This window comes from Amphiura filiformis, chromosome 6 (assembly GCF_039555335.1).
Source record: "Amphiura filiformis chromosome 6, Afil_fr2py, whole genome shotgun sequence".
Classification (NCBI taxonomy): domain Eukaryota; kingdom Metazoa; phylum Echinodermata; class Ophiuroidea; order Amphilepidida; family Amphiuridae; genus Amphiura; species Amphiura filiformis.
The window spans coordinates 48,782,419-48,926,597 of record NC_092633.1 but is presented as its reverse complement, the minus strand read 5'-3'; the positions used below and the strand labels follow the sequence as shown (position 1 = coordinate 48,926,597).

The window sequence follows — 144,179 nt, the reverse complement described above, 5'->3', positions numbered from 1 at the left end:
AGTGTTATTCTATTAAAAAACAAATTTGTTTAAGGTTAGCAACTATTTTAAACTGTTGTGATTTTGTAGTTCAGAGCATCCTGCGAATGGTAGTGAGCTTTGGCAAAATTTGCATTGATCATTTCATAGCGAGTGTGTAGAAGAATCCAAGTATTACCTATACTTTTGTAGGTCCTGTGGTTCTTGAGTTATGTTGTAAAGAGGGCTGAAACAACAACACTTTTGTAAAACATACATACCTCATTAACAACAATAAACCAAGCAAGTTTTCAAAGTATATGATTTGAAGAATGAACAAAACATCAAAGTGTTATTTTTCAATAATTTATTGATTTTGATAATGAAAATCGATTTCTTTTGGCTACTTACCAACAATACATCGTGTACACTTAAAAACAAACTTGAAATTGAAAGTGATATAGTATCAAATTCATACTGAAGATTTTTTTATTTTAGCCTTTGAGTTCCATCTTTACACTGCCTTGGTAGCATGGGCATGGCTAGAGTCAAAATAGCGCTACATACAACTAAAACGGGGTTAATGTTAATTTCAAATCTTCTAAAATTTATGGGAAAAGTACGGACATTATTTTGTTCAATCTGTGATCAATATTGAGATCCTCCACAACTTGTCTTCTTTTGTGTTATCATAATTTTTTTTATTCAACTGATAGTTGAGAGATATCAATCAATAAATCTTTAATAACATTACAACATAATGAATAATTCATAATGTGGTTGAATGTAAGAACATGGCCCCCTGAGGGTAGGCTACTTTAACGTACGCACGTGATCTTGTCACAGTGACATCAAAGTTGACCACACTTGATTGTGCCATACTGAAGGTTATTTTGGTTTTTTTAGTGACGATTCTTTTTTCTTTCGAAGCCAATATTGCAATATTAATTCATATACATGAGAGCATCGCCGTGGGAATGGTAATGAGGTTGAATACCTCATATAGATTAACGAGAGATAATAAAGAAACCTTTATTAAAAAAAAATGACGTAATCACATCTGATATCACTTAATGCCACTCATATGAAATTTTAAAAAGTCTGCAACTGTATTTTCACATTTCACTCCATTTCTTATCAGTATTGATTCTCTGATTGAAGTAAGGCCAAGTAAAAAAAAAAAAATGACAGGAGTTGTTTTGAGCAACCCCTCAGAACCACTCTATAAATGATAATATTTTACACAACTGATATCGATATGATGTGCGATTTTGCATTGTAAAAATAAATAAATAAAAATGTCTTCTTCCTCCTCGTCCTCACCTCCTTTTTTAGATGTTTTACTTGTCCTAATACCGGTACCTAAATTTGGTTCATACCCACAGCAAACAATTATTTGATTAAAGTAGTAAAGATATAAAATTCGAAGCTGAGCAAATTGTGGTGGTTGTGGATGAATAGAAGACACAATAAGCTTTCATTGACTATAGCGTTCAAATAATGTCATGATTCTATTCGCTACATACTCTTAGGAGCTCCTGCTACTAGTATCTCCCATACAACTAGAATTAATTTGGGTTGAGTGAATGGACTACAGACAGGAAAATATAACATAGCAACCTACTTTACTAAAAATCTGCAACAATCTGAAATCCTCCCCAGATCATTGATTGTACAGGTGTTATAATTATTTTGTTTTAACCCCATGAGAACCACCTGCATATTGGTCAAAAAGAAGTTTCATTATCAATTGGACCAATCAGCAACATTGTTACAATAATTTCACCACGTAAAACAATAGAGATGATTTATTTGCAAAACTCCATTCCGATATCATGTAATTGACCAATCAGAGGTATTGTTAGATCGGCAGGTAGTGCTCAGTGGGTTAATTGTTTTCCGGTATATATGACGGCATTTCGGTACAATTAGTATTATTACCAACATACATGTAATTTATTATGATCTACACTGCAGCTACTAATCTGCCAGCTTGAAAAAAGTACTTCGACGTTATCCTGCTAATTATCTACTGACAAAAAAAATATATCTGCATTGTGGTGAAATGAAAGGCCACAAAATGAATGCACATACCTAAACATACACATTTTTATACACAAGAGAGGTTTACTATATAGGACCTGTTTCATCTCTGCCTTGAGCGTTTCCTCTTGTTTCGCTTTAATGCTCAAACAAGTAGCTAGACGTTGATATGATTGTTCTTTGCTGCTCCTCAAGTAGCCTTGTTGATCTAAGTTGGTAATCATTCAAGCTAACGCGTACCTTAAAATTAACCTACATTCAAACTTCGTGTCTCTCCACTTAGATTTGATTGTAGTTATATCGATGCCTGCTGCTGATGCTATAGCCAAATTATTCACACGATAGATATGTTCGCTTGAGACCAATCCACATTGCCGCATTTGATGACAACATGCACAGGCGTTTTATGGTCTACATCAATCCATTATGACTTTGAATCCAAAAGCGGCGTGCGGATACACCATTAGGTGAACTGTTGCTTTTAAGACGAGCTTTGTTGTTCTTGGAATTGTATACATTTTGTTTGTTAGCTGGACAGCTGGTGCTTTATAGCTTTATAAATGCAGCGTATTGAACTTTGCATTATTGTGGTTTAAGAAAACTCTTAGCCGGTTTGCGTCGGAGAAACACAAATGTCTCATTTGCAACGTGGTTTTCTTTGTATTATTTATAATCAAATTTGAGCACAAACCTGAGCTGAATGCATTTTATTAACATAGTCTTTGAAGAGTATAAACTAAACGTTTATATTAGTATAGTGTCTTAAATAAAATGTTTTTGTACGATCTCTTTTATACCACTTTCAATTAAAAGTTCAATTCTACGAGTTGAATCAACCAATGGTTGCTTTATGATGAATTCCATTAGCATTTGTAATAATTAATGAACGTTGCAACTCTCATTTTGTTTGTTCTTCACCAGAGCTATAACTTGGTTTGCAAGACTTAATCGCAAAAAATGCACGATATTTGAAACTATTATTTGCGACTGGATTATTAGGTAGAACTCATTTCAACGATGTATTTTTCCCGGGTTTTCATTTTAGAGTGTGAACTCAATTTTTAATATCTAAGGATATATATTCTTTAAATACATAAATGTTCAATTTCCATGAATGAATCTGTAATGTGTTAAACCGTTTATACATATAAAGACAAAATTGAAAGATCTTGAAGCTAGTTCGTCTGAGAAAGATTATACTGCAGTTAATCTCAATAAACCTCTTGAGCTTGATGAAGTTATTGGTGCAATTAATAGAGCTAAATTGAATAAAGCTGCTGGTGTTGATGGTATTGTAACATAATTACTTAAGAACAAAACTATTACAGTTGTCCTCCATGCTCTTTTTAGCCGTTGTTTTACATGTGGTATTTGTCCATCCAAATGGAGATTTGGTTTAATAAACCCAATACCTAAATCTGGTAATAATGATCCTAGAGAACCAATGAGTTACAGAGGTATAACGCTGATTTCAGTGGTATGTAAAATATATTGTGATGTGATCCGTAAAAGGCTCACAGATTGGCTTGAAGAAAATAACATTATCAATGAAGAGCAGAATGGTTTTAGAAAGAACCGTGGTTGTCTTGATCATTTATACACATTCTCATCTATTGTACAGACTCGAAATCTTTTGTAAAAAAGACACATTTGTTTGTTTTATTGATGCCAAGAAGGCATTTGACCGTGTTAATCGTGATTGTTTATGGTATAAACTTAGAAGTATAGGTATGAATGGTAACTTTTATAACTGTATTAAAAGTCTTTATGAAGATGTGAAATGTTCGGTAAGGGTTGATAACTTTATGACAAATTGGTTTGATGTTGAAATCGGTGTGAAACAAGGTTGTTTACTTTCTCCTGTGCTCTTTAACATTTATTTGAATAGTATTGTGAATGAAATACAAGAATTAAACTGTGGTGTTCCTGTGTTGATACAAAAATTGATCTGCTAATGTATGCAGATGATATTGTACTTGTTGCTGAAAGTGAAAGTTCACTTCAAAGAATGTTAGACTGTGTATCAAACTGGACTAAAAGGTGGCGTATAAGTTTAAATGATACAAAGACTCAGGTAGTTCATTTTCGCACAAAAAGCCGTGATAAATCTAATGTACAATTTACATGCTGTGATACTAGCATCTCTACAGTAAGTGGTTATAAATATTTAGGCATTTGGTTTGACGAATATCTTGATTTTCATGTGTCTACCCGAAATCTAGCTGCTTCTGCATCCAGAGCTCTGGGAATGGTCATCAGTAAAGTCAAAGCCCTGGGTGGTATCAATTTCAATTCTTTCACCAAGCTTTATGACTCTTTCGTTGGTCCAATTTTAGACTACGGCAGTGGGGTCTGGGGTATTGATGAGTTTTCCTCGATTAATTCTGTGTTCTACCGCGCTTGCCGATTTTTCCTTGGTGTTGGGAAATATGTTCCAAATGACGCCATGCTTGGTGACTTGGGATGGGTTTCCCTTTTGAGCGTCAAATGCAGTCAGTGGCTAGATTGTGGAGTCGTCTTTCAAAACTAGACAGCAACCGTTACCCAAGTAAAGTTTTTCAATGGTCACAACATTTAGCAGGTAAAGGTATTAAGAACTGGTGTTACAAAGTAAAATCGTTATGTTCTAAGTTTAATTGTGATCTAATACTGAGTATTTCTGAACAGATTGGTACTCGAAACTTAGTTAATCATATGTCCGATGCTGCTAAATTGTTTGTAGAAAATCGTTGGAAAGAGGCAATCTTTAATGATCGAAGAAAGAACCCAAATGCTCGCAATAAACTTCGTACGTATCGCACCTTTAAATCCACTTATGGCACTGCTGAGTATGTAAACACCATTATGAAGAAGTGTAATAGACGGGCTTTAGCCCTCTTCAGGTGTGGATGCGCTCCAATTGCTATTGAAACGGGTCGTTATAACAACACTCAAGTACAGAACCGAATTTGTAATATTTGTAATATGAATTGTATTGAAGATGAGTTCCATTGTTTTATAATTTGTTCAACGTATAATGATATCAGATCCAGTTTTTTTAATGACATGGTTAAATTTAACCCAAGTTTCTCAAATCTTTCAGATTACAATAAATTTATTTTTGTAATGTCAGATGGCAACCATTGTTGCAGGGTAGCAAAATTTGCAAATGAAATTCTCACACTTCGTCAATCTATTGTGTACACTAAGGGATAAATTGTAATTATTATTTAGCTGTCTCCTCATACGTCAACATCATGCTTACTTCTGCCATGTTGCGCATTTGCGGCTTGCTTTTTATTTTGTTCTTTTGATCTAGGCCTATAGAATGATGGGCGTTTGATGAGGTTTCAGCTAACATTTCCTTATGTTTATTTAAAAAAAATGTATATGCATGTTGTTGTTTTTAAAAAACTTTGACTATATTTATAATGTATTATTATGTGCTATTTATATGTATTATTATGTGCTATATTTTATATTGTATATTATTGTTTTGTCACTCATAAGCCAGAATTGGCTGGTCTCTATGTGAGAGTGTGACGTTAATAAAGATTAAACTAAACTAAACTATAGGTCCGACTTCAATGTACAACTCTGGCTATCCAAACATTGCACTCAGTGACATAGAGTAGAACTCTCAAATTCTTAAAAATAGAAATAGAAAACAAACTAGTGGCAAATGGTGGTCATAGACCACAAACCTAGCTGGGGCATGTTGGTGTTTTAGAGGTATCTGACCCCTGCAAAATGTTCCAAAAATGTTCCCCTGGTCATGAGGTTTGTTGTCACCGAGTTTGAGTCCCATACGACTTGCAGATGCCCAGAAAGTTAAATTTTACGATTTGACCCAGATGACCTTTGACCTGACCCCTGTACAGCATTCCAAAGTGTTCCCTGGTCAGTACATTTGTTATCACAGAGTTTGAGCCCCGTACCCCTTACAGATGTCCAGAAAATGCATTTCTAAAATTTGACCTCTGCATGACCTTTGACCTGACCCCTTCAAACTGTTCCCATGTTCATGAGATTTGTTGTCACTGAGTTTGAGCTCCATACCCCATACAGATATTCAGAAAATGAAATGATATGATTTGACCCCAGTTAACCTTTGACATGACCCCTGCAAAGTGTTCCAAAATATTCCCCTGGTCATTAAGTTTGTTGTCACAGAGTTAGAGCACTGTACCCCTTACAGATGTCCAGAAAATGCATTTCTAAAATTTGACCTCTGCATGACCTTTGACCTGACCCCTGTAAAATGTTCCCCAGGTAATGAGATTTGTTGTCACTGAGTGTGAGCCCCTACCCCTTACAGATATCGAGATAAGGCAAAATAGATTTTACCCCTTAATGACCTTTGACCCCAATTCTGTGTGCAAGGTATGGGCACTGGGTAAAGCCGATGCACATGTGTAAGTGACGTCATTGTGCTATGTAATATGTGGCAGAAGAAGCATTTTGAAGGTATTTGATTATATACCGGTAATGCCCCTTAATGACCTTTTGACCCCAATTCTGTTTGCACCCTATGGGCATTGGATATAGCCGATACATATGTGCAAGTTACGTAATTGTAGGGTGTAACATGTAGGAGGAGAAGCATTTTGAAATTAATTGCCAGAAAGAAAGAAAGAAAGAAAGAAAGAAGAAAGATCCGATAGCAAAACAGTACCTAGCTCGGGGGGTTGGAAACCCCCCAGCTAGGTAACAACATCGCAAAATTGAGTAGTTAAATGTAAAATGTACCCATAGGTATTGCTCAGTGAAAGCCTATAATGGCTAACGTAGAAAGGTTGAAATAATCGTGGCAGGATAGATTTCATTTCTTCACACTATATGCGCGAAGGATGTAACGGTTGGGAACGCTGTCGGCTTGCCAAATGTCAAACGACTTAGACATTTATTCAAAGTGTCACCATTACTTGTTGCTCACTTGTGAGGGTTAAGAATCAGGATATATTATAGTCTTGGATTCATTTTTTGCAGCTGACTAGGCGTTTTATGATTGAATCCATAATTTATCTAAGTTTAAGGGGGTACTACACCCCTGGCCAATTTTGTGCCTATTTTTGCAATTTTCTCAAACATTATAGCGCATTGGTGACAAGTAAGATATGTATATTATAGGGGCAAGGACTACAACTACTGCACTGAAAATTCAGCAACTCAAGGTAAGTAGTTATTGATTTATTGATCAAATATTGGTTTTCCTCATTTTTGACTGTAACTCCACAGCTGTTGTCTGTGCTGACATAAAATTTCCAGTGCAGTAGTTGTATTCCTTGCCCCTATAATATACATATCTTACTTGTCACCAATTCGCTATAATTTTGAGAAAAATGCAAAAATAGGCACAAAATTGGGCAGGGGTGTAGTAATACTTAAAAGTGTGAAGAGCTTATTATAGTTTTTTAAACTCTTTGTACCACCTCAAGTAGTGCATTGCAATAGATCGTTTGCTTGAAAAGCGAATCTGTTAGCTTCTGAATCCTATGGATCAGTCAAGGACTAACTACAGGGTGTTCATACAACAAAATGAGCTACGACTCTCAACGGTCTTAAGGTTAGCAACTATTTTAAACTGTTGCGATTTAGTAGTTCACAGCATTCTGCGAATGGTAGTGAGTTTTGGCAAAAATTGCATTAATCATTTCATAGCGAGTGTGCAGAAGAATACAAATATCACAGATATACTTTTGTAGGTCCTGTTGTTCTTGAGTTATGTTGTTAATAGGATTGAAACAACAACACTTTTGTAAAACGTACATAATTCATTAACAACAATAAAGTGTATGATTTGTAGAATGAACTTTCAATAGTATATTGATTTAGATAATGAAAATCGTTACCCTAAACATGCTTAAAATGCAGCACTTTCGCAGCGGAGTAGATTTGCATTTGACACAAAATGAATCTGGAATTCAAGACTCGTTGATACTGAAATTCCGACGAACAAATCGATCTTATTCAGCAATGAAAATCTATGCAGAAGTGTACTACTTGAGGTTATGTAAAGAGTAGTGTATAATACGCACTTCGTGCCTTTTTGAGACACATGGAAATCTAGGGTTTAAAGAGTATTTTACAAATCAGAAATTGTAGTTCAATCGCACCAACACTATATCATGAATCCCGCTCATGGTAAGCCTATTATTGGTCAGTAAATCCACTTTTTAAAACCCTCACAAGTGAGCAATAATTAGTGATAACACTTTGAATAAAGTCTGCGTATGTCGTTTGACATTTTGCAAGCCGTCACGATTCTGACCTGTTGTCCTTCGCGCCTATATTGTGCAAGAAATAAAATGATTATTTCAACCCATCTGTGCTGAGTAAATCGACTGCTCGGTTCCTCAGTGGTGTAGCGTCATAGGGGCACGTAGCCCCCAATCGATCTGAAATTTTTAAATGGAAAATGCCCGAAAAACGGCTTGTGCCCCCAATCAGACCCGGTGCCCCCCAATCATGGTCGGTGCCCCCCAATATGATGACCCACGCTACGCCACTGCAGTGCCTAAAACTTCTGCATTAATCTTTTTTGAATAGGGATTGTTTTGGAGACATAATTTTTAATGGCGATACTGTCTGTTATTGTACATACGTTTTCACTAGAATTGGGTCATCATCCTTCATTGGGTCCAACTTTGCGTGAGTGCTATGTAAAGGTCTTTACATTCCACAGAGTCAACGGCTTACTCATAGTTTGAAGCAAATTGGCTCTACAACCCATAAACATGTCTGACGTTTGAAGGATTTTTTTTACCAGGGCATCACTAGTGCCCCATGTCCTTGTCCACTGCCTCAGAAAAGTATCCTTTCATTTATTCTTGAATCTACTTTAAGCCATTCCTTTCTCGATTGAAGAGTCTCGCTAATTGAACAATTTTTTCGATTTGTAAGTACTCTCAAATGAGGGATTTTCTGGATTTTCGAAACTCTCAAACCGGACAGTTCATCCATCTGAGTGTTCTGCAAAGAGCTCCGACTTAGATCAAGGAAATCCATTGCTCACATAACTTTCTTGTCCGAACATTGGTTTACTAAAGGTCCGCGGTACTTAAAGGAAGGTGACCTGATATATTTGGAATATCAAATTCTTTAAAACTTTAGGTATATCATAATATATCGTCCCTTTCAAACAAAGTTGAATATCGGTCTTCAATTGATGTATCGAATGACTATTTGCGCGAAGCACGCGAAATTTTTGACTTTCATCGTTTGGAGGGGCGCAGAATCGATGTTGAATTGGTCAATTCGGCGCCCCTTAGGTTGGCGCCCAAGACACGTGCAGCACCACCAGTCCCCTTCGCTACGCCACTGTTCAACATCACATTTTTTTGCCGTGTGTACAAATCGTACAATATCTCAGAATAAGGAAAAGTAATGAGGTGATAGTAAGCTATAGTTGTTATTACCGGGCCACGTCGATGACTCTTAAGGTGTTTGACAGGAGTTACTGACACCTAACTTTAGAAGAAGTTTTGCATAAAAAATTCAAGCCCTCGATCAGTTGCCAGTCGCTTGATTAAACGGGCAGTATTGATATAATGATACGTAAACATAGGTCAACCCGTTTTAAAAAAGACAGTTTTACATTTTTAAGCCCGGTTTTTAAGCACTATTTATTCCATCACTTATATAACTCCTTCTTTATTTCCGTATTGCGACGTACATAAGACCGATGCTTTACATTATTAACATTTACAAACCCATATATTTGTGCTGGATTACTTATTTTAAATAGATTTTTATAAACATAATGTCAATAAAATTTTGAAGAAGATGTTATTGACGAAAGTCTTAACGCAGCTAGTGTCCCTAAAAAGGCTAGCTGTAGAAACCAAACAGCAGTTTGCGACCGTACAACAAAATAGTGTCAGATATAAATTATTCATATTTTTCTAATTTTCTGCTAAATTGAGCCCAAGTTTAAGAGTCCATCATACACCTTCGAAATCATTGCGCAATACCCTGCCTTGTCAAAATATCTCGCGGTTTGACCTGAGTCATTCCTTTATAGTGGACGAGGACGGGTAGGTAATATAAACTTATTTGTTATTCTATATACTATAACTGCAAACAGAGAGACTCATCGGTTGCATTTTTCAATAAAAAAGGGCGGGGGAGGGGTGGTCTTCAATGCTTTATCACACCGAGCTTGGCCAAAATCCTATAAATTATAAGAATGACCAATGACCATTGCTATATTGATAACATCCTGTATTGATACCTTCTAAAAGAGAGTTTATAAATTTTATTGTCGCATGAATAAACTCGAATCGGTCAGGAATGCTTCAGGTACTGAAAGCTAGGAGAATATTATATCAATATTATTATCTGCAGAATTTCCTGTCATTAAAGGTTATGTAGCCTTTAAGGTTCGCGCAATCAGGTCATAAGTAGTCTCGTGCGATGTGCAACAGTTTCCCGATTGGGTTTAATGTATCGCATAATACGAACCACGGTTAGGTCCCTTGCTACATTGCAAATGGGTAAACTTAATCGATACCCAATCATAGGTACGGTTTGAATGGGCACTGTGATTTCCCATAGGTAACGGGAAAGTATTTATAGTTGCACTTTTCCTACCTTACATTTTAAATTTTAAAGAGTTTCTGTCGTAAATTGCAATTAAAGGTGAACTATACGTTGTACAATATTTATTACTCTCAATCTTATGCTGGACGTGACTCAGTCAGTAAATAAATGACCAAAATTCTGCTTTATGTATGTTTAATTTTTGATTTTTTCTTAGTGTTTTGAAGATTCGTCGTCTAATTAGGAAGTTTTGACCCATCAATATTTCTCATTAAGTATTTATTGTTTTGTAAATATTGTTTAGGTTCTACTCTACTCCAGGTTTTACAATTCGAAAAAACAAAATAACTTCTCATAAAAACTTTCTTTTCGTTTGAGTATATATTTTTCGCAATGAAAAAAAACCCGGATTGTCTCATTTATTAAGCTACTATAAAAGTGTATTAATATTTTGTTAAGTTTAAGTAACTGTTACAATGTCCAAATATTTTTAAATGTACAAAGTTGAGCAAATTTTACATACTTATCAGTATTTTTAATATACACAAAATGACATAAGTATTGTCCAAACAAAATCAAGCTTCAAGGATACGTCAGATACTAACAATACTCCCACAGGGAATGAAAAGCAAAACTCGTTTGAGGGCTTGTTGTTTTGCCAAAGATCTGCCAAATCTATTACCAATGAAGCCTGACTGAAGTGTTATTCTTTTTAAGGTTAGCAACCATTTTAAAATGTTGTGATTTTGTAGTTCACAGCATCTTGCGAATGGTAGTGAGCTTTGGCAAAATTTGCATTGATCATTTCATAGCGAGTGTGTAAAAGAATTCAAGTATTACATATACTTTTGTAGGTCCTGTGGTTCGTGAGTTATGTTGTAAATAGGGCTGAAATAACAACACTTTTGTAAAACGTACATATCTCATTAACAACAATAAACCAAGCAAGTTTTCAATGTATATGATTTGTAGAATGAACAAAACATCAAAGTGTTATTTTTCAATAATTTATTGATTTTGATAATGAAAATCGATTTCTTTTGGCTACTTCGACCAACAATACATCGTGTACACTCAGAGGAGGCTTAAAGGCATTCCTACAATGCACTATGATTGGGAAATTTGATCAATATAACCTAATTTTAAAGGCAAAGTCCCCATTGCCACACACACAAAATGGTAATTTTAAAACTGCAGCCAACGAGCTAATAGTTGAGACTTAGGACTGATATTTGATTTTCTTACAGGAAACAGTCATATTGTCCCACTGCAGTAATTTTATTCCTAAGTCTCGATGTTTTGAATGTTAAATAATAGGATGAAAAGACCAGATATTTGCACACAATCCCAATGCAAGGCATGATCAACTGTACCACATGTGTACAAAAGCCAGACATAACAAGGTCAGAAACCCCATTGGGTTGTGGGAATGTCTTTAAACATCCTCTGGTGTACACTTAAAAACAAACTTGAAATTGAAAGCGATATAGTATCAAATTCATACTGAGGTGGTTTTTTTTTTATCTTAGCCTTTGAGTTTCATTTTTACACTGCCTTGGTAGCATGGGCATGGCTAGAGTCAAAATCATAGCGCTACATACAACTAAAACGGGGTTAATGTTAATTTCAAATCTTCTAAAATTCATGGGAAAAGTACGGACATTATTTTGTTCATTCTGTGATCAATATTGCGATCCTCCACAACCTGTCTTTCTGTTATCATAATTCTTTTTGTTCAACTGATAGTTGAGAGATATCAATCTGTAACTGCAAACAGAGAGATTCATCGGGTTTTTTTTTTAATAAAAAAGGGTGGGGGAGGGGATGGTCTTCAGTTGATGCTTCATCACACCGAGCTTGACCAAAACGTTATATAAGAATGACCATTGCTATATTGATAACATCTTGCATCTTCAGAGAGTTTCTATATAATTTTTATTGCCGCATGCATAACCTCGAATTGTTCATCAGAATTTTAGGAGCAAAGGAAGTGTACTAAACTGGTCTAAGTGTAAGGAATGCTTCAGGTACTGAAAGCTAGGAGAATATTATATAAATTTTAGATCTGCAGAATATCCTGTCATTAAAGGTTATGTAGCCTTTAAGGTTCACGCAATCAGGTCATAAGTAGTCTCGTGCGATGTTCAACAGTTTCCCGATTGGGTTTAATGTATCGCATAATACGAACCACGGTTAGCATGGTTAGGTCCCTTGCTACATTGCAAATGGGCAAACTTAATCGATATCCAATCATAGGTAAGGTTTGAATGTGCACTGTGATTTCCCATAGGTATTGGGAAAGTATTTATAGTTGCACTTTTCCTACCTTACATTTTACACATTAAAAGAGTTCCTACTGTAAATAGCAATTAAAGGTGACATGTACGTTGTAAAAAAATTATTAACCTCAATCGTATGCTAGACGTGACGCTGACGTGATTCTTCAGCTTATTAGGACCCTTTGACCCATTTTGAACCTTATTATTTCTCATTAAGTATTTATTGTTGTGTAAATATTGCTTAGGTTTTCAAATCTGAAACCAGATTTACAAAATGTAATACCAGGTTTTACAATTCAAACATTTTTTACAGGGCATCGACAAGTTGAGCAAATTTCACATACTTATCAGTGTTTTTAATATACACAAAATTACATAAGTATTGTCCAAACAAAATCAAGCTTCAAGGATACGTCAGATACTAACAATATCCCCACAGGGAATGAAAGCAGAACTCGTTTGAGGGCTTGTTGTTTTGCCAAAAAGCTGCCAAATATATTACCAATGAAGCCTGACTGAAGTGTTATTCTTTTTAAAAACAAATTTGTTTAAGGTTAGCAACTATTTTAAACTGTTGTGATTTTGTAGTTCACAGCATCTTGTGAATGAATGGTAGTGAGCTTTGGCAAAATTTGCATTGATCATTTCATAGCGAGTGTGTAGAAGAATCCAAGCCATTACCTATACTTTTGTAGGTCCTGTGGTTCTTGAGTTATGTTGTAAAGAGGGCTGAAATAACAACACTTTTGTAAAACGTACATGATCTCATTAACAATAATAAACCAAGCAAGTTTTTAAAGTATATGATTTGTAGAATGAACATCAAAGTGTTATTTTTCAATAATTTATTGATTTTGATAATGAAAATCGATTTCTTTTGGCTACTTCGACCAACAATACCTCGGGTACACTTAAAAACAAACTTGAAATTGAAAGTAATATAGTATCAAATTCATACTGAATTGTTTTAATCTTAGCCTTTGAGTTCCATTTTTACACTGCCTTGGTAGCATGGCATGGCTAGAGTCAAAATAGCGCTACATACAACTAAAACGGGGTTAATGTTAATTTCAAATCTTCTAAAATTTATGGGAAAAGTACGGCCATTATTTTATTCATACTGTGATCAATATTGAGATCCTCCACAACCTGTCTTTCTGTTATCATAATCTTTTTTATTCAACTGATAGTTGAGAGATATCAATCAATAAATCTTTAATAACATTACAACATCTATACTATTAAAGAGGAACTTGCCGATAATCGATACTTTGAAGAGGAACTGATCGATTCATCGGTATCATCTCGGAGATTATAGATAAATTATAAATTAATAAATAGATAAATAAATAAGTTCTAGCATTTCCAGATGAATGGTAAATGCATAGATAGATAGATAAATTAATAAATACAAATAATTATTTGGATTTATTCAGTAGATCAACCAATGGTGGCCCGCTTATTTACGGTCCGTTGCTGCGTTGCTATGCGCGGATTACGCACAGGTCGTGGCAACTTCTCGACGCGTGTAATATGGTAACAAAACTTCCAGTTTATCACCGTTTGCAATGGTAGGCCTATGCTGTAACCGCTACACAGATGATTTTCGAAAAATGGTCCAAGTGATATAATATTTTGAAAGTGATATTAGTTTATCCGTTCGTGATCGTGGTGACTTTCGATGGAGAGTGGACATTATGCGGCATGGTAACCGCAACCCCTATATAATAAATCAACTGCATTAGTTTATGATAACTTTCGGAAACTTCTTTTGTGACGACTTTCCGAAGATAATAACAAGGTAGGCCTAGGCATATATTGGAAAGTAATTTGAGTTTATTCGTTTGTCATGTTGTGATGAATTTCGATGGGGAGGGTGGGGCATTATTAGCATGGTAACCGCAACCGCTATAATATCTCAACAATGGCGTAGATTTCTTTTTGACATTGGGGCCGGGGATAGGGATGAAAACATTTCTTGAAGTAGGCATATTAATAGTGAATCCGGCATCTTTTGGCAACATTAACAATGGCGTAGATTTCTTTTGACATGGGGGGATGGGGTCCGTTTAAATCAATTTCTTGAAATAGGCCTACCGTGAAGCCAGCATCTTGGTTGCGACAGAATAATTTATGGCAAGCTAATTAGGCCTACTGGTGAATTCAAAAGTGGAACAAATTCGCACGAAGACCGGAAAAATTGGCACTTTTTAGTTTGGCCAAAAATTAGGTTAATTTTGTCAGACACCTACATATATTATACACTATTTACATGTGTCAACTTGGGGGTGATTGTATGGACCATGCATTGACCTTATCAAAATATTGGGGGGGGGGTTATCCCCACCCCCACCGCCTATGTAGGCCTAACTCAACCTTCTTGAAACCCAATGTTGCTATAGGCCTACTTGATGAAACAGAAACAAATATAAAAGAAAGAACGAACGAAAGAGAGAAAGAAACTCACATGTGTCAACATGGAGGTGATTCAGTAGACCATGCCCCTTATCAAAACATTGAGGAATTTTTACTCACCTCGGGATTTATGCCTATGTAAAGAAAGAAGAAGGAGGGAAGGAAAGAGGGAAGGAAAGAGGGAAAGAAAGAGGGAAAAAGAAAGAAAGAAAGAAAGAAACCCACATACATGCGTCAACCCAGGGCGTCAACATGGAGGTGATTCAGTAGACCATGCCCCTGAGCGAAATATTGAGGAATTTATTACTCACCTCGGGATTTATGCCTATGTAAAGAAAGAAGAAGGAAGAAAAAAAGGAAGGAAGGAGGAAGGAAAGAGGGAAGGAAAGAGGGAAAGAAAGAGGGAAAAGGAACAAATTCGCACGAAGACCACAAAAATTGGCACTTTTTAGTTTGGCCCAAAATGAGGTTAATTTTGTCAGACACCTATTATTATATTATACATTATTTGCATGTGTCAACTTGGGGGTGATTGTAAGCTATTGTATGGACTATGCAATGACCTTATCAAAATATTGGGGGGGGGGGTTATCCCCCACCCCCACCGCCTATGTAGGCCTAACTCAACCTTCTTGAAACCCAATGTTGCTATAGGCCTACTTGATGAAACAGAAACAAATATAAAAGAAAGAACGAACGAAAGAGAGAAAGAAACTCACATGCGTCAACATGGAGGTGATTCAGTAGACCATGGCCCTTATCAAAATATTGAGGAATTTATTACTCACCTCGGGATTTATGCCTATGTAATGAAAGAAGAAGGAAGGAAGGAAAGAGGGAAGGAAAGACTAAGAGGGAAAAAGAAAGAAAGGAAGAAACCCACATACATGCGTCAACCCGGGGCGTCAACATGGAGGTGATTCAGTAGACCATGCCCCTTATCAAAATATTGAGGAATTTATTACTCACCTCGGGATTTATGCCTATGTAAAGAAAGAAGAAGGAAGGAATGAAGGAAAAAAGGAAGGAAGGAGGAAGGAAAGAGGGAAGGAAAGAGGGAAGGAAAGATGGAAAGAAAGAGGGAAAGAAAGAGGGAAGGAAAGAGGGAAGGAAAGATGGAAAGAAAGAGGGAAAAAGAAAGAAAGAAAGAAAGAAAGAAAGAGTAACAACGGGAAAGCTAGAAAGAGAAAGGGAGAGAGAAATGAAAAGAAAGAAAGGGAAAGACAAAGAAAAAATAGAAAGAAAGAAAGAAAGAAGAGAGAGAGAGAGAGAGAGAGAAAGAAAGTGAACAAGCAAGAAAAAGAAAGAGAGAAATGGTACGCAGGAAAGAGAGATAGAGAGAGAAACAGAAAGAAAAAAGGGAAAGACAAAGAAAAAATAAGTAGGCTAAAAAGGGTGTTTGGTACAAAAATTACGCAAAAGAATTTATGCCAAGGATGTCGTTTGCAAAGTAGAGGCAACAAATATAAGCCTACCACATCACTAACCGCGTAATAATTGAGCTGTTAAAAGCGATACCAATTGCCATGATTACCATTTCCATCGTTTATACTAACCGCTCCCGTTTACTAACCGCTCCCGTTTACTCATCTAGCGGGGGCCCGCGCGAAGCGCGGGTACCCGCTAGTAATGAATAATTCATGATATGGTTGCAATGTAAAAACATGGCCCCCTGAGGGTACTTTAACATACGCACGTGATCTTGTCACAGTGACATCAAAGTTGACCACACTTGATTGTGCCATTACATACTGAAGGTTATTTTGGTTTTTTTTAGTGATGATTCTATTTCTTTCAACGCCAATATTCCAATATTAAGGATACGATACATGATTTACCGACAAGTGACTCATTTCGGAATGCGATCATGAATTTTGAAGAAAAAAAAAGTTTCCACAGGCTTCGTTGGGACTCGAACCAGCGATTCTAACCTTCCTTCGATTACGCGTCTAGCGCTTTACCGCTCGGCCACCGTGGCAGTTGAGCGGATGAGTGTAATGATAAAAGATAAATCTCATAATGCCATCTTTAGCGTTTTGTTTACTAAAAAAATACGCGTTTTGTAAAGATAGATTAGCCGTTTTATGCATAAATAGCATAAATATATACATAAATATAAATATACATATATACATGAGAGCATCGCCATGGGAATGGTAATGAGGTTGAATACCGAGAGGTTGATTAACGAGAAATATATATAAAGAAATATTTAAAAAAATCATGACGTATATCACTTAATGCCACTCATGTGAAATTTTAAAAATTGTGCAACTATTTACACATTTCACTCCATTTCTTATCAGTATTGAACCTCATTGAAATAAGGCCAAGTAAAAAAAATATTTTGATAGTTCCCAACCGCTTAATTTTTTTAGGGATTCTTGAATTTTCTTGTTATTTTCTTTTATTTCAGGCATAACCTTTTTGAAACAAATGTTTGATAAGTTAACAATATTGCAATTAGACTTGCTTCTGTACAATAAACATCTTAAAAACAGGATTTGTTTTGAGCAACCCCTAAGAACCACTCACTAAATGATAATATTTTACAAGTTGTTCCTCCTCATCAAGGTACCCAACTGATATCGATATCATGTGCGATTTTGCATTGTAAAAATAATTAAATAAAAAAAAGAAAGAAAAAAAGCGCAGTGATTTATAGTGCGCTACGCACAGGCACAACGCCTAGACGTTGATCCACAAGCCTCAGCACACTTTACAGGTTGTCGCTGACCACTATGGCCCCCATCATTCCATAAACCATTAAACAACAATTCAGAACTTTTGCTGCTTCAAGAGCGCACACCCTAGACATTCCACAAATAACCATCGCAACCAGGATCAGCTCCCCGAATTTCGTACGAGACAAATTAGCAGTGCGTTCCTTGTCCAGGGGAATTTCAAGCTAACTCAATTAAAAAGGCCCTCCTCCTCCTCGTCCTTCTCCTCCTTTTTCTTTTTTTAAATATAACTGTTACTTTTTTTTAGATGTTTTACTTGTCCTAATACCGGAACCTAAATTTGGTTCATACCCACAGCAAACAATTATTTGATTAAAGTAGTAAAGATATAAAATTCAAAGCTGAGCAAATTGTGGTGGTTATGGATAAATAGAAGACACAATAAGCCTTCATTGACTATAGCGTTCAAATAATGTCATAATTCTATTCGCTACATACTCTTAGGAGCTCCTGGTATCTCCCATAAGTAAATGTACAGTGACAACTAGAATTAATTTGGATTGAGTGAATGGAATACAGACAGGAAAATATAACATAGCAACCTACTTTACTCAAAATCTGCAACAATCTGAACCCCCCCCCAGATCATTGATTGTACAGGTGTTATAATTATTTTCTTTTAACCCAATGAGAACTACCTGCCTATTGGTCAAAAACAAGTTTTCATTATCAATTGGACCAATCAGCAACATTGTTACAATAATTTCACCACGTAAAATAATAGAGATGATTTATTTGCAAAACTCCATTCCGATTTGTGATTAAAATGAAGATATCATGTAATTGACCAATCAGAGGTATTGTTAGATCGGCGGGTAGTGCTCAGTGGGTTAATTGTTTTCCGGTATATATGACGGCATTTCGGTACAATTAGTATTATTACCAACATACATGTAATTTATTATGATCTACACTGCAGCTACTAATCTGCCAGCTTGAAAAAAGTACTTCGACGTGATATACTGACAAAAAAATATATCTGCATTGTGGTGAAATGAAAGGCCACAAAATGAATGCACATACCTAAACATACACATTTTTATACACAAGAGAGGTTTACTATATAGGACCTGTTTCATCTCTGCCTTGAGCGTTTCCTCGTGTTTCGCTTTAATGCTCAAACAAGTAGCTAGACGTTGATATGATTGTTCTTTGCTACTCCTCAAGTAGCCTTGTTGATCTAAGTTGGTAATCATTCATGCTAACGCGTACCTTAAAATTAACCTACATTCAAACTTCGTGTCTCTCCACTTAGATTTGATTGTAGTTATATCGATGCCTGCTGCTGATGCTATAGCCAAATTATTCACACGATAGATATGTTCGCTTGAGACCAATCCACATTGCCGCATTTGATGACAACATGCACAGGCGTTTTATGGTCTACATCAATCCATTATGACTTTGAATCCAAAAGCGGCGTGCGGATACTCCATTAGGTGAACTGTTGCTTTTAAGACGAGCTTTGTTGTTCTTGGAATTGTATACATTTTGTTTGTTAGCTGGACAGCTGGTGCTTTATAGCTTTATAAATTCAGCGTATTGAACTTTGCATTATTGTGTTTTAAGAAAACTCTTAGCCGGTTTGCGTCGGAGAAACACAAATGTCTCATTTGCAACGTGGTTTTCTTTGTATTATTTATAATCCAATTTGAGCATAAACCTGAGCTGAATGCATTTGATTAACATAGTCTTTGAAGAGTATAAACTAAACGTTTATGTTAGCATAGTGCCTTAAATAAAATGTTTTTTACGGTCCCTTTTATGCATTTTCAATTAGAAGTTTAATTCTACTAGTTGAATAAATAAATGGTTGTTTTATGATAAATTCCATTAGCATTTGTAAGAAATTGAAATTCAACATTGCAACTCACAGTTTGTTCTTCACCAAAGTTATAACTTGGTTTACAAGACTTAATCGCAAAAAATGCACGATATTTGCAACTGGATTATTAGGTAGAACTCCTTTCAACGATGTAATTTTGTTCCGGGTTTTCATTTTAGAGTGTAAATTCCCGTCGATCATGCCACTGTTTTTCCATGTGTAAACTCAACTATATTCCATAAATACATAAATGTTCTATTTCCAAGATTTTGTTTTAATGAATCTATAATGTGTTAAACCGTTTATACATATAGGTCCGATTTCTTGACGCTTAGCTAGTGGTCAGGCTTCCTAAGCAAGCATGCTATTCCTACCAATGTGGATCCATTTAATTGATTTATCTTTCTAGGTGATGTATGATGTGAAATTATAAGCACTGGTATATAGGACATATTGGGCATCTAGCCTGGTGGCGTAGGAAACCTAACCACGAGCCATACTTCGAGAAAGCGGCCCATAAAGTCCAGTTATCTCAATTGGTAAGGCGAAAGACTCTAATGTGTGACGATACATCATGAGTTCGAGTCCCCGCTGCGCCATTCTGCGTTCTGGCACTAAACACAGGGAACCGATCCTGACTGCGATTGTTATTCTATTAGCTGATTATAAGGGTGCGGCGTCTATAATAGAGCTGCACCCCTAAATCATGGTAAATGGTTTATAAAGTATCATGCGTCGAATTAGTGATAATTTATTTGCGAATTGTAACCCGTGACTTACGAATTTAAAACAAAACAAATTCTAAAAGCATTTCTGTAGGTTTTTGTAGAAGCATTCAACCAAAACTTTGTGTCATTGACTCCAGTAAGTGTGTTAAGCATGACCAGCCAACCAACAATTGTACTTATTGGTTTACGCAGGTCCCAATGTACTTTCGGGTTAATTAAATGAAACAACTTCAGCATCATATAAAATTAATAACTTTTCTTTAATCATACTAATTGTGAGATCTTTCGTCTGATGCGTTGGCAGCTACACGTGGTGTTCTATGGTAATAGCTTCTATTGTCCGTAATTGCTGTAGTCATTATTTTGAAGACCTCTAATGAGTTGTCAATCATCGTTGATTGATGGTTCATCTGTGGATTTCTCGTCACCAAATAATGTCTCTAGAGGCCTTCCGTCCCGATCTGCAGTGTTTTTACATTTTGGTAAATGTTGATTAATATCAAAAAATTGGGCAGATTTTGTGAAAAATGTGTGCCAGGTATTAAATACATCCCGCTATCTCTAAGGACCGCTATCTCTAAGGACCGCTATCTCTAAGGTTTGCTATCTCTAAGGTTCGCTATCACTAACGTGTAAAGTCTATGGAGATCAGAATCCCGCTATCTCTAATAGAGAAAAGGGTTCGCTATTCCTAAAAAAAGTCCGCTACTTCTAAGGTTCTATATCACTAATTTAGAATAAGGTTCGCTAGTTCTAAGGTTCGATATCACTAATTTTAAATAAGGTTCGCTATCACTAATTTAAAATAAGGTTCGCTATCACTAATTTTGAATAAGGTCCGCTATCACTAATTTATTGAAGGTTCGCTATCTCCAAGGTTCGTTATCACTAATTGCAATAAAGGTCCGCTATACCTAAGGTTCGCTATCACTAATTTTGTTTAGGGTTCGCTATCCCTAATTAATTAGGGTTCGCTATCTCTAAGGTTCGCTATCACTAATTTTGATTAGGATGCGCTATACCTAAGGTTCGTTATCACTAATCTTAAATAAGGTCCACTATCTCTAATTTTAAATAAGGTCCGTTATCTCTAATTTTAAAAAAGATCCGCTATCTCTAAATTTAAAAAAGGTCCACTATCTCTAATTTTAAATAAGGTCCGCTATCTCTAATTTTAAATAAGGTCCGATATCTCTAATTTCAAGTTCCGCTATCTATACCTTATTTAAAATTAGAGATAGCGAACCTTATTTAAAATTAGAGATAGCGAACCTTATTTAAAATTAGAGATAGCGAACCTTATTATAAATTAGATATAGCGAACCTTGTTTGAAATTAGAGATAGCGAACCTTATTTGAAATTAGTGATAGCGAACCTTAGTGATAGCGAACCTTAGAGATAGCGAACCTTAGAGATAGCGGACCTTATTTGAAATTAGAGATAGCGAACCTTAGGGATAACGGGATTGTCAAAATTAGGTATAGCGGACCTTATTTTAAATTAGTGATAGCGAACCTTAGAGATAGCGAACCTTCAATAAATTAGTGATAGCGGACCTTATTTAAAATTAGAGACAGCGAACCTTATTTAAAATTAGTGATATCGAACCTTAGGAATACCGAACCTTTTTCAAAATTAGTGATATCGAACCTTAGGTATAGTGGACCTTTTTCGTAATTAGTGATAACGAACCTTAGGGATAGCGAACCTTAGAGATAGCGGTCATTAGAGATAGCGAACCGTAACCAACCTACCAAGATTTATTCAGATTTAATGTATTTCTCAAGTCGCCGGTTTCTAGGTAAAATCACAAGCGGCGCTATTCTGAAAATGGGATGAAAAAAAAATTGACAGTTACGTGGTCATGTATTTCGAAAATTCAATCTTCACCGTATTTCTTTTTGTTTGTTTATTTGCTTGCTTGTTTGTCTTTCAAGAAAATATTACTTTGAGTCGCTTCGTAAGTAGGTAGAACCATTTGAATAGAACCCATTTTGTACACAAAGTATAATGAAATTTATTACTATTGTGTTACCTCTAGGGTTACTAAAATGTTTTCTTTCGGGAGTGACATAGGGTGGGGAGTGAATTTCATGGGGAGGATAAAACGTATTCAATTTAAGATATGTCTTCATGTTTACAAATGTCTCAATGACTGTGTTCCTGAATATCTTGCCAACTTACTTGCTCACATAAGTCGTCCTTCAACGGCTCCGGTTACACGGTCTGCAACAGATAAGACTCTTCTTGCAATACCATTTAGTAAGAAATGTATAGGTGAACAAGCCTTCTCTGTTGCAGGCCCATCACTTTGGAACTCACTTCCGCAGCATGTAAGAAATGCCGGCTCAACTGTAGTTTTCAAAAAACTCCTGAAAACTCATTTGTTTTAATCTGAACTTGTATTTTTGCTTTGTATTATATTTCATGTGGTATTGTTTGTTGTATTTTGTATGGCGCCTTGATCATACTGGATATTGCGCCTTATAAGAAATTAATGTATGTATATCTTTTACTATAAGTTTCTTCATGACTTCCATGTCTACTGTTTTATCTAGAAGGCCATCATGCATCTACCCGAATAGTAAAGAGATGGATTCCAAACAGGATGTGTTGGTATATTCAATGATAAAAGTTTAAAACTTTTGATCAAACCACAAGAAAGTTGTTCCTACCTCTCGGAATTTTCAGATGGTTACTTCATGTTTCATCAGCAAGACTGAGACTGTGGTCAGGGCTTCTTGTGTTTGGAACAAAAGTGGTAAAGTGCAGGGGGGGGGGGCAAAGTGAATTTTAAGGGGGGGGGGAGACAAAATCGACAAATTGTGCGCAAAATTGGCGCAAAAAGATGAAATGTAAGTCATTTTGGGGGTTTTGCCTCAAAAAGGTGTAGGGGATATTGAGAGATTCCCCTTTCCCCCCTCCCCGTAGCCCCGCCATTGCTTGGAGAAAAAACAGATGTTAAATATGTTTAGACACTTGTATTCTAATGAAAAAAATTCATTTCAATTATTGAATGTTTTATAAAATTGATATGCCAACGACCGCTGTATGTTTGCATATTCATTTATTACATTCAAGGTTTATTGAAAAAGTGTATTTCGCAGCCAAAGGCTGAATTACATATATTGTACAGGTAAAATACATACTAAGTAAGTTAAACAATAAATGATATATAAATATAATTGTATAATATATAAAAATAAAAATAATTCATAACGTAACATTATAATTCTGCTATTATCATAATCATTGTATTATTTTATATTAAAGTAATATACAATCTTTGATAATACCACACCTATTGTTTTATTCATACAAATAAATCCCCAAATCCAGAAGTGAAAATTTCTTCATTAATGTACAAATACAGTACATGGTCAACGATCGTAGGCATGGATGCATTCAATCTTTTATTTCAATGATATTGTTAATGCATTAAGGGATCTAAAATGAGCGTTTATTGCGTTTCGACAGTATTTTTGTGGGACATGAGAGCACCTCAGACCTATCGAATTGCATTCTGAACACGAAGCATGTCTTTCTGATATCAAATAATTTTCATTTTTTGAAAATCACAATATAATACAAATTTTATGACATATTATAAAAATTTGATATTTTTCAAATTTTTGATATATAACAGTATTCGAAGTAAATTATATAAATCTAATGACATATTCTAAAAGTGTATGTAGCAGGAGGAAAAGCCGACGGTCAATTGAAAATTTTGACCTTTCATATTGAAGATATGGATTCTTTTCCAAAAGACCTAATTTTTTTTGGTGTTTTGGGAAAAAAAATCCATATCTTCAATACGAAAGGTCAAAATTTTCAATTGATCGTCGGCTTTTCATCCCACCCACATACACTTAAGTATAAATCATCAGATTTATAAAGTTTACTTCAAGTACTGTTAAATATCAAAAATATCAATTTTTAATGATTTGCCATGAAATGTGTATTAAATTGCGAATTTCAAAAAATCAAAATTATTTGATATCAGAATGACATTCTTCGTATTCAGAATGCAATTCGATATGTCTGATGTGCTCTAATGTCCCACAATAAATACTGTCCAAACGTTCATACCCCAGCCCTTAAAGGAGGACGTCCCAATTTCACCATATGCAATTTCCACAACGGCTGAATGCATTTGACATCCACTGCACTCCTCAATAATGGAGTTTCATATTGGTATATTATTCCGTGCAAACCATGGTCGGACAATTACGTCCGTGCAAACGACTGTCTTACAATTATATCGAGCCATTTGACGGTTTGTTTGCGCGCTTTACAGCGACAGGAAAAATCGGTCTATTGCTATTTGGTCCAATACCATTTGGTCTAATTACCAATTAGTCTATATTATCAAGCTCCCATCTTCGTTAGGCGAGTGTTAATCTCCGTTTGACACGTGTTGGTTAACACTATCCGAAAAAACAACATCTTTTCATCTCCACTCTTTTAAACCTTAAAACGACCTACTCATTTTTGAATAGAAACTATTCAGACATTTCTCTTCAAAATGACAAAAAACTCATCAATTTTGATATGGTTGACTTGTCATTTAAAAAAATGAATATTTTCTGTTTAAAATGAATAGGTTCCTATCAAAAATGACCAAAAGAAAAAAGAATAAAATTTGAATAATTTATCTTCTCCGAGAGTGATATAGAACCTATTCAAATTGAAATTGATACTCTTGATAAAATAATGAGTTGAAGATCTTTTCAATTTAAATAGTTATTTGTTAAAATAAAACGGAAACTATTCATTTTGATAAGATTGTCGGTTCAAAGTAATATAATATATGTCATAAAAACGAAGAGTCACGGGATCAGAAATAAATTCGAAGGGGTTCTATTCAGAAAAATGAATAGTGTGAAATTAGAGTGTATGTTCTACATTTCATTGGGGCACTAAAAATATAAACTTTACACTAATACCATAAATCTCACACTAGATTGAGAAAAAGCGAGGACGAAGTTATTGATCAGACCATCCTTCCTTACTGCAAAGTATTTTCACAATATTATTTGGTCCACAGTGTACAGAAAAGAATTCAAAGAATAGTACTACACACTAAAAAGATACCATTTGAGAAAGTTCCTCTAAAAACACAGGTTTTAGAATAAAGTAGTTTAGACAGTTGTTTAACTACTCTATTCTAGCATGAATAGCATCAACAAAGTTTTGCACATTATAGCCCGTAATCATGCAATAGACAGATTGTTTTTACCTTTACCCTGCGACATTTTCGACATTAACGTCATAAAGTCCAAACGTTCATGTAACGTTGATATGACGTGTCGGACGTCATAGGCAAAGAGGTTCCCTTGGTAATTTCATAAGTGGATAATTGTGTGATGAAATCAATTCCAATTGTGTAATCGAAAATTTTAAATTGTTAAAACTGCAACTAAAGCGAGAACGTTGTTGTTAATGGCTAGCTAGCACAGGCCTTCGTCACGTCGATACATTGTGTGTATGCATACATGCACGTACACTCCTCAATTTAGCAATAAACAGCATGGAATAAAGATGTTTTGCATTATGTGGTGTTTTTTGAAGTAAGACCTTTTCGAAATCCAGATGTCCACATGGTCATATCTGTTTTTAATTGAAAAAAAATTGAATTGTATATTATCAAGCTGTTTTGTAAATTTTTCATTTTATATTTTATAAACCACTTTAACCGAAGAACTCAATATGACTTTCCTAGAAGAATAAAAAAGAAGAGAAAATATTAAGACAAAAAGCCGAAAAGGTTCGCCATTTATATAAGTCTAATTTTGCTGTAAGTGGAAAAAATTGTGCAAAAGAATGTTCAGCGATTTAATACTTATTGTATGTCGATGTCGATTTATAAAGACGTTTAATTACAATTAAGCATGTATATCGACGGTGTGCAGCCGTCTGGTGATTAGGCACCAGTGATGTGTTTCAAACATAAGTAGGGTGATTTTTTCCACAATTTGGGTTTGTTGCGAATTTGTGATGTTATTAATGTTTAAAATATTGTCTGATAGTTTCAGACCAGAATATAACTGGCATCCTGTATTTTTTGAGACATTTTTCAAGGTAATTCCTACTCTCAACATTGTCAATAATATTTTTAAAGGCTGATATCTCAATGTCCAATCTGATAATACCATAACTTACGAACTTAATATATTCGCTTAGGAATGTCCGATTTCATTGGGGAAAACGGCGCTGTGGAGCAAAATATCTCTTTATTTAAGATATGTAAAAACCTCAAAATTGATAACCTGCCCAAAAGTGTCTCCTTTTGACATGACACGTCACAATTAATCTTGCCCAGGAGAAGTCCTTTTCAGAGGACTGAAGTTTTGGCCATGTATTAGAGTACCAAGTAGATTCAAAAGGTTTTAAACAGTTTTCCGATTCCAAAGGTAATTACAAATCAAGAACATGGTTTGTGTATGGAGATTTGGGGAAACACACACCCCACCCAACCCCTACACACACTACTCATACGAAACTAACAAAGAAATAAAAGGCTGAGATGCAATTATATTTATAATAAATATAAAGGTGTATATTATACATGAAAAATACATTAAATTGATATATCTTTTTGTATTTACCACTTGCACATTTTTGTCATGACGATAATAGTTTCTTTGACCTTTCTGTGTTGTTTAATGCGTTTTATAATTTCCATTAGTAAAATAGACCTAATGAGAATGGGAAAAGGGTGTCTTACGCATGAGCACACATAGTTGCCTCCAAGGGGCACTGGCCTCTATTACCCGCGTAGACTAGAGCCTTATCTACACAAGAGTTTAGCTTTTGATTCAATTGTCTTTAAAATTTTCGCCCAATTTCATGAATTTGACCAATTAATTACTTTACACACAAACACTACGAGCCAAAATGGTCGCATATCACGCGGCGCAGTTCATGCAAAAATTATGTCTTAAAAGTTTGACCTCAAGTTGTGGAGTATGAGCATTGGTACCCAATACACTCAAAGGTCATTTAGAAATAGTGTAGTTAACGAACTGTGCCCTGAAAAATGAGATTTTAAAAATTCTGGTGATTCTGAATAAGGGGGCGAATGAAAATGCTGCCGCGCGCGTAATATCTAATGCACTTTTCTCTGAACAACATGTCGAGAGCAGGGCCAGTGAATTAAGTCATAAATCGAATTCTGCATTTTTTTAGCATTTTCACCTTTAAATTAGTACCTTCCTGCGTTCATGGCTCAGTATAGCAACATAACTGGAGCCAATGTATATAATAGTACATGTTTGTTTTGTAACACAGGCTGTACAATGGTAGGATTATCTCCACTTCATTTTGATATCATGAGAAATATTTTGCCTATACTCGATCTGCCTACCTGGGGGATTTAGGTGTCGTAGCTGTACAAAACCAAAAAATGAAGCTAGAGGGATATAAAGGTTTAAAAATTACGTCCCCCTAAAATTTTCAAATATTTTGTTGCATATCTTCACGCACATTTCGACGATTTGAAAAACTTAAAAACATTGAAAAGAGGAAATATTTTGTAAGCCACTGAAAGTCGTTCTTTTTCAAAATCATTTTTCTTTTTTTTTTAGAAAAAAAAAGAATTATCAATTCATACTGACTGGGTTGTTGTTAAATTTAATTGTCTTTATCAATGTTATAAAATTGTTTTAACCTTAATTAAAGTGTTTCATCTTAAAAAATAAAGTTATCTTGTAATTTATTTCTTAGCTGTTCTTCATCTTAAATTGCACACTAAAGTTTCTTTATTTTGTAGATCTAAATTATTTGAAAGTCTTTTAATTCATCACTAATCACCAATCAATGTGTCATAACGCATTTTGAAAACGACATTTAATGAAAAAAAATAAAGAGAAAAAATAAAAATCGATTTTGATTATTTCTAAATCGTCAAAATGTGTGTGAAGTTATGCAAGAAAATGTTAGTGCGGGTTACTTCTTTAACACTTCATTATTATAAGAGTGCCTATTTTAATAGGTCTAGACATTGCAATATTGGTTATTTTTAGATGCTACGATAGCTTAGAGCAATATAGTGAGGTTGCGGGGTAAAACCCAGGTTATTGTGTTGTTTCTCTTCACTCAATATTGGATACTGGCTTTATACTTTTAACGTTGTACGGGATGTATCCATGTGATGAGCCCCCCAGGGATATTATGCCATTCTGTGCCTGGTACATATTATATAGGCAGAAATAAGCTCACTATGATATTGAGGAGCAAGGCCCTGTGAACAATTTGAAAGAGAGTCGGACAGTACGTTAACTTTAACCTCCGCTTTCTGATTTTAAAACGTTGTTTGAAAATGCATTTAAAATTAAAGGATATCCATTATGCAGAAGACACTGTTGTCATTGTAACCTTGTTGTGTTTTAGTAATTATTTCATTAAAGCCATTATCTTTTTCTGAAAATCGTCCTGAAGATTCATCAAAGGCATTAAATGCAAAGTCGTATTCTATGGGTGTATGAGCAAAAAAGCAATTTGACATTGAATTACCCCAGGTTCTACAGAAGTATTTGCATTAGTGCTTTCTCAAATATCTTTCACCTTCATCCTTTCATCTGAAGTAGTTATTATCTCCATGTTTGTTATCGTTCTTACATCCAATAAGCGGTCTCTGTCAGAAAAACAAATACATTAGTATGAAAAATGCAAACAATTATTCACAATAATAGCATCGAAAACAATCATGCCCAAGTATAAACACGAATATCGAACTATTGCATATTGGGGTTTACTCTTCACTCTTGTAAAGTTATATTGAAATAACATTTGTAAGTCAATGTCAGGCTATAGTGCGCAAAAGAATTAAGGTACCAGATTATGTTCACCCCATGCCATGTGTATCCTAAAACAGATATGTCATAATAGGAACCAGAAGCCAATAGCTGTATCCGTTTAAGACCTCATTCGTTGAAGTCGTTAAAGAAATAAAGACACGATGATCCAAAAACCCAAGGAAAATGCAAATTCAAAAGTTGCAGCTTGCTCCATTGTGCGCCCTATTGTTTTGCACACAAAGCGTTCTCCAAGAGAATTATAGCGCCGTGCTTTCCATTGATAAGCACGTTAAAAATAGCGTCGTGCTTTCATTGATTAGAACACAAAAGTGCAACCTTAGGTTTTAGATCACCATTTCTTTAATTCTCAACCAGATGATGTTTTAAATCAGAGCTAAAGAGTACAGGTATTGGCTGCTTGTTTTAATTTGGACATATCTGTCTTTGTGCAGGATACAGAGTGAACATAACTGGTACCTTAATTATTTTGCGCACTGTATATCAATATCACATAAAGAGAGGGAAAACCAAAAAAAAGGAAGATGACAAAATACAGAGAGAAGGAGGAACAGAGGTGGAAGAGGAATATATGTGATGCGATCAAGCAAAATCAGTCGGAACTCGGAAATATTGATTTTGAGATATAGCCAAAGAAAGGAAATATTTCCTTTTGTTTTCTGTTGTTTTGGAAACTCTTTAATTGCTCACATCGTTGGAACTGGTTGTTCAATTTCAATGGGGTTTTCTAAAAAATGCAGCTTTGTAAATGCTGTTTACTATAAGAAACTGAAAATTCAATATTTCCGAGTTCCGACTGATTTTGCTTGATTGTATCACATATGCAGGAGAAAGAGAGTAGAGACATGATTAATTGATGTGATCATATATTAATGTTTCTATTTGGTTGCATTTTTTATATTTGTACCTTTTAAGGGTTTTGGTTACATAATTCGGTTACACTTTGATTTTAGAAATCGACTACCGCTTTGGCTATAAGGTCATAATTCATGAACTGCTACATTATCTGTGACGTGTCATGTCAAAAGGAGACACTTTTGGGCAGGTTATCAATTTTGAGGTTTTTACATAATATATAGTTTAAATAAAGAGATATTTTGCTCCACGATGCCGTTTTCCCCCAATGAAATAGGACATTCCTAAGCGAAGATATTGAGTTGGTAAGTTGTGGTATTATAAAATTGGAAATTGAGATATCGGCCTTTAAAAATACTATTGACAATGTTGAGAGTAGGATTTACCTTGAAAAATGTCTCAAAAATACAAGATGCCGGTTATATTCCAGTCTGAAACTATCAGACAATATTTTTAACATTAAGGGGGTACTACACCCCTGTGATAAATTTGTGACTATTTTTGAATTTTTCTCAAAAAATAATAATACACTGGTAATAAAAGTTATGTATATTATTGGGGCAAGGAATCTAATTACTACACTGAAATTTCAGTGACTCAAGTCAAGCGGTTCAGTATATATGATTGGAAATGAGGTACATCCTAGCGGTACCTTATTTCTTATCATAAATAACAAACCGTTTGTCTTGGGTCACTGAAATTCCAGTATAGTAATTGGATTCCTTGCCCTATAATATACATAACTTTTTTGTTACCACTGTGTTATTAGTTTTGAGAAAAAATCGAGGGTGTAATACCCCTTAATAACATCAAAATTCGCACCAAACCCAAATTGTGAAAAAATCACCCCCGGACAGATTTCTCCATTTACGATCCTGCCCAAAAGTGTCTCCTTTTGACATGACACGTCACATTTGTTGTGTTGGATGTAGATGAATGCGAATTAATGCGGATTTATGGCTCGGAGAGTTTTATGAATGCGGTTGGTTTCGAAATGAAATACTTAATATGACCCATTATGAATAATTTAGTTATGTACGTGTAGAATGTGCGAGTTTTTTAATACGTATTTTGCCATCATCCTGGGGGCACCAACGTATATGCATACGTCAAATGTACATATTTCATACAAAAAATGCCCCCGTGCATAGCAACGATTCGACAAAATTAGTCAATCAATAATATCGTGAGAGCAGGTTACTATGTTAGAACCACGATATTATTCGATAGAAATTAATTCATTAAACAAGTATTCATTAATTTTTAAATATTTATATTCTATTTCGGGATATTCATACAATTTAATCAATAATACATTAAAAGTCAATGAAATATAAATGTACCAATTCCATTGATTACTGAAAGAAAGTTACTTAATACTCGAGGCTAATGGTATGCACGTAATCTATTCCAGGAGGCCAAGGAAGAAAAATATTATCCTTGACCAGGAGCCTGGGACCCTGGGGTATCTAGACCAGCGCTCTTATCAGATGAGGTATCAGGGACACCAATGGTATCGAATCATTATAGTGTACTATATAGCCTCAGTGTTCCAAATCATATCTCTTCCGCTTCTCCAGCGACAAGCATTAAGGAGAAATAGTATTTTATCAATTCTAGTGAATTAATTAGAGATAACATTAGTTACCCCGGTACTTAGTACCCGAGGTTAATGGTATAATCGTAATTTATTCTTTACAATGATTGTTTCGGTTTTGAGTCTTAGCATTGCTTATCAAGTAATTTAGTATTTAGTAAGTTATCAGTCAATTCCAACAAAATTATTAAAATATATTTGCTAGTATTGCGAGTAGGTATAATGTTTGTAATCTATTTTAATATCGTCGAAGTGATTCATCGAAATATACAAATATAATGATTTCTAACTACAATAATGTGCGAATTTTTAGTACGCATTTTTGGCACCATCCCGGGGGCACCCACGTATATACATACGTCAAATGTACATATTTCATACAAAAAATGCCCCCGTGCATAGCAACGATTCGACAAAATTAGTCAATCAATATTCAATAATATCATGAGAGTAGGTAATTATGTTAGAACCACGATATTATTCGATAGAAATGAACTCATTAAACAAGTATTCATTAATTTTTAAATATTTATATTCTATTTCGGGATATTCAAACAAGACGAGGGTTTTTTCACCACCAGACAGTCTTTCATGTACTGGTGACAGAGTCCATTCCATTTAAAAACACACAGGAGAAGTTTGAACTTGATGCGGTCTTCAATACGGAGCCAGTGCAAGTCAGTGAGCAAAGGGGTGATATGGCAAGATTTTGGTTGTTGGTAAATCAGCCGGGCACATTGTGTAAAGGAATCGTTATAGTGTACTATATAGACCCAGGGGTCCAAATCATATCTCTTCCGCTTCTCTAGTGACAAGCATTAAGGAAAAATAGTATTGTATAAATTCTAGCGAATTAATTAGAGATAACATTAGTACCCGAGGTTAATGGTATAATCGTAATTTATACATTTCCAGTGATTGTTTCGGTTTCGAGTCTTAGCATTGCCTTTTATAGTAGGTTATCAGTCAATTCCAACAAATTATTAAAATATATTTGCTATTGGGAAAGTATAATGTATGTAATCTATTTTAATATCGTTGAAGTGCTTCATCGAAATAAACAAATATAATCATTTCTAAGTACAGTAAGGGTTAGGGAATGGTAAGTGGTTCGTATTCAACACACTGGGAAAGTCAAACTATATAGTTTCAAATATTCCACATTCTACGCGTGGCTTAGTGGTTAGAGTACTCGCTTCTAGTGCATGAGGTCCAGGGTTCAATTCCAGGCTGAAGTAACCTACTGGGAGTATTGGGCAAACACTGGAAAAAATGAACCATGAGATTATTCAGTTCTTCGGAGGGAACGCTAAGCCGTCGGCCTCGCGTATAGCGAGTCATACCTACACATATAAGCCTATATCACAATCAGTTTAAAAAAGGGTGAAAACCTCTGGCTGTCCTAACTCGTTCTGATTGAATCCAAAACAGGTCATATGAACGTCAATGCGTCGGCAGTGATTAATAGTTATCCTCTATAAAGATATATCATTAGAATAATATTGGTGATATTGTCTGACCCGAAAAAAATTGCACTACATTAGCAGTCCTCGTCAAGGTAATAGTTATCTGAGAAGTACACAGTAAGTGCATGCAATTACACTGGATAAGACAGTGTACGAGAACCTTGTGGTTGACTTAAACCCTATTACAACGATTGACTTACCAAATCCTAAGGTTTTCATCCGCCATAAAAAAGCAGCGCGTGTTTACGCACAAACGGCTTAAGCTAATCGTATATCCATATTTTGCGCTCATTGTAGTGATCAAATTGTTACCCCAACACTTTACCCGTGGGTATGACCGAATATCAAAAAAAGACTGTAGGTGAAGGTTGTGAGGACAATTATGGGACTGTGTGGTGCAACAACCCACTCTTCGTACTTTGCGTCACAAAAGGTGCTCAGCAGGACGAGGGTTAATCTAATATTGTTGAACAAAAAGTTTCAAAGTTCACAATGTAACTTTCTTATAGGATTCTACATGTATACCAAGGGGATAACATATAAATAAGCAGGCTAGTATTGGAAGCGATTCTAAAGAACCTCGAAGATGGAGGAACCGATAAAACATATGGCAATCTGAACTGTGTTGTTCCTAAAAATCCTGAAACATATGCAATGCAAAATTAATTTAATTTGTACTCGTCTTACAAACAACATAATGCTTGATTTTCTAATGACTTTAAAAAAAATAACATAAAATACCATTTGACCAATACTGCAGTACTATATATTTATCTGTCTTTACTATAGAAAAACTGATTAGTAATGACTGATTATTTGAACAGAAGAACCGGTTAACAATCGTCTTTTATTTCTGCATATCGATTGAGACTGTATTAAATTCCTAAATCAACGTTAAGTATAACTGTGTTTTTACGATGTTTGGCGTTAAAGTGTGTATTTTATTTATTTTTTAGATTTAGTAGAAATAGGTAATGCAATGACAATGTCAGATGTCACATTGGGATTATGAATCAATAAAACTATTAGCCTTTAAAATTGAAGCCAGAAATATAATCACGCACTGGACGTGATATTACATAAAATCAAGAAGAAAATGAAAAAAAAACTCACGAAAATATGTCCAATCGTGACATTTCATCAGGAAGTACCCTTCTTGTTTTAATCTAATGGAAAAATTAACAATGGTAGAAGTGCTTGACCATTATCTTGTTCGGCCACTGCTGCCAGTCAGTGTACGCATGTATACTGGAAATTTTGCACCTTTTACTTACAACAGGTCTCAGTCTGAAATCCTGTCAATATTAACATGATACTTAGAACAGCAATAATACATCGTCTGGCTTTAACACGTCATGGTCTGTTCACAAATGTCAAAATCTGTCCACAAATGTCCTGATGTGCCCACAAATGTCCTGATGTGCCCACAAAAGTCTTGATGTGTCCACAAATGTCTTGATCTGTCCACAAATTTCCTGATCTGACCACAATTATCCTGCTTTCTTCACAAATGCCCTGATATGCCCACAAATGTCCTGATATGCCCACAAATATCCTGATATGCCCACAAATATCCTGATCTGCCCACAAATATCCTGATCTGCCCACAAATATACTAGAAATTTTGCACCTTTTACTTACAACAGGTCTCAGTCTGAAATCCTGTCAATATTAACCTGATACTTAGAACAGCAATAATACATCGTCTGGCTTTAACACGTCATGGTGTTCACAAATGTCAAAATCTGTCCACAAATGTCCTGATGTGCCCACAAATGTCCTGATGTGCCCACAAATGTCTTGATCTACCCACAGATGTCCAAATCTATCCACAAATGTCCTGATTTATCCACAAATGCCTTGATCTGTCCACAATTTTCCTGATCTAACCACAATTATCCTGTTTTCTTCACAAATGTCCTGATTTGCCCACAAATGTCCTGATCTGCCCACAAATGTCCTGATCTGCCCACAAATGTCCTGATTTGCCCACAAATGTCTTTATCTGTCCACAACTTTCCTGATCTGACCACAACTATCCTGCTTTCTTCACAAATGTCCTGATTTGCCCACAAATGTCCTGATTTGCCCACAAATGTCCTGATTTGCCAACAAATGTCCTGATTTGCCCACAAATGTCCTGATTTGCCCACAAATGTCCTGATCTGCCCACAAATGTCTTGATCTGTCTAAAAATGTCCTGATATATCCACAAATGTCGTGATCTGTACACAAATGTTATAATCTGCCAACAAATGTCCTGATCTGCCCAAAAATGTCCTGCTCTGTTCACAAAATGTCTTGATTAATAAAATTAATCAGAGGCAGAAGCAAAAAATAGCCTTCAAATGTACAGTGATTGTCTAAATCTGCAAATCTGAAAAGTCACATTTTGTAAGCGGTATTGGTGTACTCAGAGGATGATTTAAGGAAGCCCCATCATGCACTGTAAAAGTGTTATCACTAGAGTTTCAACTGCCACTTAACTTTTCAAACTGAAGAATCCCATTGAATTCTGTGCAACAGATGCTGTTTTAGAATTGTGTATGTGGCATTATTACTTGGTCGATTCCAGAACTAAAGTGATGTATGCACAAAGGATAATTCACACCTTCTGTAGATAACATAAAATGTGAAATCGACCAACATTTTGAATGTGTTTTTATTGTAAATACATCAGTCAAAATTTAACCATGCATGTCTATGTAGTAGTGGGCAAGCAGTGGTGTCATGTTCACTCACACAGCTGTGGGGCTAACCGCAAGTTGACCCCAGTGGAGTGTTGGGTAGTGCTTAAATCATCCTCTGGGGTGTACTAACATACAAGTGACATTATAAAGATAATATTTGACTCACAATTGAATGGAGTTTTACACTTTTTTAGTCTACAAATGAAGTTTTCCAAAATACCTAAATTTTTATGGCAGCTTTACGTATTTCTTCAAAACGAAAGGTCAAAATTCTCATATAATGGTCGAGCCCTTAAATGGATGTCCAGAAAGGACAATGAGTAGATAAGCAGTGACCAAAACACCTTAACAAATCGTGAGCCGAACAAACGAAAATATTGTTTTGTGATAATGTATGACAGAAGTTACCGTAATAGAGTTAACGTTACACTGCAAAATATTTTACTCAACACTGAGTAAAAGGTCACAGCTCAACAGTTGAGTAAAATTGCTCAACTTTGAGCTCATATTAGGTCACAACTCAACAGATGAGTAAAATATTATTCAATGTGGAGTAATATTTTACTCATTTGTTGAGTTGTGACCTGATATGAGCTCAATGTTGAATAATTTTTTTTACTCAACTGTTGAGCTGTGAGCTTTTTACTCAGTGTTGAGTAAAATATTTTTTGCAGTGTACACTCACTTACGTTTGTTTGTTTGTACCACCAACCATGCCCTTACATGATGACCACTTATTACATTATCTTTATATTGATGGTTTACGTTAGGCAAACTAACTCCATCAAGAATGCTACTTTGAAACCATAAGAATAAAGCATGACCCTTCACAACCTTCATGCTGCCCTAGGCTGAAAGAATGGTCATCTTACAGCACATGGTTCCTGGTGTTGAGGGGCTCTTATCTTCGTTCCACTGTCCAAGACTGGGTACTAAGTTTTCCCGCGTTTTTTTATAATATAAAATTAAACATGCTATGATCTCGGAGCTTTATTTAGGAAAAAGGGTCATACTAATACAAACTAATAGTTTATAATCCTGAGCTTTGATCAAATATATTAACTTGGTCATGCCGTATACTAAAAGAACGTCATTTGTAAGTACTCGGTAGAAATAGAAAGCACAACATTCGATTTTGAAAAGATAATTCAACTAATTTAGTTATTTGTGAGAGAGAGATGATTTGTCGACACTCAGCAAAGCCTGCACAAAGAAAGTGGATCTTCTATCCATATAGCACAAAAAGTCGATGACGTCATCGCTAGCGGGTCAATCGAGATGCCATAACCTCTATTCGAGAGAGCAGCCCGGGGCTTCGAAGTCAATTGCATTGTCAATGTGATTCCACTGTCAAAGACTCGCTAAATTGGCACCGAAAATAAACGCTCCTGGAAGAGGCAAATTTGATGGACACAGAACGTAATAATTGCCGTAAGTTTACCTAGCGAATACATGCTCTTGGAATTATCTAACTAAAAAGCATAACCTTCTCATGTTTCATGTTTTACCCCAGAATGTTTTAGATCGATATAAGCGGATTGCATTTTGGATGCAATTTATCGTCATGCCACCTTCTGCTCGGGAACATTTTGATTTATCTTATTCAGAATCAGTCATATAGTTTACAGATTAGCAATCGTACATGTATGGAACCTTTGATTCTTATAACAGTTTTAAATGCGACCGATGTTTTGCTAAAAAATAGAAAATAGGGCAATGCAATTAGAAGTTAATTGAAACATAATCTTGTGAAAGCACGACAGCAAACAAGGAATAACAAATCATTACAACTGGTTGAATCGGGGTTGCTTATTACGGACTTTGGACAGTCACAATATTGCTCTTTGTAATCAGACTGTACCACGCTGTGGGCTATTCTAGTTGAAATCCACACTACCCCTGTGGAAGATTTTGGAAATATCTTCCACAGGGGAGTATATTTTCAAATGTAATTGGTTAGAGTTAATCATTTTGAAACACATACTTCCTCTGAATTGTGGTTCTTCCACAACTGGAGTGAGTATTTCAAATGGAAGTTACCCAAATTGTCTATTCTGTTCAAAATTCATACTCCCTCTGTGGAAGATTTTAGCTCAATCTTCCACAGGGAGAATGGAATAGCCCATTTTGTGAAACACAAGTTAATACATATTATACCGACTGTTTCCGATTGATTTGTCTTCTGAATGTTGTTACATGTAGTTCTCAAATTCTCCCCCAAGCCATTATATTTGTGAGATGTGACCCTTCCGAATATATTAAGTAATCATGTGAATATACGATCACTTTGAAAATACATGATGATGTAAGATCATCATGGGTTCTCAATATATTTCTTACCAAGATGCACTTATCACATGTGACATTTCTGAGCTCCGATTACGTCGTGACAAAATCTGTTTGGACTTTGCCAAAACTCTTTATAATTCAAATGAGTTTCGCGATTGGTTGCCAAAGTTAAGATCTGAGCAAGTCAGAAGGACTCTCCGTAATGCCAACACACTGACTGTGCCAAAAACACGCACGAAAAGATACGCTCAAAGTGCAATTCCTTTCATGATTAAAATGTGGAACGAAAAATGTCACATGTGATGGGTGCCTCAAGAGTCACATTTTCATGAAATGCTTGTAGATATAGTTTTTAGTGTGTTTTTGATCATGCTTTGAAATTTTGGATGGATGGGGGTGTGTGGGTGTGTGTGACGTGTTGGGCGTGTGGTTGTGTGGTTGTGAGGTGAGGAAAGTCAATCTTTTTGCATATATTGTTTGTTGTACTAATTTTGGTAGTTGTAGGTCAATTATTTATTGGTGATATTTGGTGAGTGTGATGGGTGTAAGTGTGTGTGAATGTGTGTTGCAGTTGTGTAAATGTGAGTGGCAGCTTGTATGAGCGAGCAAGGAAGGTTATTTGCATTTGAAGTGTCTTTGTTTAAAAATGTTGTCAATTTATATTTATATGCCATTTATTATTTAGCTTATGTATTTTTATATGTGCAATGTATGTAATTCAGCCTTTGGCTGCGAAGTGCATTTTTTCTAATAAACCTTGAATAAAAAATAAAAATAATAAAACATAATACCTCACAGAAAAATCCCTGTGGATTAAGGGTATACAAATATTATTGCTATATCTTAAAGGCCCCGCATGAAATGATAATGAACAAACAAGGAAAGTTTGAGACAGAGGGGGGTAAATATATACTTCACTCCTCTCGGAAATAAATGCGATATACTCGTATAGGTAGGACTCTCTATACACATAACCGACGGCTTAACGTCCTCTCCGAAGGAAAGAGTACTTTCAGTTCTAAATTTAGTCTGAATTCAATCATACATATTGCTACCACCGGAGTTGAACACAGGTCCCCATGCACTACAACCGAGTACTCTAACGTTACCACCGCGAATCTCATAATTTTGCAAAACTGTTTATTGTTTTATATGCAGGCGTACATTAGGTATATTACAAATGTCAGCGAAAGAATAAAATAGAAAAAAAGAAAGAAATATCGACTCTCTAAAATTGCATGAAACTTCTTCACAGAACACTACGATAGCGACCTTTGGAACAGGGACAATACCAGTATCAAGTTTAAACACCTATATTATGTAAATATATCTACCCTTATAATACGGATGCCATCATACCAATAAAATATTGAGTAATTGTTTATATTTACACAGTGTTCATGTGAACAAGTTTTTCGTGCTCTAGAATTATAAATTAATGCATTTGTAGTTTGCAAAGACAAATTTTATTTTAAATATCATACATATATAAATATATCTATTATGTACTTGCATCTATTATATATCATATAATAAGCATTCCTTTACTGTTAACGTGCCAAGCTAATATTATTCATATTATCCTTACTACTAGATAAATGATAATTCCTTTTTTAAATTGTTACCTACAATAAGAATCTAATTACTGTTAATGATATTGTATTGCAAGCTGGTAAACCTATGAAATTACAGAAAATGTTAAGAGCCACTAATTATTGACGTCTATGAACTTTCCGCATACCTTCAATTGAATGGAACGGTCCAACAGTAAAGTTCCTTTGCGTAGGTTGACTGGGATATTGCTTTTGATATGTGTAGCCGTTTTAAAAGCTCTCTGCTCTATACCATTCATGAAACGCATACCATCATCTGCCAATCAGCATAGTTTTGTACTATTATCAACAACTAATGTCTACTTTGCCTATGACTAGACAATAAATGGGATTAAGTACAAGACAGAGTGACCAAAACGGATTTTATGTTTTTGTTGTAATTTGGTACTACACAGAACGAAGAATAGAGCAAAGAAGAGTCGATTTGATATTCTGAAACGGAAAATATCTAAAGTTGACATAACACCTGTGCCACGAGAGGAGTGTTTAGTCCGTTGGGATTCAGGCGTCGATTTCTGGACATAGCTGAATAGACAAGAAGACAAAATAACGAGACATAAAGAGTAGAGGTGAGACTTGGTAATGAAATGGAATTAATTATTTCTGATGTATTAATGATTCTTGTAATGTCGTCTGCTATTAGTTATTTGTCAAGTTCTTCGATTTGGCGGTTAGTAAATTAGAACTATTTCAAGTGGTTGATTCATATGAGTGACGCATGGACGTGACAGATAATACAAAATCATTCGAATACGTCTATATATATATATATATAATTATATTTAAGTATTAGATATTTATACATAATATTCTAGAAAAAGTATGACGTACGATTGTTTGGAAGTTTTATAGGAGAGTTGCGCCAAGTTTAGCCGCACTTTAAATACCATAGGAACATTTTCCCCTAAATAAACGTGCGCCCTTTTATTCTACTCTTGAATGTCCGTCTCATTTATTAGTTTTATACAGATCCAGAAGAGCATTGCGAAATTCGACTATTACATTATATAACTTGTCACTCAAATTACTATTAATAGACCAGAACTTTTGGTTCTTTCGGCTAAATCAAAACAACACTGACCATGACGAATATAACACTTATTTGTCTCGCTATTTTTGATATTAAATTTAGGTTATCGCATTTCTAGCGACCCTTGGAATCATAAAGATGTAAATTCACCTGTACATTTGCCGAGTACACGCTTATTGTCTGATATGGCGTTGCTTACACTACTATTACTGTTGAATTTTGTCCATTATATCCTGTATACTTCCCGTAAAATCCAAACTGAAATAACATTTCTGAATTGTTTAATAGCTTCTTGGAACCAAACTTTTTTTTAGCAATTTAGTAAGTTTCGTCTTTATTATTTGCATTTATATCAGGATTTGGCAAGTCGTAAAAAATCAAAGGTTAGTAAATCGTGACATAAAAAATAGCATATCTATTTTAGAATCGCTTTAATCAACACGTCATATCTTGCTTTAATGGAAAAGTTACAGGAATATATCGTTATTGAAATATCGTTAAACAAGTTTCAGAGAATACAGATTCGTCATCTGTTTAAAGTATATTCTGGAATGAATATAAGTCTCTAAGGTAACCTTAATGGAAGTACTGCAGAAAGCGTAGAATACAAAAATCATATCGTGTCAGAACACGAGTAATATAGTTTGGAAATCCATTGTTTAATCCTGAATTACAATGAGCTATTTAAGACAATATAGATCGGAAGTAAAGAAATAGTTCTAGGAAAGAACACAAAGGTGCAAAACAAAAAAATGTTGCAAAGGCTCTAGATATAGTTATTTCAAATTACATTTTCAACTAAAAATGTAGCAAGTGTTTGCTGGGGATTTATCAAATTACCTGCAAAGAATTGGGTTTTCACTATTTATTCGTTCTCTCTATAGGATCTTTGATTTTACACACATATAAACAGTGCCTGTTAAATCTATCAAAAGATATAGACTATCATACACTGATATATATGAGAACATATTTATTCTTCGTCGCGAAGGGAAGTTCTGTTGCCTATAGTACAAATTAATAACATTGTTTTAATTCCTGTCCCATTTTTATCAATTTATTTCAATTGATCTTTGGATATGCACAAAATGCAATTAAACGAGCAAGCCTTGTCTGATATTGATTTTTACAAATATTCAGAATAAAATTGGTTAAGCCTGAATCATACTTTATATTTGACGTCGAATATATGATGCAACAAGTATTCGCTGTCGAAGTGACGTAATAATCGGATCAACTACCATAGCAATAGATGAATACAAGTTTTGAATAGATCACCCTACACTACAAGCAGGTTGCATTCATCACCGTATATGTATGCAATCATAGATTGAATACAATTCAGCATCGAAGTGGTTACGTAATTCTCTTGGTTACCGGATCACGCTACTTTGGTATGCCTTCGAGTGCCATATACTTTATGTGGTGATCATTTCGATCGTGGTTCATTACTCTAGCGCGTGATCCCGTTGACACAGTAACATTACGTAACTTCGATACTGAATACCGCTCTTTTCAAAGATACTAATCTTACAGGTGCAAGTGATCAACATTTCTTTGGTTCTATGGTTCAATGCATAGATACCGCGTGAACGTTGTAGTGCCGGGCGATGTATTCAAAAATTGTATTCATTTATTGCTATGGTGGTTAATCCGATTATTTCGTCACTTCGACAGCGAATTCATTTGTTGACGTAAATTCGATAATATGTTTCCATCTTATATTTGATGGAAAATACAATAGATTTGTCGTCATCAACCCTTCGTTATAAGATCAAAATGACTTGAAAAAAATAACGAACACTTAATTGAGTTTAACATTCGATGTCAAATAAAAAAGTATAAATCGGACCTAAGAGTCACCGTAATTCTAACTTTAGTGGTTGACATTAATGTACTGCCTATTTAAGCTAGCAAAGCGTCCAATTGTGACCTCTTACGATATTGAAATCATAGGTTAGAGCGTGTATGAGCATTATTTACTTCAGGACGAGACAGAGAATAATTGTCAACAGTGTAAGGGGTGTGCACGTCTCGAAGAAAAAATAGAATTAGCAACGCCGAATTCAGGAAGCCAATTACTAGATATGCCGTGATCTGGTATAAGGCATATAGCCAATTACAACACCAACGCTTTGGTTATTATTGGATTCCAAGAGACATTGTATAACAGGTTGTTCCAATATTAAATAACTCAATCATTCCCATTTTATTTTATCCATTCCTATTCCCTATTCAATCATTATCTTTAGTGAGGTGTCACATGACATATAATAGAAAGTCCTTTAAAAAGAGTCACTAAGAATGAAGGCTACACAGTTTATAAATTTGTAGCTTCCGTAGCGATTGATGCTGGTATTTGAACCGCAGAATCGTCTTTAGAATTGAACTAATTGGGCACGTCAGATTCTATTCCGTTATATTGTTATCAATGGTTTAGGTACAGACAGAGATACGATATTACAGCAGGTAATGCAGATAACGCATATATCGTAGATTCGGCAGTAAATTAATTGGAAGGAAAGAAATGACTGTTAGTTTCGGTTTTTGAAGTTCAACACTGTAAAAATCAAATTTAAAGTTAGTTAAATAACATACAGGGTGTATCAAAATAAAGTAAAGAGTTTGAAAAATGCAGTAAGATTAAAAAAATATGAGGTAATTGGTCAAAATGCTTTAGTTGATACGGCAAAAACTTTAAAATCACTGCCGTGTGACCATCATAGTGGCTATTATCGTGGGTCGTGTAAACCTACAGTTGCGCAAAGTCAATTAAAATGACATGAAAATCACATGTTTCACCATTTTCTTTAGTGTAATTGATAGAACGCCAGAATTGTTTGGCAATGGTGTGATTCCTAGTGGAATGGCCCCTAAGATCTCACGATCTTACAGCTCTGGATGTCTTCGTGTGGGGTTATCTGAAATCAAATGTTTCCACAAGTCCTCCTGAAGACTTTGATGAACTCCAGACACACATAATTACAAAAATTGACATCCTCAGGTAGGATTGACCCTCTCATAAGACGTGGTGTGAATGCCATGTTGAGGAGAGCTAAAATCTGCATACAGAGGAATGGTGGTCATGCCCGGGTGGTCATGTGGAAGACTAAGACGGTCAATTACTGTAAATAAAGCCGGGGAATAAAGTGGTCAAACATGTGATTTTCATGTTGCTTCGATTTTAATTGACTTTGTGCAGCTGCATTTTTACTCGGCTCACAAAAATAGCCACTGAGTCCTTATTAATGTTCACACGCCAGTGATTTTACAGGTGTAGGAGGACAAGATGTTGATTCAGCTATCCACTGTACCATTTTAACCAAATACCTCATACTTATTAATCTAGTGGCATTTTTCAAACGGTTTACTTTATTTTGATACACATTGTAGTGTTTAAACTGAATATACTCTACGATTCCATATGACAAAAAAGTCCAAACAGCTAAAATCCGATGATAACCACAATGTTTGACTTTATGGAAAGATAATTTGTTGATGAAAAATATTTCAATTAATAAGTTCTGAAATGAAAATATCATTAAGCTATAAAGTTGATGGTTTATACGACAATATTGGCTTCGGACTTTTAAGCATACTTTCTCAAAAAGAAGAACCTGAAGCAATGACGTAATTTATCGTCATATACTTAAGCTTCACCCCTAGCATTCCCCCATCTTGTCTCCGTGAACTCTGATCTCCTTGTTTGCAACAGCTGGTAATGATTATTTTGATTCGGCAAAATGCTTATCTCTGTGCTCATCGGGCAGAAATGTCAACCATCATTTAGAAAGACACTTTGTCTAATTTGGAAAAGACAATTTGTCAGCAAATTCACGATTAAAGTAGACTCTCTATCTTGTTGATATTTATTTCTTATGTCTTTTTATGACTTTTTGTGGGCTCATTGGAGGCTGATATGTTATCGGATTATTGTTCAAATAATAATAATAATAATAATAATAATAATAATAATAATAATAATAATAATAATAACACTAATAATAATAATAATAATAACACTAATGATAATGACAAACTTTGGTACAATGAGTCGCGACAAAATGATAATGATGATGATGATAATAATAATGATGATGATAATAATAATAATAATAATAATAATAATAATAATAATAATAATAATAATAATAATAACAACAACAACAACAACAACAACAACAACAACAACAACAACAACAACAACAACAACAACAACAACAACAATAATAATAATAATAATAATAATAATAATAACAGCAACAACAACAACAACAACAACAAAAACAACAACCACAATAATAATAATAATAATAATAATAGCAATAATAACAATAATAATAATAATAATAATAATAATAATAATAATAATAATAATAATAATAGACTCAATCGAGCAAACTGAGGACAATGTAATGATAGTCAATAATCAGATGTTTGCATCATGAAAAAGATAGCTTTAATTTGATGTAAATAAAACAACAATGTAACATACATTATGTACATATTAATGCAAATAGTTGCAGTTGAAAACAGTGTATCTAAAAACTACGGAAGAGGGTTATACCACCGCCTAAGAGTTTTCATTCGTTATAAAAAGAAAAATACGCGTCTTTACGTCCAAACGACTTTGGCTAATCGTTGATCCATCGTTTGCGCTCCTTTTCGAGATAAATTATTTACCCCAGCAATTTATCCGGGAGTAGGACCGACCATCAAAAATGAGAGGGGGGGAAAGGTCCACGATGGGTTTCTACAGTAAAATCCATGATTTTTATTTCGGTCTTGTAGTATTATTCCAGGAGTTATTGACTTTTTACTTGTTAGTTAGTTTGAAATTCCAAGAGTCTAAGAGTAATCGTACGGCAGGCACGCTATGGCGGAGCACTATGGTGGTAAAAACAATTAGACAGAGAGGCTGATGGTAAAAAGAGTAAATAACAATTAACCAATGAACTGTCGAGAATTTATTTATGAGTGGTATAATGTCAACTATAACGGTGTATGACGTTTATAACTGAAAATGAGGCAAGGGGATATGCAACAACCCCCTCTTTGTCGTCCGTAGCTCAGTAGTTCTAGGGTTAAACAATATAGAGTATAAAGAATTTAATGGTATCGAAAAAAAACACGAAAAAAGAAACCAAACCAAACAAACAAAAATATTATCGTCAATTTTCTTGATCGGGTCACAAGTGAGTCAACATTTGAGGCTAGTGATTCAAACCAACTATGACGCATTTACTATCAACTATTGATTCGCGAACGCCTTTTGCTTGTTTTCCCTACGTGTTTTGGAGTATACACTGTAAAATAACAGCGTCAACAGGTGGAGGGTTTCACACTCACAAATTTCGTCCCCATTTTGTTGTAAAATTACGCTACGTAATTTATTCATTATTTAATTAATACCTCAGGCATGAAATGGTATATATTTAGATATATTGAGGCATTCGAATGTTTTGTACAATATGAATATAATGACGCTAAAAAGTCAGTGACACGATTGTTGTATCAAGAGGTGAACATGGTACAATTACGTCACGTCCAAAATTATTTTGATAATCCGAATTTCAGCACTAGCTCCGCTTTCTGACACAGTGATCAAAGCACGCACTCGTGAATTTATGACCTATAATATTAATAATTCATTATTCGCTTGTTTGCTGGCCTACATTTTGTATAAGACAAGTTTACGCATATTCAAAAATGCATTACATAGAACAAAGAATAATTAAGTCATTAAGCTGGTGGGTAAATTATTAATTTGTTATTATGTTTTAATAAATGTCACTTGACCCACTTTTAACGCTAGTATTTTTTTTTAACATGAATGAATAATAATAGTAATGATTACATTAAATTAAAAAAGCTCCACATCGGCGTCGTCGCGGTCCTGTGGGTCATGACTGACACTTTGTGACCCTGTTGATGACGGTATTCCAGCAGCTTCTGTCTAAAGCCAAACGGTGGGCTGAGACGAGAGAAAGACCTGTTGATTGTCTGCTATACAACTGCCGTCTATCTCAATGATGTCACAATTTTGCCTAGAAACGTGGTAAAATACTACAATTTGAAGCGTTCAATTTTTTGGCACAGGGTAGCATGTTTTCCAAGTTGGTTTCAAAGAAATTCATTGGTCTTATGTTTCTTCCATGATATTCTCAGCATCAGCGCCAGCACCACATTTCAAAAGCCGAGATCTTTTTCATATGTGCCATTCAACCGCCCACGTTTCGCAGCCATGCAAGGTAATCGGGAAAACAAGAACGTCCATAATGTGAATCTTGGTAGCTTTGAAAATGTAATTCCATATATCTGTCAAAGCAATTGCGGATATATTCTTCCCATGGCTAGGCATCTTCTGATTTCATGTGAACTGCCCCCTGCATTGTCTATGAGTGATCCCAGAAAGTAAAAGTGCCCACTTCTTTCACGACGTCTCCATCCACCTTCACTTGTTGATCTGCAACTCGTCCACAGATCATTGCCCTTGTTTTTAACATTGAAATGCAGCCAAAATTCCTTACTGCAAACTTTTACTCTGCCTATGAGGTCCTGAAGCTCATTTGATGACCTTACAACAATTGGTTGTCGTCAGCGTATCTGAGGTTGTTTATCTTTCGTCCGCCAACTGATACCTGAGCTGTGACACCTTCAAATTATCTCCTCATGATGTGCTCTGAGAACTACCACTGTCTCCATTTTATGTTCTAACGGTGGCTTCTTGGTTGTGATATAGTGAGAGGATTTCCCTATGTTACTCCATTTAATTTCTCATGTTGCCGATTTGGTGTCTTGTCGCTCCCCCCTCCTAAAGTCAGCCTGGTCTGGTGGTAACTCTTTCTCAAGATTATGTCTGATTCTCTTATCAAAGATAGGGATGAGGACTTTAAGTAGCCTATGATATTAAAGCTCTAGATACACAATTTCTAAGCCCTAAAATGATTATAGACTATAGGCATCTCTTTTCTGGTGTTTGAGCGCTACATTTAAAAAAATTCAAATAGCCTCTCAGCCCTTTCAATGTATGTTGGTTTTCATATTTTTAAGACAGAAAGACATCAAGGTATTTGTTGCATAATCGGGTCTGTTGCATAATTGTTCCACCTGGTCAGTTCTAATATTTCGATGATAAACCAAGAAAATAAAATCTTTTTAGGTGCTTATTGATTAAAGACTACACTATTTTTCGCTCACCTGGAACGTTTTCGGTAGGTTGACTTGCGTCTTCTGCGATGATATCCTGTCTACAATCACCACATCATCACTATCTGCTGTCGACCTAGCGAAAACGTTTCAGGTGAGCAACATTTAGTATAGTGTTAAATCATTTCATCTACTACTACGTTTGAATATCCACTCGTATAGAGGCTATTCCATTTAAATTCCACACTCCCCCTGTGGAAATATCTTTCATAGGGGAGTATGAATTTTAAATGGAATTAGCACATTGGGCAGCTCCATTTGGATTTCATACACCCTCTGAGAAAGATTCAACCTGAATCTTCCACTGAGGAGGGCGAGTCTCAAATGGAGCCACCTAATGTGCTCATTCCATTTGAAATTACTCCCCCTGGGGCAGATATTTCCTAAATCTTCCACAGGGGTAGTGTGGATTTTAAATGGAATAGCCCATTGTTTCCATTTGCACACGGTATATTTGATGTGTCGGGTCACCCAATATTGAGCATAAAACTTTGCAAATAAAGTGGCAGACTATTGAATTTGGTCATTAATCAAATGATTTGGACTTGTTTAAAGTCGTGTTTACGTAAGTCAGTCAACATTAATAGGTAAATTTTCACTGGAAAATTTTCTGGACACGTGACCAATGCGTATCAATGTGAGTGTAACCTCGAGCCTGATCTCTGACCCCGGCGGTGACCTCGCTATTCAAGTCTTAGTAATTTTGAATTGGAATATTATTTTTGACCGCAATTTTGATAGAAATTTGTGCATTGCAAATTTATTGAATATTATGTTATCTTAATTTTTTCACAATATCATCAAAACGCAATTTCAAAAATATCTATCTACGGAAAAAAATATTTATCTACGGAAACTCTAACCATAACAATATTAACTTGCGACAAGTAACTTATTTTGCATCAAAGAATGAATTCTTCCTATTCAAATACATTGGAAGAACACCCGCTGTGCTCGGGGTCACATTCCATAATGCTAATATGTCTGCGCCCATGGGTGTCACGTGTCCAGTAAATTTTCCCGTGAAAATTTACCTATTAATCTGACTGTAAGTGCGTCATGGTCATTGGTTTGATGTATGTATATATTGTTTTGTCAAAGGAAAGGTTTGATGAGGTAATGGCTAAATAGGGAAATGAATGTTGATCAGACTGTTGATAGAGTCATGTTGTCATAAATAATGAGTTTAACACAATGTCCATGCGACAATACCATCTGTTTCATATCAATTATGCGATATTTTTATACCTTTTCAACATCGTGACTTTTAAAGAAGGGCGGTCTAATTTTGCCAGCTGCTCATAAGAAGGATATCACCCACCCACACACCCTCGTCATTAAAGTTGAGCTTTCTTCACGATTAACATTTTGTTATGTGGAATCAGAAACAAAGAGTTTTTGAATGCTTTACTAGATAGCAGTCACTACACATCAAGTGTTGATAAAGACAACAGGTATTGTTGAAACGTACACAAGTAAGTGAACATTTTGGATCTACTGGCTTTACTAAGGTATTCCTGGAATTATTAAAAGAATCTTAACAGCACAAGCTACTTTAGCTTAGAATATCATCCAAAGCGAATAACCTCACAGTTTGAAAGCTTTTGTATTCCTTAGTACATAAGCATCTTATATAACGAATTATACAAGCTGCAAGCAGTGTCCTTGATCGTGTTGAGAAAATCCGCATATTTAAGAAGTTAGCATATTGCTATGCTGGAAAAAGGCAACTTCTATTTTTATATCAAATCAATAACCGACACCCACTTATAGTAGGATTCGAGATTTACAGTTAACGATGAAGTAGTAATTAGACACATTGGTCATATAGTTGCATGGAAAATGCGTATTTGAATGTAAAGTAAAATAATGCGGCGTTATTGCATTTTGGGAATTCGTATAGAAATAAAGGCTCTTGCTAGATCTGGACAGAGAATAAGAACATTGTTTTATGTAAACAGGTGAACCAATCATGCTTTGTTTATTCAGGTCGGAACAATTGAAACATCAGAACTCACTTAAAAGTAAAGGGGGAGGAGAGAAAGAAAGAAAGAAAGAAAGAACGAAGGAAGGATAAAAGGAAAGAAAGAGTAGGAGAAAGAGAAAAGAAAGAAAGAGAAAGAAAGAGAAAGAGAAAGAGAAGAAAGAGAAGAAAGAGAAAGAGAAGAAAAGAAAGAGAAAGAAAGAGAAAGAAAAGAGAAAGAGAAAGAGAAAGAAAGAGAACGAGAAAGAGAAAGAAAAGAGAAGAGAAAGAGAACGAGAAAGAAAGAGAAAGAGAAAGAGAAAGAGAAAGAGAAAGAGAAAGAGAAAGAGAAAGAAAGAAATAAATAAAGAAAGAAAGAAAGAAAGAAAGAAAGAAAGAAAGAAAGAGAAAATAAAGAGTAGCAGGTTTCTTGAGAGTAAGCTCAGGGTTACCATTGAAACAAATAGGCATAATAAATTGCTTTAAATCACCAAAAGGTATTGATGTATATTGTTTTTAGAACTGGCTCAGTTTCTCGATCTTTTTTGTTATAGACCGTCGTTTACGGTCTATGCGCAGTTAAAGGATGGTCTTTCCGCACAGAAGCAGAACTATTAGTATTCTAACATCAACATGATCAGCAACCCTTCCATTGTCAGCAACCCTTCCATTGTCAGCAACCCTTCCATTGTCAGCGATAAGCAGTGTATCAACGCTATATAGTTTCGAAACAAGCGAAACAAATGCATTTCATTTAGAATATTTAGAATTAAAATTCACGGGCAACCTCATATAGAATTTGATCCATATTAGTTAGCAGTGATAATATCGCAAATACTCGCATATCTACACTTTCATTACGGTTCAAGGTCAAAAAGTATTTCCTGGTTTTAGAATATTCTGCTTAAAATGTGACACAATTAATATGTGGTATGAATCAAGGTTATATTTAAAAATAAAAACTGATTTCAACAAACGAGGTGTTAAATCAGAGTACAAGTATGATTAAATTTGACATAATTTATATCTTCTTCTTCTTAGGTTCCGTCGGTATGGTGGCTTTATAAATATGCCACATTTCGCCAACGCTAGTGCGTAAATCTGTCTGTTAAAAATAATACCGAATTTAATTGTCAATTCTCTATTGTGGACTCGTATTTACTTGATAACCCCTTTGATGTTGCAAACGGAATAAATTACGGAAATGCTTTGTTATAAAAATGAGGTGTTATAAAGACGGTGTTGCATATAACACCTATATATGAGGCAAAACTTGAACTTTCATATAGTAGAGAAGGATTATCTCGCAAAACCAGAGGAAACAGTTTGGATTTAATTATTAATGTCTTTTCCAATGATTCCAGTCACAAAGTCATCTTGTCTCAGTAATATTGAGGAAGAATATAGAAGCACGGACTTGCATATAAATGATGTTTGAATCCAATGTTACATCCAGAAGTAAAGTTACAAGAATTTGTATAGGCAAAGGTCCAGTTTCAAAAGTGACAAACTGGCCTATACAAGGCGAAAAGATCCCAACAAGTGCAACAAAGAGACAACACAGTTTCTTCAATCAAGCTTTATTTAAAGCAGTAAGTTTTTATTTCAATTTTTTCTTCTCTGTACTTTTCACAAGTTTTATTTTATGTTTGAGTTCTTTTGTTTCAGATTTCTTTTGTTTCTTTTGTTTTAAATTTAAATTAAAAAAAGACGCGCATTAACCAGCCAACCACCACTCGCAAACCAGAAGTCTAGTCCGTGGATTTTTGAATAGGCCAGTTTGTCACTTTTAATCCTAATCCTAATCAAATGCTTGTAACTTTACTTCTCGATGTCACATTGGATTCAATGAGGTGTCATAATGTGCAGGATTAGGAATTGTTTTCCAAGTGTAAGGATACTTTTTGGCGCAGTATAGTAATTTGTCTTTGTTTAGGATATACAGGAGTGTACAGTGTACATAATCCTGTTCCTGTCCGTATAATGTAGGCTTAACAAAATGTCTGTAACTCTTTCTGTTAAATACCGAATTTAATTGACAACTCTCTATTGTGGACTCGTATTTACTTGATAAATCTTTTGTTGTTGCAAATGGAATAAATTACGGAAAAGCTTTGTTATAAAAATGAGGTGTTATAAAGACGGTGTTGCATATAACACGTATAATGAGGCAACCTTGAACGGAGCCAGTGTATTTGCTCATATAGTAGAGGATAATCTCGCAAAACCAGAGGAAACAGTTCGGATTCAATTCTTAATGTCTCTTCGAATAATTCCAGTCGCAAAGTCATCTTGTCTCATTACTATTGAAACACATATAGTAGCACTGACATGCATATGAATGATGTTTACGTCGTACATACAATTTATACTAAGTGTTATAATGTCGAGGTAGAAACATTCGTACATGATTTCAATAACATTCTCTACTTAAATTTATTAAACACATTCAAATACTAATATCGCATTAATTCAATCAGGAAACCTTGAATTTTTTTACCTGATTCAAGCAAGGGTGTGAGGTCGTCTACCTTTAACATTGCGTAAGCTGTTTTATACTACTAAGTACCTGAAAATTTAAATGTCTCTCCTTGATTATGCCACATGCTTTCCTTTTGATAAAGATCGAATTGTATCATAATTAAATCAGTGTTTGAATAGTTTAACATTATTTCCAATATATTACTGAATTATTAGTGGTACTTGGTTTTATGATCAGTTATTATGAAACTACATAAAATTGGAATTATTTTTGGTTGTTTACTTCAAACTTATTGACAATTAATGAAAAAAATAGTATTGGTTACCTCAGTAGGTTTTATGTGTGTCTTTCGCAGCTGCATGCCAGTACGAGTTAAAGGAGATTGTAGTGGAAGAAGTGATGAAGTGCCAAACTACTCATTCTGAGAAAATTGGGTTTGAAGTTTTGAAATTTATCTGCAGATCACAAACTTAAGGATGGTCTTTCCGCACAGAAGCAGTATTATTCTGTCAGTATCAGCAACCCTTCCATTGTCAGCAATAAGCAGTGTATCAACGCTATAATATAGTCTCGAAACAAGCGAAACAAATGCGTTTCATTTAGAATATTTGGAATTAAAATTCACGGGCAACCTCATATAGAAATTCATCCATATTAGTTAGCAGTGATAATATCGCAAATACTTGCATATCTACACTTTTACTACGGCTCGTGCGTGCTTCAAGGTCAAAAAGGGCTTCCTGGTTTTAAAATATTCCGCTTAAAATGTGACACAAATGGTAGGTAGGAATCAAGGTTATGAGTAAAACTTCACTATTTAAAAATAAAAACTGATTTCAACAAACGAGGTCTTAAATCAGAGTACAGGTATTGTTAATTTTGACAGATTTATCTTTGTTTAGAATATACAGGAATGAACATAACTAATACCTTAATTCTTTTCCTGTTCGTATAATGTATGCTTAACAAATTTCTCTAACTCTTTCTGTTAAATACCGAATTTAATTGACAGGTCTATATTGTGGACTCGTATTTACTTGATAACCCCTTTGTTGTTGCAAACGGAATAAATTACTGAAAAACTTTGTTATAAAAATGAGGTGTTATAAAGACGGTGCTGCATATAACATGTATAATGAGACCAAACTACCAAGGACTTTTTGTATTGTTTCATATAGTAGAGGATAATCTCGAGAACAAGAGAAAACAGTTTGGATTCAATTCTTAATGTCTCCTCGAATGATTCCAGTCACAAAGTCATCTCGTCTCAGTACTATTGATGAAAAATATAGTAGCACTGACTTGCATATGAATGATGTTTACATACAATTTATACTAAGTGTTATAATGTCGAGGTAGAAACATTCGTACATGATTTCACTAACATTCTCTACTTAAATTTATTAAACAAATTCAAATGCTAATCTCACATTAATGCAATCGGAAACAGGGAAAAAGTTTGGACCTGATTCAAACGAAGGTGTGAGGTCGTCTACCTTTAACATTGCGTAAGCTGTTTTATACTCGACTACTAAGTACCTGAAATCTAAATGTCTCTCCTTGATTATGCCACATGCTTTCCTTTTGATAAATATCAAATTGTATCATAATTAAATCAGTGTTTGAATAGTTTAACATTATTTCCAATATATTACTGAATTAGTAGTGGTACTTGGTTTATGATCAGTTATTATGAAACGACATAAAATTTGAATTATTTTTGGTTGTTCACTTCAAACTTATTGGCAATTAATGCAAAGGTTAGTGTCGGTTACCTTGCTAGGTTTTATATGTGTCTTTCGCAGCTGTTTCGCCAGTGTTAAAAAGATTGTACGTGGAAGAAGTGCCAAAATACTAGTTTTGAGAAAATTGTTGTTAAAGTTTTGAAATTTATCTGCAGATAACAAACTTAATTATTTTGGACTAAGACTTGCATGAGTAATCTTGCACGAGTAATTTGACATTAGTTTGAAAGAGATCAGACTAATTTGAAAATTAACTCCAGTTGACCCCTCACGTGACCCCTAGTTATTAGAGTTCGTATCGAGAAAAAAATGGCTAAACCCCAAAGACTTCAAAACAGTCGATAACGCATTTTCACCAAAATGGCACTTGAAAACATTTCCACTACGGTCTTCTTATTTAACTAACTAACTAACTTTAATTAAAACTTTGTCGACAATTGAAAATAAAAAGCATCTTTGTCTCTTTATATGTGATGTAATTAAGCAAAATCAGTCGGAAGTCGGAAATATTGATTTTGAGATATAGTCAAACAGAGGACGTACTTCCTTTTGTTTCCTATTGTTTTGGAGACTCTTTAACTGCTCATATCTTTTGAGCTGGTTGTCCAAAATCAGTGGAATTTTCTGCAAAATGTAGCCTAGAAATGTTGTTTACAATACTATAAGAAACTGAAAATTGAATAAAAATTACCGAGTGAATAAAATTGAACGTAAGTCGAGAAATAGACACCAGAATCAAACAATTAAAAATGCAGCGCATCTAGCCTATTTTATTGTGCATCACATACATTTTATTTGGTGCTTTACTTACAACAATTGTCATGTGTCATATCATCGTATACTAAATGAATGTCAGGGGCAAATAATCACTTATTATGTGATTTTCCAGCATTTACCTAAAGTGCCTTTAACAGGTACTCTATCACCGATGAGTGAGAATAGCTTTAGTTAATACCGACATTGCAGGATCGTGCCATTCATTTTATTTGCTCTATTATTTAATGAGAAAGGCGAGTTCATTTAAAGAGAGAAACATTAATAGAATCTGTCGGTTCCGTAAAAAAGTCACCAGTTCTCAGTTTCATCCATATTGGTACGACAGTTTGATCTATATGCACAAAGGAATATCAAAACTGGAAGCAATACTTAAAGCCTTAATGTACGATCTTTTTAAATTTGTAGATTTTTCTATTTTTCTTCCAAAATGATAATATGCAATCATTATGAATTTGTAGTAAAACGGGATGATTTTCTGTTGGTCCGACATATTATCATAATTTTTAGATTATGATAATATGTCAGAACACAGTCGCAAATCGTAGTCTCCTACAAAGCCAGTTTGGTTACGCTCCCTCAACATGTACAGGGAGCTGGCTGCGTATGAGACTAACTCTGAGGGCCGCACTCGCCGTCCAAATACAAAAAGTGCGAGGTATTTCGAGTGACAGAGGTGAAGTTTATGATGTTGTTTCTTTGCAAATTCCCAATGTTTATCGCGTCCATGTATTTGACAGTTTGCTCATAGATTTAAGTTGGAACATGTGTAAGCATTACAAATATGCCAAAAAATCGGTTTTGAAAAAAATAAAGGTATATTCTGAAAAAAAGATCGTACACTAAGGCTTTAAAATTAAAATTAGCATGTGAACTATTAAAAAAAATGAACAATTGTATGGGTATATAGGGGATATTCCATAAACAGACATATAATTGAGGACCGAATTAAAAAGACTAGTTTGCGTATGACGTCCTGTCAATCAGACCAAAAATGCCATACTGCGCAGGTCAGCAACCAATCACGGCGCGCCTTTGTCATGACGTCAGACACAAATTAGTCTTTTTAATTCGGTCTTTAATTATAGTACACTTGACGTTTATTGTTTTAATCATAGTTTAAGAAAGGAAAGGCCAATTTTAATAAGTCATAACCCGATCGATATTCCTAGCTCGCAAACCATCGGAATTTCTCATAGGTTTGCGTTGGGTAATGGAAAATCCTTTGCCCTTGTTTTGACGTGGTTCATGAATTAGACATCAAGACAATAAAATACGTTTAATTTTGTAATAAAAATAAACTAGAATATTATATATGAAATTCATGAACTTTTATTTACAATAATTAGCATAATATGAAAATAATCGTTGATAAAAAAATGGCAAAATGTAGCACTTCTTGACCATTTTGGTGGAAATTTCTCAAAGTTAGTCAATATTCAAAATAACAAAAATACGGGTCCCTAGATATTTTATTTAGTTAAAAAAAATTGACTGAAGAATTTTTTGTTACGTTGTCCGAAAACATTTGGGACATTTGGGCAACCCCCCCCCAAAAAAAAAACCACCATTTTTTGTGATTTCCTGCATATTTGCCCAAATTTGACCTCACGGATGGTTTTATCAAGTTTTTGCCATTCTAAATGTGTATACTTTTATATACTTTAGAGCAACAATTTAGCAGTTATGAGTTAAAAGTTTCCATAATTCCAGGATTAAGAACATCCTTAAACCACTTGCGAACTAATATGCACTTTAGTAGACGTACATTTTGTAATTTCATCTGTGTATTCTATGTTTTGTTTCCATATCAATAGTAGGGCACGTTCAATTATGATCCATATAAAGGCTTATAATGACAAAGTCATTAACCGTTTTGTTGTTCTTTTGTTGATGATGATAATGATATAATGCTTCGGCAACTTCAGACAATGTGAAGTTCATATATTGTGCGTGTTGTGCATTATCATTCATTTATTTGAGAGGAATAGTACAATAACTTATGACATAATTATACTTATTAGTACATGCCCTGACACCCTTAAGCTATTTGGTATTTGGTAATATTAAAAGAATGTGAACTGTGGGTGGGGATTTGGATCATATACTGTACATGGTTTTGTAAGTATGGGCAAAATCAAATCAAATGATTGGACAGAAGTGTAGAAGTGACGTAAGACTACCATAGCAATAGATGAATACAATCATGGTCATTGGGTCGTTATTTTGTCCATATATCCCCGGGATATATATATTGTTTTGTATAGGAAATGTTTGATGAGGTAGTGAATGTTGCTCAATGTACAGACAGACTGTTGAAACAGTCATTTTTCTCATAAATAATGACTACTACACAAAAATACCACCTTGTTCATATCAATAATACCACTTGTTGACTTTTTCTTCAGTATGCCACTTGGCCTTTAATTGATTAATTAAGAAGGGCGGTCCAATTTCATCATCTGCTATTGTGTCCTCATAGGACATCAACCACCCACACACACTCACTCTTAAATTTGCTATTTTGTTACGCCCAATTAGAATCAGCCCACAAACTATAAGATGTGTTAATTACTCCAATTATTAAGGTTAGCAAGTATTTTAAACTGTTACGATTTGGTAGCTCACAGCATCTTGCGAATTGTAGTGAACTTTGGCAAACATTGCATTGGTCATTTCATAGCGAGTATGTAGAATTCAAATATCACAGATATATTCTTGTAGGTCCTGTGGTTCTTGAGTTATGTTGTAAAGAGGGCTGAAACAACAACCCTTTTGTAAAACGTACATAACTCATTGACAACAATAAATCAAGCAAGTTTTCAAAGTATATGATTTGTAGAATGAACTTCTGTAAAGTATCATATTGATTTAGAAAATAAATATCGATTTTTTTGTTACTTCGACCAACAATACCTCGCCTACACTTAAAAGCAAAACAGTTACGAGAACAGCAGAGTCCATGCAGACTCGGTATCAAAATCTAAACATTTTCAAAGAAAAAAAAATTAGAACCAATTTGAAGGTAAACGTATTCCTTTAAGTTAACCATGACGGGCTTGTACCACTATACAATAAAATCTTAAATACAAATTCCAACATGCTATCACGATTGTATTTTGAAAGGCAATGATGCAATCTCTACCAAGAATTGTCAATGATCCGTCGAGAAAAATTCCCTTTTCAAGTCAATATGCTTTTTAAATGATTTTTAATTTTACATTAAATCAGTAATTGACACCCTACCATCATGCTCTTTAGTGTATCTTCAACGACCAATTGCAGACAGACCAACATATGCCCTGAAGATGCACCTAGGATAAGGTGTGAAACCGTTGCCTCTCAAAACCACGAGTCCAGTTGAATAGTTTTAAGAATCTAATTTTATATTTGTATCTTCAATCGTTACTCCAGCTATACTCTCTTGAAAAACCTTAAATTGTTTGTGCAATTCTGGACAGATAATAATTGCGTTCAGCGACACAACTACAACTATGTGTAAACCTCTTGATTAATGTTTAGATTTAGCCATCGAATGGTTTAAGGACTCCAAATAAGATAAACCAATCATGCTTTGTTTATTCAGTTCTGATAATTTGAAACGTCAAAACTCACATAACAAAGAGAGAGCGTAGAGGTAACGTAGAATGTGTCGCACTGGCAACAAAACTGAGTTTTTCCCGCTAAGGGTTACTATCCATTTAAACCAATAGGCACAATGGTCTAAAATCACTGTGTTAAAAGGGCTTGATGTATTCTGTTAGAACTGGTGTTTCTCGATCTTGATGTTTCCGATTCGCGCTCCAAGGAGCGTTGGTCATTCGTCACTCGCTACTAGTTTCTGTCATTATTAACGACCCTGAAATTGTTGGCAAAAGTCAGTGTATTGTTACAGACATAACATTTTCTCGAATCAAGCAGGTAAAATACATGTTCATCACATATTTAGAATATTTAGACTTAAAAATCAAGGGCAACCCACTGAACCTCGTATAGAATTTCATCCATATTCGTAATGGAGTGATAAAAAAGAAAAAGAAAAAGAAAAGAAGAAAAAAAACCACTATCTCTACTTTGTGTTCATCTCATAGGCGAGCTAAGTCTTACTCTTAACAACCAGTGCTTAAGGTTGAAAAGCTCTTCCAGGTTTTGCAATATTCCGCTCAAAATTATGACGCTGACCAAACTAATATGTGATATGACACAGGGCTATGCGTAGAAATTATTTAATTTTAGAAAAAAAAAACATACAGTGACTAAAGGTTAACACAGAATAAGCTTAGGATTACTATGTAGTGTAACACTGTATATTCTGTTAGAACTGGCTTGTCAGTTTTCTATCGCGATGCCCAGATTCACGCTTTACAGACTCAGTGTCAAGAAACGTTGGTTCAGCCGGCACTGTAACACAGTGCTATTAGTATTCGGTTATTAACGGCCCTTCCATTATGATCAATTGCCAGCAATGTATCTTACAATACAAGCCAAACAGGCATCATGCGTTTTCATATTGATAGGTCCTAATATTTAGAATTTAACTTCAGGGGCATCCCCGTATTTCACCCACATTCGTCTATAATGGAGTGATGATATCTTAAAATACTGCCTTTGCACTTAGTTTTCATTCACAATGAACTAAGTCATTACAGGTTGAAGAATATGACACGCTGTTCACAAATTATTGTCTGGTATGAAACAAAGTGTCTATATAAAATATACTATACACTATATAAAATATACTATACACAAACAGTGGGTAAGAGAGAGTGGGTTCAAATATGTTTATTGCATAACAATAGTAATTCATCTTGCTAGGTTTCAGACCACACCACTCAACGCCATACATAAATTCTCCCAGTCACATTTCCCAAATATGAAATTTAAAAAAAGTTAAATTTTAATTTACTTCTTTTAAAGTTTGGCAGAGGCGGGGTTCGAACTCACGGCGCACCGCTTAGTACTCAAAACTTATTTGAACATATAATCGCAACTTCAACATAGGCCTACCACGTGACAAGCAAAGGCAGAAAACGTATTATATTTTGGAATTTTATCTGCTTAAAACATTAATGTGTATTATAATAGAGCTACCATTATTTATATTGTTGAATTCTCAAGCGCATAGAGACAATTAATACGAGCGTCCTATGATACATACACAATACATACAATCGATTTTGATTTCGGCCACGTGCTCTTGGCGGAAGTTGTATTACGAAGTGCATCCGAACTCCATTTTGAAGTGAATGCATTTGACAAGGCATTGGATTGTTCCAGTTTGCATCCAGAATCCACATTAGACCCCTAATTTTATTTACGAAATCAAAAGATTAGATTATCATAACAACAAAGCGGTAATCTTTTGTGGGGTCTAATGTCAATGTTACATTAAAAAAATACCGTTTTTACAGAATTTATTTTCAGTTAATTCCAAACAAAAAGGCGTATATAAGATTGAAATAAATTCTCTATAGTAGATCAATTGTGACGCAAGTTGTTATCAAAAATTGTTATGATAGATGTACAGTTAATATTCATATATTCCATTATCTGATGGTACAGTTTTACACAGAAAATATTTATTTGAAAAACCTGCCACTCGGCTTTTTCCGGAAAGGTCACAGGGCTGCCGTGACCTGTGCAATAATTATAATTAAAATTTTTCTTATTCTAACAGCAAGCGTTTCTAAAATGCAGTATGGCGAAATGTGGTGTAGTTTCAGACTTTCCCATTGAAGTGCTTGAATGCGTGAAACATCAACAACGGAATACCTAGTAAGCAATAGCGTTATATATTTTGTAACTCTTTCTTTTAAGTACCGAATTGATTGATATCTCTTTATTATATTGGGGACTTACATATAACATACATGAATATAATAAGGTAACATATCAAAGACTTGAAAGAAACCAGTGTATTTCATAATATAGCAGACAACGATCTCACTAAGCCAGAGGAAACAGGTTGGAATCAATTCTCAATGTCTGTTTCAATGATTCCAGTCATAAGTCATTTTGCCATTTGGAAATGTCTGTTGCATTACGTTATTCCTGGCCTTATTGCTATTGATGAGGAATATAGTAGTACTGACTTGCGTAAGAATGATGCTCATACAATGTCGGGGCTGAAATGTACATGATTTGTATAACATTCTCTACTTAAAACTATTAAGAAATTAAAATACTAACTTCGCGAAAGTATTAGGTTGTCTACCTTTAATGCGTAAGATGTGTTATGCTATCTGAAATCTGAATGTTTCTTGTTGATTATGTCAAATGTTTTTTGAAAAAATATCAAATTGAATCATAATTAAATCAATAGTGTCTGAATAGTTTAACATTAATTCCAATATTTTACTGAACTATTAGTTTACTTGGATTTATCCTTAGTTGTTCTGAAACGACTCTAACTAAAATTAGAATTACATGTATTTTAGCTGTTCATTACTAACTTAAGCAATTAGCAATTAACACCGAAATAATGTTCGTTACCGGTTAATATTTTCAGTGTGCCTTGCAGCTGCATGCAATTACATGTTGATATCTACCTTCAATTAAAATTATGTACGATAATTAAAACTTATAATACAAATAAAATTCAGATTTTAAACTGTTCTATAAATAAATGATTGTGGTTTTTTTTGGGGGGTATCACTTTTATGTAATTGTCCTACTTAATCTTACACCCAAATAATGTGTCCTCGCCAGTAAAATCGTTTAAATAATGGGTTCGGCTGCGCCTCATCCATTATTTACATTTTTACTGCCTCGGACACATTATTTGGGTGTAAAGGATTTTGCATTACTCTTTATTTCTTAAATAAGAAAAGCGAACTCATTAAACGAGAGAAACATACATATAATTGGCTGGTTCGGTTAAAAGGAGACATTTTAGCATGTATGACTACGCTCAGAATAAAGCTGGTAAAACAAAATAGAATAGAATAAATTATCTTATGTTATGAGACACACATCTGAGTTATAGTAAATGAAACATATACAGGCCAAAATGATATACTAAGATGGTTTAAGAGCACTATTTTATAATTTGAGTCCATGAGGTGATGAACGTACTTCATAAATTTGCAAGTAAAAAAAGAAAGAGAGGTATTGATGCGTGCTAGCATAGGGTTCAACATCAAAATATCAAGAGCTATCTCAAGAACCAAAGAACCGATTGTAAGCTTGTTTGTACTCATTTTGATGCATTTTTCACGCTGATTCCAAATATGGTCATGAAAATGTGCAATTCTGAAATGTTTGAATAATAATAAAAACAAAAATTGAAACTTGTCGTCTGCAGTCGACACCCGCGCGGAGACAGGTAAGCTATATATTTGGTAAATGGTATTATTGAAAAAGAACTGTGTGTGTTTTAGGTTTGGGATCAGATACAAGACCGTCATTGTTGCCAATGTATAGGCACAAATAAAACCATCACTACCACGCCTGTACTGATGATTGTATCGTTATAGTAAATTTAATATTTCTTTTCATACAGTCCATCAATAACATGCCAAAGGGAACTCACGTATGAAATGATTTTCAAATTGTAACGAAAAAAAGTCTTGTATCCTTCTTGTACAAACATGGTGTTGCTTTGGGGTATTATATTATTAGGTTATAATATATAAAAACAAATAATAGTTAACAATAGATGATGCTTGTGGAAGGTAGGAGTAACAGAGACAATATAGAACAAATGTAGCCTAGCGTATTTGATATCAAGAGTGCAATACGATATCGTAATGTGCTTATTCACCAAGTGAATAAAAGCGAGTAAGAGCATTAGTGAAAAGTCTTGCTGGGAACAATGAGACCTTGAATGTATATAGTTATTCAGTTATCATTGGTAGGGTACTTCAATTTGAACGAATAAATTCCGATAAGTAACTTTCACAGAAAGACCGAATATTTAGATAAGATCTAAGATTTATCAAGGTTGTCGCTATATATGTTTGTGTGGGGTGTGGGATTGTGGGGAGTATCGAGTGTAGGATGTATGTTTGTGTTAAAGTACAGACTGTATCAATAAAAATTATACAATTGCAATTTCGCTTCTCAGAAAAAATGAAAGAGAACATGGCAACAATGTTATATACACTGGAATCAGTAACATCTTGTCTCTTTACTAGTTTGGGCTCAAGCGCTATTTTCAATTAATTACAGTATATCGTCCAGAAAATGAGTTGGGCCACATTTGACATTTTCGCGCATATCAAGCTGGCATTGCGTAAAATCGACTTTCATGATTAGCAAATTCATTTTTGCTATTCAGAAAAAATGAAAGGGGTCATGGCATAAATGTGATATGCAGTAGAATTAGTCAAGTTAGCTCAATCGATAAGGCGTTCGACTATGGTGCGAGAGGTTGCGGGTTCGAACCGCGGCGGTGCCTATTACGCTCTCGTGGAAATAATTGAGTTAGCTTGAAATTCCCTTGGACACGGAACTTACTGCTAATTGTCTCGTTGTAACCCGTACGAAACTCGGGGAGCTGATCCTGGTTGCGATGGTTATTTGTGGAATGTCTAGGATGTGCGCTCTTGAAGCAGCAAAGTCCCTGAATAGTTAAATGGTTTATGGAATGATGTGGGGCCGTAGTGGTCAGCGACAACCTGTAAAGTGTGCTGAGGCTTGTGGATCAACGTCTAGGCGTTGTGCCTGTGCGTAGCGCACTATAAATCACTGCGCTTTGCTTTTTTTAGAATTAATAATATCTTGACTAACATAAAAACTTTACTTGGCGTCTTTCTTAGTTCAGGTTCAAACGCTATTCCTAATTTTACTTAATCGCTTAATGAACTCTCATGCTTAGTTCATTTTGTGATTCGGAATTCTCCCCCCTTCGCAGTACTTGTATAATGCAATAGTCTTTGTGTTCTGAAATTGTTTGATTTAATGATTTAAATATGTATACTCTGTGATTTCCTTAATGTGTATAATAAAGGCATATGCCTGACAAACTCTCATGCTTATCGTCAAAGATTTCAGAACAAAAGCCAAAGGCTTTTCATGTTTTTCTAGTAAATAAATAAATAAATGATATTTATTTCAAAATCATAAATTAAAATACCACTTCAAATACCCCATTGTTTAAAATTACCCATGTAAAGAGCACAGACCAGATGGTTCATGATTCAACTCAATTCAGTCTGATTTTGCTTGAACACTCCACATTTGTTACGGATACCGTCGATTTTAATTAACCATTCACGGTTTATAAAAATTAATGCACACACAAATGACAATAAATTAGTTAATAATCCATTTTACACATGCGTCCATCTCCCAAAAGCTCAAACAAAAACATCAGAAGTCCTGGAAAATCCAAGTAGTGGAAAAGTGCCTAATTTGCATAAATCCAGAATGACCGCGTATAAAGGGGTGACATTTCAAAGTTAGTAACATCTTGTCAAAAACCATACCAATGTATTTCTTTTGACATAATGGTTCAGAAAAAGTATAGTTTGACATATCTCCGATGTACAATTCTTGAGTTATATGGGAAAAGCTGCGTTAACCCGTTATTTTTCTTAATTTGACTGCGCTATTATATGTACATGTATTTGAAACGATCGGTATATGTATTTCAAACTAAAGGCCAACAAAACGCTTTATGTTGCATAATTGTTCCGTTGCATAATCGTTCAGTATAATCATTTCTATTATTTAGTTGAAGACATAGGTTGTGAATGAAAAGAAGAAAATCTTTCAGGTACTTATTTTTCCATTTACACGCGCTATATTTGATGTGTCGGGTCACCCATTATTGAACATAAAAGATTGGAAGTAAAGTGACAATTTATTGAATTTGGGCGGTAATCGAATGATTTGGACGTTTTTGAAGCTGTGTTTACCGAAGTGCGTCGCGACCATTGGTTTGTTGTTTGTATAATTCGACTGATTGGTACCAAAAGTGGGTAAGTGCAATAGCTGCCATGTGTAGCTGCCATGTAGATGAGTACAATATACTGTAAATTGCCAAATGTTCATAGGGCAACTATTGAACTTACCCATTTTTGGCACTGAGCAGTTGAATTATAAAGGTAAGGTTTGATGAAGTAATGACTTCAATCGGGAAATGAATTGTGATGAATGTAGAGTCCAGACTGTTGAAACAGTCATGTTTCCATAAATAATGATTACTAAACTGGCCTCAAAAAGAAACTTATAATTTTTCACAAGGTCATATCTTAAAATCCTCTCCATAAAATTGAACAAAAATTGCACACAGGATTACTTCAATACTCTACTCTAAACACATGTCAGTAACCAAGCAGTTGTTAAACTGACACAACAGTAAAATGCACTGACATGGAACACCTTCCTGGACCAAAATTCACAACCCAACAGATTTCTTTTGTTGGGTTCCAATTATTCGCCTGTACATGAACAAAAATTACACACAGGATAACTTCAATACTCTACTCTAAACACATGTCAGTAACCAAGCAGTTGTCCAACTGACACAACAGTAAAATGCACTGACACGGAACAGCTTCCGGGACCACATTCACAGAGTATTGAAGTAATCCTGTGTGCAATTTTTGTTCATTTTTATGGAGAGGATTTTAAGATATGACCTTGTGAAAAATTATAAGTTTCTTTTTGAGGCCAGTTTACGTAATATCGATGCGACCATGCCATCTGTTTCGTATCAATAGTGCGACATGTTTACATTTTCATCAGCGTAACATCATAGCTTTAAAGAAGTGCGGTCCGATTTCTCCATTTGCTATTGAGTACCTCATCATAGGGATATCACCACCCACACACCCAAACAATTAAGTTTAGTTTGCTTCACGACTGACATTTAGTGGAATGCGTATCAGAATTCTGATACAGTATGAAAGCGTGCTTAATGATACAGGTAGGGTCCAGTCTCTGTATCATAATATCAAATTTGACATAGATCAAATAAGGTAGTGACAAAACTGACAATAAGGTTTTATTTGAAGGTAAATCAACAACCCTTAATATTTAAAGCACATTGTTATATGAGTATCACGGTATATGAATATCACAATCTCGCCGACTCGTGATGCGCCGACCCAGTGCCAGGGAGGGGTTGATCAGTCGGCAATCTGCTATTCATAATCTCGAATTTGACATATATCAAATAAGGTAGTGACAAAACTGTTTAATTTGAAGGTAAATCAACAACCCTTAACGTCTAAAACAGATTATTATATGAGTATCACGGTTTATCAAATAAAGTAGTGATAAAAGTGACAATAAGGCTTCATTTGAAAGTAAATCAACAACCCTTAATGTTTAAAACACATTATTATATGAGTATCACGGTTTAAAGTCTCGTGATGCGCCGACCCAGGGGTTGATCAGTCGGCAATCTGCTATTCATATTCTTTTTGATAACAAATTAATTAGTATTCCTTTTGTTATTGCCGACCCTTTCATTGTCCTTAACATGCAGTGTTATATTTGATTTGTCAAAGCTATTTAAATAGTCTCGAAACAAGCGAAACAAATCGATAAAATGTCTTTCATATTTAGAGTATTTGCTAGAATTAAAATTCAAGGGCAACATATTATAGAATTTCATCCATATTTGTTATGTTATTGTCCGTGCCTCAAGGTCGAAAAGGACTTCCTGGTTTTCCAATAGTCTGTTTAAAATGTGACATGGGGTTCTCAAATTAATGAGATTAATTTGTGGCGTGAAATACTATGTACCACAATGGCTTCATCCCAATGGCATAGTTCAATAACCTCAATTAAACAATCATAGTGCAAAATTTGACCTCAAGTTGCAGAGTATGAGTTTTTGTACACATTTATTGGGGTTCAAGAACCGTGCCCTAATAGGTGAGTATGTTGTGGATCCTAGTGAAACTAGGTTATGATCAACCCATAAAAATGCTACATACATACAGAGACTGACGGTTGACATAAAATGCAGTGGGTTGGTTTTTTAAGGTGGTACTACATCCCTTTTATATCCCTTATAGTATATTTTTCATAATATTTTCATTTACCAAATACCTTAAGGTGGTACTGCACCCCTTGATAAATTTGTGACTAATTTTGTATTTTTCTCAAAAAATAACTACACACTGGTAACAAAAGTTATGTATATTTATAGGGGCAAGGAATCCAGTTACTACACTTGAATTTCAGTGACTCAAGACCAGCGGTATGTTATTTATGATAAGAAAAGATGTACCGCTGGAATGTATCTCATTTCTTTACGTATATAATAAACCACTTGTCTCGAATCCCTGAAATTTCAGTGAAGTAATTGGATTCCTTTCCCCTATAATATACATAATCTTTGTTACCAGTGTGTAGTTATTTGTTGCGCAAAATGTAAAATTAGTCACAAAATTTATCAGGGGGTGTAGTACAACCTTAAATGCGTGATACTACTGGGAGTAGAAGGGGCGAATCGTTATATATTTGATTGATAGCTCCTTATTCTCTAATCGGATAGCCCTATTGTTGCAAAATTACGGAAAAGCTTTGTTATATAGTTAGGCATAATACTTGAACAGAGTCAGTTTATATCATATAGCAGAGGCTGTTTTTTATAAAGCAGAGGAAACAGTTGGAATCAATTCTCAACATCTCTTTCAATGATGTCAGTCATAAGTCAAATTGCCATTTGCGAATTACAAATATTAATGAAGGTGCAAGGGCAAGGCCGTCTACCTTTAATATTGCGTATATTAGCTACATACTTAGCAGTTAGCACTTAAAATTGGGATGCTTCGTGTTTAATACGTCAAATGGTTTTGTTGATAACTATCGAATTGTAAGTCAGTAGGGTTTGAATAGGGCAATATTATTTCCAATATTTACTGAATTATTAGTGGATTTATGATCAGTTATTCTAAAACGACTTGATCTAAATTTAAAATTGTTTTTGGCTGTTTACTTCAAACTTATTGGCGATCCAAGCCACAAATATTGTTGGTTTTCTATCACGTTTTGTACATGTCTTTCCCAGCGGTATGCAAGTGCGTGTTAAATATTTAGCTTCGATTAAAACGTGCACCAATTAAAAATTAAAAGCATCGTTGTTTTAAAAGTGTTATTAATTACTAAAATATCATGTTCATATCGTCTCAAAAATAAAATAATGTTAAGGGTAAAAAATCACTTATTATGTGATTGTCCGGCATTTACATAATTGCCATTAAAGGGTGTCTATCAATGTCCATCAATCAATTGAGAATAGCTTTTGATGATACCGACATTGCAGATCGTGCCATTCATTTTATTTGCTTTATTATTTAATGAGAAAGGCGAGTTCATTTAAAGAGAGAAACATTAATATGATCTGTCGGTTCCGTAAAAAAAGTCACCAGTTTTTAGTTTCATCGATATTGGTACGGCAGGTTTATCCGTATTAGTACACTCATAGAAATGACTTGTTCGCCTTATTGGCGCAATTCAAAAGGAGTAAGTTTGGACAACTCAAAAATAGTGTAAAAGTTGCCAAAACAAAATTCATTTTAGTTATCCGAACTTAAAAATGCTGAAAAAGCTGAAAAGTTCCGTCAACTAATCAACTTTGTTGGCATTACTTAAAAAAGTTGATGTAAGTCGTTGCGTCAACTTTTTAAGTAATGCCAACTTCTGAATTCAAGTTCAGGGAACTTAGAAAATAAACAAGGTTCAAAGAACCAATTAGTTGAGTTATTGTAACTCAACATGTAAGTTGATGTAACTCGTTCATATTAAGTTACTGGTACTTATTGTTTTGAGTTATTCCAATTTGGTACTTTGTTACTTAATTCACGTAATTGGATCATTTTCTGATATACTATAGCACACCTCTAGAAAATTATGCTAACCTAGGCTAGTTTCATTTTCTGAGTTGTAACAACTCAATAAAGTAAGTGCAAATGAGTGCGACCAACATAATGATATCGAGTCAGCGTTACTCAAAATTGTACGCGTTGGCATTACTCGGAAAGTTGACGCAACGACTTACATCAACTTACTGAGTGTACAGTTGTTAATCACGTTTTGCTCATAGTTAAGGTGGCTCATCATTGACTCATGAAGAATTGAATAATTACTCAACTTAAATTAGGGCTACTTACAGTAACTCACAAATACAATATGCGATCCATTCAACGCATTTTTACCGTACATCACGAATGAGCTAGCTGTAAATCCCACCCCGGTCAATTTTGTTTTATTTCGTGTTTAGGAAATATACATCATAAGGTTTAAAATGGTATATCATTTGACTTCAAACGATATCCAGAAGCGGGGTTATGGTTTGTTGAACTTTTGGCGGTCATTTCAAATCATCCCCAAGTCAAAGAGGATGAGGAATGTCCTCTCATTGTTAGTTGTTGGTTATATATACCTAGACAGAATACAATGCGTTGTAACCCACCACTTGCACAGGATATAGCCAAAGCACACCAAGACTAGAGCTGTTAAGAATTCTATAGACATCTAAGGTAGAAGCTTATTATCCTCTTCAACCATAGGATTATTGATTAGTTTAAATGAGATACATGTCTCACCAACTTGAGGTACCGATGAATACAACCTTCATGCACATTTTACACTGTAACTCAAAATACAATTTAGGACATTTAAGGCTCATTCATGGTGTGCGGTCACATTTGTCAGTTGCCCTATTTTAGCTACCAAAATATTGGTTTTGTCAAAGAAATTGCTTTAAACATGTGAAGAGCTTATTTCCAAACCGTGTTAAGTCCACAACCCCATGTGTCTCATTTACTTGTGAGATACAATCAAAACTACTTTGACAAGTTTGACATTAGCAACAATGAGTCGTACCATCAACAAGCTATTATTTACCATAACAATGCTGCATAACAATATGCAGACTATTGTTCTCATTTGGGAGACAAAAGCGTCACACAGTATTGTTATTGTGCGTCTATCCACTGTTTGCTTTGTAATGGTGCATCCAACTGAAATTATAATACCTAGCATCACAACACATTGCCATATCGCACAGGGAAATCAGAAACATGGGATAGTGGACTTAACACGGTTTGGAAATAAGCTCTTCATGTGTAAAACTAATATGTATTTAGTAGATACATGTACATTTTTTTCCATCTGTGGATTATTCAGTCACAAAAATTGACGAAGACATTAATTGATTTGTTGTTGTTGTTTTGTGGATGATGATAATAACGATGCACTGCTGCGTCAATTTCAGACAATGCGGATATGAAGATATTATGCGTGCTTTTCATTATCTTTCACTATTTTCAATAGTACAATAACTTTTGACATGATTGTGCTAATTATGATATCCCTCGACGCCCTTAAGGTATTTGGTAAATGAAAATGTTATGAAAAATATATTTAATACCATAAAATAAGATTGCGTAAGTATAGGCACAAATAAAGCTATTACACATACCTACCACCCTTGTGCTTAAAATGATAACAATAGATATTGTGACAGACACAGTCCATTGATAATATGTCGGAGAGATATCACGGATATGAAATGATGTTACGACAAAATGTTTTGTATCGTCTTATACAAACGATATTGCTTTGGGGAGTTACAATATTTGCTTATATATCTATAAAAACAAATAATAGCTTGCATTAGATGGTACTTGTGAAACCTAGAAGTAATAACAATGAGTTTAGAACAAATGCACCTTAGTGCATCTGATATCAAGAGTGCTATATGATATATTGTAAGAGTACAGTATTTCATTAATGGAGCATCCGTCCATTCTGATAAATCGACACATTAGACCACATACTCCCACACACACCCACAAAGAACAAACATCCCCATTCACCACGTACGAAAATAAAACATTCGCAAACAGAAACATAATAGATATTTAATATCAAGATCATAAAAGTTCGGAAAACCGCGCTATTTATCCAGTAAGCTAGGGGTCAAATTATCAGAAATGTCATGAATTACGGTACCCTTTTGAGCCAAAAAACAGCTTATTTAGCCAATGTGAACATGGGGTCATCGGTATAAATATTTTCCTAGCATATGTAGTTAACACCTCAGCTACTTGGTGTTTCAAATAAGATACTAATGGAAAGAAATTATCAAATGTTCTTCATTTTTCGTCAGTTAGATTTTTTACAGAACATTTTGATTATGCATCACCTCTTCCACAGGTCAGTCTCTTACACAAGACATACCCCCACACGTTGAGTATCCTTGGCACAAGTACCTCTCTTATTCATAATTGACCGTCGAAAGTTCATTGTAGTTTATCATGTTTATGCTGCCTGTTACACATTGTAAATCGCACTGTACATGATGCTGAAGAGGTACTTTTACGCGTACGAGAGAGAAAATTATTTCATTCTTCGGGTTTTATCGGAATTACTCAGTATGAATAGGTCGGTCTATTGGGACATAATAAACGCACGCGCTAACCCCTGCGCTCACGCACACCCCCGCTCAACATACATCGACAATATTGATATTGATCTGATCTCAATATTTCTTCTTTATGTGGAAATGACTTCTTTGTATTTCATATAAATTCCAATTGAAAAACTATAAGAAAACACTTACATTTCAATAATGCTCTTAAACGATATATAGTAGTTTTGACAAGATTATCCGGTGGAATTTGACTAGTTTTGAAAGTGATCAAAAACAGGATCAAATACTGGGGTCATGAGAAACTTCGCGTTTTCATTTTTTATATATCGTCCATAGGCAAATATGGGGTGTCCCTCTAACTGAAAAAGAAAACAATTTTTCGACAATTTTTTGTTCCAACATTTTTACAACGTTTTCCAATTCTCATGCGGAAATTCTCATAGGCTCCCCTAGAGTGACAATTAGATTCACATTTGCCATTAAAATCGGGCGAGCAAAGTGAGCCGGATATTGTTTCATGAGCGGGCCTCTCTTTCAAAACCTGGATCCGCCACCGTCTTACACTTGTTTCGTTGACCAGCAACAGTCTTTTATCTCTAACCTTAAAAACTAACTCACACAGAAATGTTAAAGCAACATGATGTATTATTTTGTACATTTTCATTGTCATTCAAATGTACAATATATAATTAGTATTTAACACTATACGCTGGCGAAGTTACGTAATTAATTACCATAGCAATAGGTGAAAACAATTTTGAACATATCACGCTGCACTACAAGCAGGTTACACTCATCACCTGTGTATGTCTGCAATAAGACTGCAATCATAGATTGAATACAATACTGGTCTTTTCAAAGATACTAATCTCACAGATGCAAGTAATCAGCATGATATGGTTCAATGAAGAGGTACCGCGTGAACGTATCAGTGCAGCACGGTATATTCAGAAATTGTTTTCACCTACTGCTATGGTAGTTAATCCGATTATTACGTAACTTCGCCAGCGTATCGGAAGTACAGAAAGGCCATTTTATATGCATGATTGGTCTATTGCATAATCGTTCAATCTTGTTACTTGTACCATTTAGTTGAAGACTTAAACATGAAAGTTTGCAAATACCATGAATACAGTGGCAATTTATTGAATTTGATAATCGAAGAACTTGAAACCGTTTGAAGCTGTGTTTATTTAATGCTTCATGGTCAATAATTTGGTGTTTATATTTTTTCGGGTGCAAAAGAAGTATTTGATGAGGTAATGACTCCACTCCGGCTCCATTTGGGAAATTAAACTCATTCAATGTACAGACCAGACTGTTGAAACAGTCATGTTTTCATAAATAATCAATAAGACATAAATATCCATGAGACAATACCATCTGTTTCATATCAATTATGCGATATGTTTACTTTTTCATCAGCGTGACATCATGGCTTTTAAAGAAAGTATGTGTACCTCATGAAAAGGATATCATTCACCCAAATACCCTAACAATTTACTGATATTATGCTACGTGGATTCAGGAAGAAGCGTTTCAGATCATGCAGATTGCCCACAAAGTATTTGATGTGTTAATTGCTGTTATTATTAACCCCCATGGACACCACCGGTCTTCTTACAGCATTTCTGATTGGTTGATAACTTTAAATGCTCATTTCAATGACAAATTATGACTAGGCTTTAAACTATTTATGGTCAAACTTGCATTTGCAGATGATCTTATTAACACCCTCCTTGATTGGTTCAAAATTGGTCATAATATCCATTTTGGGCAATCGGCAGGTAGTTTGAAGGACATTATGCAAACTATCAAATAGTGTAATAAAATAAATTATATAACTTTAAAATGCTTCAAAAAGTAGATATTTACTTTTACATTAAATGATTAATATGCAATACCGTAAAACCCCGTCTACAAGCATATATAGTGTTTTTTTTTTATAAAAGGTTAATTAATTCGAAGCAAGCGTTAATATACCAATACAATAGATCGGTCTTAAAATAATACTTGTTTGTATATGCTTGGATCCGTAATTTATTTGCTCAAACTCCATAATGGCGACTGGATTAATGTAGCTTTCATCAGAAGCACACTATATGCTTGTAGACGGGGTTTTTCGGTAGTGTGTTTAGAGTGGCTAACCTGTCAATGTTTATGATGAAGCAATACAATGTCTGGGAAAGCTACTCTGATCATAATAGTGCATTGACATGTAAAAAAGAATAATGTATTAGTTACTCCCCGCTCAAAAATCCAAAATTGTTCTTGTGATCACCTCCGTGCTGCCATAACAATTTGTAGACAGTAATTCTCGAAGTGACCTTCTACATAGCGGGTGGTCTTCATGTACACCTGAATGCAAAGGCGGTAAACAACACGAGACTACTGTGCAGCAAAATTGTGTATTTGTCCCATGCCACACAACTTCATTTTGCATTTGAATATCGCGCTATACCAGTCAACACACTACCATGAGAATGACTACATGCTCGGGAAGAGAAACCGTGTGAAGCTACAAAATGGGTGGTTTTATTCAATGTGTATAACTCGAATTTGCAGTAAGCAAATACAGCAATTTACAGTTTAGACGTTCAGAATCTACTCTTTTTAATGATATTTTCATTTACAGCAGATTCCTTCTATATATATGTTGTACAAAACCGCTACAAACACGAATCACCATGTATACAGTGGTGTTACTCACTATTAACGATCATTCCATTGTCAGCAAAGATCTTCAAAGCTATATAAATACTCTCGAAACAGTTATATAAATATATAGAAGCAATTCTCAATATTGCTTTCAATGATTTCAGTCATAAGTCAACTTGTCATTTGTAGGAGTCTTTTACATATGTTATTCCTGGTGTCTGTACTATTGATGAAGAATAGTACTATGAGAAATAGCACATGGCTCTGGGAGGAAAAGTAAATGAAACAAAGGAAAAAAGATTATATGCGTCCTGTGCAATGTGTATAGTTGGAGAAAGCTTGTAGTCGCCTGCTCCGCTATTATTTGCTATTTCCATCAATAGTAACGTATAATAATGATACATTTAAAGACATTAAATTGACGAAGGCATTAACCGTTTTGTTGCTGCTGTCTTTGTTGATGATGATGATAATGATACAATGCTGCGGCAACTTCTGACAATGTGAAGTTCATATACTGTGCGTGTTGTGCATTATCATTCATTTATTTCAGAGGAATAGTACAATAACTTATGACATAATTGTGCTTATTATGATGTGTCTCGACACCCTTAATCTATTTATTAAATGGTAATATTGAAAAGAAGAGTACTACCTTCAAATTTTGCGTGGGTTAGGAGCGGATACATGACGAGTCATTGTTGCCCAACTATAGGCATAAATCTTAACTACCCCCTCTGTACTTAAAATAACGATGATTGTATTGTGACAATAAATGATTTAATATTTTGTTTTGGTACAGTCCATCAATAACATGCCGAAGGGAAATGATGTTCAAACTGTAACGAAAAAAAGACTTGCATCCTTCCCCTTACAAACATGGTGTTGCTTTGGGGTATTATATACATTATTAGGTTATAATAATTATATACAAATAAATAATAGATGATGCTTGTGGAAAGTAGGAGTAACAGAGACAATATATATAGAACAATTGTAGCCTAGCGTATTTGATATCAAGAGTGCAATACGATATCGTAATGTGCTTATTCACCAAGTGGATAAAAGCGAATAAGAGCATTAGTGAAAAGTCTTGCTGGGAACAATGAGACCTTGAATGTATAGTTATTCAGTTACCACTAGTATGGTACTTCAATTTGAACGATCAAATTCCAAGAAGTAATTTTCACAGAAAACCAAATATTCAGATAAGAGATAGTGTTGTAAATGTCATTCTCATTCACAACTTAAAATGTTTTTTTTTTAAATTGTGGTTGATACATGTTTGTGTGGGTGGAGTGCGCGGTGTTCGGGTGTGCGAATTGCGCGCGTGGGACGTGTTGGGGGTGTGTTGGGGCGTATGTGTTTGCCGTCAAATGTGGACGTTTTTAGGCGATTATGCGAGCTACAAAACAGTGTCCTTCATCGTTTCGAGAAATAGTCCGTATCATTTCCCAAACGAATTAATAATTCAAGAAGCAGATTTCACATCCAATCATTAATTGACATCCAATTATTGTCCTTAAAACCATGAATGCTTAACCCCATGAGAACTACCTGCCTATTGGTCAAAAATGAGTTTTCATTATCAATCTTTGTAATGAAGCAGCAACTTCGATTATACAGTAACTTGGATAATACGTATCTTGAATGTACCCGTAAATAAGGATAATTCGACTTAGAAGTATAATTAAAGACAGAATTTCAAAAGACTGTCAATCAAACTCGAGCACGGTTTGTTTACAATTGTCGTGATGATGAGTTGCTGAACGCGGCGGTAGAACAGGGCACCTTATGGTTAATTTTGCACCTTCAAATATATAAACCGTCTCAAAAGCACCGTGTCAACAATGCCTAAAAAGTTGCTTTTTACCTTAGAAAAGTACGTAATTTTGGCTATTTTCTGCGATTCTTTTTCTGCGAGCAGCACCAGACGAATCGACCTTCCTTATTTTACGCGCTATTTACCAATCAAGGGTCGTATGGAGTTTGATTGACACTGACGCAAACTAGTCTTTTTTTTTTAATTCTGTCTTTAATTATAATTCGTTACTAATTTTTTTCGGCCATTCTTGCTGGAATAAACCAAATCCTTCTTGTAAATTCTGGAATAAATGTATTGAGAGATACAACTATACGGAAACTAATTGATAAGTATTGGTTTTGGACCAAATGAGATAAACCAATCAAGCTTCGTTTATTCATGTCGGAATTAAACAAAAAAGAGAAAATTAGTAGCATGAAACAACATTTCATTTTTTCCTGGTTCCGGTTTGGTCGAGAGTAGGCTAGGGTTGTCATTCATTTAAATACATGTAGAAATGCGTAATTTCTTGAAGTCATTGTAAATGTCTTGATTGTGTTCTTTTAGAGCTGGCTTAGCTTCTCGATATCGATGCCCCGACTAGCGCTTTACCGATTTCGTGTCATGGAGAGTTTGTTGGTCAGTTGGCACTGCACTGAAGCAGTAATATTAGTATTCTTTTCATTATCAACGGCACATCTATTGTATTGTCAGCATCTTTCAATTTGTCGATGATATTTAAAAAGACTCCTGACAACACTAAGATCTCCAACATCTGTCCAGGCAATGTTCCTTACCCCAATATGAACGTACATTCATTGATTATGAATGTACATTCATTGATCTCTGTATTATTTGGGTACACAACTACATAACTGATGTCAAATTTCGAGCTTTGATTGTTATAGAACTATGAAATGAAAAATTATACCATTTTTATCTCATAGTGCAATCCATGCATTTGAAATGCATTTTTTGTACGTATTTAATATTTGTATTATAGGGCAACCGCATGAAATTTCACTCATATTCATTATTTAGTGATTATATCGTAAATTACACTCTCCGTACCTTACGCACAGATTTACTTGATAACCTCTTTGTGACAAAATATTTCTTATTTAATGTAGCAAAATATCAAAGAATTGAAGGGAACCAGTGTATTTCATAATATAGCAGACAACGATCTCACAAAGCCAGAGGAAACAGTATGAAATCAATTTTCAATGTCTGTTTCAATGATTCTAGTCATAAGTCACCTTGTCATATGTGGATGCCTGTTACATATGTTATTCCTAGTCTCAGTACTATTGATGAAGAATATAGTAGCACTGACTTGCATATGAATGATGCTTACACACAATACAGTATATACTGAGTGTTATAATGTCAACGCAGAAACATTCATGATTTGCATAACATTCTCTACTTAAATTAATTAGCAAATTAAAATACTAACCTCAATTAAAAAAAAATGCAATCAAGGAAAGGGGAAACAACTTTGGGTGTGAATCTAACGAAGGTGTGAGGTCGTCTACCTTCAATATTGCGTAAGCTGGTTTATGCTACCTGAAATCTGAATGTTGCTTATGCCACAGGCTTTTTTGAATAAATATTGAATTGAATCATAATTAAATCAGGAGCATTTGAATAGTTTTTAACAATATTTCCAATATGCTGAATTTTAGTGGTACTTTCATTATGATAAGTTATTCGCGACCTAAAATTGGAATTATTTTGACTGTTCACTTTGAACTTATTGGGAATTTATATTGTTGAGTACCGTATTATTAGCCACATGCTAGATTAGATACGTATTAAAGATCTAGCTTCGATTAAAAGGGTGTGCGACAATTAAAAAGTATTATATAATATTCAAAAGTGTTTTTATATTACAGAAAATCATATCGTCTTAACAATAAATGCATATTGGCGGTAAAACATCATTTTGTATACTGCATTCACATAAATTGTCTTTAACAGGTATATATCAATCACTGGTGGTTGAGAATAGCTTTAGTTAATACCGACATTGTGAGATCGTGCCATTCATTTTATATGCTCTATTATTTAATCAAGAAGGCGAACTCATTTAAAGATAGAAACATTAATATAATCCGTCGGTTCCGTAAAGTAGGTCTCAGTTCTGGGTTTGAACCACATGGGTGCGGCAGTTTGATCCGTTCTGGGGCGGTTGTTAATCAGGTTTTGCGCGTGTTTTGACGTGGATCTTGTTCATCAGTGAGTCATAAACACGATGTAATAACGTTTATTTGAGTTCTTATAAAACACAAACTAACACCAGTGCTTAAAATTCAGCCAAGACACAACAAGAACGCGGTGCTCCTAAAAGTAAAATGTCCGTCCAGAATGTCCATATTATTGTTCATGTTATTGTGTAACTTTGGTTTTGATCTGGGTGCTGTCTTAGTGTCAAGTTATCACTAGACAAAATTTCCAAGGTAGGCAAAATTGTAAAATCGTCCAGCTAATCCGCTACTATAATGACTTTACCGGGACATATGCGCGCAAAGTGCGCAAAAATTTTCAATTTTAATGCCGAAATTAGCCGAAATAAACATGATAAAGATAAATGTGGCCTAAAAAGGCCAAATGAATGATAAACATCACACATTTGGTCAATTTTGTACCGGTATTTCGGCGGTCGCTCGACACTAGTTATAGGCAACATTTCAGGGCGTCCGTCGGACGGGCTGGTTAGAAAAATAGCCCGTCCGAAGACAAAATAACCCGTCTCGGACGTGCGGACGGGTTCTATTTTACGCACTGCTAACACACTAGATAAATGAAGTCAAAAAGTAAGCCTATAAACAATCCATTACGGACTTATGTTGTAAGAATTCATAGAGAAGTGACATATGGATTGCCAAGGAAATAGTATTAACGAACAAAGATATTTTATGCATTCCATGCAACGCGCTTGTCGGTGGTAATTTCAGCTCCCAAAATTTTGATTTTGGCAAAGAAATTGTTTTAAACGTGTTGTGAAAAACTAATATCCACTTAGGAGACGGAACATATTTTGTAATTTTATCTTTGTATTCTATTTGTTCCCATGTGAATATTGCATGCAAATGATGAAGACATTAAACTGTTTCGTTTTGTTGTTGTTGATGATTATGATGATAATGATACAATGCTGTTTCAATTTCAGAACAATCCGGATATGAAATATTGTGCGTGCTGTTCATTATCTTTCATTTATTTGACTGAAATAGTGCAATAACTTATGACATAATAATGATATGCCTCGACACCCTTAAGCTATTTGAGTAAATAGTAATATTATTTAAAAAAAATTGTATTGCCTTAAACTAATATGTATATGTAGTCAGGTATTTGAATCAGATATATGTGATGCGATCAAGCAAAATCAGTCGGAACTCGGAAATCTTAAATTTCCAATTTCTTATATGATAGTAAAATGAATTTACAAAGCTGCATTTTGAAGAAAACCCCATTAAAATTGAACAACCACAGTTCCAAAGATATGAGCAATTAAAGAGTTTCTTAAAGAACAGGAAACAAAAGGAAATATTTCCTTTGTTTGGCTATATCTCAAAATCAATATTTCCGAGATCCGACTGATTTTGCTTGATCGCATCACATACAATGTATGTCGACTCATTGTTACGTAAGTATAGGCAAAATAAAATCATGAGGATAGGAAAGTCATTAATCATCCGTACCACCATGTGCCTTAAATGGGATGATTGTATAGTGACAATAAACATGATAAATACAATATTTCCTTTGACTAAGTCCATCGATAACATGCCGGAGGGATATCACATATATGAAAAATGTTGCGAATAAAATGTCTTGTATACTTCTTTTACCAACACAGTATTGCTTTGGGGAATTACAAGATTTGGTTATATACCTCTAAAGCAAACATGACCAATAATAGTTTGCATTAGATGATGCTTGTGAAAGGTGGGAATAATAACCATGTGTTTAGAACAAATGCATCCTAGCGCGTCTGATATCAAGATAGCTATACGATATCGAAATGTGAAGTGAATCGGTCTTGGGACAATGGGACCTTGAGTGCTTCAATCTGAGTGATGAAATTTGAACTATTTTGAACAGAACGCAAGAATATTTAAATCAAATCGCGTGATTAATGTCAATATATAATAGTTTTGATAGATATCCGAAAGTTTTGTAATATTTATTAAATGTAGAAAGTAACTCATTACTAAAACTGATACCTGTACACATACAGGGTGTCCCTGAAAGAACTGTATCGTCGAAAACTTTAATTGTTTGGGTATTTTAACGCCACAACTAAACATAACTAAATAACTGGTGTGGTTGAAGAATAAATCAGCTATTATATACTTTTTTGAATTTTGACAATTGACCACACCGTTCAGTGTATATATAAGAATTTTACGAAACTCCCTCATTTTCATCCCATTCCACGGATTCAAATTTCAATCGATGATCTGTATATTCCGAGTGCTAAACACTACGCATCATCAGCGCATGAGGCGTCTATTGTCATTGACTGATATTTGACTCCGTGGAACGGGCTGAAAATTAAGTAGTTTCGTAAAATTCTATTATTTCAAAAACCGAGCGGTTAATAGTGATAGCTGAAATATTCCTCAACCACATCAGTTGTTTAGTTATGTTTGGATTAAGCGCTACATTTCTTTCCGGGACACCCTGTATGTACACAATTCATTATGTATATTATCATTAGTTAATCATTTCGTAAACAATAGTCCAGAATGGCTTTAATAGTGATTATGTGATACCCTTGCCCATTTTACCAATTTAGTAAATTTATTTAAGCAAGTGTTACAGGTATTCCCCAAATAAATGTCCCACAATTTATATAAGGTAAACTCAAAGTACAACAAGGAATGTGTAATATTACGATCTAGAATTCAATATTGGAGTACTCAAATTATCGGAAGTACTCCAAAAGTACAAAGTACACATTGTCGATAGCAACTCAAAGCTTTGATATTAGGGGTGTCCCAGAAAATATGCCATTTTTTGTGTGCGGAGCTTTAGTTCTATGATTTGGAACAACATTTTGAATTTAAAGACAAAGCAGTCATGTTTGTGAGAGACTTACGTTGAATATTACACAAAATGCCTTATATCTCTCCAGTTCAGTGAAATTTATAAAAGATGTGGATGAAAGAAATTATGTTTGACACCAAATACCTCGATTTTAATCAAGTTGTAATTGCTTTCCCAATGAACATACTTCTCTGGTGCTCTTTTAATTCTGATATGAAAAATTCAATATTGCAAAAAAATTCATTCATGCAAACAATAGCAGGAATAACATTTATATAGATTTATTGTGTATTAATAATTAGGTTACTGAACCCTTATCGTTGGGAAATAAATAGTAAACTGTTAACTACGCATATTTCACAGAAAACATTTTCAGTTATATTAAAATGTTAAATTAGACTATTAAGGGTAAACGCGGTATTGTTGGCCGAAGCAGCCAAAATATCGATTTTCATTATCTTAATCAATATATTATTGAAAAATAACACTTTGATGTTTTGCAGCATGTCATTCGATAAATCATGTACTTTTTACAAAAGCGTTGTTGTTTCAGCCTTCTTTACACCATAACTCAAGAGCCACAGGACCTACAAAAGTATATCTGTGATATTTGAATTCTTCTATACACCCGCTTTGAAATGATCAATGCTATTCTTGCCAAAGCTCACTACCATTCGCAAGATGCTGTGAAATACCAAATCGCATCAGTTAAAAATAGTTACTAACCTTAATTACCCACATATTTAGTCTTTAATGTGCCACTCTGATATGTGCCTGCATGGCCAGAATCAGACGTTGATCATTAAACCAAGAATACATTGCAGTCATCAACCACAAGTTGAAAAGTCATGTCTATTTTATGGTTAAGTAAGGTGAAGGAGACCTGAATTTTGCAGGACGGAGTGTCCATCTCTCTTTCGTTAGCGATTATGCCATACTCCACCGTGACATGTTGCTGTGGGGGATCGCCACACCTCCTCCACAGCGAGTATGTTACCTTTCCTAGCATTTACGAATGCCGGTACCCATTTATGCACCTGTGGGTGGAGAAGAGTAATAGAGATAAAGTGCCTTACGTAAGGGCACAAAACGATGGCGTCGCCGGGTCTCGAACCCGCAACCTTCCGATTATAAGTCGGAGCCCGTGCCGCTTGGCCACCGTGCTCCTTATCATGATGTGCTCATGTTGTATAGGTCAATTTTGTTACATACATTGTTCTGCAATTTTGCGTTTACCTGCATTGGTATGCTAGAAACCTAGCTGGTTTCTGTTGGTTCAGTTTATTTTTCCAACATTAATGTCACAAAAATGTTACATCCATTCAATACCCATCCATTTATTACTTCAAACCAGAAATGTGGTTATCAATATTTAATCGAAACGACCATTTTTATCCTGTACATTTGAATATAGAGAGGTGTTGAAATGGTCTCATTTATCATATTTTACAATAAAGCCATTCTGCATGATGAAATTACATTGGATCAGCCTCTGGGCCAGAATATACTAAAATGAACCTGATTGCGACATTCGGTTGCCAAATAGCCTGTACTTAATGGAAAACATGAAAGTAATATTTTATAATGAAAAATTGAAATCCATGGATACACCCCTATGGAAGGAATGACCTTAATCGTCCACACACTGTTTGAAATAAATCTACAACACCTGTGTGGAAGACGTCATATTTTTTTTTATCAGGTGGGGTATTGATTTTAACTGGATTAGCCCAATTACGTAATTTCACTTTCGTAGGAGCAAGGCACTCGACATCGGAATCCGTTGTGCGAACCAAAACAGTCAATAATCATGAGTTATTTGCGTGATGTTATTAAAATAAGCATGAATTTATTTTGACCAAATGACCTTTTGCTGCTTATTAATCAATTCGATAAGCTGGTAAATGTAACTTTCTCTAACAGCTTCTTTCCAGACCAGGCCAGTCCATGGCCCGGTCCATGGTCAGGCAGCTATGACAAAGATGGGGAATCAGTTACAGCCGATGACCTCGGTTTAGTCCAGTTTTCTAGAAAGGGACTTTCGTTTGAGGCAATTGGTTTGTTAATGTTGTCATGCTGGAGGTATTCATAGTACTATTGAATGAGTTATTACCCCCATAAAGTAAAACGTTTGGTAACATTGAGCCGATTTATTCAGGCTCCTGTACCGTAGCAATTGTAATAATAGTAATAAGCGATAAGTCGTGGAATAACCAGCAATAATTACAAATTAGCAATTTTAAATTTAAACTTTCTCTATCCCATGCTTTCAACGAAGTACCTATAACTATAAAGAATATTCAACTCTTCCATCATGTCGATTTATATATGTGTTATAATACGTTGCACTAAATTTGTGTAACAAATACGTGATAACCTTAAACATACTAAAATGAAAAAGGGAGTATGGGAAACTCAGTTGCGAAATATCTCTGCCTAATACCTCTAAATCCGACCATAAATCCATAAATTGCTAAAGAATAGAAACGTTTATAATATCAGATGACGATGGTTTAAACTTTAAACCATGAAAATCAATCAAAACCATAGATACAAATGTTTGAGACAATCACATGGTCATACACAGTGCACCTGGTCTTATGTGAAATCAGTTGATAAATAGGATATAACGTTGAGTATGGTGTAATCCTTATGAGTCGCGCAGCCCGTGGGCACATTGGTGCAAATTGCGTTCCACCTGTTCATCTCCCACTATAAAACAATGGCCAATGCTTCGTCTTGTTCTTGTTTTTCCATGTTTTTTCTTCATCCATTTCTTCATCATTTTCCTGTTCCTTTTCCTATTCCTACGCTTATTCTAACTCTTTATCGGATTCTTATTCCTATTTCTATTCATATTCCTATTCCTATTCTTGAATCAGAAGACCGGCAAAAAGTTCTTTTTAAACTATGTAGTATCAATTTTTAAAATCGAGAAGTAATAGGTCGGGGCAGGAGATTTCTTAAGGATTATATCAACAAAAGTATTTGGTTAGTAGTAATACACAATAGAGGTGATCCGTGTTCTACAACCATATCCTATCAGCGACTGCTATACCTTGTTTAGGACTTTCAAAGAAGTACATGCATGTGCAACCATGACTGCTTCAAAATAGCCCGCCAAAGTCATGCAGGTAACTCTGAGGTCGTGCATTAAATTGGTTTGAATGAGGGATACTAGGTAAATCAGCGCGTTTTGTTAGAAGTCACGCATGAGTAAAGTGGATAACCTCTATTGTTTAGTAAGGAATCATTAAAATTAAGAATTAAATACACTTCTGTGCAGCTCGTATACACTTGATTTAAATTATATCACGGTACATACAATTTGAAATTCCATAGTTGCTTTTATCAGATAGTTGCAAAGTAAGTGCGTTGTTTAATATTATTGGTGTGACGTACAAACCAAAGGGCATTAGCAACATATTTGTTTTCTGAGTAATTTTAGTAAAACTGAAACCAACATTTACACAGTACTTGGTGATATTATGGTATCCCAGGAAGTATTATCAGTGCATAGAGACACCTATTAATATTTCATATTTGCAAGACCCAGATATTTAAGTAACTATATTCACGACTGACAATAATCAAAAAGGCGCATTAATTTGTTTTCATATACATATAATGCATATATAAAGTACAAGTACCTCTAGTTGGCGTAAGTCTTGTAATTTATGTTAAAAAGATACAAATAATGCTCTTTTTAAGCCGTCTAAAGATCAGAGTTAAGCGTGAAATATGCATGAATTTTTGCTGCACTATGAGCCATTATAACATCATTTCACACGCTACAGTTCAATGACCCTATTAAACAAGCAATTCTTAATTGTTGACCTCAAGTTGTTGAACATGAGTTTTTGTACCCAACATATCCAAGGTCATTATTTTATTGTAGAAGCATATTGAGGTTAAAGAACTATGCCCGAACTATTGTCATGTGCTGGTATTTTCAGAATAATCCAATGTTCATTAGTAGACTGGTCGAGGATTCCAAGCAATTTATATATCTATAAAGAAGGTCATTCGTTCACCTTTAATTACAGTACAGCTACAATTATGATTAAACTTTATTCATCGAATATTGTAACTACACAGAGCACGTCAAATTATGGACATTGCTAATAATATTGTGTTCTGAGACCCATGTGCTTAGCTTTAATGAGCGAATGTTTTAATGTGATTAGCTGAAAACTCTGAGAAGCATCAAGGTTCGTATATTAATGCTACATACAGACCTTGTATTGACAATCAAATTTAATATTGAGCCGATTTGTCCAGGCGTCTGTAGTGTAGCAGGTATAGGTAATAAGCGATCAATCGTAGGAATATAACGTGTTAAAAGATTTATTATTACCATATTAACAATTTATTGCCCCCATTTAAAGTAAAACGTGGGAAACATTGAGCCGATTTATTCAGGCGCATGTACCGTAGCAATTGTAATAATAGTAATAAGCGATAAGTCGTGGAATAACCAGCAATTACAAATTAGCAATTTTAAATTTAAACTTTCTCTATCCCATACTTTCAACGAAATGCCTTTCATAAAACTATTAAGAATATTCAACTCTTCCATAATGTCGATTTATAGATGTATTATAATACGTTGAAATAAATTTGTGTAACAAATACGTGATAACCTTAAACATACTAAAATGAAAAAGGAGTATGGGAAACTCAGTTGCGACATATCTCTGCCTAATACCTCTAAATCCGACCATAAATCCATCAATTGCTAAAGAATAGAAACGTTTATAATATCAGATAACCACGGTTTAAACTTTAAACCATGAAAATCAATCAAAACCATCCAGATACAAATGTTTGAGACAATCACATGGTCATACACAGTGCACCTGTTCTTATGTGAAATCAGTTGATAAATAAGATATTACGCTGAGTATGGTGTAATCCTTATGAGTCGCGCAGCCCGTGGGAACATTTGTACAAATTGCGTTCCACCTGTTCACGTCCCACTATAAAACAATGACCAATGCTTCGCCTTGTTCTTGTTTTTTTTTCTGCGGAGCTCGTATACATTCGATTTAAATAATATCACGGTACAATATGAAATTTCATAGTTCCTTTTACCAGATAGTTGCAAAGTGCGTTGTTCTATATTATTGGTGTGACGTACATATCAATCACTACCAATATATTTGTTTTCTGAGTAATTTTAGTAAAACTGAAACCAACATTGACACAGTACTTGGTGATATTATGGTATCACAGGAAGTATTTATCAGTGCATAGAGACATCTATTAATATTTTATATTTGCAAGACCCAGATATTAAGTAACGATATTCACGACTGACAATAATCAAAAAGGCGCATTAATTTGTTTTCATATACATGTAATGCATATATAAAGTACAAGTACCTCTATTTGGCGTAAGTCTTGTAATTTATGTTAAAAAGATACAAATATTGCTCTTTTTAAGCCGTCTTAAGATCAGAGTTAAGCGTGAAATATGCATGAATTGTTGCTGCTCTATGAGCCATTATAACATCATGTCACACGCCACAGTTCAATGACCTCATTAAACAAACAAATCTCAATTGTTGACCTCAAGTTGTGGAACATGAGTTTTTGTACCCAACACATCTGAGGTCATTATTTTATTGTATAAGCATATTGAGGTTAAAGAACTGTGCCCGAGAGATTGTCATGTGCTGGTATTTTCAGACTAATCCAATCTTCATTAGTAGACTGGTCGAGGATTCCTAGTAATTTATATATCTATAAAGAAGGTCATACGTTCACCTTTAATTACAGTACAGCTACAATTATGATTAAACTTTACGCATCGAATATTTTGGCTACATAGAGCACGTCAATATGAACATTGCTAATAATTGTGTTCAGACCCATGTACTTAGCTTCAATGAGCGAATGTTTTAATGTGATTTGCTATAATTGTTACTGTGTCTTATAGTGACATTGACAACCAAATTTAATATTGTAGAATGTGGCTTTTGCAGTCACCATTTGCAAGTGTGAATCAATGTGAACGTTTCAAACCGTATTAACGGATCGAACATACGTCGTATGTGGATATTTCTGAAGGGAAGACGCGACTTAAAAACCGAAACATAGGCTACGGTGTCATGCACAGATTTGGTTTAAAATGATACAGGATGTGTAGTTGGGTGAGAAAAACTTGCCTGCCAAATTTGAATTTTTGCCAACAAAGCGTTTTTGAGTTATGCCAATTTTTGTCATTAGAAAACGCCATTGACTTTGTACATAAAGTGGTTTTGACACTAAGCCTCGTTCACTAAAATTGATAAAAGTTTGAAAATGGATACTATGTTTAAATATTATTTTATCTCCTTTCTATCCCCTTTATAGAACCGCTTTTTGGATCTTTTTATTACAAAAGTGTTGCCAAATAATATTAGTGACTTTTTTTCCTATATATTAGCCAGTATTAAAGGGGATAAAGGTAATGTTAGTACTTGCTCAAATTTTCTTGATTTGATCTAGAAACACTGAATGACCCAATTTCATAATTATTGTCTGAGCTAACCATATGGCCAATTTTAACAAACAAGGTGTCATATGAAAGGTTATTAAATTTAGAAAGTTTCCTCGCCAGCTTTTTTAATAAAGTGTTTCTATTTCAAGTTATGGGTGTTTCTAGATTTCCCTAATTTAAAAATAAAAAAAATGATTTTTCTCAAAAAATAAACACTTTATCAAAAAAATCTGGCGAGAGAATTTAGATATTAGGCTTATTAACCACCCCACAAACTATGGAACCCATATCACATTCCCTCTAGGCTAGCAATAATTATTTGTAGAAAAAATTAGGGAATTTTCAAGAAATAAAGTAAAACATAAGAAATGTTTAAATTTGGTAATATATTTGATATAGATACATAATACTGATTTGATATAGTGGTTATTTTCCTGCATGCGCCCATTATCCGATGCTCCTACCTTATAGATTTAAATTCTTTACATATATCGTCGTCTTCATAATCGTTGGTCAATAGCCAAGAATCTTCACGGGTTAGATGGGAACGGTTTATCGTAAACTTATATTCGGAATTATAACTAACGATAAAAAACAACCATTTTTAAATTCGTTCATGTATAGCATTCCAAGATATGTTATTCGCCGTAGAAGTAGTGATACAACAGGATTAATTACCATAGCAATGGGTTTACAGTATTTTTGAATGTACTCACCACATACATGTGTACAATCATTGCCTCTCTTTCCAAAGACACTACAGTATGTCCACTTTGAAGTACCATGTAAAGTACGCAGTAAATTACACAGTTTCGGCGCCCCGTAATGTCAAAAGGAATTAACGCACTGCTAGTCGCACACAAATGCATGAGCGTCTTTTAAATACGCGACGCGCGATACGCTTACACAAAATGTGCGTAGCTTACTTCGTACTTCAAGTGGACACACTTTAGTTTTACAAGTGCGTAGGAAACATACAATGGACTCAGCATAATGCGAAATTTCTATAGAATTACAATCCATGGTCTTTATCCCTGTTCTTTGACAGCTTACACAAAATGTGCGTAGCTTTTTCGTACTTCAAGTGGACACACTTTAGTTTTACAAGTGCGTAGGAAACATACAATGGACTCAGCATAATGCGAAATTTCTATAGAATTACAATCCATGGTCTTTATCCCTGTTCTTTGACAGCGTAACGACTAATTTTTTTTTTAATAGGCAGGGCAATACATTCGATATTCAGAAATAGTGTAAACCCGTGGATATGGTAATTAATCCTGTTACATCACTACTTCTACAGCGAATATAAGAGTTACTATTCTAAGCGTCAAAAAGAGAACACCCCATAACAATTTAGTTAAATTCGAAAAGACCAGGAACTCAACTTTTACATGAAGTTAATGTACGTGACGTTATTTGGTGTGACGCCATTCCAAGTTATCCGGCTAGTCATGTTTTACATAGAATACTTTAGCACAGGTGGTCCATAAAAGCACCCGCCTAACACCACAGTTTATTGATACATACATTTCAAAAGATAGGACGTTGGTGACATCGGTATACTGTAATTGTATTATTCCAGGGTTTCCCTAAGCATACCATATTCTACTTAGAATAAAATTTTTACCAGAGGAGAGGAACAATAATACCTACGCGCGTGTTCTCTCATAAAGTAAACTGGCTTTAGTTTGTTAATAACATTTTATATTCTATTTATTTTACCCGCCCACTCACAGTTACAACTTTCCTCATTTAATTTCCAAGAATATATGTCTCCTTTATCACTCAAATAATTTGCATTTTGCAAAGGCATGCCTAACAACGAGAATCTATTTTTTAAAACATGCCTTTTATTTGCATATTATGGGTCAAATCTGAATGCCCATGTGGATTGGATATTCAACAAATGTTTTTTCTTTCTTTAAAGCCATATTGTAACATTTCATTGAAAATAGATAAACATTTCTTTTCTATAAAATGTTTTTTTCTTCACCAAAATATTTGAAATTTGGGCGAAAATCAGACTTTTTAAAGACTTTTTTAAAAAATTGAATAAAATTGAAGTTGGTCAAAATTAAAAAAAAGATAAAATAACGGTTCCTAGATATTTTTTTATCTAGTTTTAAAAATTAAAATTTTCGCCCAAGAATTTTTTTTTTTGTTATTTTCCTTAAAAATGATAATTTTTGCCCAAATATGACCTCACAGACGAATTTATCAAGAGTGTGCCGTTCTAAATATGTAAACTTTTATATACTTTAGACCAACAATTTAGCAGTTATGAGGCCCTAAAGTTTTCATAATTCCAAGGTTAAGACCACCCTTAAGGGGGTACTACAACCCTTGCCAATGTTGTGCCCATTTGTGCATTTTTCTCAAAAATGCTAGCGCATTTGTGACAAGTAAGATATGTATATTTATAGGGCAAGGACTACAACTTCTGCACTGAAAATTCAGCAACTCTAGGCAAGTAGTTATTGATTTATTGATCAAATATTGGTTTTCCATCATTTTTGCCTGTAAGTCCACAGCTGTTGTCTGTGTTGAAATAAAATTTCCAGTGCAGTAGTTGTAGTCCTTGCCCCTATAATATACATATCTTACTTGTCACCAATGCGCTATAATTTTTGAGAAAATGCAAAAATAGGCCCAAAATTGGGCAGGGGTGTAGTACCCCCTTAAATAATCAAATTAAATTACTCAGGGCATATAACCAGCAACAAAGTACATATCAATAGAAAAAAAAAACCTGTTAGAAAACTTACGGAATCAGCGGCGATCTCCTAAAAATATATTAATCTACTCTTGGTCAAAGTCAAGCATATTAAATTATCCTCTTAGCAAAAAAATATGTTGCGCTTTATATTTTGCAAGTCTATTGATTCATTGCACTGTATTTTGACAGATTCTATATACCGCAGACTATAAGATTTTATTGAACGGTTTTTGTGGTGTAACATTTCATTCAATCGAAGTGGTTTTCTATTCAGTGTTGGTCGTCATTACGCTTTTACAGCCGATATGAGGATATGTCAGTGATCAAAATCGCTTTGGCATAAAGTGAAAGCTCTATTAGCCCATTGAAACAAATCTATGCACTTTGTTATCAATGAACTTTAAATGATGTAACGTGACCATATATATATACTCTTAAAAGATCGTATCATCTATTTACACTTAACTTGATAGTTTAGTGAAAAACCACGAAGATTAAAATGAAACGTATTACTTACATAATTGACTTCTAAAAGGCGACTGGATGAGATTTGTGATTTCATTATACAGTGCGCAAAAGGATTAAGTTACCAGTTATGTTCACTCCTGTATATCCTAAACAAATACAAATATGTTAAAGGGAATCTGTACCATAAACTAATCAATGGCTATATAGTTGCAGCAATAATAAAAACGACAAACAGTAAAAGTCCCAATCTTATATACGTCCAAATAAAGGAGAAATTCTTAATTCCTTACGACGATTAGCGGTGAGTTTGCGATCCATGGTGCCTGCTATATTGATACCCGATGTATTTTTATTACGCTGTAACGGTACCCCGATTTTGAAACCAGCGAAATCCGTGCCACCAGCCTCGTCCCTCGTGAACTTTGGTGACACGAAGCGAATACTACCAAAGTTCAGATTCAACATTCGTTCAAAAGAAAACGCGACAATTTCTACCCATAAAACTACAGAAGAACATAAAAAATGTATTTTAAGTAATATTTATGATCAACAATGTCTTTTGAGAACGAAAAGTAAAAACAGCACTAAAAACTAAAATTCACTGTAGGGGTCGCGAATGCCATACAGCAACACACGCTGGCCGTGGGTCTGTGTGAAAGGTTACACTTCCGTTTGTGGCAGAAAGGATTCACAAGCAGCTATCATGGCGGCTCCCTTGAATCGCAGAAACGAAGGATTAAAAGTGCTTTTTCTTTGTTAGGAATATTCCGAAATTCATTTAGAGCGTCTGGTATGTTTAATTTAGGGGTATATAACTATATTAGCCATTGATTTCCTTTAACATTAAAACATTTGTTGAAATTGGTTGAGAATTAACGAAACGGTGATCTAAAACCTAAGAAAGGACCGAAATCAAAAGTTGCACTTCTATTTTCTAATCAATGAAAGCACGACGCTAGTTTAGTGTGCTTATTAATGGATAGCACGTCGGAATTTCTCTTGTTCCAGAACGTTTTGTGTACAAATTAATAGGGCATGTAATTTAGCAAATTGTAACTTTCTATTGCTCAAACGATTTCAAAGAATGAGATCTTAAATCCGAGCTAAAAGATGCAGTTATTGGCCGCTGGTTCAAATTTAGTCAGATCTGTCTTTATTTAGGATATACAGGGATGAACATAACTGGTACCTTAATTATTTTGCGCAATGTTTTTGAACATCACGGTTCTTTCTATATCTCAGGAAACAGATTTTATGTTAAAGTATGTGAATATTGCAAGTTGACAGAAATGCAAAAATGTTGAAGTTGAGCACAATTCGACAGATCAGTGCTAGAGAGTCTTAACTAATAGTTGCGGATAAAATTGAGTTATTATATGAAAATGTAGGTACACGCACACATTTAAGCAATTAATAAAATTTTAATTAACGTTTTAAAACAATAAGTTGGTAAAGAATATGAAACGACTTCTCCTACAAAAATGACGTAATTGCAGTTGCCACGTTTTTGCACTAATACTGGAGGGTGAGAGTTCATAAGGGCAATGTTGGGTCGATCGGTCACAACAATGCTAGACTTGTAGGAAACAAAATGACCGCTAATGGCGCCTATTCGCCAGCGAAGTGGTTACATAACTGTTGATTGATGGTACAATATTGTTGGGGAGGGTTGAATGGGGAAAATGAAAGCTGTGATTGCAAAGAATATTAACTTTCAAGTGTCATTTGGCATTTTTATAGGAACAAACAGAATTGTCTTTATTTTTATATCATTGTTTAAAAAAAGTGCTTGATGTTTTTTTGATTTTTTGGGTCGGTCGTATCAGGGCTGGCCCTAAATAAATCAGATCTTAATGCAGATTTTATATAGATATAGATAGATCTTCCTTATCATGATTTGTGTAAGCACGTTTTTACTCATACGACCGTTTCAACCAATATTTGAAACCCGCTCTTTACTTAATTTTAAAAATCTAGCGAATTTGTCAAACATTTCAATTTTGACAATGATGACAAATCATAAAAAGTAGCCTTTATGATTGGAATTGAAAGTCAAGGTCATATTTAATATTTTAAATAAAATTCACTAGGCTGGCGACAACGGCTACGTAAAATTTTAACAACTTGTTATTGATATTTCTTTCATAAAACAATAAAAGCTGTTCTTTCTTCCGAATCATAAATTTTTTAAAAGCTGTTGCCATGCAGCTCAAGGTAACACAAATGATGCATAAAGAGAGAAATGAATTGCTGCTTACTTTGGTAATTAGTTTCATCTTTTTTTTAAATGTGGGTTGACTTTATTCAGGCTGACTTCATAAGTAATTTAAACACTACAAGAAATGACAATTTGTCAGACTCGGTAGGGTGATCAATCAATGGTATACTCGTACAGATCATCTTGTTCACGTTAGTCGCATAAAATATTTAGCATCACTGATCTACGTAACAGAATGCTTTGTTGTTAATTGTTTTCCAGGAGTTGTGACCGCAACAGCGAGTTATTAAAATATTAATATTCAACAAGTGAATTAGTACCCAAAACAGCGGTTTGGAACGAAACAAAGACAGAAGGAATTGACGTCATTTTTTTTAAGCAGACGGGACTGAATCGGGTATGTAAACAATACATTTTCTCATTCTGCGTTTCTGTTTGTTTGTTTGTTTTATTGTTTGTTCGTTGGTTTGTTTAATTGATTGCTTGGGTGAAAATTATTTACTTATTGTTTCTTTATACATTTGCTCGTTTTTTTATTGATATTTCATGAAGGCGAAATATTTGATAAACGAAGAAATACGATTGTATGAGTCATTAAAATAAGTCACTGACATTGACTGCCAGGTAAACGGACCAAAAGGTTGCTGATTTGTATCGGAGTAGAGAAGGGACTTTATTGCTAGACGATACGCGTAGTCGACTGCAACAAGTTAAAAATGTGTTTAAAAATTCAAAAATTTCAGAATTGTAAATTTTTATAATCATAGTTGGAATCAGCATGAAAAATGCATTAAAATGTGTACAAACAAGCCTAGTATTGGTTCAGTGCTTTTTAAGATAGCTCCTGATATTTTGAGAATATATCGACTTTTAACGTCGAAGACTATGAATATCACGCAGAGCGGTAAAATAACTAGTTTCAAATGTGTAGCATTTCTGTTCTATTCAATGAATCACTACCAAATGCAATATCCAATTTTTGTGACGTTAAAGCATTGTATGCTTAGGTTAACCTCGAGTCGGTATTTTGAGGATCAGTCTCAAGCGTATAATGGTGACGTCAATCTCGGTAAATAAAATTAATGCTCTACAAAAACAATTGACGATGGAGGTTTTACACCCAAAAGATTTTACAGCTCCTTATGGAACCTATACAATCACAACCAATTTTGTCTCTATACGAATGAGAATCTAGGATTTTTTTTAACGACAACTCTCGCTATTTGACATATATCTGGGTCACCTTTTGAATCAACAATGCACCGCACTTTGTATCATCGCTTCGAAACTGAAGGAAATGTTATTCTTTATTCTTTTACTGGAGTTTGTTTCTCTTGCGATATTTCTCTTTACTCTGTTTTTAGTCAATCTTTTTGAAGACGGGTTTGGTATTCTTAATTTATTCAGCTAGTACCTGAATGCATGAGCAGGTATCACGGTTAGCAAAATAATAACAGGTGGGCATGCTTTAGTGCACCAATCAACGCTGCACCCAGATGGCTGTAAAGCCCCATTAATTTGTGTTTTAGATTCATCAATGATATTGTTTTCAGCTGCATGTCACTTAGAAAATGTATTTTATATTGGTGATACATTTTTGTTTTGGTTATTTCCTTAATGTAAATGCTGTTTGATTTCATAAAAGTATAAATGCACTGATTTACGATAGATGGATAAAAGCAGTCAAAGTATATATCGTGAGACCAGGCATGCCAGGGTTGAACCTGCAATCCGCGCCTGAGTCCCAATCTGCGCTTGTCCGAGCCTTAAAAAAGTCAAAAAAATATATCCTGGTATATAATTAATAGTGTCTGACATTCCATTACGCCCTGTTACTGCTATCGTAAAGCACATAGGCATCTATGGCTATAAGGGATTAATATTTCGCATGTGGACGCGGTATGCGCGCGAACTCTTAACTTAACCACTGATAAAGGCAGCCAAATGTTTTGAGGTAATCGTAGGCCCATTCCTTGTATTCAATTATTTTCGCGAGAGTACATTCGCGAGAGTACATCGCGGGTACGGTCACGTACATCGCGGGTGCGGCTGCAACCTGCCCCCCGTTCAAGAGGGTAGGTCCCCTTCATAAAAAATGTGGTGGACCACTCAGGGTCTAATCCAATGTGAACGCTAAAGAGCCTCTTTAGAGTCAAAGTCGGTCTCTGAAGAAGTTAAGGAAATAAAACTTTATATTCAATAGTCTTTATTTACGACCTAATTCAGATCGGTACGTGGGTGTGGTGGAAAGAAAAAACAACAACAAATCAACAACAAATATTCAATTTAATAAAAACGCAACAAACAAACAGTAAACAACATGTAATCATTATGCACTAAGGAATTCAAATCATCGTCTCCAGAGAACTTCAATGGACCAACTTTTTTTTTAAAAGTAAACAATTTTCCAGATAATGACCACCAAGCTCCGTTTTATCATTGTCTTCCCACTCTCACTAAAATGCTAATAGACCAGACGCGTGGATATGCAAACATGATGGTGCAAGAATTTAACAATAACCATGAGGTGATATAGCCTACTTTATAATATTGCTTGATTTCTTGTTTCCTTAACTTCTTCTTAAACGATAATTATTATTTTGTTAAGAAGGGTGGTGAGATTTCATAACTTACATTAGCAACCTTAATTAAGGGAAGGGAATTATGGAAACATTTGGGCCTCATAACTTCTAAACTATTGGTCTAAAGTATATAAAAAGTATACATATTTTGAATGTGAAAGACTTGATGAATTCATCTGTGAGGTCAAGTTTGGGCAAAAATGCTCATTTTTGGAGAAAATCCCCCAAACCTGTTTTTTTGGGCCCAAATTTTTGGACCACGTAACAACAACAAATATATATATATAAACTAGATAATACAAATTAGAGACTGTTTTTTTAAATTTTTTTTATCAACTTCAATTAAAATATTCAAAATTTGGGCAAAAATCAGCCTTTTGTATGATTTTGAGTGCAAATTTCTCAAAGTTGGTCCAACTTTCTTGTTGGTATTTCATTCGGTTTTCACACGAGCGCCAAAGTGTGCATTTGAAAGCCCCATACATGTAGTACTGTGGGAATAAGTAGGTAACTTTCAGACATACTGTGGTTCACAAAATCCAAACTAAAAATCTTTCAGCACTAATATTTTACATGGTCAATAAGATAAATAAGAGCTAAAATTTAAAGTTTGATAGAAAAAAAAGTGGGCCGAGGATTAACTTTGTTGATCGGACTAATCATCCGTTAACCGATGTTTCATATTACCAAATTCAAAGAATAATACCAGTGAGAGTTTTTACACAAACAGGATGTTGTCAACAACAACGTATTACCGAGAAGCGGATACATAAAAACAACAACACGTTTTAAGAACAAGAAATTTGTTTATAATCATGATTCTTAATGAACCGTCTGTATCGCAGAAACATTTTGTATGCCATTTGCTAATGCTGCACTTGATATAGGACCAAGTAGGCTAAAGTTCAATGTTTTATTAAACTACATACAGATTAAGAAAAATATGCAGCTCGCGTTGATGACATATATTTTAATAATGAGGTTAACCTTTTTACCACACTGTTAGGTTACTATTTCTATGCCAAAATGTAGAACGAATCTACGCAATTTACAGGTGCTGTTTCCTTGAATAATCATTGGCTTTTTGTGTGGAAATGGTAACATGATCCAGAATGTAATTCACTCGAAGCAATTTTATAAGCACGCGTGAAGCAAGTAGTTTGTCAATAATATGGGACAATCATCGGTGTTTTCGTCTCGGGTCAAATCAAAATGAGGTTGTCGCATGTCAGTTTCCCTGGCTATAACACTATTAACACTGTGTGGTTAGATCAGCGTCACTGTCAAATATACACCGACTAAAACGAGATCAATATTTTTTATTCACTGCAAAATGTGCAATTTAACTTGTTTTTACCAAAATGTTCAAAAATTGCCACGCAGTTTACAGAGTCTACTTAAAATTATTGCCAATATAAAGATACGTTCTGGCGAGTTTTAGTTCAGAAAGGCGTCATTTGGATCTTAATTACCAGTGTACTTCGGGTATATTTTTAAATGCGCTTTTATAAATACCTAGGAACTCTGTAGATAAATATCATCAAATTTAAGTATTAATTGAATTTCAAAATTATTACACACATTGCAATGCTGAATTTGTAATATGTTATCGAAAACAACATTTTGAAAGTATTTGACGATGGAAAAAACATCAACGACGGAAACGTTTACAATATCCTCACAAAGTTGAACAAAATAGACAATTTTGCTGCACAGCAGTCTCATGTTGTTCCGCCTTTGCATTCAAATGCATAGGAAGACCACTCGCTATGTAGAAGGTCACTTCGAGACTTACTGTCTATAAGCTGTTATGGCAGCGCGGAGGTGGTCCCGTTCGTATTTATAAAAGCGAATTTATAAATATAACCAAAGTACACTGATTACGGCTGTATATATCTGGTTAGGAACAAATGTAAGAGAAAATGTGATATAGAATCGTATTATATATCCAAACTATTTTATCTTGATCAATGCGAATTTTTTTTAAAGTACATGTGAACTCAATCTGTGGTATATGTATGAATTAAATGAGATTATTTAAAGTGACTGACACAACCTAATTAAAACCAGGATCAATTTTAATTTCTAATTCACGCAAAAGTACCGGCATTGAAATTTAACAGATTAAAATAAATACGATCAATAATAATAAAATTATGAATCATGGCCAACTAAATTAATTTTATATGTGTCTGTTGCCTTTAACATACATCATGCGTAAGTCATATATCATATTTAACAATTTGCCTAAGAGCTTGGACGCCCCGGTAGAATACGTCGCAATGGTGACATCGATCGATTTAGAAAAGGAAATTGAACATAACATTTTATAAATTTCACCTCCAGTGTTTTTTAGCACAAACGGTCAGCAAGTTTACCTGAGTATAACCATAGAGACCGGAATGATAAAACAAACATTAGGATGAAATAGAGTTTCTATCTGAATCAATATTTGCCTTTTTAACCCCAGGGCGTTATGCTGTCACTAGTGAATGCAGAAATATTTATTGGCCCGTTTTCTTGCATGGTTATTGGGGATTAAAAGTGCGTGATCTTGTTCGTAAAATTATCACTGGACACAAAAGGAAAGACATTGATATCATTTGTATCCGCAGTATGGAATTTACGCTATTCGGGAAAGCCATCTGTATTACTATAAGTGGATTGTTGCAACACTTTAGTAGAATTGCGCATTTTATACTGGAAAATGTTAGAGTCATTATAATCAAGCCGAGAATCCCCTAGGGTCGAGTTAAATGTAAAAGTGCTAATGTATAGTTCAACCCCTTAAAACATTTAAGCAGTATGTTGTTCACCTATACAAATGATTAAAAATAGATCATATACATTTCGCTATCATGACATGGCAGATTTTTGTATACGACGCTATAGCCAAGAAATGTGAGAAATATGTGACCTGTCACGGCGAATGAGCCGTAAATTCCTCCCCCGGTCAAAATTGTTTCATTTCGTATTTAGAAAATATACATCATAAGCTTTAAAATGGTATATTATTTGACTTCAAACGATATCCAGTAGCGGGGTTATAGTTTGTTGAACTTTGCTCCTTCAACAAAATGGTAGCTTTTTTCGTTTCTACGTGTGTCTCTTTTTCCACATTGCTGGCAATAAATATCAAACAGTCGTGATTGGCGGTCATATCAAGTCAACGAGGTTTAAGAAAGTTCTCTCATTGTTAATTGTTGGTTATACATACCTATACAAAATACAATGCCTGGTAATCCACCACTTGAACAGGATTTAGCCAAAGCAAACAAAGACCAGAGCTATTAAAAATTATATTGCCATCTAAGGTAGAAGCTTATTATCCTTTTCAATAATAGGATTATTGATTGGTGTTGTGACTATCAAAATGAGACAGATGTCGCGCCAGCTTAAGTTACCAATGCATACGACCTTCGTACACATTTTACACTGTAACTCAAAATACAATTAAGGGAATTTACGGCTCATTCGAGCTGTACGGTCACATATTTATTTGAAGGTCACTTGGTGATGGTTATTTTTAACACATACAATCTTCGTAAAAGTTTTCCTCTTGTCCAAGCAATACGATATATAATATTGCGATACCTATTTATTACTGAAAATACATGGTTACGGTTAAAGTACGATTGTATTGGTTGGATAAAAGCGTCATTAAGAAAAACAGAAGAAAGGAGAAAAGTAATACGTAATAATATTGTAAGAAGCGGTAGAGGTACTTTATAAATTTGTTCTAAAGAGAAGTATATTAAAATGAACTACTTCGTTCATTATTTTGGCAGTGATTCAAGAAAAACTATATATAAAGCTCTTATAATTAAATGCTATACTATTGCAAGGGGTCAAAGCCACATTTTTCGGACTGAGTGAAACGGAGGGTAATTACAATGGTATTATAAATTATAAATGAATTATAAAAGAATAATTTAAAAGCAATGATTTCGCAACGGTGGCAAATATTACATTACACACTCGCAAAATATGACAAAACAAATTGGTCATCAGAATTAAAGAATGTTAAACAATGATAGAGTACAGATAATTACACTACACTGTTCAGATTTTTCGAATTATATTAAATGTTAAACAATGGTATGGCGAGAAATGGCCATACTATTGTTCAGATTCTCTGAATGAATGTTATCATACAATGGCATTTCCAGAAAAGTCAAAACTACATTGTTCAGACCTTTACAACTGCACAGATTTCTAAACAACAATTAATTGATAAAAGTGGCAAAGCTATATCGTTTCTTAAAAATGTTTCTTTGAAATGAACGCTTGAAACAGTGGTCTTGCAAGCATTAGCAAAACTACATTGTTCAGACCTATTGGCCAATTGAAGAGATATTGAGTGACATACTTGTAAGAATCTTCCGTGAGTATTTATTTAAATCATTATAATTGTACGGGTACAGCCGAGTATGGGTTAACGCGTTAGAAGCCATAATCCCTGTGATCCGAGACACATTTAAGAAGGATTTGATTAGATAGGATATTGTCAAAAGAACAGCGTCTTGCCACATTGTGTAACGTATGGAGAAAAACGGAATGCTTGTTTCAAACATTTTTATAGTTGCTTGCAAAAGGTGTGATTATGATTGCTATTAAATCTGATTTCTCTCATTGGTTTGGACAGTTTAGTTACTTAAGGGCTGGGGTATGAACGTTTGGACAGTATTTATTTTGGGACATTAGAGTACATCAGACATATCGAATTGCATTCTGAATACGAAGAATGTCATTCTGATATCAAATAATTTTGATTTTTTTAAATTCGCAATTTAATACACATTTTATGGCAAATCATAAAAATTGATATTTTTGATATTTAACAGTACTTGAAGTAAACTTTATAAATCTGATGATTTATACTTAAAGTGTATGTAGGTGGGATGAAAAGCCGACGATCAATTGAAAATTTTGACCTTTTGTATAGAAGATATGGATTTTTTTTCCCAAAACACCAAAAAACATTAGGTCTTTTTGGGAAAAAATCCATATCTTCAATATGAAAGGTCAAAATTTTCAATTGACCGTCGGCTTTTCCTCCTGCTACATACACTTTAAGAATATATCATTAGATTTATATAATTTACTTCGAGGACTGTTATATATCAAAAATTTGAAAAATATCAAATTTTTATAATTTGTCATAAAATTTGTATTATATTGTGATTTAAAAAATGAAAATTATTTGATATCAGAAAGACATGCTTCGTATTCAGAATGCAATTCGATAGGTCTGAGGTGCTCTCATGTCCCACAAAAAATACTGTCGAAACGCAATAAACGCTCATTTTAGATCCCTTAAAGGAAGTCCCTGGCAATCACGACATTATGCCTTATATGTTAGAAAAATAATTATCAAGCACGAATCACATTGTTTTTTGTTTTGTTTTTACAACAAACTCATATGCACCATATATGAATTAATACAGTCGTCTCTCAATATACGATATTCAAAATTCACTCGCCGAAACTGTGTGGTGCAATGAAGATATGGTTATTTGCGTTCAGGTGTCGCCAGCCTCCATTGTATTACTGGTACGTCAATGCATCAGACAATTTCGGCGCCCGGGAATTTTGAATATCTCGTGTTGAGTCAGGGCTATTTTTATTTGTTTTTATGGTCAATATGAGTTAAAATAAAACCATGTGATTCGTGCTTGATAATAATTTATAAGGTATAATGCTGTAATTTCCGGACACTTCCTTTAAAATGTGATTATTATAAGCATGTAAACAGGGACATTAGCACTATAATTATACATAATCATTGTTATATTTACAGACCTATATACAGATAGAAATTATTGTAATAACCTTCATTCTGAGATAGAGTGGGTAATTGCACTAAAATATTTAGTGAAGTTGAAATGCCCGAGTTATTGTACAATTGCGTATGTGCATTCATTTGTAGTGTAAAATTGAATCTTCTGGTGCATTGAGCAAAGGACAACAAACGGTATAGACATTACGTCATAAAATTATGTCAAACACATGTAAATTTCAAGCAAATATTCCATGATCTATGCTGTCATGTTTCGTTAGGCAGACAATAATTTAAGCCACATGTTATATGACATTTCATTCATAAAATATCATGACGAAATATTCTCCATCAATTTATATTTTATTAATATTACCCGTATTGAGCAGACTTATATTGATCCTACTCATAGAAAGAGTCGTAAAGAGTGATCACATGTATGTACTGATTTATTGCTCATGCCATTTATTGTCATCTTGGAATGGTATCGGAGTTTGACTTATTAGCCCGTTTTTAAATGCACGTAACTGTTATATATGATGCAGCTGGGGCAACGCGGTACTTAGTGTCACATACGTGATGGCACGAACATAACATTCCTTCGTAGAAAATAGCAAGATATGTTTTGATTTTGTACAAAAAATATAACATAGTTCTTATAGCATCATTTTATCCTGACTCGGTTCCTGTTATCAGAGAATTTAAGGCATCTCGCGTCTCGCAAAGTGGTATTTTCCTTTCATTTTTGCTACATGTTGTTACACGTAGTATGAAAAGCACTCAGGTTCTAATCGAATGTGATGATAAAAAAGTCTCTTTAGATTCAAATTCGGTCTCTGAAGAAGTTAAGGAAATAAAACTTTACATTCAATAGTCTTTGTTTACGACCTAATTTAGATCGGTACGTGGGTGGGGTGTAGTAGGTCAAAGTGCAAAGCGATGGTAACATAGTTGATGGCCATTGTTACGTAACCTTATGACTAAAATTAGGATTTCTTTAATAGTTTTGTCTTTAACAGCAATTTCTACTGTTAAGATATTAAAATATCTTAACAGTAAAAATTGCTGTTAAATATGTGTTGCCATGTGACCTTATAATGTGACCTTGTGACGTATATAACGTTTTAGCCTAAGCTGTATCTATCCGAGTTGTGGAAAGCCTTTGCCTTACAAAAATGAAGCAAATTCTATTTCATAAAGGTATATAGTTTCCTTTAATATGGTTTCATTCTCCGACGGGCCTTGCCTGATGAAAGCAACGGATGTTTGATTTCAAATCCATAGTACATTAAAACATTGCACATAACCGGCGTGACTTTTTCATTTTACCCAAAGTTAAAGAATTCCTCCTTAAGCATAATGCTTGTATTTGCTGCGCGGTACATTCAATATTTGCATGTCACTTTTGGTTTGTTTACCCACTTATGCTGGGCAAGTCTTCATTTTATGCAGCCTTCTTGTAGGTCTCGACTTATTCGACAATTATTCCACGGATAAATGAATGATGGTTAATTATTATGGTCAAACATTTATTTTACAACTCGGTTATATTTTCTTATTCTGGAAATGTGCGATTTCATTATTATGTATGTATTTCCCATTTTACATTTGAAAGTATTCCGGTATGGTAATCATAATATTCTTTGAATTGATTGGTGACAGTTAATGCCAAGTAAATCATTATTCAAATGACGAGCGTAAAATTATCTATTGAAGTAATTGCTGAATCTGCATCTTTGTGGCAAGTTTCAGTTTAGGGAACAATGACCAATTGAAAACGCTATACTAGTTATTCCTTATGGTAATCAAGTTGAGCACGAACCTTTTCTTTATCATGTTGTACGTGTCGCATATGACTATCGTAATCAAGTCAATGTTATAGAACTTGATGTTGTGTTCCGAAAGGGTAAAATAACATTAACTGGTCACTTTTGATTGTCAAAATACAGGTCAAAATACTAACTGCAATGATGAAACGTACTGCAACTTGCAACACAGTCCTGCTGCAAAATCTTTACTTTTCTCATTTATACATGTCAGTTAGAGTCTTCAAAGAGTTGTTTGTCTACCTTTGTGGAAAAAAGAAAGAAACAATAAACTGACTTTAAATTTCCCTGGCCATGGCCTTGACAAAGAACTTACAAGTTATTGGGCGGTGTACCTGTGCAACACTGTGGGGAACTGATCATGGTTACGACGTTTTATTGTGATTAAGTTAGAACAAGGGGCACATTCTTAGCTGCAAGTCTCCGATTTGCTTCATTGTTCACCAATTATAGCTCCCCGAGTGAGAAAGATGTTTCCCTCAGTTTGAGGGGGAAAAGAAAGAAAGAATAAACTTCTAAGAATCACGTTTTGAATAACTAAATTGTTCAAATCAATCAGCGAAATAAGCATTAGCAATCACAATCACACCTTTTGTATGAAAATATAGCCATTGTTTCAAATATTCCGTTTTTCTTCACAATTATGTTAAACGATATGTCAAGCCACTGTTCCTTTGACACTATCCTATCTACATTATAGATCCCTTCTTAAATGTGTCTTCGATCACAGGTATTATGGCTTCTAACGCTTTAACCCACACTCGGCTGTACCCGTACAATTTATGATTTAAATAAATACTCACGGAAGCATCTTTTAAGTATGTTACTCAACATCTCTTCAATAGGTGAACAGGTCTGAACGATATAGTTTTCCCAATGCTTGTAAGACCATTGTTCTATTTCTATTTTTTAAGAACGTTATAGTTTTGCAACTTTTGCCATATCGTTGTTTAGAAATCTCTGTAGTTATAAAGGTCTGAAGGAAGACAAGTCACCTGGAATAGACCAAATACATCGTTATGTTTTGAAAGAATGAAAATCATTGCTTTAAGAATATTATTTATAATTCCCTTCGATCATACCACTTTATCATCTGGACTCCTGATCATCTTATTTCTGAGCTTATTTCTAGCGTTCTTATTTTCATCAGCAAAAGCCCTCTGTCTTAGACCCCCATTAAGAATGTGATAGATGGTATGTGTCTTGGATTGTGCATGATTTATGTCATGCACTTCATTTAAATATATATATATATATATGCGTATATATTATACACATGTATGTATTACAAAATTAATATATATCATCATATTTTCATACAGCGCTCTTCTGTAAACATAATAAAAACGTAATACCGTGGACATGGTAGTTAAAAAGGAATAAAACGGGCTGCTCAATTTTGTTTTCAATCACTATCTGACAAGAATAAACTAATTAATCAGTCTCACGAACTCTTATTTAATTGCCCTTAATCAGTCGACGAAACCCTTAAAAGTCGCCTTCAGTCGGACCTATAACATGTATAATGTCCTCTTCTTAACCAACAGGTCAATAATAAACGGACCTCAATTGACAAATGGATCGTAATAAAATACTACTTTCATATAATATCTAGTTAATTTTTTAGAACATTTCTGTTAGTTCACGTAACCCCAGGGCCACTAGCGACCAACTATTTTGATAGGTTAAAAGAGGTACTATATAGTATATAACATGTTTTTGGCCAATCAGCTTATCACATCATGAAATTAACCAAATAAGGGCATTGTTAGAAAGGTAGTAGCGCTAATGGGGTTAATGACACAGAATCAGGACACAATATATATCACGTTAACATAGTTAAACTCAAGATATAGATCACATCGCATTTGCCGAAAACAACAGTTTGTTAATACGAATCTAAAGGTCTTGTTTCTTAAAATATCTTGACAATTCCAAAGGTAAACTTAAATATATAATATATTACAAAACCAAATCTTGTTTCTTAAAATATCTTAATGATTCTATTAAAAATACACTATATTATTAAACAAACAATTTTGTCTTAAATATCTTGACATTTTAAGGTAACCTTAAATGTATTATATACTACTAAATAAAGAATAGTTTTCTTAAAATAACTGAACAATTCATGAAAGGCAAAATAAAATATAAAAGCGAATCTAGAGGTTAACTTTAATAATATTATTACTAAATAAAGAATTGTTTCAAAAAATATCTTGACATTTTGAGAGGTAACCTGAAATATATTATATACTACTAAATAAAGAACCGTATTTCTTAAAATAACTTGACAATTCATGAAAGAAAAAATATACATGTAATACAAAAGGAAAAAAGCATGAGCCCAAAGTAGGGCAGAAAGAAATGAAAAATAAATAAAAAAGATTTGAAAATATATCAAATGTAGGTAGATATAACAAAATAATCCATAACTGATGTTTTCCTGTATGTAAAACAAGGAACACATTTGATGCGTGTAGACATCCGATGCACATTGTCTTTCAGTAATGCAAGTCTTTCACTGAAGTTTTCTTTTGATATAAATATGTTTTAACACAGGTATATGCGAAAAGGCCATGCCAACAAAAAGCTTACTATAAAGAAAACTACTTCATATCAAAATGTTGACTTAGATCACATACAGAGAAGGTATTGATCGCCTAAATGTAGTGATCAACCAAAGCTACTGTGTGAAAAACACGACACCATCTGGGCATGTGTGAATGTCTCACATGATGACACTCTTTTGCATAAAAGAAGTTGATACATGAACAAACGGAAACATTTGCAAATATTTTGCTACACTGTTTGTAGAAAACCAGAAATCATCTGCTATCTTTTAAACATGTATGTTGTCTATAAAAATGACATTTCTTATAACATAAACTTAGATCCAACAGTGTAAAGAATTTCGTTTTGAATTTAATGTGTTTTTTTTTTAAATTAATTTTTATCACGACTTTTAGCTTTTTGAAATGAAAGATGATATTTTTATGGTAATGTGACTTTTTATTCATTCAATTTAACTTTTTTGTTTATTTTTCCCTCTCAAATGATGCCAAATGCCTCAACTTACTTTAACCTTTGATACTGTTTTATTAAGGGTTAATTATAAGAAATAGTGACAGGAACACTAGCACAAAAAATTATGGAACCACAGGTTCGCTGATCGTAATATTAGCGATTGTCAAGATCACTCAATATAATGGTTATTATGTATTAATGCTTTATTCAAATGCAATTATATGATACTTATCAAAGGCTTTAGGAATTCCTAGTATGATGGCATCTTAGCAAAAGGTTGAACCACTCAAAAGTACTCGAAGTATTTCACCTATAGTGGTTTAGCATGTATAATGATACATGATACTGTCGATCATTATTTTTGATTTGACACCTAATCTCAGAAAAGGTTGTTTGAAACACATTTGAAGGGGCCCAACTTAGAACTCTCGCACCAGCCTAGTAGTAAAACAGTTACATATAATGTTGTGGACAGTTTGATGTCTTATTTGTTACCATGCCGTGTCGCTTCTGGTTAACAGTTAAGTAGAGTATGTATGAAGTGCGTAGAGGTCTTACGGGTTGGAGTAACTGGGGTGGGTGTGGGGGTTGTGCTGGCAAGTATGGGTATCATTGGTGATGTTTGGTGACATTACCAATTATTAAGCGATTATAATATTAATCAGTTTCACGAACTCCTTAAACGCCATCGACAAACCATAAATTACCATGATAAATGCCTTTAATCGGAATTATAACGCCTTCTTAAACTCGGGTTAATTACACATACATTTCCAGACACCAATTTATAATTGTATCATGATAAAATACTAGGTATTATATAAATATATATCTATTTTCTGAAGATTCTATTTAGTTCACTTAATGTCAGCGAATCAGGGCTCAAGATATATAGCGTTAAATTAGTTAATCACATCGTATTTAATGAATGCTTTAGTATGAATCTAAATAAAGAATGTTTTCTGAAAACATATTGCCCTGACCTGTTCCAACATCAATTACATGTAGTATGCGTCGACCTTTTTTCTGTTGAAATCTATTTGTTAAGAAATGCTATTGAACTTGAGATAAGTGTCATTTAAATTAAATTTGTCATTCAGGTTGAATGAAAATGTTGTGAATTTTGTTGTATTTTTACTGCTGTATATTTTATTTTATGCACACAAAATAGAATAGGGAACTAAGAGTGAAAGAAAAAGAAAATGCAAAAGCAAAAAAGGCAAGAACAAAAATAGGACAGACATAGAAGAAAATCATATAAAGGACAGAGATTAAAAAAAAAAACCCACATCCGTAGTTGACGTTTTCGTGTATGTAAAACTAAAACAAGAAATATGCTTGATGCGTGTAGATCGAAGACACACGATGTACATTGTCTTTCAGGAATGTAAGTATATTTTTCGCATTTGGTAAGAAATGATTTACAATACGCCATCACTGAAGTCTTCCTTTAATATAAATATGTTTTAAAACAGCGATGTGCTAAAGCACCTTGTCAACAAAAAGCTTATTATAAAGAAAACTACTTCATATCAATATGTTGACTTTGTAGAATCATAAATTATACGGAGAAGGTATTGATTGCGTAAATGTAGTGATCGACCAAAGCCACTGTGCGAAAGATACGAAAGGCAACTGGGCATATGTGAATGTCTCCCATGATGACGCTCTTTTACATAAAGGAGGTTGATACATTTGCAAGTACTTTCTATACAATTTGTATAAAACAGCTGGCATCCTTTAACCCCATGAGAACTACCTGCCTATTGGTCAAAAAGAAGTTTTCATTATCAACTTGGCCCAATCAACAATATTGTTAGAATAATTTCACCACGCAAAAAAAAAGAAAAAAAAAAAAAGACTGAATTATTTGCAAAGCTCCAATCTGATAAAGTGAAAATATCATGTAATTGACCAATCAGAGGCAATGTTAGATCAGCAGGTGCTCAGGGGGTTAAACATTATATCACGATATATGTATACTATCAAATCAAACTTTCGTACGACAAACTGTTAAGTAAAATTTAGGTCATTTTTCAACGTTTCTTGTTTGCCTGATATGCTTCAACGAATGTTGATTAAAATATCCCTCTGACAAACTACTGTTAATTAATATATCCGTGACCTAAATAGTGATAAATGGAAATTGTGAACATTGGCCATAGTAGAAACCGTGGTTGAGTACAGTGTTACTAGCGATCGTCAAGTTCATATAATACGATTATGTAACATATCATATTTTAATGGTTATTTAATTACAATCATACGGTATTTATCAAAGACTTTTTGCGATTGGGGTTCAAGAAATATTATTTCAGGGAGTTAGTAGCATGGTCTTCTCTCATTTCAACTTTAGTTAGTGAACAGCAAAATAAGAATGAAGGCAAATAACAGGTGTACCTGTTTTGGAATTTTGGCCAACGATTGCCTCACGCACCAACATAATGTCTTGTCCTTTATGAACTACTCAATGGGGCTAGCCAGAAAAGAGGAGCGAAGAGGAAATGAACCCGTGATTCTTGAAAGATAAGGATTCTATTATTATTCCGGTATATTGTACCGATTTGTTATTTATTTATACCGTCGTCTGGGTCACCCAGGTCAATAAATCAACAACTAAGAGCTTTTTAAAAATTCAGAATAATGCATCATTGTATAAGGCCAAGTAAAAAATAAAACATGTTTCACGTCCGGGTTTTCGAAAAAAAGGAGGAAGAGGGGGCTTTTTATTTTCTATTTTTTATCGCAAAATTGGTGTAAATACCCATACTTAGAGCTGTTTTAGCGTATACAATAATGCCTGGAAAAAGGAGGAGGCCCTTTTTTATTTGTTGTTCTGAGAGTTACACCCCCTCTAATGATCACAAAACCTTCCTAAAATGTGTCTTGTATCTTAACAAGGCTATAGAAAGCATCCCAACTTCCTAGACATATTTTTTGAAAAGTTATAACTGAATTTCAAAAAATAAAAAAGATATTTGAGGAAACCTCAAAAAAGGAAGCGGGAGGGACGTGAAACATGTTTATTTTTTTATTTGGCCTAATATACCTGGTCAATCGAAGAGCTTTAAACAGCGTGTTTCGAAAAAGATATACGTCGGAAATAATTTCTAATTAACAAGAAACTGGGAATAAAATGTTTCCTTGATCATAGAAAGAAAGGCAAAGACAAAATTAGAGCAAAGAAAATGAATAACTGACGGTAAAATAAACCATATAATAAACACAGATATGAAAAAGCATATCCGTGGTTAACGTCTTCGTGCATGTAAACAAGGAATATGTTTGATAAGGGAAGATCGAAGACATCCGATGCACATTGCATTTGAGTAATGTAAGTCTTTTTCGCGTTTGGTATGATTTGCAATACGCTTTCACTGAAGTCTTCCTTTGATATAAATATGTTTTAAAGCAGCGATGTGCTAAAACACCTTGCCAACAAAAAGCTTATTATAAAGAAAACTACTTCATGTCAATAAGTTGACTTTGTAGAATCATAAATTATACGGAGAAGGTATTGATTGCGTAAATACAGTGTTCGACCAATGCCACTCGTGAAAGACACGGAAGGCAACTGAGCATGTGTGAATGTCTCTCATGATGACGCTCTTTAAAGGAGGTTGATACATGAACAAACGGAAACATTTGCAAGTATTTTCCTCCATTATTTGTAGAAAACAAGAAAACAGCTGCTATCTTTTAAACATTTTATCACGAGACCAACAAAATAACCTTTAATACACCATAAACATAAACAACTTCTTCTTCTTTTTCTCCTTCTTCTTCTTCTTCTACTTCTTTTCTTCTTCTTCTTCTTCTTTTCTTTTTTCTTCTTCTTCTTCTTCTTCTTCTTCTTCTTCTTCTTCTACTTCTTCTTCCTCTTCTTCTTCTTCATCATCTTCATCTTTCTTCTAGTATCAATTGTTAAATTCTTTTTGTTGCTTCAACGAATTTTGAGTAAAATATTTCTTTATTTCTTCTTCTTCACCTTCTTTTTCCTATTGTACTTCTCTTATTCTTGAATCAGAAGACCTGTGAAAGCTTCTTTTTAAATCAGTATCAATATTGTTAAATTCTTCTTCTTGCTTCAACGAATTTTGATTAAAATATCCATTATTACAGACAGTAGCACTATCAGTGACCTAAATAATAATAGATAGAAATTGCCACAATGCGGTCATAGTAGAATCACCAGGCTGATTACCAGTATTATTAGCAATCGTCAAGATCACTCAATACCATTATTGATATTTATCATGTATTAATGATTTATTTAATTGCAATCATATGGTACTTATAGACGCCTTTAGGGATTGCTAACACGATGGCATCATAGCAAAAAGGTCGAACCACTCAAGAGCACATGATGTACTATAATACCTACTCGTTTCAAGGGTTTACATATGATACTGTCGATTATTATTTGACACTTTTTATTTGGTGTTAAGGGCTGGGGTATGAACGTTTGGACAGTATTTATTGTGGGACATTAGAGCACATCAGCCATATCGAATTACATTCTGAATACGAAGAATGTTCTTCTGATATCAAATAATTTTGATTTTTTGAAATTCGCAATGTAATACACATGTATGACAAATGATTACAAATTGATATTTTTGATATTTAACAGTACTCGAAGTAAACTTTATCAATCTGATGATTTATACTTAAAGTGTATGTAGGTGGGATGAAAAGCCGACGATCAATTGAAAATGTTGACATTTCGTATTGAAGATATGGATTTTTTTTGGGGAAAAAATCCATATCTTCAATATGAAAGGCCAACATTTTCAATTGATCGTCGGCTTTTCCTCCCAGCTACATACACTTTAAGAATATATCATTAGATTTATAAAATTTACTTCGAGAACTGTTATAGGCCTATATCAAAAATGTGAAAAATATCAAATTTTAATAATTTGTCATAAAATTTGTATTATATCGTGAATTTCAAAAAAATGAAAATTATTTAATATCTGAAAGACATTCTTCGTATTCAGAATGCAATTCGATATGTCTGATGTGCTCTCATGTCCCACAAAAAAGACTGTCGAAACGCTCAAAACGCTCATTCCAGATCCCTTAATCTTATTCATATATAGATCAGGATAATGCATTAAATGAAAAGGGGTAGCCTTCTCACGTTCAAAGCAATGCGAACGTGTGGTCATGCAGTTTATCTATCCATTTAATACAAAAAAATCATCATACTTTGTTTGGTAACATATCGTCGGATGAGTGCAAAAAGTTCAAAACCCACCCAAGTCCGTGGAATGTGATTTTGAGAAAAAAAAAACCGTGTATCAGTTTACTTCCTTCAGTTAGATTTACTTGGTAAAGAGAGCAGGTTTTACACAGCACATCAGCTATCTTGCCCTGTTTGCGAGGGCACTATAATATGTGTGTAAAACCACCCAAGGCCTGGACTTAACTCAATTTGGCCAAAGTATGGACTTGGGCGGGTTTTGTATTCAGGTATTCAATTATTAAACTTAGGATTCCTTAATTAATATCTAATTAGATTAGAACATAAGTTTTGTTTTAATAAAAATGACAAAAGCAGTATATTGTAATATAATTCAACATTCATGAATGCTCTATAAAAATAAAATACCACTCAAACTACTGCCATTTGCGCACTGCATATGATCAATAGACATAAAAACTTGTGAGTATAAAACCATGATACTATGGGAAGTAAATGAACATTTTGAAACAATGATCCATGCCCGATCGTGCGTTCACATTATAATGGGGTTGAAATCTTAGCATTTAAGGTAAATCCACAAAGCAACCTTTAATCGGTTTCATCTGCCATATCTGCTCTTTTAGATCAAAGCAGGTAATCCCCTATACAAGGTTAATCTTTGGATTAAACAGATGATAGATGCAGATGAATAAGAAAATGTTGTAAGATGCTGTACACGGTTTGTGAAATGTCAAATGTCCTCATGGCAGGAAAAATGTATACAGGCTTCTCGTCATTATCATGCATGCTTCTTTCTCAAACAAGTTGATTTTTAACCCCTTTTAAAATACCAAAGCTAAATGCCCTTGAAAATACGAACATTAATAAAGACTGCTTCTTTGTCATCTCTACTCCCGATTCCTGAATAAATAAATAAATAAATAAATGAATAAATAAATAAATAAATAAATAAATAAATAAATAAATAAATAAATAAATAAATAAATTAATTAATTAATTAATTAATTAATAAATAAATAAATAAATAAATAAATAAATAAATAAATAAATAAATAAATAAATAAATTCCAGAAAAATACGACACTAATTGTTTTTGTATTAAAATAAACATTATTCTGTTTTGCCAAATAAAACGTGAATCAATCTTAATCTTTCAGTTGGAACTAAATAGCAAAAAAGGCGATTTTTGATATTGTTTTAATTTTTAGAAATACTGGCCAAAACGTGCATTTTTTTGTGTTTTGCGTATTCTGTGAAAATCAAAACTTGTAATATATTTGTCTAATTACCGTTATAAACATATAACAAACTTATGCTTGGAGTTAGAATTGTCAAGTATTTGATTTTTTCTGATTGCAATTGTAAGAAAACATACACCATTGCATATTTTTTTCTTCCAAAATTGGCCAAATAATAAAATTTGACTTTCATAACCAACCAATTTCATCTAAAGGATTAGGATTGGGCTATGTTTCATTAAGCTCAACAGGATAATAATTCCAAAAGGTTAGTGCTGTAGTTTTCTGGAATCAAGAGTACAACTGAAAGAATCAAACTCTCTTGATGTAATCTTAGTAATTATTCATCGTAAATTCCACCTGGATTGATCTTGGGACCTACTCTGAAAAGAGTACAACTTTTTGAAGAGAACAATGGCCGTGAGTAATGATCAACGTAACTCTAGAGTATGTACACACAATCTCCACGTAAGCCCTCCGATCACTGTTTCACGGCTCAACCATTTGCGCTCTTTTCAATAAAGCAAAAGGATATATTAGCGGAAGCGAAAAACCACACACGATACCACACGGGGGCGAGTTTTTAAACAAGATACCTTTCGGCTTATGCAGTTTGCACAAGAGGCGTTGTTTAAGTGCATGATTTGGCTATATTAATGCTCTGCGCTTCAATGGAAAAAGTTCAAAATTTTCTCAAAATATCAAGAGCTACTTAAGAACTACTGGATCAATACTATGCGTATTTGTACTCATTTTAAATCATTTTTCATGCTGATTCCAAATATGCTCATGAAAATTTACATTTCTGAAATTTTTGAATTAAAAAAAAAATTGAAACTTGTCGTCTGCAGTCGACCCGCGTGAAGAGAGTTAAAACAAAGACAAATCGGATCTTTAAATGTATCTGTAGTTCTTTCCTTTAAACTTATTTTAGACACAATAAAGACTTTAAAACGTACTTATATCACAAAATTGCTTCTTAAGCTTATTCGTTAAAACTTTATGGATGTATTACGGAATGCCGTATAAATTCCGCATGCTTAATTGAAGTCATCAATTAGAAATACGTTTGAGTTGAATGGAGAGTAAAGATTGACGTTCATCAATCATGCATTTTTCAATTTCTGTGGAATGTCCTGTAGCAAATACTATCCACGACAGTCCAGACAAAACAACTCTAGTTTGACCCTTGAAACACCAATAAAGATAATTTGAAAATGTATGTATCACTTTTGTATAACGCTGGCAGGATCAATTTGATATTTCATTTGATAGTATCGATTTTGTCCGGTGGCTTTATAACGTTCCAATGATCAGACCCGAAAACATGGTGTTGCGTTCCTTGTTTATCTTTGTCCGCTTTTTATCAGTGGCGTAATTTTTTTAGTTTATTAAATCGGTTTATTTGTTGCTTTCTCTTCAAAAAATGCCACATCTAACTGATTTCTTTCTGACAAGGACTACATTTGATGAATCATTGACGATAAAATAATGTTTTTTTAACCCTTGTCTGACCAAAGTATATTTGTAATATGTCAACATCTGATTTCAGTTTCTGTTCTCAAGACTTGGATATTAAAAGCAAAATTGTGTATAACAATGGCCCATGAAACAGTTTACAAGTATACTGCACCAATAAAATATCCTTACACTTGGAAAAATAATCACAATTCCCAAACTGAACAATATTGGGGTCAATTTGTTTTTTTAATAGATGCACTAGCTAATCCTGCACATTATGACACCACATTGAATCCAATGAGACTTTAAGAAGCAAAGTTACAAGCATTTGATTAGACGAAGGTCCAGTTTTGAAAGTGACAAACTGGCCTATTCAAAACTCCACAGACTATACACCTGGTTTGAGAGTGGTGAATGGCTAATTTATGCGTTTGGCTTTAATTTAAAACAAAAGGAACAAAAGAAAACTGAAACAAAAGAACTGACAAATAAAATGAAAGTTATGAAAAGTACAGAAAAGTAAAAACTGAAATAAAAACTGCTTTAAATAACGCTTCATTGAAGAAACTGTGTTGTCTCTTTGTTTCGCTTGTTGGAATCTTGTTGTGCCTTGTTATAGGCCAGTTTGACACTTTTAAAACTGGACCTTCGTCTATTCAATTGCTTGTAACTTTACTTCTTGAGGTCACATTGGATTCAATGTGGTGTCATAATGTGCAGGATTAGATAGTGCATCTATTAAAAAAAACCACATATAACCCAATATTGTCCAGTTTTGATATTGTGATTATTTTTCCAAGTGTAAGGATACTTTATTGGCGCAGTACATGATACCACCATTGGCGATGAGACTTCCAGTTTTTTTGCTCATACCATCTGAAGAAAACATGTTTCAGAGTTAACCTAAAAATATCATGTATTCATGAGAAAATTTTTTATGAGGTTTTCTCATGTATCAAAGTTTCAAATTTAATGAGGGTTAAGTGTGTCGAATGAGGCTGTTAATTAGGTCACCAACCATTTCTTACTATGGCACTAATATTTCACAAGCTTTCATGTCATTTTATATTGCTCTTATTTTACATTATTGCCCCTAACCTAATTGATCCCGGATATCAATTCTTCTTTTGTAAACCACGAAACTGTTGCAACAAAATGACCTATTCCTGAGTATATCAATTAATAAGTCGCTTCAGCTCAATCACGATAGTCACAGCATGGTACCAGTATCATCCGCCAACGGAAATTCATCTCGTCTAATGGAATGTCTTTTGTAATAATTGTTAGATGTGGCGAGAAAAGGTGTTCAGATCAGCGATCGTTTTATTGTCATACCTAAAAGTATGCAACATGCAAATCATGCTGACTTGCATATACTTTGCTTGTTTTACATGCATATTTTTATGCTTGTGCTAATTGAAAATTGAAAAGACGCCGTCGGCAGTCATTAGTTTGCATGGATTAACCGCAACCAATGGTAGATCGTCATAGACAGATGCCCTCTTTTTTTTGGTATCATGACTATTTTATTTTAACACAAATGCGAATTATATATGCATCATTGTATAGAAATGAATACAGACGGTAAAAAGTGCTACAATACACTGCAAAAGTATTTTACTCAACACTGAGTAAAAATGAGGTCAGTATTAAGTAATTTTTTACTCATTTGTTGAGTTGTGACCTATATGAGCTAAATTTTGAGTATTTATTTACTCTACTGTTGAGGTGACCTTTTTACTCAATGTTGAGTAAAATATTTTTGCAGTGTACGTGCTACGTACGTTTATGTACAAACGGCAACATTGTTTTATGTAATCTTGCCATCTTCAACATGTAGAAAGTCAAAGAAGATACGATGAAAACATTCATTATGCATTTGTATCTTTAATCTTTTTGTAGCCTTGTCTAATATAAAGCGCATCATTGCAACCACTCTGGTTGATCATTTAATGTGCCAAGATGGTATAAGACAAACCACCAATTGACTTTGGGGGTAATTGTGGGACCACTTTTTGCACTCATTTTGTATAGACAAAACGACCTGTCAGTACTGTCATCTTATCCCGTAGTAAGATTTTATATACAATTTATCAATCATTTTCTTTTCGTACAACTTATTAAGGGTATACGATATATAGTTGGTCGAAGCATAAAAAAATGTAGTTCACAGCATCTTGCAAATAGTAGTGAGCTTTAGAAAAAACGCCTTGCTCAATTCATAGTGAGCGTGTAGAAGAATTCAAATATCACATATATACTCTTGTAGGTCCTGTGGTTCTTGAGTTATGTTGTAAAGAAGGCTGAAACAACAACACTTTTGTAAAACGTACAAAACTCATTAACAGCAATAAATTAAGCAAGTTTTCAAAGTATATGATTTGTAGAATGAACTTTTGCAAAGCACAAAAGTGTTATTTTTGTTATGAATATATTGATGCAGATAATGAAAGATTCTACAATTTTACAATGGTACCATATATACTACACCAAAAAAATATCCTTACACTTGGAACAAATCCCAATTTTAAAACTAAACCATATTTGGGTGAATTGATTTTTTAAAGAGATGCGCATTATGACACCCCATTGAATCCAATGTGACCTCAAGAAGTAAAGTTACAAGCATTTGATGGGACTAAAGTCCAGCATTAAAAGTGACAAGTTGGCCAATACACAGCGAAAATATTCCAATGGGCGCAACAAAGAGACAACACAGTTTCTTCACTCAAGCTTTAATTTAATTTTCTTCGTCTCTGTACTTTTCACAACGTTTATTTTACTTTTTAGTTCTTTTGTTTCAGCTTTCTTTAGTTCATTTTGTTTAAGTTCTTTTGATCGCATCAATATCTTGTGTGGGCAGTCTCGAGTAAATGTATTTTTATCATTCTTTGTAGTTATAGTTGTTACAACTATAAACTCAACTATAATTCCAACCATAACTACAACTACAACTACAACTATAAACTATAAACTACACAAGAGTGAAAATAGGTGAATGTAGGCGCTATTTACGTAGATATTGTGTATTTGTGAAAGCTAAACTGATCATTTACCACGGGCATTATTCTCTTTAACATGTGACATTTCGCTCTTTTCCAGTTTCTGTTTCTACTACTCATTGTTCATTTTCTGTCAATATTAGGCCCTAGTCTTTACATTCTCAGTTATCACAAAGTGAAGGGTTACCTTTAACTTTCCAATGCTTTTGCAAAATCATACCTTCTTTTTTATTGTGTCATTTTGAAAAGTGAGTGTTTTATAATATTTTGGATGTAGACTAGCCTTTTGCGAGACAGGGATAAGAAACTAGGACTGAGATACATTCCGTTATCTACAAATCGCATTTCAGAAGAACATGGTGTGTACTCTTATATTGTATGGTACACCCTAAAGGCGGCAGATGCCACTTATTGCACTTAAACCCATAAGGAAAATATTTCGTTTCTATCTTCTAAGTCATGTAGAGATGATACCCACGATTCATATGTCTTCTTAGTACGTGCTCGTACGCATGATTCCCGTATCTTAGCTAATTAAGTGCTCAACGGGGTTGTTTCAGCCAATATGAATGTGTTTTAGTTAATCAGTTTATTAATTTTACATCAATGAACAACATCAATTTGCCTACATTGTGCGACTCAATATAATACAATCTTTAATATATCTGTCCTTTACTATGTTTAAATGCAAACTTTCGCCGGTATAAGAAACACTCAATTTGTCTGATTCAAGTGCTTAATTTCGTTTTATTTTATCATTATTATTATTCAGTGATCAACACTTTGTTTTATTTTATCTTTATTATTATTTATTGATCTCCTACTCGGAATCACAAAATATTTGAACGATACTTCTGCAAATCTTGTCAACAGTAATATACCATAGTTTTATGTAAATGCTGTGCAGTGAATAGAGACCTCTGCCACAATCCAATTATCAAGTTTTCAGTTAGCGGTTTGTGTTTTAGACTTAGGTTCTGAGGAGCTTTACTCATTATCAAAATCTTAATTGTGATGCGGTAAAGGGTGCCAGATGAGGCTGTTAATTATGCCACATACCTTTTCTTGTATTACCCCGTATATTAAACTATTGCACTTTGATGTTTCATAAGCACTTTATATTACTCTTATTTTACTTTATTGCCCCTAACCTAATTGATCCCGGATATCAATTCTTCTTTTGTAAACCACAAAACTGTTGCAACAAAATGACCTATTCCTGAGGATGTCAATTTATAAGTAGTCTCATCTCAATCACGATATCGGTATCATCCGCCAACGGAAATTCATCTCGTCTAATGGAATGTCTATTGTAATTGTTAGATGTGGTGAGAAAAGGTGTTCAGATCAGCGATCGTTTTATTGTCATGCCTAAAAGTATGCAACATGCAAATCATGCTGACTTGCATTTGCCTGTTTTATTTGCATATTTTTATGCTTGTGCTAACAGTAGAATTGAAAAATTGAAAAGACGCCGTCGGCTGTCATTAGTTTGCATGGATTAACCGTAACCAGTAGAAGATCGTCACAGACAGATGCTCTTTTTTCTGTTATCATGAATATTTTATTTTAACACAAATGCGAATTATTCATGCATCATTGTTTTTTGAACTGAACACCGACGAAAAAGCTGACTTGAAATTTAATATTTGTGAGTGCTTTAGTATTATAATACAATATATCCATCATAGGCAATCGGCAACATAGTTTTATATATTCAAATTTTCTTCCCAATTTCAAGTCTTGCAGAGTAAAACAATTTTAGTCAGTTTTTAATTGAAAAGGGTGAAAGAAGGCACAATTAAAATTATTCGATACGCATTTGAAACGCTTTTCTAATTATTTATGGATAATGTAACGACAAAGTACCAAATACTTTTGAGTAATTGCGGGACCTCCCTTTGCGCTTGTTAGATTTGATTGACAAAACGACCTGTTAGTACTGTCATCTTATTATGCTGTAAAACTGGACATCAAAGCTCGTGTATGTAGTGTTTCGTGAATGTCATGAAAGGTTCTTTTAAAAACATTTTGCATACAATATTAAAATATTATTTTGTATAAACATTTATTGTAGCCATCATTTTCATACTTGATATTGAGTATATAATTTACGAATTGTTAGCGCTAAATCATTTTCTGGTTAATACTTTAGTTACAAAAAGAAGATTTTAAGATGTCAAATTTGCGCTTTATCATGTTTAATTTTAATTTTCCAATTGCCCCCTTCCAAATTTCACTTAGCCCCGACCCACGGAATAAAACGATTTCGCATAAAGATTGACAGAAAACATCTAAATGTCGGAAAAAGTAAAAGTTTTGTTTATAAGACTTTGAGAAGTTATCGCCTCTCGCTTATAACACAGATATATTTATTTGCTTTCAAAATGATTAGCAACAAATATTATTCAGTAAAATTGTGTTAACATGATCAATAATGATAGTATTATGTGTTAAAACGTTTTAAAGATATTTTTATAACCCGATATTTAAATGTCATCAAAACATTGTGAAAGTTGTTGAAAAATATTTTACAAACCTTTACAACTATACTTGTGTTCACTAGAGAGTCTTTGATGACACATCCTTACAGCGCAACGAGATTAGACGTGATCTAGTTGATATATTGAGAGTTTTTATCAATTTTGATTTTCCACTTTAGAGGCCGTCAGCCTTTCGCCATCTTGTGGGTACAAATGTTCTGTGTGTTCATGCGTCGGACACTACGCGCTGGGCGCAGCTTGGCACGCAGCTGTTATCACGCAACAACGCGGTGATTTTGCTGTTCACGCATGGAGATCGAACGACCATCGCAGCGTGTACCCACAAGATGGCGGCATATGACGTCATGCTGACGGCCTCTATTGTACCACCAAAAGTTTGGCGTAGAAGGACACGAAGAAGGACAATATTTATTATTATTTTGACAACATCGATCATCGGCCCGAACCGTTACTTGGTAACGAGGTATCAATAGCAATCTTAATTTACCTAAATTGATGTTGTTCATTGATGTAAAATTAATAAAATGATTAAATTAAAACACAATCATAGATGCTAAAACAAATCCGCTGAGTACTTAATTGACTAAGATACATGAATCATGCGTAGTATTAATTATACCACTTTACAAATTGTAAACGGAATATTTTCCTTATGGGTTCAAGTTGCATCTGTCACCTTAAGGGCGTATAGTACAAGTTAAGAGTAGCGTACCCTTGCTGTTTAGAAGTGCGACAGACCATTTCTGAAAAGTCCGAAAGCCTTTGTCATTTTAGCCTACATACCGATGCGCACATCGTTACTGCGCACTTCATTGTGCGCAGTAACGATGGTCACCAAGATGTGTCCATAGGAGTGACGTATGAAGTAACCCCTGACCCTAATTAGCATATGGTGATGGTTTGTCTACCAGTATGAATGGTTAAATTGCAAAGCCTTTTAGGTTATGGTATATTGGTAAATAAGGGGAAATAAACCACAATCCTATCACGTCCAAAATAATACAAACACTTAATTTTCAATGTGACAAAAAGTTACACTTTAGCTTAAGGTGGTACTACACCCGGGGTACTACACCCCTTGATAAATTTGTGACTATTTTTGCATTTTTCTCAAACAATAATAACACACTGGTAACAAAAGTTATGTATATTATAGGGAAAAGGAATCCAGTTCAAGACACGCGGTACGTCATTTATGATAAGAAAAGAGATACCGCTAGAATGTACCTCATTTCTTTTAACATATTATAATGAACCACTTGTCTTGGATCACTGAAACTTCAGTGAAGCAATTGGATTCCTTGCCCCTATAATATACATAACTTTTGTTTCCAATGTTTAGTTATTTTTTTGAGAAAATGCAAAATAAGTCACACAATTTACCAGGGGGTGTAGTACCACCTTAAAGTTTGTTGGGAATGAAAGTTAAAAATTTTAATAGCCTAAAATAGTAATCTAAGGATCACCTTTTGTCTTAATATTTTCCTAAAGAGATCTGTCATGTAGAAATTAAAGGATACCGCTATTAGAGTTGTTAATAACTGATGGGTTATACTCTTTCAGGGTCCGTAATAAAAAAGTATAGTAAACAATATATAGGCTACAGAGATACTGAGCATGAAGAAGGGGCTGCAGCGGGATCTGAACCGACGCCATCTAGTTTGCGAGACCAGTGCTGTACCCTCTGAGCTTTACAGCCCTATTAAATTAAAATTCAAAATTTAAATACATACATGTATTCCAACTGTTGGAACATACACAGTGTTTCATTTTATTGCAACACAACCCATCAGCAGCTTGAGCATTATCCAACTTTTATAATCATTTCTTTCAAAATATGGTCAGATTATGCGTACTTACGGGTCCAAATCTTACTGGCTTTTAGTGACTGTATCAACATATTTAAGCCCTCAGCTCGGATAGAAAACCTACTCTCCGCATCGAGAATATAAAATAGAGGACGCTACATATTGTACACGATTATCTCAGGCAAAGCAGGAAGCATTCTTGATTCTGAAATGCCAAATGATTTTATACTACCATGACTACTAAATTCATGTTAAATAATATCAATTATCTAATACCTATCTATATCATAATATAATAATTCTTCTGTACAGCATCATGAATAGTAAATCATCTTGAAGTTTCCTACAATATAAAATAACATGAACTTTTACAAGCACCCCTCTCCCATTTGTGCTCATAATTAGTTCACACCTCCTTAGAAGAATAGTCATGTGTGGTTAATTATAGATAAGTTTCATGCTATTAATTCATTACTTACACTGTTTCCATTGTTTTCTTGATGATCTTTTGCAGGTTTTTTTATATACCAGTAACCAAATGCCATGACAACGAGAGACTTAACATTACTTTTGGTTCTATTGTTATTTATTGCCATTAATTCATTACTTACACTGTTTCTATTGTTTTCTTGATGATCTTTTGCAGGGGTTTTGTTTTTTTATATACCAGTAACCATGAATGCCATGACAACGAGAGACTCAACATTACTTTTGGTTCTATTGTTATTTATTGCCGCTATATTATCACCGTCTGCTGCCGGGTCACCATGCTCGTAAGTAATTACAAAAACAGCAAATTAATAATTTAAACAACACTATTAATTATAATTACAATAATCAGACAAAAACATAATAGATGATATAAATGACGACAAACGCCACCAACGACGGTGTCTTGTAAATAGATGAACCCGCTATTAATGCTCATTTTCTAGACACTAGTCATTGTTATTAAGTCTACCAAAAATTTCCCTTAGGCAATTGAGCTCTCGTAAGGATGTAAGTGACCAGGTGTGGTAGGGTATAAGTCGCAATGATGATATTAAAATCAAAAATATATTGTCTTTTAAAATAATATTTTCCTATTCGGTAACATGACTGATTTCCAGTGATTATAGACAAAACGTTCACATTAAAATATAGTGCGCAAAAGAATTAAGCTTCCAGTTATGTTCACCCCTGTACACCCTACACACCCTATCATAATTGGATAAGCAGCCAATAGCTTCATCTTTTACCTCGGAGTTAAGACCCATTTTGATGAAATCGTTTGTAGAAATAAAGACACGATGATCCAAAAACCCAAGGAAGATGCAAATTCAAAAGTTGCAGGTTGCTCCATTGCATGCCCTATTCTCCGTAAAAGTGACGTAATAATCGGATCAACTACCATAGCAATAGATGAATACAATTTTTGAATAGATCGCCCTGCATTACAAGCAGATTACACTCATCACCGGTATAAGTCTGCAATCATAGATTTAATACAATACCGCTCTTTTCAAAGATACTAATCTTACAGGTACGAGAGATCAGCCATTCTTTGACATCTATGGTTCAATGCATAGGTACCGTGTGAATGTTGTAGTGCAGGGCGATCTATTCAAAATTGTATTGCTATGGTAGTTAATCCGATTATTATGTCACTTCTACGGCGAATTGATTTCTACAAAAAGCGTATAGAGATATAGCGCTGTGCCTTCCATTGATTAGCTTGTTAAAACTAGCGCCGTGCTATAATTGATTGGAACAAAAATGTGCAACTTTTGATTTCAGGCCTTCCTTAGGTTTTAGATCGCCGTTTCTTTCATTCTTAACCAATTTTAACAAATGAGGTCTTAAATCAGACCTAAAGAGTACAGGCATAGGCTGCTTGTTTTAATTTGTCTTGTATTTGTCTTTGTCTTTTGCGCACTGTACAACAAAAGTTATTCGATATTATTGCACACATCACGATGATACTTGCCTTAGGAATGGCTTCAAAACCAACCGCCGGTTGTCCACCGGCAAAACCGGCAATTAGGACTTGGTTGTATTGTTCGGAACAATAAAAACACAGTTCAATCTACTAGAGTGCCTTTGAAGCGTTCTCTTAACCTTGTCAACAAAAATCACCCTAATACATGTACTGTAGATTTTTAAGCGAATTGCAAACAATATTGACAACAATACTGAAATAAATAATAATAAACAATATTAATGCTATTTTTTTTTACAGTGGGGCTCTAGCAAGGCAAAACGAAAGATGCAGAAATAACATATCCTTTTTCAAAAGAATGTTGGAAACAGGTAGAAGAGGGTAAGTGTTGCTACTGAACATGATCTTTAGGACTGTCATTGACAATTATTACACGAAAATTCATAGTTCTAGTCTAATAAAGCAGCATTCATTGTGGACGAATTGAAAGTTTTGATATAAGGTAAAGTACGGGACCATCGTGAACAGAAACAAAATGTCGTTAAAATAACATCACTAGTGTTGAAGAGGTCTGGTAGGTTTACACAACATTCACAGTAGGTACTGTAATATTGAGCTAGAACAGTGGCGTTGCTAGGGGTTGTGGTGCCCAGCTAAAGATACATAATGGCGCCCCCATCTTTGAAAGAATTGCTCGCAGAGCGCGCGATAATGTGGACAATTAGGGCCTACCACTAATTAATTTTGGTCATAATTAAGTTGAATATCGGTCTGAAATTGATGTTTCAAATGATTTTGTGCCTAAATGCTCGCAAAGCTCGCGAAAATTGTGACATTCATCGCTTGAAGGGCGCAGAATTGACGCTGAATTCGACGCCCCTAAGGGTGGCGCCCAGGGCACGTGCACCCACTTGCCCCCCCGGTCGCTACGCCACTGAGCAAGAACTATGAATTTCAGTGTAATAGAGGGGAAGTGTGTTTTATTTTTCTCTCGATGATATTATGTAGAGAATAGACTACAGGGTACCCTATGGGACTACAAAATTCTTAAGGGATCTAAAATGAGCGTTTATTGCGTTTCGACAGTATTTTTTGTGGGACATGAGAGCACCTCAGACCTATCGAATTGTATTCTGAATACGAAGCATGTCTTTCTGATATCAAATAATTTTCATTTTTGAAAATCACAATATAATACAAATTTTATGACAAATTATAAAATTTGATATTTTTCAAATTTTGATATATAACAGTCCTGGAAGTAAATTATATAAATCTAATGACACATTCTTAAAGTGTATGTAGCAGGGAGGAAAAGCCGACGGTCAATTGAAAATTTTGACCTTTCATATTGAAGATATGGATTTTTTCCCAAAAAGACCTAATTTTTTTTTGGTGTTTTGGGAAAAAATCCATATCTTCAATACGAAAGGTCAAAATTTTCAATTGATCGTCGGCTTTTCATCCCACCTACATACACTTTAAGTATAAATCATCAGATTTATAAAGTTTACTTCAAGTACTGTTAAATATCAAAAATATCAATATTTAATGATTTGCCATAAAATGTGTATTAAATTGCGAATTTCAAAAATCAAAATTATTTGATATCAGAATGACATTCTTCGTATTCAGAATGCAATTCGATATGTCTGATGTGCTCTAATGTCCCACAATAAATACTGTCCAAACGTTCATACCCCAGCCCTTAAGGATCATTAATTACACCTTGGTACCTTGTAGTGGAAACGAATATATTTAAAAGGTAAGGATCTGTAACTGTAAACTGTCGGTTACAATTTCCGAAATAGTTTTATAATATGCTGCCTCATTCATCATTATCTGAAAAAAACTGTAACAAACGCCCATTGTGACCAGTTTCAAATATTACCTCCCGTATTACAAAACACCCACGTTGATATTCCTATTGTACCCTCCCGCAGGGTACTCACAAAGTCGCAAACGTAAATCCACCCACGTCCAGGTTCCGCAACTGAAATGAAACCACTTCCTCCTTAAACTGATTGTAAAACTTCTGGAATGATTAATGTATAGATTATTTAATGAATTGCGAAGTGTCAGTAGGCCGACCTTCATAGTCATTTCAGCGAATACATTTATAAAATTCTTCTTCTTATCGTGTCGACACCATGGAGGCGTCAATTCCCACAGGGGGGGGGGGGTACAGGGCACTTTCGGCAAAATGACCCATTGTTTGTTCTTTTCAGCCACGTATTAACAATTTTGCCGGTTGTCCACCAACATTTCAAGGATGGGTGCTACTGGTCGACACACGCTAGATATTGTATTTCAGCCAAAGCTAGATACAACTTTGAGCAATATCATTGTTCTCTGCAAGGTCCTCAAATTTGCATTCTTGTAATAATGCAACATTATGATAATAATAAAAAATAAATCACACTTCGCCTCCTCTGTTGCACGGAAATTCGTAGTTCTAGTGAAATATTCTCGAGGACATCGCAAACGTACTCCATGGTTTGTGGTTCAGTTCCACATACACAGGTCACATCTTCGGTGTTTAGATGGCCCCACATTTTGAAAGTAACTTTACATCGACCAGTACCAGATCTCTGTCTATTGAGGCATTTCCATTCAGCCCAGTTTGAGTCGACACCTATCTGCTGATTTTGAAGGTTTGGTGGCTCTGAAAAGAGCCGTTCACTGAAGACTGCCCCTTGTCTACAGAAAACAAGCAGACCTCGCCTATCTGCTAAATTTGAAGGTTTGGTGGCTCTGAAAAGAGCCGGTCACTGAAGACTGCCCCTTGTCAATAGAAAAAAAAACCCAAGCAGACCTCGCATATCTCCTAAATTTAAAGGTTTGGTGGCTCTGAAAAGAGCCGTTCACTGAAGACTGCCAATTGTCAACAGAGAACTGCATGTACTGTAATAGAAGTATACAGCTTACCAGGAACCGTTTGGTCACTCATGGACCGATTGATTGATATTATGAAAATGCAAAATCGTTCCAATTTGGTAACATGTATTCTAGGAAATAATTTTACGTAATGAAATCGTCAGTTCTAAAATGACGCATTATTGCTGTTACGTACTTGTTAATATGGTCTGCGTTTGATATTGGCAAATCACCGACAGATGTAAAACTTTCACTATATCACAGAAGCCACTCCATTAGATATAATGCACGCCCTCGCGCCTTGCTAAATAATCCACATACGGCTGCTTCATCGTGCGCATTGTACACAGATCACGAATTTAATTTCTGAAATGGTATTTGCTAAATTTCTTTATTAACAAAAATGTTCAGGAATTCATAAAACACCATGTTCCAGACAAAATAAATATTAATAATTATTATCTATTGCCGTGTATTCATACAAAAAGAATTGAATATGAATAATAACTTGACTTTTCATTTCATTCAAAACAGGTTTTCTTTCGCAACATTTATGTATATTTTAAAGAACAAAATGTATTTGATTTGTATGTGCTGTGGCTGCTAAATGGTTCACATGGTCCGTCTTGGCCACAGTCAATTCCTGTAAATTGTTTGAGGCTTGTGGGCTTCGGTGTTTGCCTGCAAGCGAGATTTTTAAATTTTAAACGGCAGACCCACTACCAAGCGATCACTGTCTGCGGTTCGTGGAAGTTGAGGTCGCAATACCCGGGTGGTAATTGCATGCTAAATTCATTCGCCACTATTGTGCTTTAAAATACCAACCGCATTTGGTATATTTCGTACTATGTATCATACACAGTGCACCTTCGTTGTCAACCACCGCCTATACTTCTTGATTAAAAGAATCATTCATTCTTATTTGAAAATTGATACGCGCCACTACCTATAAATTATCTCAGACTTTTAAACGTTAACTTGGGTATAACCCCGGGTATGACTAGCATTTGTTGCTTTGTTGACGTCCGAGGTGTATTATATGCAAATCTAACAGGTGCCCAGTGAGCAGCTTTAGGAATTCAGAGTATTGTAGGGTCAAAGTTTACAAAATCGTTCAGATTTAATAACATTTATTCTAAAAAATAATATTACGTAATGAAAGTCCTAAAATGACGCATTATTGCTGTTACCTTCTTGTTATGGTCTGCGTTTGAAATTGGCAAATTACACCTACGGGTGTAAAACGTGGTAGTCACTACTACGCATTTGTACTTCACCTATATCACAGGAGCCACTCCGTTAGAAATAATGCACGCCCTCGTGCCTGGCTAAATCATCCACATACGGCTGCATCATCGTACACAGTATAAGCAGATCACGAATCCAATTTCTGAAGTGGCATTTGCTAAATTTCTTTATTAAAGAATCGCAAAGCAACGTTTGCACAGTATTTTTGTGGGACCTGAGAGCACAACAGATATATCGAATTGAATTTGAATACGAGAAATGTCATTCTGATATCAAATAATTTTGATCTTTTGAAATTCGCATTATAATACAAATTTTTGGCAAATTATTAAAAGTTGATATTTTTTATATTTTTAATACTTAACAGTCCTCGAAGTAAACTTTATAAATCTAATGATATATACTTAAAGTGTATGCAGCTGGGAGGAAAAGCCGTCCATCAATTGGAAAATTTTGACCTTTCGAATTGAAGATACACATCCCCCAAAAGGCCTAAGAGTTTTATATTAAATAATTTCAGTGGCGTCTGAGGTGTATGAAGTATAAATCTACATTTGTACCTGTGGGCAGCCTTGGGAATTCAAAGTATTCTAATGTAGTAGTGACTAACTTGTTCATCAATGTGCTTTCTTGTGTATGAATAAATGTCTTGTAGTTATATATTGCTGTCATTTGTTTCTAATATTTTATTAAGCTGTTATTTATTACATTACATATGTTAACATATCATCTGTACTTGTATTTTTCAGAAGTGAAGAAACAACGATAGACGGCGAAAAATGGGACCAAACTAATGATTTGGAAGAAAACCCTGAGGACATGGAAGATTACCGATACAAAATGCAGCTCATATGGGAACTTCTTAAAGATATTGAACAATATAAACTTTAGTTTGTATAATTTATATATGTTTTAGCCTTTTGTGTTACAATGTTTACAATGCATTGCATTTTTGTATACGAAAAAGTCTCTCGAAATTTGAATGGGAAATAATATAATGATAAGCAGATTATAATTAAATTAAAGATTCACTTAACAATTTTTAGAAAGCCCCTAAGCCCTCTGCGATTTAACACTACATACGTCGTTAGCGACCATTGTTACTGTGCACAATGAGCTGCGTAGTATCGATATGCGCATAACGTATGTAGGGTTTCATCGTAGAAGCTTTGGGGATTTTCTAAAATGGTCTACTGAGCAGCAGCTGATGCCATCGAAATCAACATAAAGAATACTATTTTTGTAAGGTGTTGTTACTTTTGTCAATATTTTTGTTAGAATACTGATAATAGCGAGTATTATATTGTACATGAGAATGATATCCCGTGGTTTAGAATGGGAAGCTATATCATTGTAAATACAAACACGAGATGAAAGAATATACCTAAAGCAGACAGGAGCACCGCATTGATTAATTCGCAATAAATGGACAACTATAAATGCTTGTGTAGCATATGGGCGCAGCCATTACAAGATCAACTATAGTGGCATAATTATTCGGCTGATTCTTTAACATAGAATGTATTGTAATTCCACGAATCTGTCAAAAATCATTATATTGGACAGACTGCTATTTAAAACAAAGTCCCCGAAAATGTAGCAGAAAGTTTTCGAGAGGTTTCAACATAGTGGAGGTTGAAAGTTGACTAATCATGTCACCTTTATGCAGAAGGATAACATGTGCTACCATCTTACTTACGATATGGACAGCAAGAGCGCCCCCTCCATGCACCCACTTTTTTCGAGGTCACTTTGGTGTAAGTCTAATGGGTCCTCTAGTGCATGGCTGTTGATGACTACGTAAATTGGTGTTCCTGAATATTATACCAAACTGCCACTGCCCCTGATTTCAAATCGTTGATGTTAATCAATTGGCCAGTAAATTCAAATTTGATAATTGGATATTGATAATATAACTTCTGCCTTCAGCAATGCACTGTGAATATACCGTCTGTATTGAGGAATTATAATTTAAAATATAGTCAACGAGGTCGAACCAAAGAGCACCGACTTAACCACGTTTGCGTATCGCTAATAGAGGGAAAATAGTGTATACTTACGGATTTATTTCGTCATAAGGGCAGTTTGCTTGTTTGCGTTCTGCGTCTAAATGCGTTATGCCAATAACGCGAGATTAGTGTACACACGCATGCCGTTGCAACGCCCAAGCGTATTGACGTTATAGTGTGAGTTCGAGCTCTTGCCGATATATGTCCCAAGAACACTGCCCTCAATGCGTGACCAACCAAGATGACGGACTGTGAAACGTGTTAACCAAGGTGCAATTTTGAGTCGGTACTCTTTGGGTATAATCTCTATGAATGTAGTCTAGAAATGTGAAATGAGTACTTTTTCAGAATCAAATTTTTAATGAAATGTACAGTCAGATTAATACGCCACGTAGTAATGTCAAATTATTTAAATAAAGATCAAATTAATTTGTGTACTATTTATGTTGTTGGCTTTGTAATGAATAGCACCACTAAAAAAACCTGCGTTGAAGTTTGAAATTTTTGAATGATACAAAAAGCGTGCGGCGTTACATAAGAGTGAGTATCGGACTATTCTTTTACTCTCATTAGAGAATGAATTTGGAGAAAACCTTCCGATAATTACAAACACTCGCTGAGCAGCAAGACCTCCACTCTAAGTTTTTAATCCGATAAGCTGATTATCTATTTGTTTTCATGAATTAGAAGACATTCTTGATGTATTACTGAGCTCAATCATCTGAAATTACTGGGGCGTGAGCCACCCAGGCTGGTGGCTCAGCATAGTATTTTATTAACAGAAGGTTTTCTCCAAATTCGTTTCCAAATGCTATAGGAAAGGCACGACATTAATATCATACACGGAGGTGCAGATTTGAAATGGAATCACCTATATAGGTATCCCTATTTGAAATACACACTCCATGTGTGGAAGATTAAGGTCATCTCTTTCGTAGGGTTCGTTTGATGAATTTCAACTGGTGTAGCCCATTTTTAATATTCAGATATAATAGATCAGTGGCTTATGTCGAGATTCACTTTTTACAATGCGAGTATTGGTGCTATTCGAATTTGTGAGTAATGTAAATACTGGTAAATAATGTTAAGAACTACTAAAAGTGTTAACCTAATTAAAGTAAAATAGTAACTATTTTGCTAGTATGAATAAGAATAATAATAATAAAAAAAAGATTTTAAGTATTGATCTCAGAAAAAATATTGACCTCAGTATAAATTTTTAGCTGTTGTCGTCAGTCAGCACCACTTTGTCTCCAAACACATCCATCTCTTTGACCTTGACAAAATCCAAATCTTAATGAATAGGGTACCACGATGGGTGAGAGAGGTGTTAAGGGAGCCATCCAGATTAGAACCAGCCTACCATCTCTGAGCAAGGACGAAGGGCCCTACAAGTTACCAAAGGTCTATGACGCGATCATTACGTCACACTTCAAGAGTGCAAACTTGGGTCATTCCCTGATGAAGGTTGTAGTTACAACAGCTATAAATTACGGAGGTAAATATTTTTGTATTTAAACATTGAAATCATGTCAAACGACCTGTATGGATTACCGATACTGATGAACTTTCGCGTTAGTAATGATAGAGCACTTTATTAAATCGTTGAATCTGTATAATATCTTGAATATAAGCTGTTTACATTGATAAAAAATACGCCTTACATAAATTTGAGCTTGTTTATGTCGCGATTACGTGTTTATACAGTTTAGTTGGATGATAATGATAACACTAATAACAGATAAAACAATAAGTTTCAGACGTCGTCTTCATGAATATTATGTAGAGAGAATATCAGAAAATAAGTAGATTGTGTAAGGTTGTATGCATAGCGTGTGGTTGCCCTTGAATGGTTATTTTTCTGTTTGATATATATATATATGTATATATATTAATTTTGAGAGATCGAGATGTGATTCAACTCTACCAAATATAATAAAAAGAATAAAGGTACCAGTTATTTCAACCCTGTATATCATCAACAAATGAAGAGCTTATTTCCAAACCGTGTTAAGTCCACAAACCCATGTATCTGATATACCTGTGCAATATTGCAATAGGTTGTGATACTAATTTCAGTTGGATGCACCATTATAAAGCAAACAATGGATGGATGCACAGTAACAATACTGTGTGTACATTTGTTCCCCAAATGAGAACAATAGTCTGCAGCATTGTTATGGTAAATAATAGCTTGTTGATGGTACAACTCATTGTTGCTAATGTCAAACTTGTCAAAGTAATTGTGATTGTATCACACAAGTAAATGAGACACATGGGGTGGTGGACTTAACACGGTTTGGAAATAAGCTCTTCAAATACAGATATGTTGTAAGTAAAACCATGGAAGTGGTAAAACCAGCAGCCAATATTGGCAATAGTTGCATCTTTTAGCTCGGATTTAAGACCTGATTTGTTACAATAGGTCAAGAAATAAAGATACGATGATCCAAAATCTTGGGGCAAAATACAAAAGTTTCAGAGTGACATATTGCATGTCCTTGATTTGTACACAAAGTGTTCTCGAATATGACAATCTGCGCCGTGTGTTAGAATTGATTAGAACATTAAAACTTTTGATTTCATTCCTTCCTTAGGTTTTCGATAACTTTAATTACCAACCGATTTCAACAAATAAGCGCAAAAGGGTACAGATATTGGCTACAAGTTTAAATTTTCACACAATATGTCTTTGTTTACGATATACAGGGGTGAATAGAACTGGTACCATAATTCTTGTTGCTCTTTGGAGTTATCATGCATTGTTTTTCATGCAATTCCTGAAATGTGTTCAACAATTGAATACGTGAATACAAAACCCACCCAAGTCCATCGAAAGTGATTTTGAGAAAACTAAAAAACAAAATGTGTATCATACATGCTGAATAGGCCATGTTGGATTTCACATGCTCAATAGACGAACGTAGAGGTTGGATTTGGGTTCAACTTTTATACATATGATAGGTCTACGTATAAGCAACAATTTCCCATGCTTAACTCAATTTGACCAAAGTATGGACTTGGGTGGGTTTTGCATTCATATATTCAATTGAATACTTGCCGTAATATAATCTACGAGTCAATAACCTTAAACATTTGATAATTAGAGAAAGTTGATGTAATAAATCCAATCTGTCAAAGTACGTAAAAGAGGTGAACAATGTGTAATGCATATACAATGGAAGACATATGAGAGTAATAAGGATACATGAGTGTTGGGTGATATATTAAGGCTGATATAGTTTTAATAAATGTTTCTAATTATTTTACCATATTCTGTAAAACCACGTGCAATCAGATAAGAATCATTTGTAGATGCCTTTTCCAAACACTGCTGAATATCAAATTTTGGTTTGCTTGATAGCCCCGTCTTCAAAAGACTGATCAAATGAAGGTTAAATTGTGGTGTGATCAGGCAAAATAAGTCTGATGTCGATTATATTCAATTTTCAGTTTCTTACTGGATTGTAACAAGAATTTATAAAGCTATATTTTGCAGGCAACACCATTGAAATTGGACAACTAGTTCAAAAGATATGAACAGTTAGTTTCCAAAACAATAGGAAACAAAAGGAAATATTTCCTTTGTTTGGCCATATCTCAAAATCAATATTTCCGACTGAATTTACTTGATCATATCACATTTTTATTGCAGGACAGGTTCATGCACGATAAGTTTGAAGAATATGTCAACCAATGTAAGGGTACAGTGGTAATTATAAAAGTAATTAATTAAGAGATATAGAAATAATTCAATGATGAGGCTATGTTTGAACCTTAAAAGAATCTTAACTAATGTTTTGTCAGAAAGCTGATTATACTCGGTTATCATACCTGTCAGCCATACAGGGTTTCTCAAAAATAGCAGGCCCGAACGCTATCTTCAAATGTGCTATTCCAGTTGAAATATATACACCCCATATGGAAGACATGACCTTAATCTCCTGCACAGGTGGTCTAGATTTCAAATGGAGTCACCCATTCGGGTAATCCCATTTGCAATTCACACTCCCTCTTGCTAGGTTAAGGTCGTATCTTCCACATGGGGTATGTTGTTTTCATCGTTTTAAACAGTCATTCGTTGTTTTCATATCTAAATTCCACATTATTTATTTAGATTATCGTTGACAAAAAACAACAACAATTGGTCAAACTACAGATAATTTACATTGTGAGATGCATTGTGCGTGTACAATGTGTTGCTTGATTGCAAAATGTACCTGTGACAATTTTTACGTCCGAGACCATATTTTCAAAACTGTTTCGGAATGGAATCAAAACTCTACCGGCGGTTGACCGTCGGTTCCTTCCGGTTCCGTCCGCTTTCTATTGTTCTAAACAATAGAAGCCGAACGGAACCGGGCGGAACCGACGGTCAACCGCCGGTCGAGTATCGATTTCATCCCTTATCAAAGGTTCTGGTTTTTTTTTGTAGATGTGGCCTTCATACATGTGAACACTGAATAGTTTTTGTTTCCAAGACATTTTAGAATATAACCATATTCGTTAGGGCTCATGTTTTTATGGGACACCTTGTATTGTATAGAAATATATGTTTCTGTAAATAGCGCCAATAAACGTACTCATGTACATAGAAAAGAAGAATATTGATGAATATACTGATCATTTTAGTGTTGTGTTAATGAAATCTTAATTCTAAATTTGAACACACCGTTATAAACAGACTACACAAAAGTACTGCAACATTCATTATGCTTCGACTATATATAAATACGTATTTATAAATGCGCACTTGACCACATCCGCGCTGCCATAACAGCTTGTAGACAGTATAGCTCGAAGTGACCTTCTACATAGCGGGTGGTCTTCCTGTACATTTGAATGTAAAGGCGGTAAACACGAGACTACTGTGCAGCAAGATTTACTATTTTGTTTAACTTTGTGATTATATTGTAAACGATAAATATTTTTTCCGTCGGAAAATACTTTCAAATGTTGTTTTTGATAACAGATTACAAATTTGGAATACCCCATGTGTAATAATTTTACTTTTCAATTAAATTTGATGATATTTATCTAAAGAGTTCCTATCCTTTTCAATGGCATGAGGATTTGGTTATGCTTGCTGGTCTTGGTATGTCGTGCCCATGGGTCACGTGCGTATTAATAAATACGTATTTATGAATGAAGAGCTTATTTGCAAACCATGTTAAGTCCACAAACACATGTTTCTGATTTACTTTGTCAAGATTGCGATATTGCAAGGTGTTATGATGCTATAGATATAGTAATTTCAGTTGGATGCACCATTACAAAGCAAACATTGGATGGATACACAGTAACAATACACTGTGAGTGGTAAACTCATTGTTGTGGTAAATAATGCCTTGTTGATGGTACACCTCATTGTTGCTAATGTCAAACTTGTCAAAGTTAGTGTGATTGTATCCACATGAGTAAATGAGAAACATGTGCTTGTGGACTTAACGTGGTATGGAAACAAGCTCGTCAAATATAGTCGAAGGTAGCTGACATTGCTGAAAAAAAAAGAAGAATTCTACATGTTGAACATTGATTCAATATCCTGTCGATTTCACACGACATACTGTGTGGAAATGTTCTTTGCTGATGTAATATCAGGCTAATACAGTAAGCAAAAGAATTAAGGTACCAGTTGTGTCTACCCCTGTATATCCTAAATAAAGACAAATGTGTCAAAATTAAAACAAGCAGCCGATGCCTGTACTCTTAAGCTCTGATTTAGGACCTTATTTGCTGAAATTGGTTGAGAATTAAAGAAACGGTGATCCAAAACCTAATGAAGATACGAAATAAAAAGTTGCACTTTTGTGTTCTATTCAATGAAGCATCACGCTAGTTTTTCGTGCTAATCAATGAAAGCACGGCGCTAGTTCTCTTGTTAGCGAACGCTTTGTGTACAGATCAATAGGGCATGTAATGTGGCAAACTGCAACTTTTAAATTTGCATCTTACTTGGGTTTTTTTATCGTCGTGTCTTTATTTCTTGAACAATTCCAACGAATGAGGTCGGTCTTAAATTCGAGCTAAAAGATGCAGCTATTGGCTGTTGTTTCCAATTATTACAATCTGCCTTTGTTTAGGATATACATGGGATGAACGTAACTGGTACCTTAATTATGGGATGGAAGGTGTCACTTGCAGTGACATCACGTGCCTATTCCAGTGCCTACGATGGCGGCAATTCGGAAATCCGTTTGAATACAGATACGGAGAAACTTAAGTCCCCAAAATGTCATGATGCTTTTACAATGGTCTTTAAATGGTTTAACTGGTTTCTGCAAGGTATCAGGACAATGGTGGTAGCCCTCTATACTTTTCCCTAGCAATGTAACATTTACATATAAATCGAAATGTATGCATTTTAACTTTGTTCCGTAATTCGACATATATGTGATCCTTTCCACAGTGTTTCTAGAATGTCTATTTTAAGCTCGCTGCTCAAAGATAGTTTTACCTATTGTTTTGATAATGTACCTGCGGGCACCGAGCTTTGAACAAAAGAATTACAACGTATAGGCTACGTGTCAGCATTCGATATACAGCTAGTGTGCCTATACCGTGATCAGTCTGACGCGCGAAATAAATGTCGTCAAAAATCATGTTTAGATCGCCAGATCAATAGTCCAAGATGGAAAAGGGACTACAGCCAGCCACCCATAGATTAATAACACATATATTAGAATATTACATGCATGTGCCCTCTAAGCGTACTTTAATTCAGCTGACAGCGTTCGGATCTGGCAACATCGCTCATCTGAGCGTACACGGAGCGCTCAACTTGCCAATAGAGAGTTTGCAAAATGAAGTTTGAAAATTCACTTCAATTGCAACGGCAACGTCAGAAATCCAACATATCCTTCCTATAATACCCTACTCGCACTCCAGTTTCCCACTCCCCAGTGACATTGTCAGGGTTTTTCTGTTAGGAAGGCATAGAGGAGACCACTTATCAAGGGACAAATTATTTAACAAAATTGGGCAAATGTGGCAAAAAGGGCCTAAAAACGTATATATAAGAAGGAGGACAAGATGTTCCACGGGGGAGCTGTCCCTCCGCCTTGGCTACCGCCACTGACAATGTTATATTTAAAAAATATTATGCATCTGCTCTACACTTCCAAAAGTATGCTACACTGCTCGATACAGTAAAAATAGGCCTTTTATACGAGAACTTCAGATTTCACACCACCAAATATAATTATATGGTTGCGCGCCCTTAATTTCACTTTTCAAGCATTTAAGCATTAAAATGAGCAGAAATGTGCATAATTTTAGCCAAATTTGGATTGATCATGATTAGTAATATTCATTCCTGCAAGGGTACCACAGATGGGAGAGATTGAATAACTTTTAATGATTTTAAGCAGCCTTTTCTTTACAGAAACACTGGCATGGTTTTGCCTGTAAAATAGGCAATTCCCGGACATCGTAGACTTCGAGGGCCAGTCGTAAAAAATAATGACGGTCAACCTATATTTTTCCCAGCCAGAGGGATCAGGCAAGGGCTGATTTCAACCATCATAGCCATCCTGTGAAGAAAAAATGACGTTTTCTTAAGGCAAATTTAGCACATATCTCTATGGGACTCTGATTTGGTGGTGTGAGATCTTAATCCCCTCGCAAACTTTCGGAAGCTTGACGTTTGGAACAAAAATATTTAAACCTAAGTCAAATACTAATTATCAAAAACATGGGGTGCGTTTTTACCAAACCAAATTAGACTTCCAATAATTGATCTTTTAACTAGATAATATAAAACAGAGGAAATGTAGAAATAGTTGTTATAGATTTTCGCATTCACTTCGATTTCTAGAGGCTTTCATGGCATAGCACTTGCTCAGTGCCTGTATGGGACCATGACAACCTCTCTCTGACATTACAAAATCCACCAGTCCCGCTTTGCGGCCATGCGCGCTTCGCTCGCACCCCCCTCGAGGAACTAGAACTAGTTCTATCATGGCAGAGTGGTTTTGAATAGATAATCCTCCATAATCTTCTAGACGTTGAAGTTTCTGCTTCTGGACCGCATTTCGCAAACTCTCTAATGCTTACTCGCAAACTTTCTGTTGCGTACTCGCACTATTTGCGCTATGTTTGAGTACGTACCCCTGACTTATCGTCGACCCCCCATAGGCAACATGCCTACCATCCGCGATATACAGCCATCAATGATTAAGGCGCCAATTTGGGCTACTCGTTGCGGAGTCAGCTAGACTGCTGCCCTCATTCGTCAGCTGCCTGGGTTGACGACCGAGAAACTTAAACAAAAGTATCGGATACTTTGCAACCACATTCTGCTTGCATTGAGACTGCGCAGTTGTGTTTAAATATTGACCTTTTGACCGGGTTTGTTATTTTTAGAACTTCAAAGCGTGATTGCCATATCAGATTGAAATAGCAACTCTTCCATCTCATCTCTCGCTAGTCTAGTGGTATAGACTTTCGCTTCCTTCCTTGTCCTGATTTTGTTATTGACCCATTTGATTTTTTTAAGTAGAAAAGCGGAAGCTCGACCAATTTTCATTTTAGGGAAATCGGGCTAACTGAATTTATGCATGGCGTATGGGAGTGTGCAGATGTAATGTGCGCCATCATGCATTGTTAAAACTGTTTGCATTGTATATAAAAAGATCACGAACCTAATTTCTGAAATGGTATTTCATATTTTATTTGTGGAAAACAATACTCAAAAATTCAAAAATAGAATGTCTATTATTCTCTGTTACTTTTTATCCATCAACAAGATATCAAATATCGAAGTATATTACGAAGAATGGCTGAACATTCATGTTCATAAGTTTTCATTAAAAATTTGTATTAGAAGCGTGTTATTTGATTTGATCTGCGGTGGGTACTTTCTTGATTTTGGAAAAAAACCCTCCAAAAAAGACTCATATGGAAAGGTTTGGCTACAAAACGATTCTCTTATAGATACATTTATGAACAGTGTACACCTCGACACACAATTTTGTCCAAGAGCTTCCAAGCAAGCAGTGAACAGTCTTTGTTTACAAAGTGGTTGAGTGCACATAGCATTATAAGAGCTATGTGAGCTGGTGACTAGTCGAAAATAGGCATCTGTGATTGGTTTTTGTCAAAACCTCAAGTATTCCCTTCAGCCAATCAGAAATTGTTTTATATCGAACGAAAGCTAACACTTTCCCTTAAAAACACCTTTTTCATTACGTCAACAGATAACGCAATTCAATCACAAAGTTTTGAATTAAATCAAATACTGGAACTTACATTTTTTGCAACTTGCTACGTTGCGTCTGAAACCATCAGACTTCATCAGGCAACTGACCCGTTGGGCTGGTCATGTGACACTTTGAGACGGCTAGGGATCGTCTTGATGGCCCGGTCCCATGCGTGAGATAAGTTGTGTCTCAGTCCCCTTTCTTGTTAAGTGACGGCTGCTGCTCTACTCTCCCAGATGGCTTCCTTGATGCCTCTCCTATGCCACTGTTCCTCCTTATCGAGAATCACTGCGTCCTCGGTGTCAATATTATGACCAGTGTCTTTAAGGTGAAGGTACACGGCGGAGTTCTGGGCCTCGTTTGAACTGGGCCTCCTATGTTGATTGAGTCTAGCTTTCAAGGCTTGTTTTGTTTCGCCAACATAGGCAGCAGAACAATCAGCGTCACCGCACACTAATCCATACACTAAGTTTGAGCGTTTTTCTTTTGATTGTTTGTCCTTTACTTGAACGAGCTTGCCACGAAGGGTGTTATTTGGCTTAAACGACGAGGAAATCCCAAAAGCTTTGAGGTGTCTTTACACGTTCTGTTTGAGGTGTTTCTTTACACGTTCTGACAGTCCAGCTATATATGGGATTGTGACGCGAGCTTTGTTGGGTTGACCACCACCATCAGGCTGTTTTTGGTCTTTCCTGCTCTTGTTGGCTTTTAGAAAAGCCCAGTTCGGATAACCGCAGTTCTTCAGCGATTCTTTGATGTGGTCTTTCTCCTCTGGGATAAGTTCGTTCTCGCTTATGATGGTATCAGCTCTGTATTGTAAAGTTCTTATTACTCCCAACTTGTGTATCAATGGGTGATGTGATCCAAATTGTAAGTAATGATCAGTGTGCGTGGGTTTTCTGTAAATATTTGAAGTTAGCGAACCATCGTTCTTCACACTAATCAGGCAGTCTAAGAAAGCTAGCGTGTCGTCTTTACAACTTTCCTGAGTAAATTTGATGTTGTCGTCTAGCTTATTGATGTGTTGAAAGAAACCTTCTAATTCGGTGCGCTCAATGATCACGAAAGTATCATCGACAAAACGTAACCAGAGTCTAGGCTTAACACCCGGGTATGATTGCAAGGCTTGCTGCTCGAAACTTTCCATACACAGGTTAACAACTATCGGGCTAACGGGGGATCCCATCGCAACTCCATGTTGTTGTTTGTAAAATTTGCCTTGGTATGAGAAATAGGTGGTATTCAAACAGATGCTTACGAGTTCCACGATTTGATCAACATTCAGGTTTGTCCGTTCACTCAAGGTGGTATCATTGTTTAAACACTCCTTTACAACTTTCAGCGCAAAGTCTGGTGGAATACATGTGAACAAAGCGGTAACGTCATACGATGTTATTGTTTCGCCTTCGCTTAAAGTGATATCCTTAATTCGGTTAACAAACTCTTGAGTGTTTTTAATGTGGTGCGGAGATTGTCCAACAAGGGGGCCTAAGATTTTAGCCGCATACTTTGCGAGATTATACGTTACAGATCCGATGCTACTCACAATGGGCCTTACAGGTATTGGTTCTGGCTTGTGAATTTCCGGGAGTCCATAAAACGCAGGTACCGCTGGCTCAGAGGGGGGGATCTAACTGTCTCTTGTCATCGATGTTTATGGTTTTCTCATTAAGTATCTTAGTAGTAAACTCTGTTAGCTATTTCCTGTAACCACTTGTTGGATTATATCCTACTCGCTTGTATGTTTTTTCGTCTTTTAGCAGATCATTGCACTTGTCATCATAGTCACACTTGTTCAAAACCACTACACACTTGCCTTTGTCTGCCGGGACTATGGCGATGTTTTCATCCTTAGTTAATTCCGACAGAGCCTTCCTCTCATCCTTGGTGATGTTTGATTGAGGTAGTTCAGTGTTACATAGCGTTTCACAGATCTTATGACGGAGTGTTTCGGCGTCCGATGGATTTAAACGACCTAGCGACACGGCAGATTCAGTAACGGTGACGAATTCAGCAACCGGTACGCTCTCCGGTACGACGGCGTAATTTAAACCTTTGGCGAGAACACTGACTTCATCCTTCGTTAAATCGCGATCGGAGATGTTTTTCACCCATTTTTCTGAGTTAGAACCGAGTCCAGAGTCGCCGCTATTCCTCCAATCCTTGTCCAAATCCGCTCGCGAACTTCTCAACTTTTGGAATTTTTCAAGATGGCGACCTTTCACCTTCCGATGTTGTGCTAACTGCGCATGGGTGGTGAATTCGGCAACTCTGTCGAAAGCGTCTCTTGGTAACGAAGCCGAAAGTTTCTGTGATGACTGGTCTTGTTTTTGTTTCAAAACATCAATCGTGAAATTTACCTGTCTAACTCTCTCATTTAAAAGTTTCCTTTCAGCGTTTCTTAGAATCTGATCAGCTTTGTGGCCGCTAACATTACTTTTGAGCTTGATGCTACGTGGTGTTATATGCTCATGTAAACAACGTAAATTGAATCTCAAATGGTTGCGGTAATTTGCGATCTTTCTAGCCGTCTTCTCATAAGTTCTTACTTCTTGTAGGCAATCCTGCCCGAAATTGTTCTTGACAAAATAGTGAATATTCTCTGTCATCCAGTCGTTAAAATCACAAAGTTTTGAATTAAATCAAATACTGGAACTTACATTTTGTGCAACTTGCTACGTTGCGTCTGAAACCATCATATTTTATCAGGCAACTGATCCGTTGGGCTGGTCATGTGACACTTTGAGACGGCTAGGGATCCCTAGCCGTCTCAAAGTGTCACATGAGCAGCCCAGATACGTTCACCCCTGTATATTATTTTTGTATGTATTGTATATCACTGCTATGTACGGTGTTTACAAAAATAAAATGTCTATCTGTAACATAGGTACATCGAACATTACACTCTGTATCTCAATTTTCACACTTGCTCAAATGTTAAAAAATGTTCCAATGTATTCCTCTAGTCGTAAGGATTCAGCAGATATGACCAGTCTAGGAAAGGTCAAAGGTCGATTTGTTGTCTTTAAGGGGTCAAAAATGTAAAAGTGTTCCGATTTTGATAAAAGATTTGTCAAAATGTTTATTTTGATATAGCATTATTCAAATAACGATATAGTGCTTACACAATATTGTTATCTACGTAATGCATTAAAATCTATTTTGCTGTGTTAGCTATACGAAATATCCTAGATTTGTGCAATCCTACACGTATGCTCATAATTAGCACGCGGAAAAGCTGTACATTTGGAAGTGAAGCATTATATTGATGACGCCAAGTGCGTGTACAATGTGAGCGATTTTGTGTAAAATAAATGAATGTTGTAATATTATTGATGGCGCTATAAGGTATTGCAACCTGTAAAAGTGACGTCTCCATCTGTGACTAGTTCATGATGAGTAGTATCATGCCTTACCTTATAAACATCCACATGTGTACAAACAGATCACGAATCTATTTTCTGAAAGGGTATTCTAATATGGAAAAGAATATTGAAGAATTCATAAATAAGTGCGTGATAAAATTCTCTATTAGCTAGTACAGATTTCAGAGATTGAATTACATTACGAAGTATGACTGAACATTCATGTTTATTCAAAGCAGGATTTCGTTATATTTTGTACATATTATAGAAATGTTTTATTGGATCTGCAGTGGCTACTCCGTGACCTTGGAATAAAAAAGAGAAACCCTACCCTCTCTATTGGGCATTGTAAATGAGGTATTTTCGGTTTTTATTTGAAGATCGATAGGGTGTATTACACTACCTCATAAATAAACATCTCAAAAAAAGTAATTGCCTCCTTTAAATAATGGCCAATATTAAAAAACGGGCTATTGGATTACAAATCTGTAAAATGCGTTGGAAGCAGAATTTATTTTTACTCGGGCTTTCGTGATCAATAAACTGGTAGATTCCGAAATCAGAGTTGTTCAGTTTTGAAGTGAGTCAGTATAATTATGCCAAGATAATGTTGCATTCAATAACATAGGTATAGGTGTACCAAGCTTTTACTGTCACTACCTTTTTATGACCATTTACTATTGAATAATTGAATTCTAATAAACATCAGTATACTTTTGAGTTCAACGGAATGCGTTCATCATGATTTTAAAAAAACACATTTTTATTTATCAAAAATCGACTATCAATTACGATTCAATATTCTTCGTAGAAAAATATATAGGATTGAATGAACCGAAAAGAAAACCGTGTTTTGTACGTTTTGGATACAATATCCAGGCACGTAATTTACTAAGCAAAATTGGTGTAGTATTACTGGATCGCCTGTTGCTATAATACTCGTCTTTATGAAGCATGATGCAGTCATGTCTACAGTAGAATTCATCTCGACCTTTGCAGGACTTAACCCCATTAAAAGCTATTAAACCAAGATAACACTCATTGAAACAGCTCAACTGATTAAATCGGATCTTCTCTGGCTGTGCACATGTGACTGTTTTCATGTGCGATATCGAAATAAAGTTTGTATTATAGCTTCAGTTGGGTAACCGATTATAAAGGAAACGAAAGGAAACAATGGTATGTGTACTTTTGTTCACGAAATGAGACAATGGCGTGCTTTTTGTAAACCAGCATTCTTGAAAATGAGCAACATAATGATTGTTGACTTAACACGGTTTGGAAATAATCTCTTCATATTTTTGGTGTTATCTGTCGTTTACATATCCTTGCCTAAAACACAAAAGTACGACCCTCTCCAAACACCTAAATTAGCTAAAAATTTAGGACATGTTACAAAACTATATTGTCTAGAATTTTAGAAGAGTACTTTTAATATTGGCCGGTTATTTTTCACACAGCGACGTTAACTAGGCAATGTACTATTACCTATAACTTTAACTAAAACACCAAAGTACGAATATTTCCAAACATCTAAATTAGCTAAAATTTAGGACATGTTAAAAACTATATTTTCTAGAACTTTAGAAGAGTACTTTTAATATTGGCCGGTTATTTTTCACACAGCGACGTTAACTAGTCACATCCCCATACTTTTAACGTAGGGCTATTTGTAGAGGTCACGCGTCAATGAGAAAGAGCACTGTGTATTGTGTATAGGAAAACGGACAGTAACTGCAGTATGGGGGGAGTATTCTCAAACGTAAACTACGTATTTACATTCAAACAACTTCAGCTATTAATCGTAGACCCACCTTTGTCATTCAATTTAGGGATAACACCTGCAATCTGCCACTTTAACTCAGGGATAAGGTACATTCAAACAACTTCAGCTAATCTTAGGGTTAATTTACATTCAAACAACTTCAGCTAATCGTAGACCCACCTTTGTCATGAATTTTAGGGATAACACCTGGAACCCACCACTTTAACTTAGGGATAAGGTCGACCGTCACAAATAGGATTTTCTTACAGTAATATGCATATTTATAATTTTGATAAGGGATATGGACAAATGTGTCATATCAAAAGCAGACACTTTTGGGCAGGATCGTAAATGGAGAAACAGCCAAAAATCTGCCCGGGGTGAATTTTTCACAATTTGGGTGTGTTGCGAATTTGTGATATTATTGATGTTAAAAATATTGTCTGATAGTTTCAGACCAGAATATAACTGGCATCTTGTATTTTTTGAGACACGTTTCAAGGTAAATCCTACTCTCAACATTGTCAATAATATTTTTAAAGCCCGATATCTCTATTTCCAA

At 34.7% G+C, this 144,179-nt stretch overlaps 3 protein-coding genes across 4 annotated transcripts; 1 reads left to right on the top strand and 2 right to left on the bottom strand.

Annotated features, from left to right (window-relative positions):
• The first annotated feature begins 40,029 nt into the window (after positions 1 to 40,029).
• LOC140155530 (uncharacterized) lies at positions 40,030 to 133,884 on the top strand. 2 transcript variants are annotated; one of them, XR_011859394.1, is made up of 6 exons: positions 40,030 to 40,411; positions 93,058 to 93,193; positions 121,882 to 122,008; positions 123,454 to 123,534; positions 128,028 to 131,835; positions 131,885 to 133,884. XR_011859394.1 is itself a non-coding variant. In XM_072178409.1 (5 exons), exons 3-5 carry the CDS (start codon positions 121,911 to 121,913, stop codon positions 128,167 to 128,169), a joined length of 321 nt encoding a protein of 106 aa, XP_072034510.1. In that variant the 5' UTR covers positions 40,030 to 40,411; positions 93,058 to 93,193; positions 121,882 to 121,910; the 3' UTR covers positions 128,170 to 133,884. The 2 variants fall into 2 exon arrangements, 1 of the variants encoding a protein (XP_072034510.1); XM_072178409.1 differs by having other exon boundaries at positions 128,028 to 133,884.
• Positions 133,885 to 139,064: 5,180 nt separating this feature from the next.
• On the bottom strand, positions 139,065 to 139,673 carry LOC140154577 (uncharacterized). Its single transcript, XM_072177145.1, has one exon. The coding sequence runs from the start codon at positions 139,671 to 139,673 to the stop codon at positions 139,065 to 139,067; it is 609 nt and encodes a 202-aa protein (XP_072033246.1).
• Positions 139,674 to 140,184: 511 nt separating this feature from the next.
• On the bottom strand, positions 140,185 to 141,096 carry LOC140154576 (uncharacterized). The gene has a single exon (XM_072177144.1). It carries the CDS (start codon positions 141,094 to 141,096, stop codon positions 140,185 to 140,187), a length of 912 nt encoding a protein of 303 aa, XP_072033245.1.
• Between the last annotated feature and the right edge of the window lie 3,083 nt (positions 141,097 to 144,179).

What these genes read in the sequence shown, in the direction of transcription:
- LOC140155530 (XM_072178409.1), top strand. Translation starts at nt 121,911, where the DNA reads ATGAATGCCATGACAACGAGAGACTCAACATTACTTTTGGTTCTATTG. An exon ending in GCTGCCGGGTCACCATGCTC is followed by an intron (nt 122,009 to 123,453) that starts GTAAGTAATTAC and finishes TTTTTTTTACAG; the next exon opens with TGGGGCTCTAGCAAGGCAAA. An exon ending in TTGGAAACAGGTAGAAGAGG is followed by an intron (nt 123,535 to 128,027) that starts GTAAGTGTTGCT and finishes TGTATTTTTCAG; the next exon opens with AAGTGAAGAAACAACGATAG.
- LOC140154577 (XM_072177145.1), bottom strand. Translation starts at nt 139,673, where the DNA reads ATGGGATCCCCCGTTAGCCCGATAGTTGTTAACCTGTGTATGGAAAGT.
- LOC140154576 (XM_072177144.1), bottom strand. Translation starts at nt 141,096, where the DNA reads ATGACAGAGAATATTCACTATTTTGTCAAGAACAATTTCGGGCAGGAT.